Below are 134,638 nucleotides of genomic sequence, written 5' to 3' on the forward strand. Positions count from 1 at the left end.
AGTTCCTACCAACCGGAGCCTGTGCTATAGGTTTCGCCTACTTTGTGCCAGTTACCTATTTCAATAAATATATTGAATTTGTGACATAATCACAAATATATTTTTGTTTCTATCCCTTCGTTTTTGTTAGATCTTCTGTGAACAAGTCACGAAAAGTTCAAGAATCGGCAACAGGCCACATCAGGCCTACTCTTCTGCGCCAACATAGCTTCGTTATGTTATGTTATACCAGCATCGTTGGCCATTGTACAGGATATCGAACAACTTCATGTAGTATGTTTCTTGCTTAGTATTTTATTTGATGGAAATAAAACCCAACGTCGAGTTTCATCAAGAATTTTTATCAATTCAGTGATCTATAAAAATATACTGAACAGATAAGTACATGCCTACACCACAGACACAGAATTGAGATTTGTACAAAAATAACGAAATGTAGAAGAGAATTAGAAGAAACAACATGTAGATATTTCCCTTGGTTCCACGTAACATTTTTCAGCACCTTAGAAAACACGAATTCTAATTTAGAAAAGTTAAAACTAGGCAATAGACTTAGTCAAATTTAACTGTCTAATTTTAGAAATTTGTGACAGATAAATGCAAATTGAGAATTATTCTAAGAATCATTATAGTTGTAATTCGTTTTATAATCATTAGTCTGGTAGAACATAGCCCAGAAACGTATTGCACATTGTGATTGACTTACTTTTAAGGGTGCAGTATAAAAGGCTACCGCTTTAATTCGGAAGCGCCTTCACTCAGGTGAATAGCCTGCGGTGTTTCTCGCTCATAGCAAATTAAGAGATTCATGAGTAAAATTGATCACAAATAATTATTCACGGTATTGCTGTACGCGGCAGCTGCTTTCAGAACTTATATATATAATTCATCTCACGTTTAAGAACAGCCCGTAACCTAGGCGGTAAAGAGCTATTCGAATTTTCAATTCCATTAAACATTTAAACTTTTTCTGATCATCGCTGAGGCAGTTTCTCTATATACATTAACCCTAAGATAAATCTCCCCGTAGCCCATCAATGATTTGCAAATCTAAAATCATTCAAATAATGTCGACCGCCCAGATTCAAACATTCATTCCTGAAAACAAATATGTTTCCCTAATTCAACTGGTCCCAACTTAGTGTCCCATCAAAAGCATCTAATTCCAAGAATAACGAACCGTACCCCTCACAAATGGTCCCAAAAATACCCATAATACCTTCTGCACAGGTCTTTAATACTCCCACTTCAATGATCACGAAGCACAAATGGAGCACTAAAAATAAGGAATCGATAAGGCCACTGTAACTTAACAAAACAAATGTGAGGATCCAAAGGTAGCATGATCAGGTCAATAGTACCGTAATATATTCTGCACATGTCGGTAATTTTACCACTTCAATGAACAAACCCCAATTGCACTAAAAACAGGTCATCAATAAGGCCACTTCAACTTTACAAAACAAGTGTGAGGATCCAAAGGTAGCATGATCAGGTCAATAGTACCCTAAAACATTCTGCACATGTCGGCAATGTCCCCACTTCAATGATCAAACCCCAATTGCACTAAAAACCAGGCATCAATAACGCCACTGTAACATAACAAAACAAGTGAGAGGACCCAAAGGTAGAATGATCAGGTCAATAGTAGACCCCGTCAAGGGAGAGCTTCTGGCAGTTCTCGAGCATGACGAGGGCGTTGTCGAAGAGATCAGCTTCAGGGGCCCCGAAGCCCAGGACTCCGTAGGGCGCGAGCTTCACGAGGACGTCCTGGCAAGCGGGGTCTGATGTTTGGGGCTGCAGCATCTTCAGGGCCTTCAAGATTTGTGCTCGCGTGCCTTCTGTAATATTGCATCAAATGAGGCATCGATATTCTAGAATACTGAAGGTAGTTTGCAGCACGAAGACAAAAGAAGACGTCCTAGGCCTTGAGTAACATGCAGCACGAAGCTATTGGTGTTGATGCCGTAAAGTAAATAAAATACAAAGCTGTGCTTTGATGTACTACCATTCTACCAAACAATGTTCGATTTATGATGCCGGTAGTCTCACCCTGAAGCAGGAACCAGCCTGCTTCAAATAAATAACTCCAATGACTACACTTCTGTTGTGCTTCAATTTTGCACTCATTCATAATGTACAGGCGTATGCATGGAGCGCATACCACCACAAGAACAAACATTTAATTCAAGCAGGGGACCGTTTACGATCTCAAAACACAATTGCTCAAGTATTGCTGTGTATAGTACTGCCAGGAAGAAATATCAATAGGTGTCATAATCATAATCTCGATATTTTATAATAAAAACTTGGTGTTAAAAAAGCCTGTTTCGACAATCGATATTTCATGCAGTTATATGTGGGTGCGATATTGAAGTAAAAATAATCGGTACGAACTCTGACCATCAAGCCTCTTGTTGACCAAGACTGGAGGCGGGGGGTGTGGGCCCAACACGTGCAGGCGCTTAAGCTTCTCAGCAGCGCGCGGGTGGCGGATGAGGAAGTTGTGCAGAGCGAGGTTGTCCACAACAGCCACCTCCAGCGCGATTTCCATCAACGATTTAAGGCACGCCTCGTGGCTCCCGAGCTCTGACAGTCAAAATCAGATAACAATTATCCTGACTATTAAAAAATGTTAAGAGTGGTAAAGATCGCCTACATTGGAGCTGTGAGTTGAAGGTTCGAAATTGTGGAAATTCTCACAAATTGGGAAAATTCAGGTCTAAATCGTCAGGTGGTCTGGTGATAAAGATTGGCCGAAAAGCCAACATAACCTTTTCTGAGCTGACTCCTCTATTACTAAGTCAGAGGGTTATTAAACTCAATGGAGACAAATACGAACATGAACACATAAAATGTTTAAAAGTCTCTTCTGATAGAAAATTCAGCAAGCGTAAATATTTAATGCTAAGTATCGTTAGCCGTCATATATACGGCTACGTCAACAAATAACATCTTGTGTTACTGCTAAATATTGTAGTAGCGCAAGACGTAATTGGTTGACGCAGCATTGAGAGTGTGATGTTCATCAAGGGCCAAAGTCACCTCGAGGAGATGACGGGCAAGCCAGAGTAAGATCAGTGTACGTGTAACCCTACTTTTACTCGTGTGTTTTTATTTCCTAATATTTCTTATTCGTTTAATACTTTTTTATTCGTTTAATAAACTGTACATTGAATATCAACTACCGCTCTATTTAATTTGTTCATTTAATTATTTATATACATCTTGATCATCATTTGATCTTGGCATGCTACAACTTTTTGGACAGCTCCTTGTCAATGCTACAACATATTAAAAGTTCAGCTCTCTAGGTCTTTTTTTTTCAGTTTTACAGCCCTTCAAAAAATTAAGCCAAAGATAAATTGATATACTAATAGTTAGCGGTAAATTCAGTTAAATTTTTCGGCGATTTATTAGTTTAGCGTTATAAAAGTTAACTTTTCAGTTATAGGATTAACAGTTATCGAAGCTAACTTTTCGTTTAGCCGTGCCTACCACTGCGCATAGGCAACGCAAGTTCATGCTTTTAACTTTTCCGACGACTTCAAGGGGAAAATTCTCCACGAAAATGTCATGTGGCCGAATGCGGTTGCCATCTAGCAACACATGCACATTGCGCAGTCGCCATACATGCGCTTCGATCCTTGCGGTGACTTCAGAAAAGTAAAGCTCCCAAAGATGTTTGATAATTTACCGCCTTTACATGCATACATTTCGAAAACAAATTAGGCAACCCTGGTTGTATCCGAGCTAAATTGAAGATGATTATTATTGGCCACTCAATCATATTTGAATATTTTCTATTCGAGAAAATGATTACCTGTTAGTCTGTGATACGAAATTCCTTATGTTTCAACGAAATCGCTCGGCTCGGCATTCACGGGGTGAAACGTGTTAGGCAAGGCGAAATGGAGCAAAAATTGGAAGTTCGAAACCAATTCAAATACTGGCTTCCAGAGCCAGTAGTATAAAAATTGTCGAAATGTACTAAATCAATGAAATAAATATTTCAGTATTAAAATACTACTCTCTTTACAGCACAAACTGCATCATCTAAGTTGGATCTCCCATGGGGCAAAGCATTTCATGTACAAGCGTCGGATGCCATCGTGAAAAAATCTTTATAAACCTGTTGAATCAACCTCAACCCGCTCGAATCCCAAGGTATGATCATCGAACAGGACAGGTTGAGGGGCGATTAGTCCCCACACTATAGGGTTAAAGATGAATCAACAAATTTTCAATATACCCAAATGGTTTTGAATACAAGTTTTCAAAAATTTAGTAATTGGAAGCTGCGATGAAAATTAACAATTTTCTACAGGACTCACTGTGCACGGTGTGGAAAAATGCGGCGTTCTCGCCCGACAGCTTCAGCTTGTTCAATAGCGCCGTGACTGAGCTGAAGGACTGAGCGTCGCTGATAGCCAGTTTGCTACCTCGCAGGTCCAGAAACTCTGTGGTGCTACCATAGCTGCGGGACAAAAAGGCGTTGTAGTCAACAAAGCTCTGTGGTGCTGTGCCATAGCTGCGGGACAAAAAGGCGTTGTAGTCAACAAAGCTCTGTGGTGCTGTGCCATAGCTGCGGGACAAAGAGGCGTTGTAGTTAACAAAGCTCTGTGGTGCTGTGCCATAGCTGCGGGACAAAGAGGCGTTGTAGTCAACAAAGCTCTGTGGTGCTGTGCCATAGCTGCGGGACAAAAAGGCGTTGTAGTTAACAAAGCTCTGTGGTGCTGTACCATAGCTGCGGGACAAAGAGGCGTTGTAGTCAACAAAGCTCTGTGGTCTGGGACTGCTCGACTGGCCTGGGACTGCTACGTTCAAAACTCGTACCAAAGATCACCGTTCGGCACATGAAAATCAATACCGAACGAGCATTACGCACCAAATTGAAACGTCGAGTGTACTCTTTTTTTACGAGGATTATATTTAAGCTTTTTAGCAGCTGGGAAATTTATCCAAGGAAGTTATTATTGTTATTACTATTACTACAGTTATATACAACGAAAGACGTAATTATTTATAGGTCGTGGACATATGAAAATTAAAAGTATAGCAACTATTTTCAGCAGATAGTAATGAAATTTCTTCCCACAACTCGTTGTTTGACCACCTAAGTTCATGTGATCTATTTCTCAATTCTTTATTAAGACAGAGAATAGAGTTTACCAGAGGAATCTGTATGAGTATAGCGAGATTAGGAGCTGATGCGAAAATTACATGCAGAGAGAACAAAGAGATTATGCATGTAATGCCGATTATGCGATTATGCCGAGTGAGAACAAAGAGATTATGAGCCTATAGCTATTGAGAAATTATGATAAACCAGATGAGTTAACTAGAATCACTAGATACAGACTGCCCACCAGCCCCAGGGCATCGCGAGCGAGCGCACGTACGTCTGGTCGGCACGGGCGACTACGACTGAGTAGTAGCCGACGTCGCGGACGGTCGGGTCGTCGGGGTGCGCCGTGACGGGCCCCACGGGCAGCACGACGTACGCGGCCTCGCCACCCTTCTGTTGCACGTCCAGCCCGTACCGCGTTGACGTGAAGGCTATAGCGAGAACATTCGACTAGTTTAGTAGAATGTTCACTACTAGTTTACTACTTAGGATTGATGAAAATACAAATCATAATTTTTTTACGAAAATCAACGATTCACATCATAACCTTGTTACAGAAATCCACGATTTACAGTACGAACGTAAAATGAAGGTCAACACCTTCCAAAAAACAAGAGTTATACACACCGACATCCACGTAGCAATTGCTACACCCATTAACATCTAGGAAGCAACGCTAACACTCACCGACGTCGACGTGCTGATGATCCCCCCTCTCCACCGACGGCCCCAGACGGTCCGTGTCGTAGAGCAGGTCGACGACGAGGCCCGTTTGGGCCTCGATGTGCTGCTTCAGGGCCTCGTAGTAGCGAACGCTGATGCTGGGGCCACCGTACGTGGCCATCGTGATGCGCTGCGGTGGCATGGCGGGTGGGGCCGCGGTGGTACGAGAAGCTTGGTGGTGACGTGTAATGTGAACAGACGGTGAAACCCGGTAGAACAATTTATACTATATTTTGAGTGAATACAGGGAATAAATGAGGTTGGCCTCGGCTTTTTATGGATTACACAGAATCTTCAGTGTTCGACCTATGGCAAGTTTAATTATTTAGAAGATGGAACTAGAGGTTTGTTCGTATCCTATTTAAAACACTTATAAAAACGTGTAGAACAGGAGTCAGATTTCGCAGAAGATTTTTTTCAATGCAGTGATGACGGACTATAATTATCCTAAATTACCACCCGACTCTAAATTTTTAGCACAATAAAAGGATCGATAAGACCTCCATCAACGAAGACTTCTCATAGATATCGAGGAACAAAATAATCAACGACAAATATTTCGAAAAATATAGGTATGTGCGTAGATAGATATGGAAGCCAACTAATTCAAGTTAGTAAGAATCGAACACGGGAAGTAAGGATTCAAAATTTGAGTGCATATGTACTTCTTTCTTGCATTTCTCTGTTTTGTTAGACGTCCACTTCGCAGGTTCGCATGAACCGCTTATGGGTATGTCAGCCTTCTACGGTCAAAACACAATTTACATGTGAGTGCAATACGATTCACAAGCCAGGGTTGCCAAACGGCCTAAAAAGGCCTATAATTCAATATTTACGATTAAATTTGTTGGTTCTCATGCAAAAATTCTATTTTCCTTCTTTTCGTACTTTTTAAAGTTTAATAAGTAAGTACCGCCGTCATAAAATTTTGCCGGAATTTGTCCGAAAAAAAGATCCGGCAACCTACCGGCGGTTCGTAATGCACTCAACGTGTTAATAGTCAACGCCACGAAAAACCGATGAACATGAGTTGCCAACTTGCCAGTCAATGTATATTGAGAACGCAAAACTTAATCTTGGGTCAACAAGCATCAAAATAGTTCAGCGTGCCACTCGTAGGTTCTGTCTTCTCTCCTATCCAATACCAGAATGATCTCCGGTCTGCACGTACCGGTATGTTCCTAACGAGGTTCAAATTCTTACCTAAAACTATTTTATAATATGTACCCTATTTGAAACGCGTCGGCTATATCCGAATCTTTTAAATAAATGCTCAACCCGACCCCTACGACGTGATTAAAACGATACGCTTATCGAGGATAAATGGTAAACACTGGAGAGCACGAACGCAGCTAGTGGCCCTTAGCCCGCAATGAATTATCACAGTATCGTAATCGAGTAAAATTCGCAACACGAAACTATTTAATTTTCAACAACTCCTTAGCACCATTTACACAGCACTTGCATTTTTTCATGGACTAGCAGTGCAAGTATAGGCATACAGGTCATCTGCTATAGTTTAGAGACAATTTTTGAAAGGCAATTTTACTGGACCGGGATATTTTAAGCTGCCGCAGCGCATCGCTCCAGCTGGACATGGCACCAACTGTACACACGACGCATCATCCCAGCTTGACATGGCACCAACTGTATACAAGACACATCGCCTCAGTTTGACATGGCACCAACTGTACATACGACGCATCGCCCCAGCTTGACATGGCACCAACTGTACATACGACGCATCGCCCCAGCTTGACATGGCACCAACTGTACATACGACGCATCGCGCCAGCTTGACATGGCACTAACTGTTCACACGACGCATCACCCCAGCTCGACATGGCGTCAACTGTACACACGACGCATCACCTCAGCTCGACATGGCGTAAACTGTACACACGACGCATCGCGCCAGCTTGACATGGCACCAACTGTTCACACGACGCATCGCCCCTGCTTGACATGGCACTAACTGTACACACGACGCATCGCCCCAGCTTGACATGGCATTAACTGTATACACGACGACGCATCGCCCCTGCTTGACATGGCACCAACTGTACACTACTGCACACTACAGCGTACAGTACACACGACTGCCCTGGCCGCCCCAACCTTTAGGCGACAACTGGCTGGCCTCGATAACCGGCTAGTAACTACTAAAAATAGTCTCTACGATCACGGCAGTTGACAAGTTGATCAAACTTAAAAGGACTTGAGAAAACCGTATATATACAATAAGCATTCCGGACCAACAACCATATTCTTCACCTGCATTTTAATTACTGCACACATTATTTTAAATGTCATTGAAAACAATCACATAATATGCGCAATTTTTTATGAAGAACATTTTTTTTACGCAGAATACGCAAACGATCCCTTGAATGGGAGTGAGGAACCTGCATGAAACGCTCCTATGCTAATTACCGACATAGCGACAAGCAGCACTGAGGTTAGAAGCAGGCGGAGTATCTTGAACTACAACCAGAAGTGAATATCTTTTCTAAAAATTAAATTATAAGCAAATTTTTAGGTAATAGCTTTTAAAAAATATAAACATTATGTAGTGATTTTTTAGACACTCAATAAACGAGAATAGATCATTTTTGTACAGGTTCCAGGGTTAAATTACAGGTTGAAGCAAATTTTACCACAGAACGAACTTTGTATGCATAGAATTTCAGGAAATCTCGGGAAAGGCGTGGATTGAATTTCTAATTTCCGAAGCTAGTTTGGAAACATTCTCATGAGCAGAATGTAGGCTCACCTTGCATACGATAGTTACGTCATGAACTAATTACATATTTGCCTTGGCCCTTGGGCATCAAATGAAAAAAGTGCTGAGAACTGAATTTACAGATCTGTCAGCATAATGGACCAATTTTAACATTCATTTGTAGTTTAGAATATCCAAACAAAACTAGCCGTAAAATTCAATTTCTTGTTGAATAAAGATAACGATTATACACAACAGGAAATCACACAACCCACTCCTACGACAGCCTACACGTGACTGGAACATGACAGCTTACCGGCACACAGTGTGTCGGCTGCGGTGATGTGTCAACTCTGTACGAGCGCCAGGTAAGCAACACGGCATTTTGTGTAATCTTCAAATATACATAGTATTTCTCACATCAAGCTCGAAATTATAATTAAATTCAGAGCAATTTTTAACAAATTATAATTTCCGATTTGTTTATTATCATTGAATTCAACCATTCGGTAGATATTTCATCTTATGGTCACTAGATAGCGTGAATGTAGGTGTTCGGGAGCATTACGTAAGCAGCAATCTCTATCTATTCACTATCGAATCACATGCCTTGTAATACGAGTTGAACAAAATATCAGCTTCAAAATCTCTTCATTATTCTTCTTGTGTGCTTCTCAAGGATTTGGTATAAATAAACAGAATAGTCTTTTGTATGCCATTTTCAAATTACGCAAACATAGCAACGATAGCGAAAATTTGTGCGAAAAATATGAACTATTACTATTAAATTCTCATTACTAGGCGTTTCATTAGTACATTCTCCTAAAAGATGAAATTTACGCCAATACTCAGTGTACGTGTCTTCTCTACTCGCGTTTATTTACACATTAGACCGTATAGAGACCTCCTTACCGTTAGATTCAGCGGTTCTCAACCCGTGGTACGTATACCACAAGTAGTACAGGAATGGCTCCAGAGTCATGAACGATTTTCAGTTTTGTATTTTTCACCTTAATAAAAGGAGTACTTCCAAGTTGTATATATAGGGCCAAAATTTTCAACTAATACACCACGCCATCCACCTGCTCTTAGCGTCTCGCCGTTAAATTAAAACATGCGCTTACCAGGTGCGGAAATGATTAGCACGATAGGTTATATTTACTAAAATTAATGCCAGGTATTTGTGACTGCATAGGAGTATAATTTGTTCGTGGTAGAACCTGCTAAAAGGCACCAATTTTACAAGCCCTCCAACACAAAAAACACAAATATGTTTTTCGTTTACAGGCAAAGACCTACGATTATGCTGATGCACTACCCTCGACAGCACCAAGAACCGACCAGCTATGACAACGTGAAATGAGCCGATATGTTCAAGACTAGAACCTATGGCTAGTGCCTCTCATCTTGACGTCAATACCACTGCACTACAGCCGATGGTTCCATCACAGCAAATTAGAGTACCAGTATTTTAATTTAATGATTCGTCCTGTAATATGCCTTACAATTTTGTTGATAAGTGATTGCAGGCTAGATTAGATTTCGGATTCATTGTCATAGAAAATAGGCAATGCATGTATGTGCCTCTGTTGCAGGGTCGGCCCGGACCAAATCGGCGCGCAGGCGCAGAAATGTCGCTTCGGTATCGCATTCGGACACGACAGTTGGCAGTGACACGAGGCCGGAGAAGATATAGTAAATCCTACAGGTTATATGTCTGGTAATAATCGCTGCTGCAATGCTTAAATTGTTTTTATTATTCTGTTATCGCTCAATTACTGTTCTTTGTGCAGAGAGTTTCACTTTTTTATTTTTGATGTGCTGCGCACATCGAGACACAGCCAATCGTCTTAAGGATTATGCGGGACATGGTTGAACTAATAAAAGGTTGACCAACGACGATAAAGATTTTTCGCAGTTCTGCGCATCTTTAGAACGACGGGCACACAGTGGGCACAAAAGGAAAACAGTGTGGATCAACACATTGTTTTATGTCATTTTTGAAAGCATTAAAAAAATTTACCTCATCAAAATGCCCCAAAAAAATTTAATTACTGCATGCAACTATCCTTTAGAAGCTGTATTTTTTTGATCGTGGAAGCCATCCTACCTAGCTTTAGCCATCGACGTGCTTTGAATTTAACAAACATTAACCGAAAATGTTCTTCAATACATGTTCGAATAATTGTACTTGGAAAAGAATTAAGTGCATTAATCCTTCAACCAAGGTCGTCGGGAAGCAATGTAATTTATGAATGAAATAGTTTTGTACATGTATAAATTTCACGGTACATTGATTCTTCCAAGCTTCCTTATTTCACTAGCTCATTTGATGACTTACTACACAAAATATAAATATCCTTAGCCCAGCAATGTCATGATATTGAAAATACAAACCTTTATAGATATATTTTTTAATCACATCAGTATAGTACAATGGTAACTATAATACATTAACAATGCCTAATGTTGAGCAAAAAAAAATCCGTTTCTGAACCTCAATTCTTAAAAATGAACTTCCAATCAAATAACTTGAAAGCCATTTGAATTAATTTTTATGATATTAATCATACTGGTGAATTTTATATTCGAATATATTCGAATTTTTTCAAAAACCTTAGGAAAATGATTACGAAATGAATTTTTGAATAATTTTCATACATTTGGACATATCTCTGGTTACATACATGAGACGAACTTGACCAAAATACAATGAACATTCTTTTGTAAGAGAGTAAGCAACAGCCCACTGAAACTGAAACTATCTTTAAAATTCAAAACAGCGGGAGAAGTATGATATTGATTAAATAATAGCCAAGTATATATGCATTGCGCCAATTTCCCATCAATTATCAGCATGTGTGATAGAAAAAAACTGTTGGAAATGAAACAAATGAACTCTTACGAGTGACAGAAAATATTCCAAAATGATGGTTTGGATGTGAATGCCAGCCTCAGAGGTCTATTAAATCAGTCTTTTCGCCCGGAACTTCTCATATTTAGTTAGACTCAATGAATATCTTTTGAGTTTTCTCATCTCTCATGAAGAGGCCCTGTATACGTAAAATGTAATTGTGCAGCGATTTGAGAATTGGCCATGGCTATAATTTTCCAGATTGTAGTTTTTTGGTTCGTCAACTCACTTCCAGGAAATGAAATAGAAACAATGGCTTTTAGCTCATAACTAAGGGCTACCAATACAATGGACAGGAATGTGGAAGTAATCGTAAATTCTGACGGTGCTGACATCAAACTGGCATCCTGGACTGTGGCTTCCGGTGCAATCTATCATCACCTGGTGTGTCTGGCCAAAAGATTGGGCACTCTGTACCATTTGTAACGAATACTAAAAGAATCCAGTAGGCTATCCATTGTCAGACGCAAGATACGAGAAAATTCATTCACATCGTAAGGCAAACACCGCACCTGAGTCATCACGTAAAGCCTGATGATGGACAGGGCCTCTTCTTCAGTTGGATTGTTGACGGCGGCAATGAGACCTGCATGCTGAAAGGCGTGCCGCAAAGTTCGACCAGATAATAGGTCAAATTCCGTAACGAAAGAGCCTANCATAAAGAAGAAAGTTTATTATCCTAGAGGTTAGCATAACATACCATTTAGAATACCGTACTTATGTTTTGAAAACAATACCTGTCTCTTATACACATCTAGATGTGTATAAGAGACAGGTCTACAGGTGTGATAGAAGCATAAATATCTTCAGAAAATTCTTACCTGCGACACCGGCGGAATAGGCTTCGCAGATTTCGTAGCCCCCATCTCGTGTTCCTTCACCGGAAAGCTCTGTAAAATTGCTTGATATTTTGTCGCATTTCAATAATAATGGGAAACATAGAAGAATAAAAAAAACTATGATGGAAATTGAAAACGACACACGACAAAGAACAAAAAATGACCGGTTCTGTAATTCAAGCAATGATTTTAATGAAAAAAAAGGTATTCCAACATTATAACAACCCAGAGAATATAACAGAATATGAACCCTAAGCAGCTACAATCCAGACGTTAATGGAGGATCATAGTGACGCCAAGTAGCTTGACGTTACGAAATGTTACATTCGGAATTAAAAAAACTGAAAAGCAGTATTTAAACTCCAGCCTTGATGACCTAACGATGGACTGTAAGTATTCATCATTCTTGTTGCATAGGTTCTCAGAATTCCAAATTAAATGAAGGCATTCTTTTCAACGTGACGCTTGGTGAAGGCTTGTGATCAGCCAGTAGGAAAGAAGACATCAATCGTATGGAACAAAATTATTCTACCTTTAAGTTGAGTTCTACTACCTCACAATACAGAACGGGATTTCTAGAATTTATTAATTGCTGGATCTTCATGTATATCATGCCAAATATATGGCCAAGTTCGTTTATTCAGATATATAATTGACTTTGTTGAGCAGCAAGAAATTGAAATACTGAAAATGACAACTGAATACTGTTGTCATGGCGATGGCGAGATGGACATGGAGAGTGTTGCACTAAAACAATTAAATTATGGAAATATTTTTTTGCACGGTAATGAAGCGTAAAATTAAGCTATGTAGGAAAAATTACTATGATAAGTGGATAATGAAACAACGGATTTTGCCTAAATCTCCTGTCATTAATATAAAATAAAATATTAATTTAACCACTGTTTGGGAATCAGGTTCTGTTCATTGATAGAAACAACGAATCTATGATTATTGTTGAAAGAAATACAATTTATAAAATACCTATGTTGAATACATTAAAATATTCAATGTATCCGAAGACAGTTTAGTATATAAATTTTCAATTCAATCCAAGATCAATTAGTAGAGATATTACGCAAGCCTGTAAACAAATTTATTAAAAAATAAGATACTAGACAATTTTTTCCAAAACAAATCCTTAGCAAAATGTTCGTTATGAATCAGGAAACATGTTTAAAATGGTTTGGGGAAAATTATAGGTTGTTCAGCAAAGACATGGACAAAAAAACTATTAACATTTTCAGATGAAGTTCCATTTTGAAAAATAAAATAATAACCAATTTTTTACGTGACATTTTATAACTAAATGTTTCTAGAGACTAAAAGAATATGGAAAACATAGTTTGAACCAAATCGTGAGGCTGAAACCTGCGATACAAGCGCAAAAAGGTGAAACTCTTACATATACAGATTATATTGGAAAATAAATTTATTGAAGCCAATAGAATCAAGACCAAANCTATACCCAGACTGTCTCTTATACACATCTAGATGTGTATAAGAGACAGATGCACTGCTGGAATAGGAAGTTGATGGTTCGGAATGAACAGTCGCTCCAATGCGTTCATTGTCAGTATCACTTGTATGCACATCTTCTTCTACCTGCAAATGATAAACAATTATCGTTCTCTGCAATTTTCATTTTCTTGGGGATTCTGGCTGTTGTAATTTGTTTATAATTTTTGCTTTGTAATTTATTACTTTTTTTCAGTTAAAAAAAAACTTAAGAGGAGCGACTGGAAGTTACAACTGTGATTGAAAGAATGTATACAGATCCCTCATTGTTTAAGGTCAATTGATGGAAAACATATAAGGATTGCGACCCATCATGGAAGGTGCTACTGTTCAATTAAAAACAGCTCAGAGTGCCATTTTGACGGCCGTAGCAAATCCTAATTGCTATCCTAAACTTTATATATATACTGATTATATTGGGAAAAAATTATTAAAACCAATAGAATCAAGACAAACATGCACCAATAAACACAAAAACGCCCAATGTTTTCATACTCCTTGGAGAATTAAAGTTGTACCGGAAAATGGTTACATGGTAGAGACAGCAATGGCTACTACAATGACGAATGGTATTGTCCAACTTATCATAAGTAAAATTAAGTTAAGTAGTTAATTATTAAGTCATGTTAGTTCATGTATGAAGTTAACCAGTACTATAGTACATATACCATATTTGGGGGCGGAGCTTTGGGCAAAACCAATCACAGCTGGAAAGCATGACATCACAATCCCATCAACCAATCACAGCTGCAGGGCATGACATCACAATCCCATCAACCAATCACAGCTGGAAAGCATGACATCACAATCCCATCAACCAATCACAGCTGCAAAGCATGACATCACAATCCCATCAACCAATCACAGCTGGAAAGCATGACATCAGTCTCTTATACACATCTAGATGTGTATAAGAGACAGATGTATATCATGCCAAATATATGGCCAAGTTCGTTTATTCAGATATATAATTGACTTTGTTGAGCAGCAAGAAATTGAAATACTGAAAATGACAACTGAATACTGTTGTCATGGCGATGGCGAGATGGACATGGAGAGTGTTGCACTAAAACAATTAAATTATGGAAATATTTTTTTGCACGGTAATGAAGCGTAAAATTAAGCTATGTAGGAAAAATTACTATGATAAGTGGATAATGAAACAACGGATTTTGCCTAAATCTCCTGTCATTAATATAAAATAAAATATTAATTTAACCACTGTTTGGGAATCAGGTTCTGTTCATTGATAGAAACAACGAATCTATGATTATTGTTGAAAGAAATACAATTTCTAAAATACCTATGTTGAATACATTAAAATATTCAATGTATCCGAAGACAGTTTAGTATAAATTTTCAATTCAATCCAAGATCAATTAGTAGAGATATTACGCAAGCCTGTAAACAAATTTATTAAAAAATAAGATACTAGACAATTTTNAGCTTGTAGCTCGCTAGTCATACCAGCTTGCAGCTCACTAGTCATACCAGCTTGCAGCTCGCTAGTCATACCAGCTTGCAGCTCACTAGTCATACCAGCTTGTAGCTCGCTAGTCACACCAGCTTGTAGCTCGCCAGTCATACCAGCTTGCAGCTCGCTAGTCATACCAGCTTGTAGCTCGTCTCTTATACACATCTAGATGTGTATAAGAGACAGGCTAGTCATACCAGCTTGCAGCTCGCTAGTCATACCATCTTGCAGCTCGCTAGTCATACCATCTTGCAGGTTGCTAGTTATACCAGCTTGCGGCTCGCTAGTCATACCAGCTTGTGACTCGCTAGTCATACCAGCTTGTAGCTCGCTAGTCATACCAGCTTGCAGCTCGCTAGACATACCAGCTTGCAGCTCGCTAGTCATGCCAGCTTGCAGCTCACTAGACATACCAGCTTGCAGCTCGCTAGTCATACCAGCTTGTGACTCGCTAGACATACCAGCTTGCAGCTCGCTAGTCATACCAGCTTGCAGCTCGCTAGTCATACCAGCTTGCGGCTCACTAGACATACCAGCTTGCAGCTTGCCAGTCATACCAGCTTGCACTTTGCTGGTCATACCAGCTTGAGGCTCGCTAGTCATACCACCTTGCGCTTTGCTAGTCATACCACCCAGCAGCTCGCTAATTACACCAGCTTGCAGCTCGCTAGTCATACCATTTCGCAGCTTGCTAGTCATACCATCTTGCAGGTTGCTAGTCATACCATCTTGCAGGTTGCTAGTCATACCATCTTGCATGTTGCTAGTTATACCACCTTGCGCTTTGCTAGTCATACCACCCAGCAGCTCGCTAATTACACCAGCTTGCAGCTCGCTAGTCATACCATCTTGCAGCTTGCTAGTCATACCATCTTGCAGCTCGCTAGTCATACCATCTTGCAGCTTCAATGGCTTTTAGCTCATAACTAAGGGCTACCAATACAATGGACAGGAATGTGGAAGTAATCGTAAATTCTGACGGTGCTGACATCAAACTGGCATCCTGATCTGTGGCTTCCGGTGCAATCTATCATCACCTGGTGTGTCTGGCCAAAAGATTGGGCACTCTGTACCATTTGTAACGAATACTAAAAAAATCCAGCAGGCTATCCATTGTCAGACGCAAGATACGCGAAAATTCATTCACATCGTAAGGCAAACACCGCACCTGAGTCATCACGTAAAGCCTGATGATGGACAGGACCTCTTCTTCAGTTGGATTGTTGGCGGCGGCAATGAGACCTGCATGCTGAAAGGCGTGCCGCAAAGTTGGACCAGATAATAGGTCAAATTCCGTAACAAAAGAGCCTAATGTTATGACGAGGTGAAAGAGGAATTTGAAAGTGCATTTTGGCTCGATACAGTCATAAACAATGACCACATCCCTGTCAGCGGAAATATCGACGAAACGATGCACAAAGTCGGAGTTACTTCCTTGAAGAACTTCACGATCGAGGTTATCAAAAAGTAAAGACAGCTCCAGGGTCCCAGGACTAGGGCAAGCGCGGTTTGCGAGGCTCTCAAAGAAACGACGAACTTCGTTCACATATCTTTTCCTTACTCGTACTCTCCTGCTGCTCGCATCGATCCAAGGACACTCGCTCAAATCTTCAGCAACAGCGATAGTTGTCGCAGGAGTGAAACTGAACCACTTGAGATAATCAGTGAGTCTCATAACCTGTAGCAACTCAGGCGGACGAACGCTGAACAAGAACGTGTTATCAGCCAATTCCGGAGAATGGATCATCTTGCTCATTGACAATTCTTGACTGCGTGTGAAACGTCGCCAAAGAGGAAAGCGAGCTCTTCCGTACATTCTATTCAAATTGAAATATTTATACTTCTTTTCCTGGATGCAGTCGCCTCGTTTACGATACATCGCCAGTCGGCGTTCGGAGTTCTGAGTGGAACAATGCACAAAATCTGCAGAGCATCCAACGTAAGGAAGCAGGTTCGTAAACCAGACCATTTCTGCTGCGGTGATTGTCCGGCACAAAGTTTTTTCGGGCACATTATCTCGCATTTTCTCTTCATGAGCGATCTTCGACCCTGAGATCTTTGCGTCGTGGTCGAGATCATCGCGAGGCTCAACGATGACTGCAGTAGTATCCTTGCAAGAAGAGCAGGTCGTGATAACTTTACCCTTCTCGTAAGAGCGCGCTGCATATTGGGCAAGAGAACTTCTCGTAAACTCTGAGTTGCAAATTTTAACACTAACCATGGAACGCAGCATAGCGAAAATGCGGCCATTCGAGGATACTCGATACACACGTAACGCGCTGTCGTATGAGTAGCAGTTACCAACAAATGTTGTTTTCACGACCTTATCCTTGTGAAGCATGGACTCGAGTTCGGGTGGATACATTGTCGTTACAAACCCAAGTTGCGACAGCCGTTCCTGGGTCTCAATATTATATATTGGAACATAATACCTTTCGCTTCCACTGTTCTGCGCCTTTTTCAGGCAACTTAATTTGGAATTTGCACATTTACTTCGAGTTAGCCGGTCTGCGAGATTGTGGAGTTTAACGAATTCGGCTTGATCTTTCACGAGGCCATCCCTTATGAGGCTCGACATATCAGTCCTGACATTTTTATTGAACATTTCGTCGAGGCTGTTGTGAGTTCTCTTCATGCGTTCTGTAACACTACAGGAACGGTTTTTCAGTGTTAGCCCAGCGTGAACGCAAGGCTTGTTCCCGGGACTTCCCGAATTCTGAAACTCGAACCTATACCACACGTTTTTCAGCTCACCAAAGATCTTTTCTTTGCCGTGCATGAGAAATTCGAAGAGGTAATGCACGGTACGGGCCCAAGCGCGGCAGAGAAGGGGGCACGCATTCTGAAGTTTCTTGTCGAGTTCTTTACCGTGATATCTTTGCTCCAGTGCTCTCCTGATTGGTGCTACGCCCATGGTTTCTGAGTCATTGCAAGTCAAAGTGATGAAAAAGTCCCATGGATTTTCATTTATGACAGCGGACAAGCGTCTGACCTCTATACTACCGTCCGTTTCATCATACTTCGATGAACTTCCACTTGCTTCGATCATTATGTTGGAGCGGTTCACGTGCTCCAAACCATTGCGCAGAGCAAGCAGAACATCGTTGCTCCGGAGTAAACTGTTAAGGTAAACGTCGAAGCAGAAGGCCAAGTAATTTGGATCGTGAGCAGTGAGTAGTGACATGTCGAGTAACCTCACTCGAAGATGGTCAATGAGCGAAGCAAATCCGCCATAAGCAGATTTTTGACCTAAAGAAGAATAAAATACAAGAGGCAAAGCACCGATGACACTCCTACCTACAGCCGCCCAGAAGATTGTCGGAAAAAAGAGCCCTTCAGGATACAAAATCAGTCGCGACTCATTAGGCGATACACCATCAAGATGCATAAAGATGTTCTGACAGGAAGCAGATGAATGCTTATTTATGCCTTCTCTTGACAGATGCAAACCTGTATTGAGGAATAAATGGCCAGGAGTAGAGTTTGCGCCCTGCGAATAGGAAGGGTTAACTTCTTCGGTGGCAACAGGAAGTTGCCCAGAGAGAGAGTCTAGAGGCGCCGAGTGCATTTCCGCTACATCGTTTATTTCCCAAGGAAATAAAGGCGGGAGATCTTCTAAGATGGTCATTGCTACATCACTCTCCACATCCATATCGTCGTGAAAAGTCAGCGTAGACAAAGGAACGTTTGTGGGAGGATCGATGAAAGTTACCCTTTCACCGCCCGTCACACTGATCTTGGCATGCAACAAGCACACTCCTGATCTACATGGCATCCACCTCTGGCCGTAGCCTTTGGCACAACGATAACGAACTGATGATGAGCAACGGGGAATGCAGCATTTCAGAGACGAGCCAGGGCGTTCGCTGATCATGTAAAGCTCTCTGTGTTTAGAGCATTTTAACATGGTTTGCGCTTCATTAAAATTAAATAAATCGAACCTAGATATACACGGAAACGAACCTGTCTCGATGTACAGAAGGATGTTCCAATAAAAAGACCGTGGATTGTCGCCGACCTGCAAAGGAACAGTTGTATCTGAGGAACATTGGTGCCACTTCAACTCACTACTCCAACGGAAATCAAATTCAAATTTGTATTGATTTCTTCGGCTAAAACGGTGTCCAAGAGCCAGCATTAATTGCCAGCGCCCATTGCACAGAGTCTGAGGAGCTCCCGTTGAGTTTACTGCTGAACTATCCACCAAGAGAACTTTCTTCGAATCATTGGCAATACTTTCAAGAGCTTGAAAATTGCGATTAATGGAGACGGCTTTAAGGCCACAGAGATGAGCGAGAATGGCTTGAATTTTTATGTTAGTTTGACAGTTATCGCCACACAAAGCTTTATTAGTAGCCATCCGCAACAAATCAGCCGTCATACTTAAAAGCTTACTCAATTTCCTGCCACTTGCAATTTCAAAAACGGACAATTGAACACGATGATATACAGAACGCGGACGTTTAGTCTCCAATTCAGTTAAAAACATTTGATAAAGATGTTTACTATGAAGAAGAATTGTCACGATAGTATGAAGCACCATGTCATCATGGCACAGGCCATCTCGTTTACCTAAGTGTGGCAGCTTAAACGGCAAATGACCAACTTCATTACCAGGATGCACGAGCTGCAAAACGTCACTCCTCTCCGTGCACAAAATTTTGTCGCTTTCATCACGGGGACAGCTATTTGATCTTTTGCGGCAGTTCATCATCATTAGAGAGGCGTCGTGGAAGTCGACGTAGGTTCCTGTTGCTTTTGCTCCATCCACAACCTTGTCGTCCAATGGATGTCTTTCATAAGATTCTTTAAGGTCGCGGAAAAATTCGTTCGGCAGTGTTTTTGCTTTTATTAGGGTTTGTAAGATTTCCTCACGTTGATTGAGAGCTAAGCCCATACTTTCTACTTGTGGTACAGAACACGGTCCGTCAAGATACGGTCTTGGCGTTAGACCGAAGCAAGAAGCGCCGTTTGCATCGCCGTACTCGCGAAACACCGCATGGCTGCTGTTGGTCATGTTAGAACCACCAGGCCTAACTAGATGTGGATTTACAGAGACGGGAGCGATGAGGTCGGGGCAGAGCTCAGATGTACTACCAAGCACCGGATTGTGGGGTACGTGGATGTAAAGGCTACGGCCATCGGCGTGAATAGTTTGTGCGCATGTCACTACACATAGTCCTTTCTTTGCATCAACGATTAAGGTAGAGGCAAACTTGAAACCTTCATATTCGCCTCGAATAGGCCAGTCAGGACGGGCTCCTCTGAAAAAATTAGGGTCAGCTTGGAAAGAAGTAAATTCTGGACAAATGGAGGACAAATAATGTGAGAGGGGCAAATAATCCACATCTTTCCCAACCTCTCCATCAAGGTAAGTGTTGCAACCCATGGGACACTTGACTGAAGGGAAGCAAGTTGAATTCAATTTGGATGCCAATATACCCGCATGGTCGAATAAATGCGACTTGAAATTAATCAATTCATGCGTGCCATCAACGAATTTCGGAGCCGAATTCCAGACTGCTGAAATTTTTATACTCATTCTTGACACCAATTTCCGATAACTGTTCTTGATTGTTTGCGGTAACATTTCCACTAACTTCTTAGCATCAAAGGACAATCTGTCGCTTGTTAAAAATGTGCAGATGACAGCGGGCCATGCATGAGCCCATTGTGAATCTTTCAGAATCATGGTCGATTCTAAATATACGGTACATTCAGTACAGACAAATGGATTATGGGGCAAATGTTGATCACCGTAAGTTTGCGATGCTACTGGGATCCAATAAAATCTCCTCAGTTCCAGTGGATATTCAGCTGTGTGACATCGATGACAGCAAGCACACTCGTCGGCAGGATTAAGATGCGTCGTTCTTTCATCAAGAAACACTGCCGAAATTCCTTCATCGCTGTCTTCATTTGAGGATCCAGACGAGTCACTCGAAAGGTCTTGATCATGAGCCAAGATTTTGCATTGACCACAAGTGGAGGCGTGAGTGACACTCTGTATCAATAAAAATGCAATAAAATTCGTGAATAGAGTACATATCCTGACTAAAAATTCATATTTGTGATCACATTCATATCTGTGATAGGAATGTAAAAAATTGCCTATATTTGATGAACAATTACGCAATCCCTGCATTTATGTAAGCCATGAACACATTACTGGAGCTTAATTCAGAAAGGCACGAGATGAAATTTATACTTGAACTCCAATTGTTATAAGTTCGGTGCAGTTGTGTTGACTTGTAACGTTCTAGTGGCGTCCGCAATCTTTACAAATTTTGTTAGAAATGGGAAAATTAGATTTAATCAAACTATCGTGATACGTTACTTATAAAAAATAAATGTAACAAACGACTGCATTGTCTACAGGTGTGATAGAAGCATAAATATCTTCAGAAAATTCTTACCTGCGACACCGGCGGAATAGGCTTCGCAGATTTCGTAGCCCCCATCTCGTGTTCCTTCACCGGAAAGCTCTGTAAAATTGCTTGATATTTTGTCGCTTTTCAATACTAATAGAAAACATAGAAAAAAACTATGATAGAAATTGCGAACGACACACGACAACGATGAACAAAAATGACTAATTCTGTAATTCAATCAATAATTTAAATGAAAAAATAAGGTATTCCAACATTATAACAACCCAAAGAAAATAACAGAATATGAACCCTAAGCAGCTACAATCCAGACGGTAATAAAGGATCATAGTGACGTCAAGTAGCTAAAAAATTCGTTATTGACGTCACGAAAATGTTACATTCGAAATTAACACGAGGCCGAGCACCAAATTACAGAGGCGCAAGCGGTATCTGCCATTCGAGAGAATCCCAAATATTTCTATAAATATGCCCGGTCAAAGACCAAAATCAGAGCCTCAGTGGGGCCTCTTGAGAAATAACGATGTCCTTGTTAGAGACAAGGGCATGTGCGAACTTCTGGGAGCTCAATTTGAAAAAGTATTCAGCGAACCCCGATACTCAAGACAGGAGAATGAAATTGGAGTCATTCAAGAACTTCCAGGGGAGAGGGAGCTGATGAACATTGAGTTTGAAACACCGGATCTAGAGAGGAGTATCCAAGAATTATCTACGTGTTCGGCTCCCGGGCCAGATGGGGTCCCTGCAGTGTTACTGAAAAAATGTGTCGGTGCACTAAAGGTCCCTCTGACTTTGCTCTGGAAAACATCATTGAGAGAAGGAAATGTTCTAAGTGACCTAAAATTAGGGCTAATTACCCCTCTCTACAAAAGAGGCGCAAGAGACAAGCCCCAAAATTACAGGCCGGTTACATTAACATCACACGTAATCAAAGTATTTGAGAAGGTTGTTGCCAGAAGGTTGGTGCAGTACATAGGAGACGCAGACCTTTTCAACAGAAGGCAACACGGTTTTAGACGAAATCGTTCCTGTTTGTCTCAGTTACTGGAGCATCACCACCAAATCCTGGCCATGCTGGAGGAGGGGACCGGGGTGGACGTGGTGTTTTTGGACTTCGCGAAAGCGTTAGACAAAGTTGACCATGGAGTGCTCTTCAGAAAATTAAGACTGCTGGGAGTCGGAGGTGAATTGCTGGCATGGATCCACAGCTTCCTAACAGAAAGACTGCAAGCTGTAGTTGTTGGAGGCTCGAGATCGAGCGTGGATAGGGTGAAGAGTGGAGTACCACAGGGAACGGTACTCGGCCCAATCCTCTTCCTCATCCACATCGCCGACAGAGATGTGGCAGTGAACCACGCCACTGCATCGTCATTCGCGGACGACACCAGGATATTAATGACCATCACCGACAGGACGGACAGTGAGAGGTTGCAAGAAGACCTTTCTGCAATATATGACTGGGCCCTAGTGGACAACATGCAGTTCAACGGGACCAAGTTTGAGGTCCTGAGGTACAGAGGAACCGGAAGAGCTGGAATGGATCACCGCTACCTGGCACCTGACAACTCGGAAATCGAAGAGAAGCGACTCGTTCGCGATCTAGGAGTGTTGATGAACAATCAGGTCAATTTTGGTGATCACATACCGGCAATAACCGCAAAAGGTAGACGACAGATGGGGTGGATCTGACGGACGTTTAGAACGAGAGAAGCGGAACCGATGATCACACTCTTCAGAGCCCCTGTAATACCCATCCTTGAATACTGCTGCCAGCTCTGGACTCCGTTCACACTAGGCGCAATACGGCAACTGGAAGGAGTCCAACGAACCTTCACTTCCAGGATCAGAGGGATGGAGAAGTTTAACTACTGGGAGAGGTTACAGCGACTAGGTCTGTACTCACTGCAGAGGACACGGGAGTGGTATGTCATTCTGTACACATGGAAAATGATAACCGGAATGGTGCCAAACTTCGAGAGCGAGACTTTCAGGATTAAGACGTATCACAACGAGAGAAGGGGGAGACTATGCAAGATCCCCCCCCTACGTAACAGATCCGCAGTCAGATTTCAATCCCTGCGGGAAGGATCACTTTCCGTGGCAGGGCCAAGGCTGTTCAACGCCCTATCAAGGGATCTAAGAGAGGGGGAGTTCACCCTGGAGACCTTCAAGAGACAACTGGACGTGTTCCTGAGCACAATCCCAAATCGACCTCCCCTGCAACACTACCAGCGGCGAGAAGTAAGCAACAGCATCGTGCATCAGGTGGCCCAAATAAGGGCGGATGAACTACTACCTTACAATACTACCTTCTACCTCACAATAAGTTCTACTACCTCACAATACAGAACGGGATTTCTAGAATTTATCAATTGCTGGATCTTCATGTATATCATGCCAAATATATGACCAAGTTCGTTTATTCAGATATATAATTGACTTTGTTGAGCGGCAAGAAATTGAAATACTGTAAATGACAACTGAATACTGTTGTCATGGCGATGGCAAGATGGACATGGAGAGTGTTGCACTAAAACAATTAAATTATGGAAATATTTTTTTGCATGGTAATGAAGCGTAAAATTAAGCAATGTATATAAAAGGTGTGCAGCTGATCAGGAAAAATTACTATGATAAGTGGATAATGAAACAACGGATTTTGCCTCAATCTCCTGTCATTAATATAAAATAAAATATTAATTTAACCACTGTTTGGGAATCAGGTTCTGTTCATTGATAGAAACAACGAATCTATGATTATTGTTGAAAGAAATACAATTTCTAAAATACCTATGTTGAATACATTAAAATATTCAATGTATCCGAAGACAGTTTAGTATAAATTTTCAATTCAATCCAAGATCAATTAGTAGAGATATTACGCAAGCCTGTAAACAAATTTATTAAAAAATAAGATACTAGACAATTTTTTCCAAAACAAATCCTTAGCAAAATGTTCATTATGAATCAGGAAACATGTTTAAAATGGTTTGGGGAAAATTATAGGTTGTTCAGCAAAGACATGGATAAAAAAACTATTAACATTTTCAGATGAAGTTCCATTTTGAAAAATAAAATAATAACCAATTTTTTACGTGACATTTTATAACTAAATGTTTCTAGAGACTAAAAGAATATGGAAAACATAGTTTGAACCAAATCGTGAGGCTGAAACCTGCGATACAAGCGCAAAAAGGTGAAACTCTTACATATACAGATTATATTGGAAAATAAATTTATTGAAGCCAATAGAATCAAGACCAAAATACACTAATAAACAAACAAACGCCCAATGTATTCATACTTCTTTGAAAGTTAAAGTTTTACAAGAAAATGGTTACATGGTGGAGACAGCAACTACTGCAATGAAGAATGGTATGAAGAAGATATACCCAACTTATGAAGAAAGAGTACGCAACATACTCAATTGCTCAGCTGACTAGTCATACCAGCTTGCAGCTCACTAGTCATACCAGCTTGCGGCTAACTAGTCATGCAAGCTTGCGGCTCGCAATTCATACCAGCTTGCGCTCTGCTAGTCATACCACCTAGCAGCTCGCTAGTCAAACCAGATTGCAGCTCGCTAGTCATACCATCTTGCAGGTCGCTAGTCATACCAGCTTGCAGCTCGCTAGTCACACCATCTTGCAGCTCGCTAGACATACCAGCTTGCGGCTCGCTAGACATACCAGCTTGCAGCTCGCTCGTCATACCAGCTTGCAGCTCGCTAGACATACCAGCTTGCAGCTCGCTAGTCACACCATCTTGCAGCTTGCTAGACATACCAGCTTGCGGCTCGCTAGTCATACCAGCTTGCAGCTCGCTAGTCACACCATCTTGCAGCTTGCTAGACATACCAGCTTGCGGCTCGCTAGTCATACCAGCTTGCGGCTCGCTAGGCATACCAGCTTGCGCTCTGCTAGTCATACCACCTAGTAGCTCGCTAATAAAACCAGCTTGCAGCTTGCTAGTCATACCATCTTGCAGGTCGCTAGTCATACCATCTTGCAGGTCGCTAGTCATACCATCTTGCAGGTTGCTAGTCATACCATCTTGCAGGTTGCTAGTCATACCAGCTTGCAGGTTGCTAGTCATACCAGCTTGCAGTTTGCTAGTCATATGATTTCGCGACTTTCTCTTCATATCAACAACTCGAAAATTTTTGGTAAGCATTCCCATCTCTGCCTTGAATAATATATCAGAAATTAGTTTCTGAGCTATTGCGCATTTTGAGCTAGGAATGTCTCTGAGTTTATAAGCCACATATTTTCCAAAGACCTGACAAGCATCCTCAGCCTGTGGTGAGTCAAGTTTCTTATTTGTTAAGTTCATAGTGTCAGTTGTGCTATCATCATTTGCAACTTTCTTCCTCATACAAGTTGAAGAGTTTGATGTAACATGGGACAATGCATTGCTGGAATAGGGAGTTGATGGTTCGGAATGAACAGTCGCTCCAATGCGTTCATTGTCAGTATCACTTGTATGCACATCTTCTTCTACCTGCAAATGATAAACAATTATCGTTCTCTGCAATTTTTATTCTCTTGGGGATTCTGGCTGTTGTAATCGGTTTGAAATTTTTGCTTTGTAATTTATTAATTTATTTTTCAGTTTATATAAAGTGAAGAGGAGTGACTGGAAGTTACAGCTGGGATTGAAGGAATGTATACAGATCCCTCAATGTTTAACACGTTGACTCCGAAGTGGTACATATGCGTACCACGAAATGTATTTCTCCAGGACATAGTGGTACATAATTCAGGTTGCCTTAAATCGGCCAAATCTGAGAACAAAAAAGGCCAAAATCGGCCAATAACTCAATATATACTAATTTATTTGTAGGTTCTACTATTAAAATTCCTTTTATTTTCTTTTTGCAGTATTTAAAATTTAATTAGGAAGTACCCCTATAGCTGGCTAATGCAATTGAGAAAAACTAAATCACGGAATTTGTCCAGAAAAAAATGACCGTCTGGCAACCCTGTTTAAAAACAGTACAAAAAATGAAATAATAGTACAAGATGAAGCAATCATAGTCAACGTGTTAAGGTCAATTGATGGAAAACATATAAGAATTGCGATCCATCAAGGAAGGTGCTATTGTTCAATTAAAATGGCTCAGAGTGCTATTTTGATGGCCATAGCAAATCCTAATTGTGAATTTTCAGATTCTGTTGGATTCACAAGCAGTAGAATCTCTTGGAAGTCCTAAAAACTCAAAATTTTACATGAAGCTGCAAATGATTCAATAATTCCAAAACCCAGCTGAATTTGAAGTTTAAACTGAGTTTCAGTATATATGTTTTGTTTGAAAATCCTTCCTTTGTTTGTGAATATTTTGCTGTGCATAGAGAACTCTCTTAACTGTATTGACTAGAAATATTAACTAGAGAGCAAATGATTCAATTACTGCCAATCTAGGGAGAGATGACTTGTTGAGAACAGAACATGTGTGTAATTTTGGTTTCCTGATTTCATGTTTTCCACGCAAGTATTAATTTGAAGATGAACCACCTTGATACTGTAGTACTTGGATGTTGTGCTTTACACAATTTTTTGTGCAGCAGGTCTAAAAAATTACATCCCGCCATAAAACATCGTCTGGAAAATATTTCTGAACAAAATTAGATGAAAGATATGCCCCAGAATTATTACACAACCTACAGAGTGCAACAAGAGCCCAAATTTTGACTGATGCTATTGTAGTAGGAGAAAATTTCAAAGAGTACTTCAACAGTGAGGGGTTTGTTCATGGCAAGATTAACCTCTTTAAGCCATAGAAGTGGCATTCAAATAAAGTAATAAAGTTATTTTGAAAAATTTTTTCTGGTGTTATGCCAAGTGATTGGTCAATTGCACACTTTTCATTTTCATTCCTGGTATTCCTAGACTGCCTTGGTGTTTCCTGTTCATAGGGGAAAATTACCAATCGATACATCAGAGAAATGGCTGGTAGATTTCTCCCTTGATCAAAATGATTCAAGGGGAGTGCCTTGGTATGAACAAATTTTTTTATCTACCAACAATCATTTTGAAACTTGGTACACATAAATGTGCTACAACATCGAGATATATATCATTCGATTCATGAAAATCATACCTAGCGATTTACCAATTGAGTACATAATCCAAATTCATATTTGTTTGGGTGGGGGACATTCATACTACACTACTGGACATTCGGTGTTGTTCAATTTTTGCCTACCCCCTTTTTTGCAAAATATAATTCAAACTATAACAAAAGGAACAAATCAATTGATGAATTGATAAATCTTAATTTTGCAAATTGAATGGCATATTATCTCTGTAGCTTGAAAATTATAGGGAGAGATAGATTTTTAAGATGGCATATTTTGGAAATTTTGATTGTTCAGGGGAGCCGAATAAGTAAAATTTATTGCAAAAAGAAAAATATGCCCAAAAAATTGATTGATATTGTAGCCCAATATTCCAAATTGCCAATTAGTTGCATTTAGGGTACCAGCATACGTCTTTAGACTTATTCTTATTCTTTAGACTTATTCTCAAGTTTAACATGAATAATAAGCTATAAATATATATATATATATTATATATAAGTATGGTTATTGTGAGACACATTTGTTAAGAGTTCCCAAAAACCATGTTGCCGAGTTGTTTGATCAAAAAGTTACTCATACTTTTTTGGCATATTGTGCAACAAAATGTTACACAATTACTGTCTCGGAATGTACCAATGTTGCAGAATCTACCTATGATTAGTATTTGCTAATAGTGTGATACAAAAAAAGAGGAACGCTATTTTGCGACATGTTAATTAACAAAAATCTCATTAGGGTAGGGTTAGAATTAGGGTTAGATGTGTGAAAAATGTTTTTTTGGACACTTTTTTAAAATTTTACTAAGGTTAGGGCCAGTCAGGAAAGGTTCTTTTATGTTAAATAACTAATGGAAAAACGTCAACTAATAATTGTCGCAGTATTACCAATGTATATATATATAAGAATTTTGAACAACTACCGGACAAAATTGGTAACATTACCAGGCAGGGGTTAGAAAACCAGACAAAATCAAGTCCGGTTATTAACTCTGCAATTAGTTTGTACTTAAAAACCGGACACGAAAATAAATGAACTACACTACCGGACATTCTAAAAAATGCCAATCTCGTTAGGTTAGGTGAGTATAAAACCCTTATTTACATTGCTTGACACCTTTCTACTAAGGTTAGGTCCAGCCAGGTTAAGTTCTTTTTACTTTTTTTTAACAATTTTGCTCATGCCACTGGGCCAAAAATATGCATAGTCTGGTAAAGTGCAATTAATGTTACTATATATATATATATGTTTATTTATATTAGTTCCAAACAAACTAATGCAAAAAACATTGCATGTACATCCGTGGTAGTTGCTTTCTTGAATGCGCATCGTTTTTAGCTTTGAAACGAATGCAAAAACTTTGCAATTAATGCAAATAATGATTATATACATCATTTTTACTGAAAATTTGTAAATATTATTATTAAATGGTCATTTTATAAAACTTCAAACCAGCTTTACACAAAAATTATTGCATGTAGATCCATGGTGTTAGCTTGGTTGATTGCGTCTTGTTTGTAGCTTTCAAACGAGTGCAAACACTTTTCAATTAACTAGAATAATGATCTATAAATACAGGTTCAATGTAAAGAAATCTTTGTACATATTGTTGAAAAATGCTCATATCTCTATATTTCTGAAATTGCTTTATTCAAAAACTTGAGCACGCACAGACATGCAGTTTGCTGCATTAGCCGTGCCTTTTCAGCAGCTACAAAATGAGCCAAGAAAACTGAAAAGCCAAAATTTTTTTTTATTTATTGACAACACGCTCCCCTTAATTGAATTGCCAAATCTATATGAACTACATTTCTGAGAGAATAATTTTTAGACAATGGTCTCTGTGTATGATTCTATACAATGTACACTTTTGAATAATCTTTTTTACAACTCTTTTTTATGAGCCCTTCTGCCATCAATTCATTTAAATTATTGAAATCTAGAGTCTAGACTAGCCTTACTAGTCAGCCTCTTTCCAAAATATGGTTAACTTTTTCTAAACCTTCTCCACATACTTTTCTTTCCAATCTTACAAAATTCACTATTAGTAGCACAGGCCATAAAGAAATGCTGAAATAACTGGAAATTAAAGCTGTAACAGATTCTACAACAATGAAACTTGATCAGTACAATGAGAATGCTTGCCAGGGGAAGGTACTTTCTTACCTTACAATAGCACCAGTCCTGTCTTAACCATATTTAACTATATTTTGAAAAATTATTTGCTCGAGTTTCAACAATAAACATGAAAAATATCTAAATGGTTGAATTTCTCTATTTTAAACAAAAGAATGATACATAAGAACACCCTCATTTATCTATTATGAGCAGGATGCCCACTAGCGATTGTATGAAATTATCCCAATCCAAATACAAATTCAGGTCCAGGCAATATCCTGACATAAGTTGGTATCCTTCCTGGATATGCTCCTGAACAGCCTTAAGTGGTGCTTGCCAAGGCATGAATATGGACTAGATAGTTTTGAGCTAGATAAATTCTTTTTCAACATCTTTTTAACACGATAGCTCTAGAGATGTAATCATTTTTCAGAAATATATCATGTCTACTTTAATACATTGTGTATATAAACTACTCACCGGTGGCAGATCTCCACTGGTCGAGGATGGACTCCTAGTAGCATGGGATGATGGCCCATGAACTTCTCCATATGATGGACCGCTGGCATCAGGATCTACTGGAGTATGGGTTGTCATGCTCGACACAGTTGTGCGGTCGAGTTTGATGTAACATGGGACAATGCAGTGCTGGAATAGGGAGTTGATGGTTTGGTTCTTATGTATTATTCTTGAAGGTCTCTGTAATATCCATGGTTGTTAAATTTGCACAAGAAAACGATTAAGATAGAAAGGAGAGATGACAAAGTCAGATCAGAAATGAGAACCAAGGAGAAGAAAGCTGGATTCAAATTTCAAAAAGGTTTTACAATATAAAATAGCTTTTTGTCATTGGTACTCACTGATGCCAGCAGTGCACTGTCAAATGCAGAATCTGGAGGCCCTCCTTTAAACTTTTTTTGTGGGGGACCCTGTAAAGTGCAATGAGATTATTTAAACATGAAATAGCTTGCCTGAATATGCAAGTGAAGAACTGCCTGAACTAGAAGCAAATTCACAATGCTGATGCAATTAGAACATGTTGAAATTGGGGATATATACTGGCAGTGAATGGAGTGCCAGTATATGAATGGAGTGCCAGTATATGGCAGTGCCAGGAATGACTACAAAACGAATGGAGAAGACATAAAAAACATATAAGAAAGATGTGAATTGCAGGTTTTAAGTCCACATCAGTAATAAATTCCTCAAAAAAACTTCTAGTTTTTGGAAAAGGCTACAGAAAGAATAATTTGTTCTGTAGCCTTTCTCACTGAATTTTTTGTTAACTGAATAAATGTTCACATACTCTCACTATATATTTTTCCATGTAAAAAATGATTGGGATTCACTATATATTTTCTCCATTGTTTATGCCATGGAGCTATTGAAGAAATTCGAGATGAAGTATAAAACAGTTACATATAGTGACTTAGAAGTAGTTTATTATATAATAGAGCTGCTTAACAGTACTGTTTCATTTTCCATTTGATACTTACATGAAAAATAGTCCATGTTATCTAAAAACTTTTTTAGTCTCCCCCACTGAAATGCAGGAAATTATTCCTATTTATATTAACATTTGACTAAGCTTACATTTGACACTCACCGTATGTAAGCTTGCATTTGTTGGGGATGAAAGACCTGCCAGATCTGCCAGTAAAGCATCGGCTTCATCACAGGTTGGGCTGTCATCTGCATGATGTGTGGTGCTTGTTGAGTGATGGCCATTTGTTGATGGGTTCTGCAGATACAAGGATATCAAATATGTTCAAACAGAATATTTATGAATATTTTGCTTCCTTACCTTGTTTGTGAATATTTTGCTATGCATAGAGATCTCTCCCCAATCAAACGCCAAGGTGGGCAACAATGTCGATTAGTGTGGGTTACTGCAGAATGTGGAAGATCCAGCCACTCAAGGATTTGGAAGTCAAATTTCCCTAAACAATATATACAGATGCACGGCAAACTCTCGACTGTGGTTTAATCATTGCAGATAGAAGTAAATGAAAGTGGGCGATTTTTGAGAGCCAACTGAAAAAAATTCATGCGCAAATTTGTCAATTGTCTATTCAATATAATAGGATAATGAATCAGAAATTGATTTACATGTTAATTGATGATTGTCAATTATGATACATCAATCAGTTGTTATTGCTTATTGCTTATATTGCGCAGTTAACAAAAATTGATGGTCCTCTATTCATTCTCATAAACTTCACTTCTATAGTTTTATCAAGTTCCAAAATGCTATGCTGTAGTTTTCTATTGGCCGCTATCCCGTTTCTAAATCACGTTAAAATTTGGTTTTCATTAAATAATTCAGGATGATTTATTTATCAGATTAAAGGTCAGTTCTCTATTAACTCAAATGACTATGTAAACAAGAAATTCATAAACGCATATCGTTTTAGCTCAATCTTTAGAACGTAAATAACATTCTAGGTCGTCCGTGTGGCAGCATCTCAATGTTACTAATAACTTGAAATTCAAATAACTTAACTGAGCCCCTTGTCTGTCATTAGTTTTCACTGAATAATTCAGCCTGCTGTGAAAGAGTTTACTTCTAAAATAAATACAACATAAAATTTGATCACACAATTATTGAAAAAAAACTACCTTCATACTTTGGATAAACATTAGTGAAAAGTAACTTGGTCATCATCAGTTGGCAGCCATTGTCATTTTCAGTTGGCAGCCATCTGTCAGTCAGCTAGCTTCATAAAGTCATAAAGCTGGTAGTCATAGTCAGTTAGCAGTCATAAAAAATATCATTTCAAAAAAGACAAACAAGCTGAAAAAAAATAAAAAAAATCACTAATCCTGAACTAAATGATTACCAATCACTTTACTCACTCAAAAGTTTATCATAACTCCACTTCCGTGACCCTTGAATTGTAGTAGAGTTACGTTCATCTTATTTCACGCAACGTACAAAAAATTTTTTGGAGGTACCATCATTTGGAGTTGTGTGCATTTAGTGGACTTGCCTATGCTGCACTCTCAAAAATTAACTTGCACCATAAAATATTGATTGAAAAATATTTCAGAACAAAATTAGATGAAAGATTTGTCCCATAATTATTACAAAACCTAAACCTACACAACAAGAGCCCAAATTTTGACCGATGCTATTGTGATAGGAGAAAATTTCAAAGAGTACTTCAACAGTGAGGGGTTTGTTCCATGGCAAGATTAATATCTCTAAACCATAGAAGTGGCATTCAAATCTAGTAATAAAGTTATTGAAGAAAGTTTTTTTTGTGTTCTGGTGGTTGGTCAACTGCAAACTTTTCATTTTCATTCCTGGTATTCCTAGACTGCCTTGGTGTTTCCTGTTCATAGGGGAAAATTACAAATCGATACATCAGAGAAATGGCTCGTAGATGTCTTTGCCAGCCCCTGATGTAATTGATTTATTTGAAATTGAATCGCCAATTCTACATGAAGTACACTTCTGAAAGAATGATTTTTATACAACTGTCTCTGTATACAATTCTGCACAATGTACAATTTTGAAAAATCTTTTTTACAACTATTTTTCATGTGTGCTTCTGCCATCAATTCATTTAAATTATTGAAATGAATACTCATTAGCCATCCCCAATTTATTTTTCATTATATGTCTTTGATTTGACAGGTAAAATTCATGGAAAATTGTCATATACATAATGCCGTAAATTCTTGGAGAAACTGCCATAAACATTGCTGAAGATGAGCCATTGTCACCAGATGAATTAAAACTGGGAACAACTGATCAAAAAATTGGGACACTGTCCACACCGTCACCTTATAAAGGCAATTTGCGGACATATATGGTCTGTAGCTGAGTTACTGTGCAGTTTTCATGTTGTGTTTTGAACTGCCCAGTCAAAAGATTGTATAGAACGCGAGTCTAGACTAGCCTCACTAGTCAGCCTCTATGATTAACTTTTTCTGAACCTTATAAACATACTTTTCGTTCCAATTGTACAAAAATTCACTATTAGCAGCATATAGCATAAAGAAATGGTGAAATAACTGGAAATTAAAGCTATAACAGATTCTGAAACAATGAAATTTGATTGGTCCTATGAGAATGCTTGCCAGGGGCCAGTACTTTCCTACCTTACAATAGACATGGTCTTGTCATACCCGCATTTGACTATATTTGGAAAAATTATTTGCATAAGTTGCAACAATAAAAATAAAAATATCTAAATTGTTGAATTTCTCTATTTGAAACAAAAGAATGATATATAAGAACACCCTCATTTATCTCTTATGAGCAGGATGCCCACTAGCGATTGTATGAAATTATCCCAATGAGAATACAAATTCAGGTCCAGGCAATATCCTGACATAAGTTGGTCTCCTTCTTGGATATGCTCCTGAACAGCCCCGTGTGGTGCTTGCCAAGGCATGAATATTGACAGAAGCTTTGAGTTAGATGAAACGTTTTTTCTACATCTTCTTAACACGATAGCTCTAGAGATGTTTTCATTTTTTAGAAAAATATTACCTATGTCTACTTTGATACATTGTGTATATAAACAACTCACCGGTGGCAGATCTCCACTGGTCGTGGATGGACTCCTAGCAACATGGGATGATGGCCCATGAACATCTCCATATGATGGGCTGCTGGCATCAGGATCTACTGGAGTATGGGTTGTCATGCTCGACTCAGTTGTGCAGTCGTCCATTGAAGGTCTCTGTAATATCCATGGTTGTTAAATTTGCACAAGAAAACGATTAAGATAGAGAGGAGAGATGACAAAGTCAGATCAGAAATAAAATCCAAGGAGAAGAAAGGTGGATTAAAAACATTAAAGGTTTTACAACATAAAATAGCTTTTTCCCATTGGTACTCACTGACGCCAGCAGTGCACTGTCAAATGCAGAATCTGGAGGCTCTCCTCTAAGCTTTTTATGCAGGGGACCCTGTAAAGTGCAATGAGATTATTTAAACATGAAACAGCTTGCCTAAATAGGTAAGTGAAGATCTGCTCTGAACTGAAAGTGAATTACAAATGCTGATGCAATAAGAAACATGTTGAAATTGGGGATAAATAGTTAAATACTGACAGTGAATAGCTTTCTCAACAGGAATGACTACAAAACAAATTGAGAACACAACAAAAAACATAAGAAAGATGTAAATGGCAAGTTATAAGTACACATCAGTAATAAATTCACCAAAAAAACTTTTTGGAAAAGGCTACAGAATGAATAATTTGTTCAGTAGCCTTTCTCACTGAATAATTTGTCAACTGAATAAAATGTTCATAAATTTCCCACTTGGTGTAGTTCAGCAGAAGCTTTTCTTTTATGCAGGTTTGATTGAAGACCAGAAGATGCTTTTTATTAATAATCTTCTTATTTATTTTTTCATTGAGTCAAAAAAAAATTCATGCCGACAACCGGAAAAAAAAAAACAAGGTAACAAAAGACATTTCAATAGATTGCAATGTTTCAAAAATACAATTTTTGTTACCAAGCTGGTGAAGGCTTTACAACACTTGATATTGAACTTTGGAAATGACAGTAGTACATATCAATGTTATAGTGGAGACAATTTAAAATATTAGCTTAAAATTACTCTGAAATTAATTTCAATGTCAGAACAAATCCGGTAGTTTGGAGGTTGATAGCTGGAGACTGGCTCTTGATAATGAGGGCCTCAGCTATCGCCAGTCGCGATGGGTCAGTGCGTCGCACGCATAACTATGCTGGTGCATGCCTCCAATGCCACTCGGGTGATGGTCTCATTGAGGAGGCTCACAATGACACCATCACCCAAGCAACATTGGAGGCATGCACCAGTATAGTTATGTGGTGCCCTGACCCAACAAGACTGGCAATGGCTGAGGCCCTAATTATCAAGAGTCAGTCTCCAGCTATCAACAGGGTTTGTACCAGTATTTAGAAAAAAATTCCATGACTTTTCCATGACATTTCCATGACCATCAACATAATATTCCAAGACTCTTATACGACAGGTTGAGCATGACTGAAAGACTAACTGTGCATATTCTATCGTCAACCTACAGTTGATAAATAACAAACGTGTAAATGCATAGCTCTTCATGGCTCTTCAAAGCTGCTTCCCCCATATTTGACACATCTAAGTCTTTCGAGCACAATAGACATATTGCCATATTTCCAAAGTTAAATTTCAAGTGTTGTAAAACCTTAACTGGCTTGATAATGAAAATTGTATTTTCAAAATATCTCAATCCATTAAAATGTCATTTGGTAGCCTGCTTTTTGATCTCTCGGTGCCAGCAAGAAATTTTGTTTTCAAGACATTGAAAAAAAAAATAAGAAGATTATTAATAAGAAGCATGCTCTGGTATTCAATCAAACCTGCATATTTCTCACTGTATATGCTTTTACATGTAAAAAATTGTTGGGTTTCACTACATCCTTTCTCCATTGTTTATGTCATGGAGCTATTAACAAAATTCGGGATGAAGAATAAAGCAATTACATATAGTGACTTAAAAGTAGTTCATTATTAAATAGAGCTGCTTAACAGTACTGTTTCATTCCCCATCTCATACTTACATGAAAAATAGTCCACGTTTTCTAAAGACTTTTTTAGCCTCCCCACTGAAATGCAGGAAATTATTCCTATTTATATTAACATTTGACTAAGCTTACATTTGACACTCACCGTATGTAAGCTTGCATTTGTTGGGGATGAAAGACCTGCCAGATCTGCCAGTGAAGCATCGGCTTCATCACAGGTTAGGCTGTCATCTGCATGATGTGCGGTGCTTGTTGAGTGATGGCCATTTGTTGATGGGTTCTGCAGATACAAGGATATGACATTTGTTTAAATATGATATTAAGCCAAAATTGCTCATAATTATGAAGGAATTGTCAAATACAGCTTATTATCCTAATAAAAAAGTCTGCCCAAGGCATTTTATGGAATGAAAATACCTCAAAAACCTCAGTAGCTGTTGATCCAGAAGTTGCAGACTCAGGGTCTGCTACATCTTTAGCATAACTGCACTCTTCTGTGTTGTGCCCAAATTGGTTGCAATAGGTGCATCGCTTCCTCTTTGGTTTCTTCTTTGGTCCCATCTGATACACGGTGAAATTCAAAATCAGTAAATGACATGAATTGTGAAATACCTTAAAATATGGTGTAGCAATGAGCAGCAAAGGAGGAATTGTGCTATTTCTGACACATTCTAATCTGGAAAGTTTTATGCGTTAAGTGTTGATATAGCAGTCACCAATTTTTGACATTAAAAAATTTTACTTTTCTAAACCACTCGACCACTTCAATGATTTACAATAGAATTTTATTATCTAGCAGAGAGTACCAAACCCACAACTAACTGCTTCAATGTTGGTAGCTCTGAACTTAAACTACTTAGCCACCTAGCATATACAACTGTCCAATGTGGAACACAATTGAGTTTGTACATGAAGTGATGTAAATGAATGAAGCATAAGCAATTAAAATGACCAATGACTGCACCATCTTTTTAGTCTCCCATTTTGAAACATAGTAGTAGTAGTTGAACAGACAAGTGTTACCATAAAATAGGGTAACTTAGACCGGTGGGGTAACTTAGACCACTTTTCGTTTTTTTAACAAAAACCCCCACAACTCAAAAACTATTTGACATAGAAAAATTTTGTCAATGGGCATTAAAGGCCTAATACTGAGGCTACATAACACAATAGAAAGATTTAAAAAGTTTGCATAACTAATGGGTTGAAAAATTAAAAATGTGACCCATGAAAAAAAGCTATTATTTAAAGCCTGTCAGAGTACCCCTCCAATTTTTTCTATTTTTTGGTAAAATAACTCCAGGTTTTGGTGCATTGTAGTAGGACTCTTCTAGTTACATATGCAAATGACAAATTTTAGGAAAGTGTCATAGTTTGCAAATGGGGGGCGCCGCCCCCAAATGGGGTAACTTAGACCAGCTAATGTCAGCCCTGACGGGGTAACATAGACCGGCTTGGAAGTTAATATAAAATTACCATTTATAACATATTTTATGTTTGACAGCCTATCTATGTTTTTTCTTAATGTTTCAGACTCTACTGAGTCTTATATATGGTAATTTTAACTTAATTTCCAAGCCAGTCAATATTTACCCATCAGGGCTGCTATTAGGTAGTCACATTTCCCTCATTATGGGGCGGTGCCCCCCCATTTGCAAACTATGACACTTTCCTCAAGTTTGTCATTTGCATATGTAACTAGAAGAGTTCTACTACAATGCACCAAAACCTGGTGTTATTTGGAGTTATTTTACCAAAAAATATAATTGATTTTACCACCCAGTCTAAGTTACCCCAAGAGCTGGGGTAACAAAGACCATCACTTTTTTCAAAATTACATAAAGACTATGAGAGGCAGGAGCCAGCAATTTATGGTGAGTGGAGCTAGAGTATAGACCTGTATTTTGCAAGTTTCAATTCAAGTTTAATTTAGCTAGTAAAAAAATGGCATAATTTATAAAAAATAAAGTGGTCTAAGTTACCCCATTTTACAGTATCTTAGACTGGGTGGTAAAATAAATTATATTTTTTGGTAAAATAACTCCAAATAACTCCAGGCTTTGGTGCATTGTAGTAGAACTCTTCTAGTTACATATTCAAATGACAAATTTGAGGAAAGTGTCATAGTTTGCAAACGGGGGGCGCTGCCCTTGAATGAGGGAACTTAGACCACCTAATGTCAGCCTTGAAGGGGTAATATTGACCGGCTTGGAAATTAAGTTAAAATTACCATATGTTAGACTCTGTAGAGTCTGAAAAACATTAATAGGTGTATCAAACATGAAATATGTTATATATGGTAATTTTAAATTAATTTCCAAGCCGGTCTATATTACCCAGTCAGGGCTGACATTAGGTGGTCTAAGTTCCCCCATTTGGGGGTGGCGCCCCCCATTTGCAAACTATTACACTTTCCTCAAATTTGTCATTTGCATATGTAACTAGAAGAGTTCTACTATAATGCACCAAAACCTGGAGTTATTTTACCAAAAAATAAAAAAAATTGGAGGTGGTTCTATGACAGGCTTTAAATAATAGCTCTTTTTCGTGGGTCACATTTTTCATTTAACCTATTAGATATGCATACTTTTCTATCTTTCTATTGTTACGTAGCCTCAGTATTAGGCCTTTAATGCCCATTGACAACATTTTTCTATGTCAAATAGTTTTTGAGTTTTGGGGATTTTTGTTAAAAAAACTAAAAGTGGTCTAAGTTACTCCGAAAGTCTAAGTTACCCCATTTTACGGTATTGATTGTCAAAGTAGCAAGTTGAAGTAGTTGCCATTTTCTTGGAGTTGGTAAAGACATGATGCAATTCTATAATATAGTTGAAATAAAAAAATTGGCATTTTGAACCTATCATCAATGTTTATGGACTAGTCAACAGCACACTAGCACCACTTGCAATCAATGTCAATAAACTCTTATAAACCATCCATTTGAGTGGACTGATGGGTTCTAAAAGTGATATTGAGGGATGAATATAGCTAAATTATAATTTATATAACAGGTATATATAATAGCAGAGAAATTTAGAAGTTTTTCAATGGTAACAGCATTAAAATCCATGTGGTCATATAAATTTATTTATTTTTTAGGAATATAATGACTCAAAATCTGACTTCAATTTGTACTTTTATTTTTAAAAAATTAAAATTTGCTATGGCTGCTTTGCTGGTGCTGCCCTACAATGCTATTTCTTGTTCATTTAGTACACTGTTTGATGTTATAAGAGTTGGTGCAAGTGTGCTGTGGTTTGGTCTGTAAAAGAGCATTGACTGGTTCAAAATACAATGTTCTTTTATTTTGCATATAGAATTGCACTATGTTCTGAGTTCTGCCTGATATTCTAAATTGGCCATATGTTACACAGTTTACTTTGAAAGATGCAAATAGAGCCTTATTGCCATTTGTAGGTATGTGCACAAATCACGCACATATATAATAAATAGTAGTGTAATGGCGGACTGATTAGAATAGAGTTTCGTTAATTTCTACTTTTCTTTTAGTCTTGATGTAGTGATTGCAACCAAAACTATGCTTATATCGATATAGGGGGTTGCGACGATAAGTATTTATATTTATTTCAATACAACCGGTTATTTCGACACCTATATTAATCTCATCAATCGCATGAATGAACTTTTCTCTCAATAGAGTTTTTATGTAAGCTATTTACTGTCAGGTTTTAGCATGAGGGTCGGCACATTGAACAAGTTCTCACGCTGGCAGCTACGACTTGACAAGGAGAATGACACACACATTTATCTCCAACTTCATATACTAAAAGAGAAAACACCCTAGCCTAGTTACAGAGCTAGTAATGGTGAGAATGATGAGTGCACAGGCTTGCAGAAGAATCAATCCTATCCTATACCGATGTGGGCATGAGACAACAACCTCAAACCTAATTACTAACAGGCCGGGAATTATAAATTGAAACTAATACCACGAGAACTGAACAAAGGTGGCTACACGAGAATGCTATAGATTTTATCAATTTAACATGGGTACATCACCGGGGATTTGGAGATGAGCCCAAGGCAGATCTGACGGCGCTGACTAATAGTATGAGCACTATGAAGTGCTCCAGGCTCCAGCCGTGTCCCTTGATGATGACCGGCGAACTTCTGATTGCTGTAACGAGCTGCTGCCGACCCGACCCTGGTGGATCTCCACGCTGGGATTTGATGGAGACTATGCAGGCTACTCTGGTTAATCTCTCGCAGAAGCTCCCTTTGTTCGATGAGGACTCGTCGGGGAAATCTCCCGAGTCAGTTCCATAATTCCTTCATCGTGAGGTGTTTCTTCTCGGCGATATTTCGTATGCGGCTGGCTGGTCTTATTTGGAGAGACGTCATGACTGTGGGTTTGTGTTATCCCAAGATAACAAATACCACAATTCTTATTTCACTAACAACATTCACTGTCCCGTGAATCCTTGTACGATTGTACACCGGCACACTCAGTTTTCGGTCGCGCTACCAAACGACATGCGGATTCCACAAGCTCCCACACTCCACTGACTGCACATCAGCCGCGCTCGCCTTATATAGCCCCAATTACGCGTAGACCCGCACTCGGTTGCTGTCACTTGAATTTTCGTGACATGTGTTTTTCCCCTAAGTCCTAGTTTCCTATTCTTGTTTATAATTTTATTCCTATTCCTAATCATCCTTTTAATGAAACACTGATACATTTCATATTAAATTGAGAAATTCAAGTTCACATCCTACGTTAACAAAAAATCTCTAGTACATGAAAAATGTAATCCACACACAATCAAAAGTGCAAACCTATCAGTAACATCGTTAAAAATCTCTCTATTTACCAGAACGTTGATAAATTGCAGTTCCGTTGAGCTGTACGTCTGTTGTAAACGACCGTATAGTACACGCACACTTTGCGGCCGTAGGTTGAGTGGCCGTACCGTTGCTGTATTCTCGCGTCCGCTTTCACAGTTGCTCTTTCATCATAGCTGTCGTATCTCGTTGATATAGATGCCACACGGCCAGTCTGGCCGTAGGTTGTTTTACAATGACCGCACTTCAGAATAGTGGCGTAGTCTTCATCGTCGATGATGTTACTTCGGCTCAATGCGGTGCTTCGGCGGGTGAAGATGAATGCAATCATACCGCTTCTTCTTGATGGAAATCGTGACCGTATCATCCTAATGATTCTTGGTGTAGAGCTCGAAACTTAGATCTTCTGATGACATGCGTTATTATCGTTGTACAACTCGTGGCTTCTTGCGTTGTCTCACGACTGAGTCGCAGCCATAGTGATGATGTTGACCGTATATGTTAAAGTCGTAGCCGTCCATTGTATATGTTTGACGCGCTCACAGGAATCTTGGCTGCTTCAATAAGTCTGAGTTTCTCGCGACCGTCAACCGTCAATGTTCGAAAACGGTAACACCGCCGGCCTGATGGCCGCAGCCGTTACGCCTGCTAACTGCAGACCATACGTACGCGACGGTCAACTCCTTAGAACCAACAACCCTTGGCGCCAATTCTGAGGTCCTTATATACGCTAGAGTTGCCCACAGTTAAGCCTATTCCCTCGAACCGACGCCACATTCCTGGAACCTGTCCAAAAAGAGAACCGTATATCATCGTGCCAAATCAAGTGCCACTCGGCAACCACCTGACAAAACGATAAGTAACAAATACCGGTATCTTGAACCTGAACCTGATCGTAACGTAAAATTGGTGGAGTAATCACATTGAGTTCCAAACTTTAAGATATATGAGATGATAAGAAACGTCTTTTCTCTTATCTTTTTAAGACCAAATTTAATCAGGACAGCCATTTCCAGCTTCGGCATAAGAGAATCATTTAATTTTAAAACTCCCACCCAGTGGCGGCTTACTTTTATTAGCAGTGGTTTGCAAACAAATGAAAAAACTTGAATAATGATGACCCCATCTTGTTTTTTGAGAAATTTCAATCATTTATTTGCTTGGCTAAGATTCGCAAAGGGTAACACTAAGTGCAAAAAATAAACCTCAACATCGTACTTTGTAGTTAATGAAAGATAATATGATGTGAAACTTACAGTTCTTAGAGTGTGCTCTCCAAATTTCATAGCTTGGAATTATGTCAACAGTGATTTATAGGCATCACAAAAGTACTGTTGTTTATGTTCTGTCATTGTATTAGCTGGTAGCTTTTCACATAGTGCCTTCCCGCTTGGTTCACATTTCAAAGTTTTTGAATAAATTGCATATAATTGGTCCATTATATGCAGGACAATTTAACTGTTGCAAAGACATTGTTACATGAAATTTTTTACTTGCAGTTGAACCTACCTTCTGTCCTGGTTTACTTACTAGTGAAACTTGTTAAGTGCTTAGTCAGTTAGACTTAGTGCAAGGCAGCCTGGGGCCTAGGCTTCTACTAGAACTACCGTCAACCGGGGCTACTCGGGACAGGCGGGGCTACTTGGGACAGGCCTATGACATGGTGTAAAACTGTTGTAGTAGCGAAACTAATTGGAATATCGCAAAACTAAAAATAGTGGCGTAAACGTAACTATTTTTCCTATCTATCTAGTATAAAGGAAGTCGAAAAATACTACATTTACTTGCTTTGAAAAATTCCTGAAAAAAATGGTGAAAAATTATGTTTTGTAAAGTTACAACTGCTAAGGTATGTAGCAAAAAAAATACAGATACGAAAAAAATTTTATAAGGCTGCTGATATGAAGCTTGCAATGGACAAGGTTGTTGTAAATGCTCAATGGCATGTTCATGGATACGGTAATATCACATCAATAATACGATAATGTCACATCAATAATACGGTAATTAATGTATTTGGCAATATCATATCAATAAAGGAAAAACAAGTAAAAATCACAGAAAATGTCATTTATTCTACCTCTACATCATCTACAATGAAAGAGGAGGTCTTCAGAGTACTGTTAGTAATGGATGAGTACGCTCTGCATGCTTCAAATGCTTTGAAATGAAGTTTTATTCCCGTTGTCCCGAGTAGCCCCAACCGACGGGGCTACTCGGGACAATCTCTATTTTGCGTCTGGCACCTTACGAATAGCATATGGAATTTTTTTTACAACGCCATTCGATAGCCCTGCCAATCAGCTATAAAATGAGACTAAACTTGTTTATGAAATGTTTCATCGTAAGAAGTTATTAACTGTTATTTAAAACTAATCGTTCAAATCTGTCCCGAGTAGCCCCATTTGACGGTACTACTTCATTTCAGTACTTGGTAATACTTACCTACATATTTATGTATCATTTACCTTTAATTTACCTATCATTTTGGCATCATTTTCCTATCATTTACCTATCATACAATAAATGCATCAATGAACCCACCTGCATCATTCATTCATTCATTCATCCATCATTCATTCATTCATTACATTTTTTTATTTGTTCCTAATTTATCATTTATTAATTTATTTCTCAAACTGGAATTTATTGTTCAATTTTGCCTTTTGGTTAATTTATACCATCATATCTATCAGTCACACCCATTTGCCCTCTCCCACCTGTAGTCAAAGTCTCAACCAAAATGTTTTATTTTAATTAGAATAGATAGCCTACAAGAGCTTTCTAATGGTACTAAAATTATTGAAATTGGCTCATAAAAAAACTTAGAAATGGTAGTTTTTTTCCAAAAAAGTGGCATAATTTATTAAAGGAAAATATTCATATCTTTTTCACTTTTACTTGTATTCCACTCATATCTATATGGTAATTATCTAAAAAAATTATCTTTTCAGCAGTATAATTTTGTATAATAATTAATCAGAGGAAAAAAATTTTTTGTGCACATACCTACCATTTGTGGATCAGTGGATCTGCAAGATTTCCACTCAGATCCACTTATTGATTCATCTTCTATCTAATAGTTAACTAGCCTACATGATCAAGGCACAAAACTAAGTTCATTGAAGAGATGTCACTTAGTTTTGGAACTAAGAGATTTCAGATTATATAAGAATTTACCAAACCTGTTTACAGACAGTGTGGAATTCTAGAGGGATAATAAATTAATGGGACCGTCTATGTCCCAAAAAAACATTTTTATTTACAGACGGATCACTTTGAAACTTGGCACACATGTGCAAAACAGAAACCTTAGATTTTTTGTTTGTGTAAATTTCAAAAAAATTAAAGAAAAAGTTGAAAGTCTTAAAAAAATGGCCAAAAAGAGGGTACTGTATAAAACTATCACCTAGGATTTTCAAGCTAAAACATCGCCACGCATATAATTCGATGCGTAAAAACCATATCTATTGATTGCTTGTGGCTTTTTTCAAAATTATGATTTTCGTGGGTAGGGGGGCATTTTCTTGTAAATTTTTTAATTTTTCCCTTCCACTCCCTACTTTCTTCAAAATATTTTCAAAACTATAATGAAATTAAAAAAAGCTTCAACAATCCTCTAGATCTCTTCTTTACAAATCGAATGGTATATCTCTCAATTCTGTAGCTTCATAACTGTAGGAGGAGACAGTTTCCCAGTGACAATAAGTGAGATGTTCAGGACAGCCGACAAATGGCCGGCCGGTTGCACCGCACCAAATATAGGCATTTCCCGTAGCTATGATAGCAAAGTTATGTGTTCTTTCACTTAGAAATAAGGAAGCAATGCAGTGAACAACTGCATGAACACCTTCCCACATGACAGTTTGGGGTAACTTAGCTGAAGGCTGTCAGACCAGGCTTATATGTGTGCAGGCTCCGTTAATATTCCCAGTAGGGATTTGTGAAGGACTCAATGAAAGGTAACTCTTTCGGGATGTGTCAAGAATGCATAAATCAACATACAGAGATGATTTTGGTACTGTTGGATAGATCAGAATTTCAGCTTCAAGATCAGCATGATATCAGGAAAAGCTGAAAATTTTCAATTTTGGACCCAGATGCTCCCCTTAACTAGTACAGATAGCATATTGGAAAGCAGAACCTGAAAGCTTGGAAAGGCCAGGAACTTTTCACTTTCATTCCATCATATACATATCCTATCCCTTTCCAGCTGTGATTGGTTGATGGGATTGTAAAGAGCTGTGATTGGTTGTGCCCAAAAGCCATTCCCCAAAATATGGTATATGTACTCCAGTTCTGATTAACTTAATACTTGAACTAACTTGACTTGATACTTGACTTAAACTCAACCACTAGGTATTCATTACAAAGGGCCTGGAAAATTTCAAAAAATCCATTCAATCCTTTACCACCATATTGGACTTTCATGTTGCTTTTAAAAAATCCTGTTCTCTAAGAATTTTACATTTTCTTTTATTTTTACCAAAAAATTGACACGAACAAAAATGTCTTACAAATCGGTTTTACATATGTGTACGTACCAGGTTTCAAAGTGATCTGTCTGTAAAAAACTGAAATAAAAATTCCAATTTCCAATGGATATTTTCTTTTGGTTATTTACAGACGGAACACTTTGAAACTTGCTAACACATGTGTAAAACACAAATCTGATACTTTTTTGTTCGTGCAAATTTAAAAAAAATGAAAGAAAATGTTAAATTCTTAGAAAATGACCAAAAAGGGGTACTGTAGAAATCTATCTCCTCCTAGGACTTATAAGCTACAACATCAAGACTGTAAGACGCATATCATTCGATGTGAAAGGACCATATCTATCGATTGGTCATAGTTTTTTCTTCAAAATTCTAACTTTTGTGGGTGGGGGGGGGAAATTTTTTGTAAATTTTTTAAAATTTGTTAAATTTCCTCCTCTTTTACCTTACTTTTTTTCAAAATACTTTCAAAACTATAATGAAATTGAAAAAAGCTACAACCAATCGCCAGAGCTTTTATTTGTAAATCGAACGCCCGGAATGGTATATCTATAATTGCTGTAGCTCAAAGCTCTAGGAGGAGACAGGTTTGCAGTGACAAAAGTGTGAATGTTCAGTAGAGTGCAACAAAGTCCCAAGCTACTCAAAATAGGCATTCAAGGTGGCAAGGAAACAAGACTAGATATTACTGGAGCTGAAATTCAGTCTAGGATGGTGGGAACAATTGCACGAGCACCATCCCACACAACAGCAGCCAGGTAACTAAAGAGCAGAGGCTTCAGACAGTCTATTTATGTGCCCAGCCAGTAAATTTCACCTATCTTAAATGTGAAAAAATGAAAAAACTCCACCACCCCTCAACCCTTTTGCAATCTGTCATGAATGTATAAATCAACATAGAGATGATTTTGGTACCATTGGATAGATCAGAATCATCACAGAATGACAGCTATAAGATGAGCATAAAACAGGAAAATAAAAATTTGCAATTTTTGACCCAGAAAATCAGGTGGTAAAGGGTACATAGAAAATAAAATAAAAAATTTCAATCAAACAAGAGACAACTAAATAATTCTATAACAAATCTGAGGTACTATACAATTGAAACAGTTTGTCCACTATTCATTTTCCTTTTCCTTTATAGTCAAGTTACCAGGCAGATGCTGGCAGAGCACTGTATCTAAGGAAAGCTTTCCATCTTTGGTGGAAAGCTTTTTTATAAGTAAACTTCCTGTCTTAGAATTCTACCCTGTTTTAGGATGTTTACAGGTAGTCAGATACAGGCATTGAATATATCTACTTGGCAAGCTGCAACTGAATTTTTCAAGCTGTAGTTTTATGGATTTGCCAGCCATGATTCCATTTCTTTGAGCTGTGAATTCCATATTGCGACCATGAAGCCATGGCTGAAAATGTCCTACTTTTTTCTAAAATATCCTGGCTCTAATATCATAGAATTTTAGTAGGTATGAAATCTTGAGGCTCTAATGTCATGTATTTTTGTTAGATTGAAAAATTGTGGTTTGTAACTTTGCAAACATGTTGTTTCATAAAATTTTCCACTTCTGCAATAATGGTGCAATCTGCATTACTTCAATGTTCCTGCCAAATATCCTGCAAAATATAATAACAACAAGTCAACCCAAAATGCTTCCTTGAAGATCACATAGCTGCGGTCATGTCAGAGCAGTGAAGAGGGCCACAGAACATTAGCTATAATATCCAGTAGAATCATTCATTCACAATTGTACCTTAATGTATTTCATGTTTTATTTCATTACCTTTTGAGTGTCATGTGCATCTTATTAATCTTGTATCTTGTTCCCCTTGGTGTAATATTTAAGCAGAGTAAAAGTTAATGAGACAAAATTCTTGCAAGTCCATATGATATGCACTTTTGATTAATCTGCACCCCTGATTGCTGAATTGGAAATTCACTTGTTGCACCTGATTCTTTTCTGACCTTCAAAAGCCTGTTTAAGACACCTTAATGCACGAGTTGATCTACACCTCGGCTTGGTTAATCCCATCCTGATGCTCCATTTTGGTGAGTACAGTGCATTTCAGCTCATTAAAATGTCACCATGCTTATATTTGTCTTTTCTGAGCTCTTAACAAATGTTTTCCAGTCATTCATGCCTGTTTATAAAGAATGAAGGATGGCTTTCACTGGTTCTCATGTTAATCCTGTCCTTTTATTGCACAATTTTCATTTTGCTTACTTGAACCATGTTGTGTCCACCCTTGAATAACTTACTTTCTGTAACCCCTTCCATGCATCCATGAGTTAGTGTGTTTGACAAAACAGTTTTAAACATCCTCCTGATGTCAATATCTAGAAGGCTAGTTCTTATGAACGCATTTATTTGACTAGGAGCGGTTGGTGTGGAGCTACAGTCTTCTTGATGAGAACCTAAGATCGCTCGACCAACTCCTGGCCATCAAGAAAGAAGATAAGACATTCCACCTATGAACCAAAATTTGATTTAGATACCAACTTGAAGTTGATGAGCCTTGTGCTTTTCCTAGACACTATGAGTCCAGACATGTGACAATTTTCTAGTTGTTTCTAGGAGTATAATTACCGATTAGTATGCTAGTGTGACTAGGAGTATAAGAGTCTATTTAATGACTTCTGCGACTTAGTAGGACCAGTTGTCTTTCATAATCCACTCATGAATACCCCATACATTAGTGAGGGAATCACGTTGTGTCAAGAGAAGTTGAAACTTTAGTCTGACTAGCTAATCTACCAGAAGTGCGAAATTAGGATTTGCAGATTTAATTCGTGGACTGCATAACCGTTTGCTTTTTTCTTGCTGTACTTTCATTGATGTTCAACGTTTAGGTATTGTGTGACCTAGTCCGCTTATGCATTCCTGTGCTTGGCAACTATTTGTTTCTATTTTCTTGCCAAACACAATTGGTGTTCAAAGTGTGCTCTAGGCCCTAGATAATCATTAGCTCTCCCAACAGTCCAGGAAATGGTAAGATGGCTACAGCCCTTTGGGCATACTTCCTGCCATAAGGTAAGAGAGATGGTGCTGAGTGCAGTGTGGAGTGAGTTTGGTGTGCCTGGGTGTGGTATGTAAGTGTGTGTGACTTGGTCCACAAGCCACTCAGCATTGATCTCCATCCCTCCACCAGTGGTCAAGTTCTGCCTTGCCAACTATCACTCCTTGGCTTGTGCCTGAAGCCTGTGATGGTTACTACTTGATTTATGATTACTACTTGATTACTACTACTACTAGGAATGGTTAATACTTGATTTATGGTTGTAAAAACCATAGTTGGCCTTGGCTAATGTTTGAGTAAGACATTGTTATTATCTGGCAGCAGAAGCTGTTAATAACTATTTACATTTTGACTTTACTATTATTTTGTAGTTACTCGAAACTACAACGCTGAGAGGCCTCAGTGGTCCACTCATTAGAGTACTTTACCCAGACCACCAAGTGGGCTGAACTGACACCACCGCTAGTGTTTCAGTTAGACTAGGTACCATTCATTTATTGTTGTATCTGCCATTTTGTATTGTGTGTTTTGTTAGTAGTAAATTGTTCAGTGCTTTCCATGTTTCATGCCTTCCTGAATGTGACTCCTTCTGACCACATTCAGTATTTGTTCCATGACCAAGGTCTCAAGAGTTACAGTCTCGCATATTTGTGCGGGCTTACCGGGAACCGCTACAGCGGTCAGACTGCATTATCATGTGTTCAGTTGCCACTCAAGTGAAGCCAAATGTTAGTTTTGCTGCTCAACTGATTTAAAGTAAAATTAAAGATTTGGGGTAACACTTGCACAGACTTTGTAAATATGTTTGCAGCTTGTTCATGGCTTATAATGGTTGAGATATGGAATTCACAGCTCAAAGAAATGGAATCACGGCTGGCAAATCCCTAAAACCATGGTTCAAAAATTCAGTCGTGGCTTGCCAAGTAGATATATTTCATGCCTGCATGAAGCCATGTGTCCATGCATGTGTTACCCCAAATCTTCAATTTTACCCTAAAACAGTCAAAAACAAAACTAACATTTGGCTTCACTTAAGAGGCAACAGAACACATGATAGTGCAGTCTGACTGCTCTGATGTGACCACAGCTATGTGATCTTCAAGGAAATGTTTTGGGTTGACTTGTTATTACATTTTGCAGGATATTTTGGCAGGACTGTTGAAGTAATGCAGATTGCGCCATCATTGCGATTTGTGGAATTTGACAATTTCATGAATGGACATGTTTGCAAAGTTTCAAACCACAATTTTTTCAATCAAACAAAAACAGGGTGACAATCTAATTTTGGTACCGTAAAATGGGGTAACTTTGACCACTTTTTTTTTCAAAATGATGCCATTTTTTTACTAGATAAGTTAAACTTAAATTGAAACATGCAAAATACAGGTCTATACTTTAGCTTTACTCACCATAAATTGCTGGCTCCTGCCTCTCATAGTCCAGTGATTTTTTAGAATCAGTTCATTTTTAATTTTCTCATTTACCCAAGATTTAAGCCATTAAAGCCAATATCTTATGTATGATGATGCTGGTATCCATGATACTTTTTTGGTCTACTTATAGGACTTGAAATTGAACTTGAAGGAGAGTCTGAAAAACTCTCTGCTTTGCCACTATGGACTACTCCAACAGGCTTTAAATAATAGCTCTTTTTCGTGGGTCACATTATTAATTTTTTAACCTATTAGGCTATTAGATATGCAAACTTTTTAAATCTTTCTATAGTGTTACATAGCCTCAGTATTAGGCCTTTGATGGCCATTAACAAAATTTTTCCATGTCAATTCGTTTTTGAGTTTTGGGGATTTTTGTTAAAAAAACGAAAAGTGGTCAAAGTTACCCCGCCAGTCAAAGTAACCCCATTTTACGGTATTACTTTAGATTAAGTGCATCCAAAAAAAAGGGTGATTTTTTAATTATGTTTTTTGGGGTATAGACTATAGATAAAGAATCTGAAATCCGTTTTTGGCAGTCAGTATCAAAAAACCGATTTTTTTCCGATTTTTTATATATTAAGTTACAATTCAATTCTTTTGCGATTGTGATCAAATTTTTGGTCAAGCCAATTCAGAAGTGAATCGCATTTAACCAGCAGTTCCAACTCAATAGGTATATGTTTTAAAGAAAATAAAAAATAGTGATTTTATTATTAATCCAATCCAAAGCAACATGCTGAATAGGGTAAACGCGGTATATTCCGACATCGTAGGTAATTCCGTCACTTCTCTAGTTTTTCCTTTATATTAAGCTTTGTTTTAGTTCCATTTTTCTCGATGCGTCCTTAAAGTGTCGGAATATACCGCATTTACCCTAACCTTGATTATGAATTAAATGAATACATAACTAATCTTTAAAATGCATCATATTAATCAGTCAATTGTTTTGTATAAACATTTATATATAATTTTTATCCAATTTACAGTTTAATACTCACAATCCCGCTTATCCTGTCCTGACTCCTGTAGGCTGTACCGCTGTAACAGTTGACCTTTGTCAGAGTTGATAATAAAATTTCCTTTCTGGTTTTACTTTTAGTGATTAATTTGGGCTGTTGAAGAAACTCAAACTTCAAAGATCTAATTCCTGGCTTTTAAATATCTGGTAATGTTGTTTTGATTTTTAGTACATCAATGCAAAAGTTATGCAATTAACTTTTCTAAACTTTGACCGATGGCGATGAGCCGCGTATGTTGACGCCTTCGTGGATAAAATTTGAATGCAGGATCACAAAGATGCTCATGCGGCGAACAATTGATCCATGTAAGAAAGCGGCGCAAGCAATTCCGTAATTTTTAACTGCAACCATTTCCAAGAAATAAAAATAGCGCGCAATGAAGGGAAGGCTTAAAAAAATATTATCAACAAAAAGATTCACTCCGTGCTATATGACGATCCTCAGAACAGTTCTACACTTTTAAACATCCTGCCGCGTGCCATTTATAAATTACATTCACATTTCGCTTGTCTAGTCAGTTTGCTCTTAATATTCGGAATCCCAATGTTTTCCGCGGCAGTAAATGGATGTCTTGTTCGTCACTAGAGAAGTTTGGCGCCTCATTCTTTTGATGTTCTTGATGATGATGATGACAGGTTGTAGGTGACGAAGAAGTCCAGCGCAGACCACTTGTAACACCTGGACTCAGCAATGATTATTAAATTAAAGACTTTGTAGAGACCACATGAAGTAGATGTACCATCAACAAGTTTTGAGCCATCACAGTAAATTGCCGTGTAATTCCGATATTTCTCATCCAGATGAGCAGCAAAAAGACAAGGTGTGGCGACCTCAGTACTGGATTGGAAATCAAGACAAATGAGAGCAGACAGACTGCACCAAGGTGGAACTGGATCATGCACAGGAGTGGAATGACCTCGACAAGGAGGGAGACCAAAATCATGCAATATTTCTGGGCCATATTGAAGAGCTGAAGGTGTGGCACCAAACACAACTGCGGAAGTCTTATCCCCATTTGGACGATATTTAAGGCGAATGTACATACTGGCAGACAGATATCGGCGTCTCAAACTCAAAGAAGGAATATGAGCCTCCACTTGGAGAGACATTATGGGTGTGGTCCGTCGAGCTCCAAGTATAAGTCGTAGACAGGCATTCTGCAGGATTTCTAGCCGCTTTAATTGGGCAGAAGAAGCTGTTCCATAGAGTATACTACCATAATCTATCTTGGCCCTTATGAATGCACAGTAAAATAGACGCAAGAAACGGGAACTTGCACCCCAGTTTGGGGAAGTCATATGTTTGAGCAAATCCATACGTCGCATCACGTCAACACGCAGATAAGTGAGGTGGAGGACCCACTTGAGACGTGGGGCGTCGAGCATCATTCCCAGTATTTGATGTTCTTATCGCCACTGTGACTTGCTGACGCCTGGGCTGAAAGAGGAGAGGTCAGAGGTGTCTCTATTGTAGGCAAAGAAAAACGTAAAAATTCAAGATGGAGTCATAGTACACACTCAATCACATAGTCCTATGCATGGTAACTTTCACCCATGATCTTTTTCAAATTTTTATCGTAAGAGTTGAGACTTGAGGGAAAAGGGATATTGTTGGTATTGTAGTGGCCGCATCAATATGCTGCTCACCGTGCAGCGTTGCCAGATGGTATATTTCTATACCAGATTTCACAAATCTGGTATTTTCAGAAGGTGTCTGGTATGAACATTTTAGATCTGGTATATTTGCCTAAATCTGGTATTTTTCTGGTATTTTCTGACTTACCGCAAATTTACTGCATTAAGTTCCACCTCTGAAGTTTGAATTTCCTCCAACGTAGGCGTGGATTATAAAGATTACCATCAGAGTGGCGCGACTAGAGGTTTCCCGCCATTTTTGGAACCGCAAGTTTACCGCTTGATAAAATTACCCCAATTTAATTGCTATCATTTAACAAAAGTGCTTAGTGCAATACGAGCATGAGAGTGATGATCCTCGATAGATTACTGATCAGTGATGAACTGATGATATGGCCTTGGACGAGTGAGGCTGTCGAACCGATCTCTGCGACGCAAGCTCCACCGTTTTTGTTTGGTGGTTTTGAATTATAGAGTGCCACTTATTGGGGTGCCACTTGAATTCTGGGGTGCCATTCAATATATCACTGATCTTGACAATTATCATCCATTCAAGGAACTGGCTGCCTACTGCATCACTTGTCTACTTTCACCTGTCTCCAAAGCATTCGTGGTGCAAGTGTTTTCACAAGTCACATTTGAGAAAAACATGCAACGGAATAAAATTTCAACTACGGTACTGGAGTCCTTTATTCGGACCAAAAGCTATCTGCTCAACCGCAACAAGTGATCACACCCGAAATGTTAGATTAATGCAATATGCAAGCACGTACGAAAATAAGCAAAATGAAGATGACCTGTTTCCGTGGCTTGCTCATGTTGAGCGAAGAGGAAAAAGTGCCACAATGACACAGTTGACACTGATAAAAAAGGAAAAGGTGTCAATGTAATCAAACACAGGAAAAGAAAAGTGTCAAAATGTTCCAAACAGAGGGAAAAAATATAACGTGTTCAATTTGGCTAATTATCGTCAAGCCAGATAACTGCATAGTACATAAGATAATATTTTTTCTAACCAACGTTTCTGACGAATAGTTTTAATAAATTTGGAGGTATTACTCTGTTTTTGAACGATAGAATTTCTGGTATATTTCTGGTATTTTGAGCTAGGCAATCTGGCATTCTCGCCAAGAAAAAACCTGGCAACACTCATTGCTGCATGTGCAAAAAGGCCGCAGCAAGATGCTGCATGTGCAGAGTGGCCGCAGCAAGATGCTGCATGTGCAGAGTGGTCGCAGCAAGATGCTGCATGTGTAGCAAAAGCATCAATCCTTGCAATTGGCAGGGAATATATTAGTGGGAGAGGAAAGGAACGAACATTGAAGAATCTTCATTAGCAAAATTATTATTATTCGCGGGAGACAATTTTGCATTTCAGCGCAAGTCTCGCATTATTACCGTCCGACGTGCAAGTAAAATCATTGCATTGTTAAGCCACTCATTATTACACACATCATTGACAAAAGATTATAATTTCCTGCATATGGTGAAGTCAAGTTTGTGAATTTAGACAACATTATACGAAGTTCGACGTATAATTAAATTAATTGCATTGCAAAGCCTCACATTATTACAAACATTATTGAAGGAAGATTATAATTTTCTGCATCTGGTGGAGTCAAATCTTTTAATTTAAATAACATTAAACGAAGTAATAAAATATTCCTGTGATGCAAGAATTAATGCATGTAATGTACCGGAAAATACGAGGCAGCTTATTTTTTGACGCGGTACGCTCGGTAAAGTGGATACGACCTGCTATATCTGTCCGCGTCGGTAAAATTTTGACATCTTTTGAGACATAATTTGCTGCAGTGAGTCAGTGATTGCTTGATTCGCCGTCACTTGCTTCGCACGCTTGTATGCCGGGCCATGTTTCGCAAGATGAAGTTAGCCTCGTGGTCTTTTGAGGTGAGTCCAGAATACTACAATCTGTATTCTAATTCCGAACTAACTTTTGAAGACACCGTCGAGCTTTTGGGATCTAATGGAAAAGACGATCGCCCTGAATCAAACTAATTCAGGAAAACTTTATACTGGGAAAAGCGCTAGAACAAAAAATTTGATCGTAATTCAAATTGTGCAGGATTCAACTTTTAAAAAGAAACTCAGAAGAAGTCAAACCAAAATATATATATAACAAACATCGAAGATAATTTTACATAAGATATGATATTTAAATGAGGCAGGATTTCGAGTTCACAGGCAAGACTGAAGCACAGAAGTGCTGGAAGATCAAGATACAGTAGTTGCGGACCGATTTACGATGGCCACCGATGTGCTGCCCACTTTGAATAATCAACGATACTGAGGATGGACCAGCCTTGAAACATCAATACTTTGTTCCTTTAAGAAAGGGAACGGTGGCAGAGTAAATATTTTGAGTGTTACTGCACAGAAGACGGAACGTTGACCGCTGAAAGTTCAATGTTCAAGATGTCGGCGATATATGAAAAAAGTGGCTAGGTACCAAACGAGTAATGTTGAACCTTAAGCTCGGTGACGTCTTCTTACGAGTTTATTTTGCTCATACTAGCTAGTTATACTAATTATTCATTTGTGCGAAACTTTTAACCGAGCTGTCAGACAAGTTCAAAGTCAATTGATCTCAACTTGTTTTCAAGACGAAATTTCGTCACTTTTGTGATTTTTCTCAAGCATTATTAATTGAATTATGATATAATGTTGATATTTTTTAATTGAATGCGTCATGCTGTTTTTAATTCTTATTTGGTTGCTTGTATGAGACTTGTGTCTGGTTTATATCATATTTGTATATTTCTTTTATATGTAATTCTCCTGCACTTCAAGTGCATCAAATCAATAGTTAATTGTTCAATATTTCTATCTCGTAATTGTCCCAAGACATTCAATATGGCAAGTTTAAAATTGGGCTCTAAAGTCATTGATCACGGTACCTAGAGTGAGTGCATGGGGGTCAAAATGAAACGATTTTTTATTTTAAAATTCAACTGAGGAAAATCAAGACACATCCTAAAGCGATGAAAATAACTTTGCCGAAATGGGTCATGTATGCAACTTTACAACTACTCATTAATTTGTTTTGCCTTTTAGCATCTCAATCTTATCTCTTGACGAATTGAATCAAACGCTCCGAAATTAATTTTTTTAACTTATGTTCAGCTACCAACGTTGATCCATCGCGCGATCTCGCGCCGTCCAAAGCAAACAAACTCGCCCTCGTCGGTCTCAACTTTCCCGGCCTAAACACAAAACATTCGTTGATTCCGCATTAATAATCACGCCAAAACCTGCTCTCTAAATTTTAGTTAAAATTTTGATCTAAATAATTTAATAATGCTCCCTTATGATAAGCTATTTACAAGCCCCAGTGTTAGTTAGAGCCGAGGGACTTATTTCAACGCCATATTGACATCAGTTTTCCCGTATTGAACTTATACGATGCAATTGTTTAAAAAACTGCTGTTGTTTAGTAATTTGTGTTTGCTCATTGTGATGTTGCTACTTATTCGAATTATATATTGCCTACCGTTGCCTACGAAACTGATCAGCTTATACAGGGTGAACCAGAATTAACTGACCCTTTTAATTTGTTAATAAATAAATAACTAAGAACGTTATGAAGTTGAAACTTGTTTTATTTAAAAGAAAAACATTTTTATGGTAACATTGTATCCTAGTTAAAATATTGTATCCTATTACAATATTTTATTATTGTATTAGTTAAAATATTTATTATGTAGTAATAATATGTATTAGTTAAAATATTGTATGTAATATTGTATCCTAGTTAGTTATTGTATCCTAAAAACTAGGATACTATATTACCATAAAAATGTGTAGCGGATCTCGCTACATAGCACTAATATTATGCATAACATATCACTAATTCTTATATTTTTCATACTAACATAATATAACTAATTTTTATGTTTCTTATACTAACATTAATATTAACACTCACAATACACATTAAAGTCGTACATTTTAAATCATATTAATAATTATAACATCATCACGAGAGTAACTGTCTCGGCCATCACCTCTATCGGCGTCTCAAGCGCCTTTCCCGCCAACTCGCACGCCGCCATCTTGGATCTTGCCGACGCGCACGCCGCCATCTTGGATCTTGCCGCGCCCCAAGCCAACTCAATCACCGACGCTCAGCCGTGAATATTCAGTGAACAGAGCTGTGAAGTGTGATATACTCAGTTTAGTTCTGGTGCTTCCGATCTGCGTATTTTGGAATCATTGTATATTTTTAAAGAGAAGCCTAGTTTAAATGCTGCCTATAGTTCTTATCCATTACAAATTGTGAATAGATAGGTACTTGCTTTATTATTCTGCACTTTGTCTGTAAATTTAGGTTTTCGACTTCTGTGTTTTTTTATTAACTCCAAACTAATTTTCTGCCTTTATCTGTGTTCTAGATTTATCGAACTGACGATGGAGCTGGTCTCCGAAACGTTTTCAATAGAGATATGCTAAATTTTTGTGGTGTTTTCTTCGCTTTTAAATTGCTTATAATTCCTATATATATAGTATTTATTTACCCGGCTGAAGAATGCTAAAATATTCGGATGATATTCATGGTTACCGAATCATCTTTATTAAAACAATTATTAAGATTTATGAAAAAAAGTAAGTAATATGAGCTGTCTCAAACAACTCAACTCACTTAACATAATAATCTCGTTTAAATAAAGAAGATCTTGAGAAGTTTCTGCAACCCTTTCACTTGATTCCAGTGTCTTTTCTTAGGCGTCTAAGGACAGCAATGAACGGGATTTGCAACTCAACTAAGTATTTTCGTAAAACAACAAACTGGCCTTTTAGCCGAGAAATACAATATCTGACACTTAATCAAATTCGAAGTGAAGTTATTCCTTGAACTATATCGCATTTTACAATTATTGCGGCAGATTTAAGACTTCTGTACAGCTGGCGAATAGTACCGATTAAAAGCAATAATCCTGTTTTTCATATAAGAATCAATTGCTACTCGGTTAAAGATTTCCGGACTAAGAGTCATGAACATTTCAAGCTTCAGGCATTCATCTCTTAGACACAGGCTGATGAAGACATACGACACTGCACAACACAACTCAATATGCCCGAGTGACGAAACATGTGTGAAAACTTTGTGAAAACTTTTATTACACTGAAGCTCCATTAATGGCGCGCGTGAAATGAGAATGAATTCGTGAATGACGTGAATTCTATGTCACGTGCGTGAATTGAGTTTAGGTGCGCGTGTCACAGATTTACGAAGCCTCTCAGCAGCACTAAACGTCACAGTATCGCTTCGTACGTAGCAGCATTACATTAGTCATTAATGCTATGACAAAAATATGATTACATTTTCACTAGTATGAAATGAAGATCGCAGTCTCCTTAACTTGAATAAAAATTGCCAGCTTCATCGCGTGAAATCTCACTTTAGTCAAATTCGCTTATTTTGAGTGGAATTTAGGGAAAGATTTTTCGTATTCGGGTGAAGACTACGATTTTTCAGTCAGTTATAACAGACGTATTCCGAAAAATAGAAAATTCCCCGAATAATTTTGCTTAATTAAGACTAACAAATTAATAAAATGTGAACAACGAACATAAGTTTCAGTTTTCATGCAAAGACAAAAAGCTTCGTTAGCGATCAAAAAGTAAAGAAGATACCATAGTAGTTAATTTATTTTCTAAGTTTATTTATGTCAATTTAGGTTTCATATCGCTTTTCCACTTTCCAAATTTATTCCGTTATTATTATCGCGCTACCAATATGTGTTCTTCGCGTTTTCGATTTTTAAGACCGAAAGAAGGATCAATAACACTATCTAAAAACTGTTGGCGTAACATTAAATTTATTTTCTCTTGGAATTAACAAGTCTTTCCATAAATATTGAGTTTCTAGGAGGCTCCACTACATCAGCAGGATCCATCACCTGGGGAGAGTGGATGACTGAAGGGAACATAGGCACTCGGAAGATGGAATTACTCGCGCCGAGTCTGCCACGAGTTAGTCTTTGGAAGCCAATTCCCCCATTGAGTGCGCCTATCGTGAGCATATCGAGGGGGAAGGCATCGCTACGCGGTAGCACCAGGAGAGCCAGCATCAGAGCCACCATCACGAATCGTACCTGCAACACACAGAACAGCTGATCAGAATACTGAGGGTAGCTTCAGTCATAGTCAATTAGTCATCATTCAACGTATTTTAAAAAATTTGGTCGTTTAGAAAATTCATCGCTGGAAAATGTTTCAGACATTCACATTAAGCAATGTTCAAATTAAGTGTATCATTGTATAATTTACATCTCAAACAAGCAACATAATGCGGAATTAGTGCGTCTGTTCAGGCAGCGTAATTGGAAATCGAAGACAAGTCATTTGACGAGGTTGGTAGAAGATAATCCTGCCGCTGGTTTGCAGCTACCAGGAAACAAATTTCATGCTGTGTAGAAAACAATAATTAAAAATTTATTTCTTGTTTATTCGTTAAAAATCATGTCTTTTATTATATAGAGTAGCTTAGGCGCAAGATATCAGCATTAAACGTGATCAGTGGGATTCGGTAGGATGTATATATTTTGGATTATATGTCTGTTTTGCATATATTTTTGACATTATCTATTGTTAATCGCATTCTATATCGCTGGTAAAATAATCAATCTTTAAAAAATGGTATTGATATTTTCAGTTTATATTATTATATATAATTTATAAGTGGCATAAACTTTTATGTCGATTATACCTCCATCCTCATTCAAGTTTGCTTCTTTTCAACCATAACACAAGCCCCCAAATAAGCGTAATGCACGAACGCGATGTTATTGATGAATATAAATGCGTGACAAATACAATGCAGGGAATTAATTCAATATGACCACTTCTTGCGTTATTTTCTGACCAGCACTTTAGTTCTGCCGTCACTTGAGTCTTATTCCATGAACATTATTGGAATTGTTCAATTTCAGTAATAGAAAGAAGCGCATAGTTCAATTGTATCCCATATGAATTATTGCCTTTCATTAGCAGAACGGAACATTTCAGCCTAATAAAATTCTCCTATTGCAAGATTGTCCAAAATATTATACATTTATCCCCAATTTTTAAAGGTAGATAGCATGAAACAATTACTCACCTTCACCATTTTTATTTTTGAACGTCTGCTTGATCTTCACTCAACACTGACGACTGAATGTGTGTATGCTGTAGTAGATTGATGTGGCTTATATACGTGTAGGTAGGCCTACGATGCAGCCTCTTTTTCAGTATCTCCGCCCACCAGGAATCTTTCACACGCACGTTCTTTGTTTAGGAATCTCAGCCAAGTTCAAAGGCATCTTCCGCTTTGACCTGCCCGGAGTTCTTTGTTTCCTGTAATTTCTGGAAAATTGTAGCCTGCATGGGCGCTATCTCGTCGGTCACGGTAATTGCCACCAGCACAAAGACGTGACGGCAATGCGACTCTTTTCTTACTCATGTAGCAAATATTCATTATAAAAAATATCATAAAATTAAAAAAGACCTGGTAAATAACAAGGCCATGGTTAGGGTGACCTTCCCATTCAGTATATTTTGTGTAAATATTTGTGAGTAAATTTCTTATGGGGCTTAATAATTCAGCTGAATACTACTATAATAATTACAAGTTTATAAAAGTCAGATAAATATTGCTATAATTACATGTCAACTCAAGCTCTGGATATCTGTGAACTCATAGTCAAATCATCGGACTGAATATGGTATCAATTACAATATTCACGTTAATATAAAATAAATTTTGGTTTGTTTTCAGACGATGAGGTCCTCCACGAATTTTGATAACAAAATTATAGGCTGAACTTATGTCAGATGAATTTGAGTTGAGCTCGAGTGCCGATAAGTTCCCTCTTTTTCTTATACGCTGAGCCAGTATTTTTATCGGATTCTAGGTACACCGGGATCAAATTTTATTATCGGCAATCAAATGTAACCGAATTCGCGATATTAAATATAAAAATTGGTGCGCACAAGCGTTAGTTCAACTTAAAGTAATGTAATCGATAATGTTATTAACATTTTATTTGTTTGATTTATTTTTAATGGTCACGTTCAAGATTATTTGTTCAATGAACTAAATACCGTTCTGAAAAAGTTCTTTAATGTTGTCACTAAAATTAATTAATAAAATTGAGGAATGGAGCTAATGAATAAATTATTGTTATAATAATTTACTGAGCGGCTCCAATGACAAGCTTTAAGCAGAGTCTGAAATAAAATATTCAGTAGGGGTCGATAAATATTATCGTTCTCGTAGTCTCGAATAAATATTATCACTCTCGTAGTCTCGGATAAGTGTTATCGTTCTCGTAGTCTCGAATAAATGTTATCGTTTTCGTAGTTCCGGATAAAAGTTATCGTTCTCGTAGTCTCGGATAAATGTTATCGTTCGTGTAGTCTCGAAGAAATATTATCGTTCTCATAGTCTCGAATAAATTTTATCGTTCTCGTAGTCTCGGATAAATGTTATCATTCTCGTAGTCTCATATAAATCTCATCGTTTTCGTAGTCTCGAATAAATGTTATCGTTCTCGTAGTTTCGGATAAATGTTATCGTTCTCGTAGTCTGATGTGGCCAGGATGACGTCACTGTCAATGTGACTGCGGTCAAGTCAGACTGTCAGCAATTAAAATACGACGAACCTTAATCCTGAACAAAGAGTTATATATAAGTAAAGGATGCACATATAGCATTTGGAAAAAAAATTCTCCTAAATAATGCCATTTACACTTTCCTTTAAATAGAAATTTTGAAGTGCTAAAAATCGCGAGAAAAAACAAAGATATCGAAAAACCGCTCTTAAAATTGATCAACTCGCAGTTCCAAAATCTAGTCACAAATTGGACACGTGGTCGCCACGGTACCGCGTGGCTACCCTTCAATTTTATTTAATGTTAACATTCTTAAATGAGGAATTTTCCATCTTTATTTGGATCGCCCGCCGCATATTTTCTGTGTGTCTCAGACACAATAAAAAATTCTTAACCATTATTAAACTATTTTTTTGAGAGAGGCGGGAAAAATGAACTGGTGTACTCAATTCGACCATGGATATAATTATCAAGAAATTATATGTAAAATTGGGTTTTAAATTTGTTTTTCGATGAAATATGTAGACCTAATTTAATCCCTTGTACATAACAAGAACCAATTATAAGTCTATCGAGGTTGAAAGCATATATACGTCATTAATTATATCAAAACCTTTGCTCATAATTTGAATAAATATACCAAAGCATATGAAAGAGGACCATAAAAGTCCAAATTCGCATATTATTACATGCGCTAGACCATAACCAGAAAAATAAAGGCAAGCCAAAGTCCCAAACAGGGAAAAAGCAATGCCTTTATCGTTTTTCTTTGTATTCCTTCATTTATTACAGTCTAAATTACAACTGCCCATTTAATTTGCCTTAATAATAAAGCAGCTAGAAGCAATAAAACGATGGGCTACAAAGCCCATCGTATGGGCTACAAAACCATCGATCGGTAACAATGCTTTAAAAGAATCTTAATTCGTCATTCGTACGAAATATTGCTACTCTATATCACTATAATAGATAGTGATATTATGTTATATTATACTTATATTATACATATTATATTTACATATTCTAATTATATTATATTATACAATATTGCCTACGACCGATCTGGGGTCATCTTTATGTTCATTGCGTGCATCAAATTTTTGGCGCTGAAATGCCTAATACTTTCAATATAATACAACCTTTTCAAAATATTATAAAAATTTGAAAGTAATTAATTGCATATAATTTCTCATCTATTTATAAAATTGATTTAAAGCTAATCCTTTTTATGTTAAAATTTTCTGTAAATGCACAAATTAAATTATTTTACTCTAAATTATAAATAAAGCTTTCGTTTGTTTCTAGCCAATGAATTAGAAATAGAAGCGCAATCTATTTCATTAGTTGTTCATTTTGATGCACATTAATTATAAAAATTGTCAACTCACTGATTGTTCGTTGACACAAAATTTTGAACAATCCTGAGCGAAATTTGTTGACCAAACTTAGTTATCTAGAAATTAATCCGAAAGAATTCACCCTATAACAGCATATTCAAATTAGGTAAATTTTCAATAATGATAATTAGTTTGCATTTAGTCACGCATGCAATTTAATATGCCTGTGTAGTACGTAGCCTAAGCAGTAAAGCAGACCATCATTGTAGATTTATAAACAGTCATAAAAAAGTTTCGGAGTCCAGCTCCATCATCAGTTCGACAATCTAAAAAATGAATACATTATACGATATATGATTGTAGATTGTCGAACTGATGATGGAGCTGGACTCCAAAACTTTTTCAATATCGATATGGTGAATTTGCTTGCCGTTTTTTTGCTTTTAAATTCCTTGTGAACTTGGCGATTTAAGCAGATTGATAACATGAGTACCTATGAACAGACTGAGTAGTAACCGAATATTGAACTGGTCTGACTTCAATACGGTCATGGAATTTGGTTCCATGCATCCTCACTATGAAAACATTTATTCTTCGCCTAAATAATTTCAATGCTGCATTACCTAAATGCGACCTTACGGATTATGTTCATTGAAGTTATTCGTGATTGTGTCCGGCTGTTTGGCAGCTCCTCCAGAGAGCCTGACGGGAGTCCGGGAAGGAAAAGGCAGAGCTGTTGTCCTATGAAAGTATTTGCATTCGGGCAAAATTTCTATGAACTTTGCCTTGGGAATGCGTTTTATTAGCCGAAACATGTCTAACGTGAAGCTCGATGAACGTGGATGTGAATGGGCCAAATCGTTAATGAATCAAATAGTTTACATTGAAGTCTCAGTGTGTCTGAAGCTATACCATCGAAATGAATAAAAAAAATGCATGATATGCTAGCCGAAAAGATTCATCGGTCGGCACAATTTCAAATGCAGCAATGCAGTCTATAAACCGCCATCGTGTCACAACCTAGAACAAGTTTTATTCCCACTTCTTAGTGAACGTAAAATTATTAAGGTTTTGTCACAATTTTACAAGTGTAAAAGTTCAATTTAATATAATGATTTTTCAATGTGAAACTTACGGCACTTCTGATTTAATGTTAAGTATTATTAAATGGCATTAACACAGCACAAATTTATGAAAAAATATCAATAACACCATGTTTCTAGCTCCCTGTTCAATTTCATACTAAAATTTCTGTATACGAAAATATTTTCAAAAAAAATGAATTGAACTGCTTTGTCCTCACATTTTTGTGCTGGTGGCAATTACCGGGACCAACGAGATAAACATCTAAACTTAAATTTTCAGATATATATAGGAAACAAAGAACTCCGGGCAGGTCAAAGAGGAAGATGCCTTATGAACTCGACTGGAATTTCTAAACAAAGAACGTGCGCGTGAAATATTTCAAGTGGGAGGAGATACCAAAAAAAGAGGCTGCGTCGTAGGCCTACCTACACATATATAAGCCGCTGCAACATAACACAACATACACATAACACAGACGAGAGCATTGTGTTAAGAAGTGCTGAGAAGATCAAGGAATATTCGAAATGGTGAAGGTGAGTCATTGTTATAGACTTGCCAAATTTTAAAATTAGGACAATTTTTCGATTTGTTAAATGGTATTACAATTGGAGAAATGTATGAATCTATAAATCTTATTAGGCGTAGAATAATTATCAACTGAAATGACAAACTATTGAATTATGCGCTTTTTCTATAACTAAAAATTTGCAGTTAACAAAAAATTTTGAGGAATATGACTGAAGTGAAGGAAGCACTCATATTCTTGTCAGAATATGACTCAAGAATATAACTCAGGTTCATGCAGGTCACAATGAACACAATGAAAAAGTGATATTTATTATCACTCGTGTTATTGATATTTCTCTGCATAATATTTGCCACGTATTTATTGTCATCAATAATACCGTGTTGCTGCATTGCGCACATTTTGGTACGTGTTATGGTTGAAAACAGGTGACCTAAATCAAGGATGGAAGTGGAAAAGCATGTAAATTTTCATCTATTACATATTAAAGAGGATATGTTAAAAATTTCAATGCTATATTTGAACAAGTTTATTTATTTTACTAACGACAAATAAGAGCAATAAGATGTAGAAATGAAATAATTTATATTGTGCGATCAACTATTTTTGCTCAAAACCAGCAACTATCTTGTTTTACAAAGCTTAAAATTCCATTTTCATCGTTGAACAATGCTTACAGGAATACGATTAATATTCTGACCTTGTCAGTTGAACTCGTCTTCGATTTCTGAACATTACTATATTAATGTTTAATTTATTAATTTCGCATTTCTACGCCAGAATTATGCACTCACTCGTTTGAAAGAAATGTATGATATTTTTTCCTCAATTTTACTGTTAACTTGATCTTCGGAAAATTTTTCCATTGCTAAATTTCTCAATACGCTTAGAATTTTTCATAAACGTAGAATAATGAAGTACAGCTGAAGCTACCCTCAGTATTGTGATCAGCTGTTCCGTGTGTTGCAGGTACGATTCGTGATGGTGGCTCTGATGCTGGCTCTCCTGGTGCTACCGCGTAGCGATGCCTTCCCCCTCGATATGCTCACGATAGGCGCACTCAATGGGGGCATTGGCTTCCAAAGACTAACTCGTGGCAGACTCGGCGCGAGTAATTCCATCTTCCGAGTGCCTATGTTCCCTTCAGTCATCCACTCTCCCCAGGTGATGGATCCTGCTGATGTAGTGGAGCCTCCCAGAAACTCAATATTTATGGAAAGACTTGTTAATTCCAAGAAAAAATAAATTTAATTTTATGCAAATGGTTTTTGGCATCGTGTTATTGGTCCTTCTTTCGGTCTTAAAAATTGAAAATGCTAGGAACACTTCTTGGTCGAGCGATAATAACAACAAAAGAAATTTGGAAAGTGGAAAAGGGATTTGAAAATCTAAATCGATATCAATAAACATAGAAAATAGATTAGCTAAAATGGTATCTTCTTTACTTTTTGATCGCTAACGAAGTTTTTTGTCATTGCATGAAAACTGAAACTTATGTTCGTTATTCACATTTTATTAATTTGTCAATCTTAATTAAAGAAATTTATTCGCCGAATTTTCTATTTTTTTGGAATACGTCTGTTAGAATGTTAGATGACTGTAAATCGCAGACTTTACCCGAATCCGAGAAATCTTTCCCAAAATTCCGTTCAAATAAGCGAATTTGACTAAAATGAGATTTCACGCGATGAAACTGGCAATTTTTTATTCAAGATAAGGAGACTGCGAGCTTCGATCATTTCGTACTAGTGAAAATTTTGTAATGTTTTTGTCATAACATTAATGTAATGCTGCTACGTACGAAACAATACTGCGACGTTTAGTGCTGTTGAGAGGCTTCGTAAATCTGTGACACGCGCACCTAAACTCAATTGCCGCACGTGACACGGAATTCACGTCATTCACGAATTCATTCTCATTTCACGCGCGTCATTAATGGAGCTTCTGTGTACGTAATAAAATTTTTCACCGAGTTTTCACACATGTTTCGTCACTCGGGCATATTGAGTTGTGTTGTGCAGTGTCGTATGTCCTCATCAGCCCGTGTCTAAAAGATGAATGCCTGAAGCTTGAAATGTTCATGACTCATTGTCCGAAACTCAATAACCGAATTGGAATTAAATCCTATCTCAAAAACAGGATTATTGATTTTAATCGGTACTATTATCCAGCAGCACAGAAGTTTTGAATCTTCCGCAATAATTGTAAAATGCGACATAGTTCAAGCTGTCGACACCTGGTCTGGGAGCGACGCTTGGCCGCCCAATTTCGCGGATTTTTCACCGATGCGACGCCCAATTTAAGAGCTGCTTGTCTCCGTCTTTGAAATGGCAAGAAAATACGCTCTGAGGATCGCTCAATTGGGCTTTCGAAATTCTCTTCCCTTTTAAATTAATCTCGAAAATTTTGCGTAGAGCGAAGGATGTACCGTTCAGACCCATGATAAGTTATTTTATAGATGATTTTTATTTCGCCAGTTTGGGCGTCGTTTTCTTTATCATCCTCTTGATCAGAAGCTTGTACTGGGCATAGATAATTAACGTTTAATTACCGTATGTTTCGTCAGCGTAGGAAAATACACAACCGTACTTCTTAGGTGTACATGATTCAGATAAACACAAGAAGCTCCTTAGCAATCTAAGCAATTATTAATGACATTAAGTTTTCTTTGTGTCTATGGTAATCACAGCTAGTCGAGTAGGTTGACAATAAAAATGTTAATAAAATGTTGCTACTATTCTGATCTGTTGTAGTGAGAAACTTCTATGACATCAAGTTCAAAAAATGTTCATGAGATAATGTACTCCTGACTAAAAATGAGTTCAATCTAACTCATTCATTGTTAATAGTTCGTGCCGCATCAAAGGGTTTATCTTAGTGATGTAGTCGAAGTTAATTTTGCTTCAATCGGGGATAATAAAATTATATTCTCGGTTTGGGAAAAAATTTTTACATGCACAAAATTCATATTAATTTTTGAATGGGAGAATACTGTGCAATGACCGTTCTTCATCTATTTATTGATGGGTCGCAGTGATTTTATTTACCACGGAAATAAGGTCAGTGCGAATTCATGTCTTAATTAAATGTTATTTTTGAATTATCCTTAGTCCAATTTCTAGTTCTAGCATCTGTAGATATTGAACTATAGTGTGTGAACTTTGCGCTGCTCGCGATAAATAGTAATTGAAATTGAATTATCCTTTCAATACATACAAGCTTATTATCGTCACCGAACAAAGAAAATTCAACATTCATTTTTGAAACTTGAGCGATCTTTCATAAAAAATGTTTTAGTCCAAGAAGCTCGGTCTACAGAGAACCTCATCTGATTGTTCAGATTTAAAAAGGATACAAACATGGAAACAGCACTAATTTTATTACGTGAAAACTTTAATAACTTTGTGAACCCTTTTGGCTGATCCTTACAATATCTGTATTAGGGTTCAACATTCAGATCATGCATGATGATATCCCGATTATCTTGAGTATCCTGATACGATGTGCATTGTGAACGAACAACATGGCTAACACGGCAGGACTAGTTTTACACGGCAGAACTAGCAACAAATTTTGTCTACAGAGATGAATTTCACCAACTATATATCTACTTCAGTTCTCAAGTTTGCGCCAATACTTTATGAACAGGAAAAGGTGATCACATGCGTATATTTGACTCCAACAGCCTTGGCTGAGGCTTCTGTCAACTGAGAGATAGAATGAGAATATATCTGCAAAAATTTAGCAGTTTTGTGTTAAATTTAATGAAATAATTTGCAGTTTTGGCTTGAAGGTCAACAAGTTCAATCATTGTTGTTGAAATAATTTAATTATTTAATTTTTACCGGCAATAAACTACCGAGTGGCATGGCAGCACGATTTGCTCCGCTGCCGAGAGCAAAACATCAGGAGCTTCCCAACCTCCGAGAACTGCAATACGTGTTGTATCAATTATGTTCTTTATTTACTTAAAAGCCTTGGCAATGGCCTTGGAAATTGAAGTCAATTTAACAGAATTGTTTTTCTCCAGCGACCGTACACACTTGAAGCCTCGAGTCCTCATTCGCTTCATCAAAATATATTCCTGTCTTTGACGTTGACATTTGTTTCCAGACTCGAAATTTGAACATCATTCTATTTGAGAAACTCTATCATTTAAATCTCATTTGCAGGGTCTTAGTGATACAAAACATCAAGTAAGATCACATGTGCATGCAATAATTCAGATGATTTCGAGGTAACTTTCATTTTTCTTACATGCAATTTAGTATTATTCAATTTAGCGATGAGCTCTTACTTGGCTTTGATTGCGTCCCAATTGGTAGCTTGGGAAGCTCTGACTCCGGTTGTTTTTTTTCGAGAGCCTAGGAGTGCTGAATAAAAGTTAACTTTTTGAAGTGCCAAGAGGTTATGAAGTAATATGTATTTTTAATTGATAATTTTCAATATTGTTAGAACTTCTAGTACTCTAGTTACTCCTTCTCGTCAGAAAATCTTGAAGCAAACCGATGTGTCTGACGCCCAAAATTATTGCCAGTGAGTGACGGCGAGCAGGCTGAGCAGCATCAGAAAACACACGCCCAACGAGGCAGTCAAAAGATACCTTTGATGCCTTGACGCGCATTATCATTCACTTTTACATAAGTAAATTTAAGCTTAAAGTCTCCGTTATTCAAATCACAATTCTTCCGTTTTCTCGAGTTAAGTCCCGTGAAAGCGGAATTATGCATTAAGTGTAAAAAATTTAATGTAATCTCTAGTTCTAGTTTTCACATGATTTTCAAAACGTTGCAATGAACCAGTTTATAGTAAGTGTAAAATTTATCAATCATTTATTTTTCCAATTCAAAACATTTTACCAACTAATCTTCTAAAATAAAGACAAGTTCAAGTTTCCGAGAAATGGAACGAATATGGTAAACGTTCAAGAAGTTAAGGAGATAACAATAATTCAATTATATCAATATTATTGTATTGATTTTCTATGTTCATTGGTGTTGTCATAGATTTCGAGGCGCTATTATTTTCACTCGAGCAATAAGTGCTCCATTCGTTTTATATTTCCACAGTTGAGGATAGGATCAATAACACGATGCTACAAACCGTTTGCATAAAATTAAATTTATTTTCTCTTGGAATTCACAAGTCTTTCCACAAATATTGAGTTTCTAGGAGGCTCCACTACATCAGCAGGATCCATCACCTGGGGAGAGTGGATGACTGAAGGGAACATAGGCACTCGGAAGATGGAATTACTCGCGCCGAGTCTGCCACGAGTTAGTCTTTGGAGGCCAATTCCCCCATTGAGTGCGCCTATCGTGAGCATATCGAGGGGGAAGGCATCGCTACGCGGTAGCACCAGGAGAGCCAGCATCAGAGCCACCATCACGAATCGTACCTGCAACACACGGAACAGCTGATCACGATACTGAGGGTAGCTTCAGCTGTCCTTCGTTATTCAACGTTTATGAAAAATTCTAAGCGTGTTGAGAAATTAAGCACTGGAAAAATTTTCCGAATATCAAGTTAAAAGTGGAATTGAGGAAAAAAATATCCAAAATTTCTTTCAAACGAGTGAGTGCATAATTCTGGCGTAGAAATGAGAAAAAAAATAAATTAAATATTAGTATAGTAATGTTCAGAAATCGAAGACGAGTTCTTCTGACAAGGTCAGAATATTAACCGCATTCCTGTAAGCAGTGTTCAACGATAAAGAGAAGAATTTTAGGCTGTGAACAAGGTATTGTCTGTAATTTTGTATTGTTTATTTTATTTGAGAACAATCCGTATCAGGTGTTATATGGCGTATTATAAGCGCAACATATCAGCATTGAACGTAATATGTTTAATTGTGCTATAGGGATTCTGTATTTACGTTCAAAGTATTGGTTTGAGCAAAAATAGTTCATCGTTCAACATAAATTTATTTCATTTCTACATCTCATTGCTCTCTTCTGTCGTTAGTATAATATTTACATTTGTCCAAGTTTTGCATTGAAATTTTTTAACATATACTATTTGATATATAATTGTTGAAAATTTACTTGCTTTTCTACCTCCAACCTTGATTTAGGTCACATGTTTTCAACCACAACACGTACCAAAATTTGCTCAATGCAGCAACACGGTATTATTGATGACAATAAATAAATACGTGATGACAATAAATATTATGCAGAGAATGAGTTCATTGTGACCTGCATGAACCTGAGTTATATTCTTGAGTCATATTCTGACCAGAATATGAGTACTTCTTTCACTTCAGTCATATTCCTTAAACATTTTTTGCTAATTGCAAATTTTTAGTAACAGGAAAAGCACATATAATTCAGTGGTGTGTGATTTCAGTTGATAATTGTTCTACACCTAATAAGATTTATAAATTCACACATTTCTCCAATTGTAATACAATTTAACAAATGGAAAAATTTTCCCAATTCTAAAATTTGAAAAGTCTCTGAAAATGACTCACCTTCACCATTTTTGAATATTCCTTGATCTTCTCAGCACTTCTTAACTCAATGCTCACGTCTGTGTTATGTGTATGCCGTAGCCAGGTTGCAGTGGTTTATATATGTGTAGGTAGACCTACGATGCAGCCTCTTTTTTTCGGTATCTCCGCCCACCAGGAATCTTTCACGCGCACGTTCTTTGTTCAGGAATCTCAGCCAAGTTCAAAGGACATCTTCCTCTTTGACCTGCCCGGAATTCTTTGTTTCCGGCACATTTCTGGAAAATTGAAGTTTAGGCGCCTATCTCATCGGTCACGGTAATTGCCACCAACACAAAGATGTGAGGACAATTAATGAGGTTCAATTCATTTTTTATTGAACATATTTTCGTATGCAGAAATTTTAGGATGAACATTGACCAGGAAGCTAGAAACCTAGTGTTATTGATATTTTTGTATAAGTTTGTGCTGCATTAATGCCATTTAATAATACTAATAATATTAGCTCAGAACTGCCGTAAGTTAAATTAAATTGCACTTTTACACTTGTAAAATTGTGACAAAACCCTAATAAATTTACGTTCACTGAGAAGTGAGAGTAAACTTGTTCTAGGTTGTGACACGATGGCGGTTTATAGACTTAATTGCTTCATTTGCAACTTTAGACCGATGCAACTTTTCAGTTAGCATAACATGCGTTACTTGTGATTCATTTCGATGGTATAGCCTCAAACACACTGAGACTTCAATTTAAACAATTTGATTCATTAACGATTTGGCCCATTCACATCCACGTTCATCGAGCTTCATGTTAGGCATGTTTCGGCTAATCAAAAGCGCATTCCCAATGCGAAGTTCATAGCAAGTTCGCTCGAATGCAAATACTTTCATAGGACAACAGCTCTGCATTTTCCTTCCCGGACTCCCGTCAGGCTCTCATGCAGGAGTCACGGACACAACAGCCGGACACAATCACGAATAACTTCAATGAACATAATCCGTAAGGTCGCATTTAGGTAATGCATCATTGAAATTATTTAGGTGAAGAATAAATGTTTTCATGGTGAGGATGCAGGGAACCAATTTCTATGACCATACTGAAGTAAAACCAGTTCAATATTCGGTTACTGTCTCAGACTGTTTATAAATACTTATATTATCGGTCTGCTTAAATCGCCAAGTTCACAAGGAATTAAAAGCAAAGATAACGCCAAGCAAATTCACCATATAGATATTGAAAAAGTTTTGGAGTCCAGTTCCATCATCAGTTCGACAATCTACAATCATATATCGTATCATGTATTCATTTTTTAGATTGTCGAACTGATGATGGAGCTGGACTCCGAAACTTTTTCCAAGACTGTTAATAAATCTACAATGATGGTCTGCTACACTGCTTAGGGTACGTACTACACAGGCATATTGAATTGCATATATACGTGACTAAATGCAAACTAATTATCATTTTTGAAAATTTAGCTAGGTTGAATATGCTGGTATAGGGTGAATTCTTTCGGATTAATTTCGAGATAACTAAGTTAGGTCAACGAATTTCGCTCGGGATTGTTCAAATTTTGTGTCAACGAACAATCAGTGAGTTGACAATTTTATGATTAATGTCCATCAAAATAAACAACTAATGAAATAGATTGAGCTTCTAATCCTAATTCATTGGCTAGAAACAAATGAAAACTCTTAATATAATTTCGAGTAAAGTAATTTAATTTGCGCACAGACAGAAAATTTTAACATAAAAATAATTAGCCTTAAATTGATTTTATCAATGGATGAGATATGATATGCAAATAATTACTTTTACATTTTAATAATATTTTGAATAGGTTGTTTCACTGTATATTGAAAGTATCAGGCATTACAGCGTCAAAAAGTTGATGCACGCAATCAACATAAAGATGACCCCAGATCGGACGTAGCGTTAGGCTCTAACAACGTCTAATTCAAGAATTTAACAGTATTAAACATAGTTATAATAGTAATACAAGTACTATTATTACGTATGACTGACGAAATAAGATTATTTTAAAGCTTTGACATCGAATTTCGGGCCCATCGATTTATTGCTTCCTGCTTTATTACTTAAACCAAAATTTAAATGGGTATTGGAATTTAGACTGTAATAAATGAAGGAATACAAAGAAAAGCGATAAAGGCATTGATTTTTCTCTGGCTATGACTTTGCCTTGCCTTTATTTTTCTGTTTATGGTCTGGCGCATGTAATAATATGCGAATTTGGACTTTTATGGTCCTTTTCCGTATACTTTGGTATTTATTCAAATTATGAGCAAAAGTTTTGATATAATTAAAGAAGTATTTCTGATATCAACCTCGCTAGACATATAATTAGTTCTTGTCCCGTACAAGGGATTGAATAAGGTCGACATATTTTCATCGAAAAACATATTTAACACACAATTGTACATATCATATCTTGGTAATTATAACCATGGTCGAATGGAGTATACCAGTTCATTTTTCCCGCCTCTCTAAAAAAATTTGTTTAATAAGGGTTAAAAATTTTTATTGTGTCTGAGACATACAGAAAATATGCGCCGGGCGATTCAAATAAAGATGGAAAGTTCCTCATTTAAGAATGTTAACATTAAATATAAATGGAAGGGCAGCCACGCGGTACCGTGGCGACCACGTGTCCAATTTGTGACTAGATTTTGGAACTGCGAGTTGATCGATTTTAGGAGCGTTTTTTCGAGATCGTTGTTTTTTTCTCGCGGTTTTTAGCATTTTGCAATTTCTATTCAAGAGAAAATGTAAATGTCAATATTTAGGAGAATTTTGTTCCAAATGCTATATTTGCATCCTTTACTCATATATTACTTAATGTTCGTCGTATTTTAATTGCTGGCATGCAGTCTGACTTGACCGCAGTCACATTGACGGTGACGTCATCATGGCCACATCAGACTACGAGAACAATAACATTTATCCGAGACTACGAGAACGATAACATTTTTCCGAGACTACGAGAACGATAACATTTATCCGAGACTATGAGAACGATAACATTTATCCGAGACTACGAGAACGATAACATTTATCCGAGACTAAGCAACATTTCCAAGTTAAGTGATTACTTTATAGAAACTTTTTATTCTTTTACCTATACGTGTTTAAGCCTATAAGAAGTTTATTTTTTTGCCTCAAATAATGTTGTATGTAAAAACTGGTCTAGGTGTAGCGAAAATAATATATGAACTGTAAATTTTAGAATTCCATCCTGCCCTCAAGTTCATTTTTGAGTCCTATAAGTAGACCAGGAAAGTATCATGGATACCAGCATTATCATATTTAATAAATTGATTAAAATCTTGAGTAAATTAGGAAATTAAAAATGAACTGATTCTAAAAATCTCTGGTTTGTCACTATGGTTGAAATGGTGACGTCATACATTTGCGCGTCAAAATACTGCAAAATCACTAGGTCTTGGCCATCTAGTGGGAAAATATTGAGATCCAAAGAGAGACAATGCATGCCACCTGCCACACTCAGGATGATGTACGTTTTTGGTGAATTTTCCCGCGCATTTTCACTTTTTTTAAGCTATTGCTGTGCACAGTTGGTGCAATGTAATGAAAATTGATTATCTTCACGCACGTGTTTGCGCAATCCCGGCCATCTTTATTTTAGAAGAAATTTTCTCCAAAGTCATATGGCAACACTGAACCACTGTGCAGAGAGTGGATGAATATTGCAAGATCTTTAATGACGCTTCAGTAGCAAAATTTTCGCCTTCAGAAGATCTTGCCGACACATTTAGATTGAATGTCTTGCATTTAATACATTTCTCAGTCTTTGGCCAACTATTTTGAAAAAAAGTAAGGTTTCCGATATGTTGGACGGATCAGGATGCAGTGAAGCTTGTCCGGTTGCAGTTGCGATGAGTTCCCGCCAAAAAAATGTAAACATCAAGTTTATGATTACATAGTTGCGGTCACATTAGAGCGGTCAGACTGCATTATTACATGTTCAGTTGACACTTGCTGTACAATTGGACTGTTTTCAGGGTAAAACTAGTTATTTGGGGTAACACATGCATGCAACCTTGTAAATAAGTTCGTGGCTTGTGAATAGTTTTTCATTACTCAGTGTAAATGGCTTTTCATTAAAAATTACCCGGCGACGCATCTTTAAAATAGCTAGCGGCGATTTGGGCTTAAAAATCCATATATTGGCGACGCTGCATCCACCCTCTGCATAGTGGACACTGAACACCATCTGTTTACATTTCGTATGTATATCAGCCGCAGTTTACGATTACCGTACGTTCCGTATCCGACAAGGCGGACAACCGGAAGAGTCAGAAGTAACCCGGACATGTCTTACATTTTATTATTGTCAGTTCGACTCGCGTAGTCAATATACTCGCGACTCGGCGCGAGTAATTCCATCTTCCGAGTGCCTATGTTCCCTTCAGTCATCCACTCTCCCCAGGTGATGGATCCTGCTGATGTAGTGGAGCCTCCCAGAAACTCAATATTTATGGAAAGACTTGTTGGTTCGAAGAGAAAATAAATTTAATGATAAGAAACCGGAAATGTAGTCGTGTAAGTGATCCTTCTCTCAAATTTGAACATCGAAGACACGAGAAACACTCATTTATGATAAATGATAATAGGTGAAAATTTTGAATGTGCAAAGGCGACTCGATATCGATAAAATAAAAATTTTTGAACGTTTACGAAGCTCTTTATTATCGCAATAAAGCGTAAACTTCTTTTATCTTCTTTATTCCTAATTCCTAAACTGAGTCCCTTTAATTAACATAATATTTTGTTCGTCATAAATTTTTCCGGAATACGTCTGTTGTAACTGGCTAGAAAATCGTTAACTTTACCGAAATATCATGAATATTCTTTAAAGTCTCACTCGTATGATGCGAATTCGGCTAACATGAAATTTTAGGCGATGAAACTGGAGTGCAATTTATATTTAAGGTAAGGAGGCAGTGAGCTGTATTTCATATCAGAGAAAATTTATTTTAGTCATCGTCATGAGATCAATGTTATGCAGATACGCATGAAATGATGCACTGAGGCTTAGTACAGCTGAGGGCTCTGTACATCTGCCACTGGCACACGTGAAGTCAATTCACGCACGCGACATGCGTACGGTCATTAATGGAGCTCCTGTCGAATAATGGAAAATATCAAGTTTTCGCACATGTTTTTGACTCGCGTATATTGAGATTCGCAGTGTTGTAAATAAACGCAGTCATTACCCACACAGTAAGCAGGATTGGAAATGAAAAGAGATTGGAAATGGGAATTTATTGCAGTGACTACTTATAGTATTGGGAGCAGTTAAATGGGCGAGTGAGAAGTCTCGTGAGAAGCTGCAGCCACAACGACGCAGTACTGTTGTTAATTGGACGGAGAAGCAACTGTTGTATTATTTGAGAGGCTGCCAGATTGTCCGATTATCTAGGCTCTAGGGCGAAGACTACAAAAGCATGGTCATAATATTTGCTCGTCTAAGGACGTGCTCCAACATAACGAATAATGGTCTGTGAATCGATTACATAAACTTTTAATAAATAATTGGAACGGAATGAAGTTGCCATTTTAATTGAGAAAACTGAAAAAACCTGCAATTGGCAGAAATATTCTCTCGCCAAGTTCAATGACTTGATTACCAATATTCGTTTCCATGATAAACATTTGTATTGTCCGCTGCTAAGACCGATAAAGGATGCGACTACAAGAAGAACTCTAATTATTTATTGCACCGACCCAAACTCGAATATTAGCGACTCGAGTACATGAAGAACAGCGACCTCCATTATACTGAGGCCAGGCAACAAAAGGGCTTCATAAATTTATATTACGGATAAATAAACCACTAAGTTCCGAGTTCTGATATTCTAACGAAAAAGAGAATTTTTTCACGGGTTTAGATTAGGGAGGAATAGACGGACCACATATATTAGCGTACAGAAACGAACAGAAACCAACGTCACTTGGACTCAACTACCAAGAAAGAAAGAAGTTAGCAAGAAAGGAGGAGTTGACCAAGATTACTGGTTGTTAATTTTCGTGTCAAATCAAAAGATTAAAACAAACGTGCATTATAACATCGGATGCAGCGTCAGATGATGAACTCGAGAATGGACCTGACGTACATTCGTGACGAGACAAGCAAGCGCCCTAAATGCCGTCCTATTTATGTGACGTCCATTTTATGCGCTCGCGTATAGATTAATAGCCAATTGAGTAATACGGAGAGCACTTTTGGGGCCGCCGAATTCATAGCGAGTACGACGCCGGACAGCATGAAAAGCTCTTGAAATGTATCCTCGCCACATATGCAGGACCTCATGCGGATGGGGCAGTTGCAATCCCTCAGCGCGCGTTGAAAGCCGATGTCGCGGTGACTAAATTTGAAGTTTTTTATGCAAAACACAACGAAGAAAATTTGTGTTTAGCTGAGATGCATGCAAATGCTTACAACGCAATAGACAGCATGTGTTTTTCATCAACGATTTACGAGAAATGCCATCAATGGGCTTTAAGAAGTCAGCTTCTGACTATATTTCTGAACGTGACTAAGATCGGTTTCAAGATTAACGCAGCCCAGTCTGAAGATTGATTGAACCGTGAACGACGTCTTCCCAGATGTGAGAATATGACTTTATGTGTGTTTGGTGGGCATGCATTCTATTCTCAGACGAAGAAAATAAAGCAGGAAATATTAAAAGATGTTTGATTTCTCCATCCTTAGACAAAGTTTCATTTCTTTCCAATAATGTTATTTCGACATACGATCGGAATGTGATTTATTTAGGACATTACAGAATATACAAGCAACCCAGAAGTTAAAAGTTACATTGGTAGCTGAAACGTCTGCTGTTAAACAACAGTCGAAATATGGCCAACCATTTAGCTTTTTACGGAACCTCACTAAAATTTAATCACTTACTAGGATAAATGATAATTTATTCCAAGGTATAACTACACAAAATAAGCTGCAGTTATTCGTCATGACATCCTTCAATAGCTCTGAAGTTCATTGAATTTTTGACGCACATATTCCACGCAGAGAAGTTAAGACGTCAAAATCGCTTACGTAACGATAAGGAATTTAGAAATGCTTCTCAGAACTGGCACAAATCGAAAAATGTTACCTTACTAATGCGTGTTCAATGAATATTTGACGTGGACCATAGAATATCATAAGCATTTTTCCTTTACACAATTGCAAACGATAACTAAAACAAATTTTCAACACCTAAGAAATTTTCGGTTTCAAATTCGAGGTCTGGTATAGTTCGATGGATCATTGTTCGAGGGATCATTGTTTGCCCCTCTTTATTCCTCATCATATAAGATAATGGAATGAAGACTGCATTACTACCAGAACAACCTTCACTATACTTGGCTGCTGGAATAAGACGGTCAGCGCTCTACGAAGTTCCTCGAGAACCACTCGCAATACAGCGGTTTGTGTAAAGATTCGTTCTGAAAACTAGCATGAAATTTTAACATATATAGAGCGGTTTATTGCCGTCAGGATAACCTTAAGATCAGTCGACATGAGTGGGTTCAGTTGCTGGTTGGGAGTACCACGAGGTCAGGCAGCCATGGTTGAACTAGTATAACGTTGACCACCCGTGTGTCGAACCAGCCTACGGTCGAACGGCCACGCGTCGTACGACGATAAATTTTGGAGCAGAACTATGCTATCTGAAACCTGACCCCAGATGCTGTGAGCTAAAAGTTACGTAATTTAGCGAAGCTGTGGAAGTCGTTCGTTAAAGGACGATAAATTTTGGAACAGAACCATGCTTTCTGAAACCTAATCCAAAATGCTATGAGCTAAAAGTTATGTAATTTTAGGAAGTTGAGGAAGTCACTCGTCGTAGGACGATAAATTTTGTAGCGGAACTATGCTATCTGAAACCTAATCCCAGATGCTGTGAGCTAAACGTTATGTAATTTAAGGAAGTTGAGGAAGTCACTCATCGTAGGACGATACATTTTGGAACAGAACTTTGCTGTCTGAAACCTAACCCCACATGCTGTAAGCTAAAAGTTACGTAATCTAGCGAAGATGCGGAAGTCACTCGTCGGCAGACGATAGATTTTGGAACAGAACTATGCTTTCTGAAACCTAACCCCGGATGTTGTGAGCTAAAAGTGACCGTCTAATGGTGCACGGCATGATACATGCAGTTCCACTGGTACGCAGGGCTGATTGGTCGCAGTCCGTTGTCCGATAGTTACAGTTCGAGCTAAAGTCAGGGTTTGAAGTGATGATTCGATTCAACGTTCAGTGGTGGACAACCATTAATCTCTGGGCTATTCGCTTCAGAATATGGTGGATTAAAGCTCCTAATTAAAGCAAGATGATGCCATGGGCTGGTTACTGACGGATGGCTTGATCCGCGGCTGATTGATGGTCATCTGGAAATATGCTAGGCGTTTTTCAAAGTTGATTGCCGCACAAATTTGGTGGTGCACTGCTGCGTACCCATAAAAACAACGTGTTCTATCTATACTATTTACATTTTGGGACCACAGTAAAGTCACTCTAGAGATGCGCAGAACGGCGAAAAATCGCCGTGGGTCAACCTTATGTAGTCCATGCCGGGTAGACAGCCCGCTGGATCAGTCGAACAGACTGATCCACCCCCTCGCGGGCTGTCTACCCGACATTGTCGAATCATAAATATGTCTTGCTTGATATTGCAAGACTTTTGACTTGAGCAAGCTGCGACCGCTTAAAGTCGTTATTTTCAAATTACATGTTGTAGCACTTACCTCTGCAGGCCATGACGAGAAAGGTGTAAACATTAGTAAAATTTCCGTCTATTTATCAATCCTTACTTGCTTTGTGAGTCCTGAGGCTGGATTATGATACCCACACCTATCAGGTGAAACGCACTTCATAGTAAGCACATAACTGCATTAGATTTACTAATATTTTTTCATGATTTTAACGCAAGCGTAACTGTTTTGATTATGGAACTTATTGAACTTTTACTGTGAAATCAAGTTGTTATTTGCGAATGAAAAATCGGTCAATGATTGTCGTAGTGATGGTTGATCATAAAGTTTAATGCTTCAGATTACAGATATTTATTTATCACTTGTCAATCTTTAACGTGTGAACTTGCACAACATAGTTGACTTACGGCGCGCTCCTCGGCTTGTCATCGCACTTCGAGATAAATGTTGTGGCAGTCAGCGTGTTGATGTTGGTTGTGAACTTTTGATTGAAATGCCATTAGTGCCAATTCAGTGGGACTGGGATTGTGGGATATTATGTGTGGGTGAAAGAAGTGAATGAACTTTTATTCTATTTGGTGTTTTGATTTAATGTTCATTCATCATTATGTGCGATCTATGATTATAAATGATGGCTCATATATTTTCTGCAGGTTTTATAGGTACTAGCTCAGTAGCTGTCTGCCTGTCTCTGTCTGCGCAGTGAGTCTGAATCACTAGGAATCAGTTCATTTTTAATTTCCTCAAAAACTCAAGATTTAAACCAATTTCTTAAGTATGATAATGCTGGTATCCATGATACTTTACTGGTCTAGCCTACTTATAGGACTCAAAAATAAACTTGAGGGAGATTCTAAAAAACTCGCTGCTTTGCCACTATGCAGGCTACAAGCTACAACTAGCTACAACCTACAAGCTTAGTCTTGTAAAGTTGTAAGTTGTAACCCTATTAGTACTGTACCGTAAAATACCTATGATAACTTAGACCACTTTTTTCTTTATAAATGATGCTATTTTTTTACTAGCTAAATTAAACTTGAATTGAAACCTGCAAAATACAGTTCGGGTAAACGCGGTATATTCCGACACATTAAGGACGCATCGAGAAATGAGAAACTATAAAAAAATAACCGTATGTGTTACTCGAGTTCGGTTTGTTTTACGTGACTCTCAGTCTCAAAACACCTTACTACGTGCCAGCCACACTCAGGATGATGCATAGTGGCAAACCAGAGCTTTTTTGGAATCAGTTCATTTTTAATTTCCTCAAAAACTCATGATTTAAACCAATTTCTTAAGTATGATAATGCTAGTATCCATGATACTTTACTGGTCTACTTATAGGACTCAAGAATGAACTTGAGGGAGAGTCTAAAAAATTCTCTGCTTTGTCACTGTGGGATGATGTATGTTTTTGGTGAATTTTCCCGCGCATTTTCACCTTTTTTAAGCTATTGCTGTGCACAGTTGGCGCAATGTAATGAAAATTGATTATCAAATTTATTTACCACTTGAAATCAGCAAATACAAGTATACACAAAGGATTCCTAATATATTCACAGACGTATTTAAAAGTCTCAAACCATAATATTCCTTCTACACAAACAGTTTATTACTATTTGGTAGAGCAAGGTCAACTGTCAACTTTGACACATTTTTTGATGATCTCATTGGGTGGCATGCACCATCTCTCTTTGGATCTCAACATTTTCCCGCTAGATGGCCCAGACCTAGTGTTTTGGCAGTAGTTTCATGCGCAAATGTATGACGTCACTATTTCAACCATCAACAAACGCATGGAACTAAAACAAAGCGTAATATAAAGGAAAAACTAGAGGTGTCGGAATTACCCACGATGTCAGAATATACCGCATTTACCCTCTATACTCTAGCTTCACTCACCATAAATTGCTGGCTCCTGCCTCTCATAGTCTTTATGTAGTTTCAAAAAAAGTGACGGTTTTTGTTTCCCCAGTTCTTGAGATATCTTAGACCGGGTGATAAAATCAATTATATTTTTTGATAAAATAACTCCGAATAACTCCAGATTTTGGTGCATTGTAGTAGAACTCTTCTAGTTACATATGCAAATGACAAACTTGAGGAAAGTGTCATAGTTTGCAAATGGGGGGTGCTGCCCCATAATGGGGGAAATGTGACTACCTAATGGCAGCCCTGACGGGGTAAATATTGACATGCTTGGAAATTAAGTTAAAATTACCATATATAAGACTCTGTAGAGTCTGAAACATAAAGAAAAATCATGAATAGGCTGTCAAACATAAAATATGTTATATATGGTAATTTTATATTAACTTCCAAGCCGGTCTATGTTACCCCGTCAGGGCTGACATTAGGTGGGCCAAGTTCCCCCATTTGGGGGCGGCACCCACCATTTGCAAACTATGACACTTTCCTGAAATTTGTCATTTGCATATGTAACTAGAAGAGTTCTACTATAATGCATCAAAACCTGGAGTTATTTAACCAAAAAATAAAAAAAAATTGGAGGGGGTACTCTGACAGGCTTTAAATAATAGCTTTTTTTTTGTGGGTCACATTTTTAATTTTTTAACCTATTAGATTTGCAAACTTTTTAAATCTTTCTATTGTGTTATGTAGCCTCAGTATTAGGCTTTTAATGCCCAATGACAAAATTTTTCTGTGTCAAATAGTTTTTGAGTTTTGGAGGTTTTTGTTAAAAAAACGAAAAGTTGTCCAAGTTACCCCGCCGGTCTAAGTTACCCCATTTTACGGTATTAGCTTATGGAAGAAATGCTATATGCTGCTGCCTTGCTGATATGCCACTCAGCCACTGTGCAGAAAGTGGGTGAATATTGAAAGTTTGAAAGATATTTGGCTTTGGCTATGCCTCATTACCTCTCATGGTGCAATTAGATATTGATTTTGAATTATGTTGGTAATTTGGGTTTTAGGAACATCAAACTTAAATTAGAGGAGCAGATCATGCCTTGCAGAGGGAGAGGACTCAGAGGAGCAGATAACCAGACGGGAGTGACAGGACCGCAGACAAACTCCCAGCAACGCAGGGCTGGAAAAGTCCTATTTTTGTCTAAAATATTGTGGCTCTAATATCATATAATTTCAGTAGGTATGAAATCTTGTGGCTCAAATGTCATAAATTTTTGTTTGATTGAAAAATCGCGGTTTGCACTTCGCAAACATTGTCACTTCATAAAATTTTCAACTTCCACAATCCGCATTGCTTTACCGTTCCCTTCCCGCTAAAATATCCTGCAGAAAAAACATAAACATTGTAAATTCGTAATGTAAACAAATCAACTAAATGTTTTGTTGAAGATCGCGCATAGTTGCGGTCATGTCAAAGCAGTCAGACTGCATTAATACGTGCTCAACTTACAGTAAAGACAGAATTTTATCAGTGCCATTTGACTGTTTTAGGATAAAATTAGAGATTTGGGGTAACACATGCATGGACTTTGTAACTGAATTCGCGCCTTGTAAATGGCTTTTCATGGCCGCCTTGGCCGAGATATGGAATTCACGGCTCGGTGAAATGGAATCACGGCCCGAAGAAATGGAATGACAGCTGGCAAATCCATAAAACCACAGCTCGAAAAATTCAGTCGCGGCTCGCCAAGTAGATATATTCCATGCCTGCAGCAACGCTGACAGTTGAGATCACACTGCGGCAGTGCGGCTGCAAGATGACAGCTGCGCAATAAAAATTTCAAAACTAATGCTCACCGCAGTCGTGTCTGCGGTATAGCAATGCAAAATAGTCTTGAAGCATTAACAAAGTCATCACTTACTGTTGTAACGCAAAATGACTCTAATCGTCATGATCATTTATAAATTAATATAAGCAACATTCTTCCTTATTCAGACACAGACAATGGTATCATTGGTATGCAAAGCAAAACTTTCGCTAATAATAATTTTGACCTTAGTTACACATATTTCTTTGTAAATTTAATGCTCTTTGCTTTTAATTTGTTGATGTTATGTTGTCAGGTACAATGGCAAGCTGTATTCAATTACATACCTAGTCGAGAATGCATGCATTAGCATGATGTCAATAAATAGCTTTGTTTCTGATTGGCTTCTCATCTGTTTTGATTGACCTACTTACGCGTGTGAAGCAGGCTAAAAATTAACTTTCAAAAAAATTATGACAATGTGTGAAAAATTATAAGGTCAATACATAATTTAGTTGTTAATTGTCTCCCAGGGTGCAGAAGGTGGAAGCAGCATCACCAATATATGGGTTTTTAAGCCCAAAGCGTCCCCAACCATTTTCAAGATGCGTCGCTGGGTAAAAGCTATTTATACTGAGTAATGAAAAACTATTTACAAGCCACAAACTTATTTACAAGGATGCATGCACATGTTACCTCAAATAACTAATTTTACCCTAAAAACAGTCTGATTGTACAGCAAGTGTCAACTGAACATGTGATAATGCAGTCTGACTGCTCTATGACCACAACTACGGAATCATAAACTTGTTGTTTGCATTTTTTGGTGGTAACTCATTGCAACTGATTTCCGGACAAGCTTCACTGCATCCTTATCCATCCAACGTACCCGAAACCTTATGGTACTTTTTTCTAAATAGTTGGCCAAAGACTGACAAATATATGAAATGCAAAAATTTCATTCTAAATGTGTCGGCAAGATCTTCTGAAGGCGTAAATTTTGCTACTGAAGTGTCGCCAAAAATCTTGCAATATTCATCCACTATCTGCACAGTGGATTGTCTCCTGGTTGGTTTTAATTTGCCAAACTCATGGGTGTACAAGTGGTAAAAGTAACATTTAATATGCTAGGTAAATAACATCAAAGAGGAAAAAAAACATCCTAGATTTGATTAGGTCAAGATCAGTTTTAATTCAACAAATGTATGTGTGGAAAATTTGCAATGGAAATTTGTTTCAAAAGTGTTGATTTGGGCTATTAAAATTTACCAGAATTTTCACTAGCTCAGTTTTTGAAGTTCTTCAAACAAACCCCTAAATCACTGACTCACTGCTGTAATTGTGCTGATAAAATTTTTAAACAAGAAAATTAAAAAAGAATAAAAATTTGGAAGGAAAAAATCAGTTGAATTGCTTTATGAGTTTTTATTTTAACTAACAATGAGTTGTTAAGGTTATGTCATAAAATGAGTATCTATGTTTACATATAATAGTTTACTGTTTCCGTATGTGTCTGTTTCTGGACCCGGAGACGGAGCATGACTTACAGTGGTAGAGGGTTAAAGTGCTAATCTTTCTTGACTCTCCAGTTTCTTGAGTGGATTAATGAGTACCGACTAAACTAGTCTTCATTTGCAGAGCATAGTAAGTAATACTTATTCATAATTATTCCTGATTCATCTTATAAGTTATTGTGTTAATATCTGATTGGTCTGCTGGGGTCGCCAAGTGGTTGTGACTTGTGACATCACACTTGTTCAGTCGGAAGATGGCTTTGTGCTGTGCGCTGAATGATTTATGCTTGCAGTGCACCATTCTTAAAAAAACGTAGATTTAGCTCAGTTTGTTAATGGAAAACCTAGAAACATAGCTGAAGCAAAAAACCTCAATCTAGGGCTATAAACCTAGTAGTGCTGGCAACACTGCTACCACCATCCCTCTAGTACCCTCAAATTGGTGAAGCCAGGAGCAGTCTGGTCTGCATGCCAGAGTGCTGGGGCTAAATGCCCAAGTACTTCCTGCTTAATGTACACCAGAAGGATCAGGATGCAGTGAAGCTTGCCGGAAATCAGTTGCGATGTGTGCAAGTATTGCAGTGCGTGGATAGGAAGGGATATACCTACTATCAGAATTGCTTTGGGCTATAAAATCATATCTTGGCGATGCTGCTTGCACCCTCTGCACCCTGGCTGATATGAAGCTTGTAGTGGACAACCAGGACAAGGTGATTGTCAATGCCATAGAAGTTTTTTTGGGGAGGGTATTAAAAGTGTTAGGTATAGAATGGATAAATATAGTTTTTGTTAATGAAAAATGTATATATATAGTAATATTGTTGACAAAGGAGAAACAAGTACAAATCATGGAAAATGTTTTTTTATTTACATCTACATCATCTATAAATACTGACTAAACTGTAAATAAAACTAAACTAAATACTGACTAAACTAAAACTAAACTAAAACTAAATACTGACCAAATTACTGTTAGTAATGGATAAGTACACTCTGACTCTGCATCAGACTGCAGGCTTCAAGCGTTTTAAAATTGAGTTTTATTTCAAGTGTCCTGGTTTACCTGTTCCTCCCTTACCAGGGGTAATTTATGATGCTTTTTTTTTTTGCTTCCAGCCCTTACCATTAGCACATGGAATTTTTTCAGAGATATGAGGACAATAGTCCTAACAAAGACCTTTAAAATGAGCCCAAATTTGTTTATGAAATGTTTCATTTTTTCATGGTCAGAAAGTTATCAAAGAAAAATGAAAAAAAATGTCCCGTATTATCCCATTTGACAGTATATTTTAAAATTGGGTACGGTATACTTTAATATCTTCAAAATGTTTATATGTAGTACCTTCTTGCTCCCAAATTTATATTTTTTGCAGATTTTTATGTCTGCTTGTGCCAGGGTGCAGAGGGTGCAAGCAGTGTTGGCAAAATATAAATTTTTAGCCCAAAGAATCCATATTGTAGGACTGTAAAAGCTTCTTGAGATTGAACTGAGGTTATTTATTAATTTTAATATTTATTTCAAAGTTTGATAATCTTTATTCAAACTTGGGTAACCATTTAAAAAAATTCATCAGACTGACATCTGTTCTATTGACTGCAATTAGACTGCCTAGATGCTGAGAGATAAAAATGCTCCATGTATCAGTCTTTGCCACAAAAATGTACTACTTGTATAGAGTATGTTGATTAATTCCTCTATAGTAAAAAGATACCCAGACTAGGTCCCCTATGAGGCTATGAAACAGTCCACATTATTTCATCCTTACTCTCTGAAACTGAATCCTTGAAAGGTACTGCTTATGTATAATTTATGCTAAGTTGTATATATAAATGTCTAGTTGCATTTTATTTCTTATATCTATTATCTAATGCATTAATTACTCAAATAATATACCTATGCCCAGATTATTTTTTAATTGAACATGATATTTTCAGGCGCTGGAGTACCTCAATTCACTTCACTCACAACCAGACTCATGGCAGCCTTGTGCTGCTACTCTTTGCTCTGGAGGGGCTCAGCTTGATGACAAAATCAAATTTTTGTGCCTTCAGGTTAGTGATAATGAACATTGTGCTTCTGCTTCAGCCTGATGCATCTTCTCAGATTTAGTTTTAACAACTGGGAAATTACTGTCAGAGTATTGTGCTGAAGCAGGTCTCACTCAAACCAGCCTTGGTTTAGGTTCAGTATCAACATCTGATTTGCAGTCTGATTTTATCATTGAGAATGCACCTGACACTGTAATGGGTCGTCTTTATTGGTTAAGTGAGGGAAGGTATTCAAGGTTCTTTAAAAATCTAAAGGGTTAAATAAAAGATGGCCTCCCAACTCCCCTTATAGCCATCCCTGTCCACCAGGTGTTTTTTCTCTTTTTGTTCAACTTTATTTAATTCTAATACAAGATTTAATTATTAAGGAACTTGAAATTTAAACAAGATAGGGAACCCTAAATCAAAAACCTAGCCAAATAACCGGGTAACTGGAAAACTGTTAACTGAATACTCAAATAACCATTTAACTCCAAAACCAGACAACCAGCAACCGTACAACTAGGCAACCAGGCAAACGGACAGACATGGCATGGGTCGCTTATGAAGTACTTGAAGATGCTTCTGTAAAATATTTACATTATCAATACCTAACACAACTATTATTTAACACAACATCAATACAAACTTCAAAACACATATACACAATAAACTATCAAGCAGGAAAACATAAATATATTTCTCATCTATAACGATATTCTCAAAAACACGACATTAAAATCTTTACCACTGAATATATGAGCAGTGAGTTAAGAAAGGTACCTATATCTTGGCAACTACTACTCACCAACCACAGGCAGTAGTGTGAGTACAATATGATGGTGGATAGGAGATTTGGAACTTTAATCAATTACCACTGACACATAAAATAATGGTCTGCAAAAAGGGCAAAGAGAATTAGATGGAGAGCACTGATAACATAAATAGTATAGATAATGTTCACCATGAATTTCAGGATTTTAAATAATTTCATATTAACTCGGAACTGGGGGAGCGTTACTTCCCCAAGTGGGATAAAGGTAACCACCACTCTCCAGCAGTAAGAGTGACAGCCCATAACAACACAATAGTCACTGCATTCATAACCTATAACACTTGGGTACCAATTTGTCTGGATGTCTTTTCAGTGACACAAGAGACAAGTTTTAGTTAAAGAAAATTTAAAAGCTAATTACAGTTTAATTAAAGGTCCAAATTGGTTTAAAAGGGTAAGAAAAGAGTGGCGACTCTAAATTAGTAATTATTAAAATAAGGTACAGCAAGGTATTAATGCAGGAGTATATAGGGTGGCTAGAGTAACACATTTGCAACTGAACAAGTGAGAGGTGGAGCCGTCTTTAACCTAAGTGGATGCCTATGGCATGGTTAATATAAGATTGGACTCAAGGATGCTTGAGTCAATTATGGTATATCAACTCACTACTATGACATGACAGAAGATGGTCTGGGTGATGCTGCTGAAGGAATGGATGGTGAAATAAAACTTAATGTTACTCTACCACCCAACACTAGAATATGGTTGTCTTGTGAGCATTCATGACATCCACTATTATCATTTATATGACATGATAGAGGCTGGTCCTTTGTCACTCTTCTCACTGATATATTATTTCGGATAAATTTCTCCTGCTGATTGTCTAAAATTTCTGGCAGAAATTGAATAAGTAACTTGTAAAGCATCTAAATTTGTTGACATAAAACTTTTATACTTAATATTCTCAAATGCCTGAAATTTTTGTGTCCTGATTTGGCTACTTTAGTTTGGAGGCTGGAAAATCCACCAGTCAAATGATGTGTACATTTTTCTCAGGTATTAGAAAATTATATAAAGAAATTTTACAAGAATGCCGACACTGAAGCCCAATCTCTCCTGCGCCAGCATCTCTCTCAATGGATGTCCACAATCTGCTCACAGTCTCCTGAACAACAAGAAAAAGCATGTATTCTATTTATACCTACTCATCACCTTGCTGTCCTATATTCTTAACAATCTTTTACTTCAAAAGATACTTCATAAGTTAATCTTTATTTAGTCTTGCTGATGTAACTAAAAATTTGTAACAATTAAACATGAGTAATTTACAAAGTTACTACTCAATACATACTTACCCATACTTAAATACATTACTTATTGCTCAGGTATTTATCCGCAACAAGACTGCTCAAGTTCTAGCTCTTGTTTTTGTTGTGGACTACGATGTGCGGTGGCCAACATACATCAATGATCTACTTGCCTTACTGCAGCTTGGCCCCCAAGCTGCTGACTTATATTTGAAAATACTTCAAGCCATAGACTCAGAGGTGAGACTCTTAATGCAGCCTGCAGCTGGTGATAACTACATTAGTTTCTGTGCTATGTCTGCTTCTTATATTCTAGCTACTATATGCCTCTAGATTATTATCCTCATCCTTATACATATTACAGATGCTAATGTCAGTAATGTGCAAACCTTTTCTGAAAGTTATTTTCAAATTTTCAACTTGATGTAGCATTTGTAGTTTGAACAATAAGGGCACTACCTGTATTTCTGTTTTTCCCTAAATCTTGAAACAAGCAAACCTTTTCTGTGATAATCCTGATGTTTGTTGTTGCAACTTGGTGTGTTGAGGTGGTGGACAGAGACACTCTGCTGAGCCAGGATGTTATGGAGCACGGCAACTTGCTCAAGGATCGCATGAGAGAACGAGTTGTGGCTGACATGGCCAACTCTTGGTATGATATTCTGGTGAGTTCACTTCAAGTAGAATGCAGGGACAACATCTCAAAGCGTCATTGATAAAGATCTAGGAAATAGATTGCCAATACTAATTATTGATGCGACAAATTCTTTTTAATTGTACAATTGAGTATTTGATATTCTCATCATTTTAAAGTGACTGGAATTTTACCTATAAGTTGTATAAAAATGATTTATGAAATACTTTGGCTAGCCGTCATTATTTTTAAATTTCATTTATGACTGACCAAAACAAACAGCTTAAATTTGATTGAAGAGCCTCGAACCATTTTTCATTTTACACTCAACAACAATTTGTTTGTACAGGTAAAATATGAGAGGAGCAATCCTGAAATTGTCTGCCAATGCCACGAGGTGATTGGCTCTTACATCTCCTGGATTGACATATCACTCATTGCCAACGAGAGGTTAGTCCATCATAGTATGCCTCATTGCACCTCTACTACACATTAAACACATCACAAGAATGATGAGGGCTTAATTGGATTAACTCTACTTTGAAAACAGCTCAGCTAATTTGACTCTATAAAACTAATTTCTAGTAGAGTGAAAAATATAAGTCACAATATCTTCGAGCTCGTAATTATCATGCTTTTTAATTGTGCTTCTGACTTGCTGCTATATGATGATGAATAAGAATATATTTATTATCTGTGCAGATTTGTAAGCGTGTTGGTGCGGCACATGCAGGACCCGCTGCTACGAGAGGCTGCCGCTGAGTGCCTGCTGGAGATCATCACGAAGGGCATGGATCCCATCACTAAAATGAACCTCATTGAGTCCCTGTGTGTCGTGTTGGACCAGGCTGGTCTTCTCAAACCTATTGATGTAAGCATGACTCCTCGTAGTTGCTTCATTACTTAGAGCTTCTCTGTGTTGTGTTATACACAAGCTAATGGTCTTGCCTCAGCTTATAAGGGATCTGCTCGATGCTTTTGTAAAAAATTGAGTTTGCCAACAACTTGATGAATCCCAGACAACTGGTAGGTATATTTGCAGTTGATGTGGTTTGTTTGCTATTTTTGCGTCAGTCACAAAGATTATTAAGTGTATTATTTACTCAAAAAAGTGGTTCCCTTTAGTGAGTGTTTACCTTATCACATATTTGACTCGTTACATCTGTTCTTCGTCTAGGACGATGAATCAGATTTTCTGGTAAAGCTGGCAAAGCTCGTGAACGGCATTGGCTGCCAACTCATCCTGGCCTGGCATAAGTAAGTATACAATTACGGTGATTGTAAATTAACATGGAACATCACTGCATTTTAACCAATGCTTTAATCTAATTGGATAATGTAGCTTAGAAGTTTTGTTCACACAAACATCGATACTCGAAATAAACATAATAGAATAATGATCGAATCATTGATTCCAATTTCAGTTGAACAACCCCCCCCAGGATATCAATCTGCTTTTCTCTAATTAATTTAATTTGATTCTGGCACCCCCGTGACTGGCAGTACCTGACGTTGCAGCGTGTCAATCCTCTGACACTTGCTTGGTTTAAGGCCATACTTGAGCTGCTGGTGTTCACCATCACTTCTGGTGTTCCCTATTAATGCAGTGTTACCTCGTCCTTCAACTTTTCACTGTTAGTGTTGAATAATTTCGAGACTCTTCAATAATTTTACGACACCGTGGCAGGCTTGACAAGAAGGACGCTGCTGGCCGTGACGCCGTGCGCACGGCGATCGAGAACAAGAGCGTCCTGCTGCTGCAGTTCTTCGCCAGCGAGTACGACGACGTCTCCGCCGCGGTCTTCGACTTCTCGCGAGCGTATATACAAGTATGTGCTGCAATGTCTATTCCTTGACGTATTTTGTTGTTGTAACATTGCTTTAGATATATATGCATTTTGTTACTAGAGACAACCGCGTAAAATGAACATGGCCAGTCATGAATTGGATGTCTGACATGACGCGCCGAATAGCATCGGGTGAGAAAAGCGTACCGTAGGTAATCAATCATCGTAGATAGCACATAATGTAGGTATATTTTCTCTGAAGTATATCAAGTATTTAACATTTCTGTAAATTTTGCTGTTCTCTAGTTTTTCATCTATTATTTTTGAAAGCCACTGAAGTGCAAAATTTTATCTCGGAAAAAACAAAGTAATGTAACCTGTCCCAAAATTCTTTATTCAAATTTGACTTCCAATATTAGTGCTAGTGCGATAGATTCATGAATATGTTTCTGCTTGGTTTTCTTTCAAGGTTTTATTTTTAATCTTGATGGTAGATATATGTTAACCAGACCTAACCCAGTCTTATATTCATTAATGAATTAATTGTGAATAAATAATTTGTTGAAGGAGCGTCTCTATTATTTTAAGCCCAGTGCATCCATCTTTAGGAATATTATCAAACGTATCACTACGATCAAAGTGATGCTTGCAGGCCACCACATATCATGGTAGGCATGCGTCTTTGTTGCCTACATTGATGATCTTGGAGAAAATTGACTCGCACTTACAAAGTTTGTAAAACATTTTTTTTAACTACAGTTTTGAAGAAATTGAAGAAGAACAAATCTACATGCCTTTTTTTTTTTTGTAGCACACGTCTGATCGACAGTAAGCATGCTGAACCCCTTGCGAAATTTCTCTCTAGCGATGAAAATAGCTGATATGTCTACATTAGAAGTATGGAAAATAATCCTCTTCAACCCCTACACCATTAAACACTACCTACCAGTTCTGGCACTGCTCAACAGATGGTGAAGCAAATCGGTCATGTGAGCGAAGTTGACAAAGGGCGCTTGGAGAATCTCCTCTTCATTATCATCAACAAGACCAAGTATGACGATGGCTACAACTTCGACCAGGAGGGAGAGGACGAGGCGATGTTTGACGAGTACAGGAAGAGTCTTAAAGTTGTCTTCGACAACCTAGCTGTGCTCGTGCCTGACTTGGTCCTGAAGGTAAATTTGCTCACGCAAGTAAGAATTTAAAAGCAAAGAATATTCCACAAAAATTCATATCTTTATAGAAAATGTTGCTCACGCAAGGTTGTGGTCAACCTTCAGACTGCACTAGTTGTGCTTGATTGATTGTTGCAGGCAAATTTTATTCACTCTGATTCAATAATAACCTACAAAAAAATTGTTCCATAGTTAGAGCATGGCTGAGGATGTCACCTAATATTAAATTAGTTACATCTACCTTATGAACTTGTTATTTTCGAGAATGTAATGATCAAGAGAATGTAAAAGCTGGCGCCAAGTTTGATGAAAGCACCCAAATTCTACTTCTTAATGGTAGCTTAGGGTTCTAGAGCAAACAAGAAGTTACAGTAGTGGACGTCAATAAATTTTCATACAATTAATTGTATTAGAATTCTCATAGATTCCATCATAGAATTCTCTTACTTCCAAGAGAACTGAGAATAATCATATGCAACATCGTGTTGCACTTGCACATGATTAGCTAAGATGGCAAACTATATATTTCATTATCGTGTGCGGTATTTGCTGGAACGGAAAGAATCCAATGAGTTTGTTTTGCAATTTACGAGTCACGTTCATCTGTCAAGTTACAAATAACGGATAATGTGCAGGTGTGCCGTGACTACGTGATGACGACGCTGGGACGGTGGCAGGCCACGTCGTGGCAGGAGAGCGAGGCGTGCGTGGCGCTGCTGTACAGCTGTCTCTTATACACATCTAGATGTGTATAAGAGACAGCCTCTGAACCTAGCGCCTCGCTCACAGCCGAGGACAGAAGCGCCCTCATGAGCCAGCTCCTAACCCCCCTCCTAGAGGTGGTCCAGCAGCTGGCTCGTGTCATGGCCCAGAACACTAATCCCATTCAAAAGGTGACTCACGTGCACGCAATTGAGCTCCGTCTATTGTTAAAAGTGGCAAATTTATCTTCGTATTTGCTGTGTTATTAGCCCGTTAGTTTCCAATCATCTACCTATTCGGATAAACTAGTTTTCTTTTGTTATTTGGTTCTTTGATTATTTGAACTGCATTCCATCTCCCACCACTCGGACCACCACTGGGCAGGGTGGCCCAGTGTTGGGCAGGGTGGCCCAGTGTTGGGCAGGGTGGCCCAGTGGTTAAAGTTCAGAGTACCAAGATTGGCGCAGATAGGCGCGGGTTCGCTCCCAGCTCTGTGCGCCAGTTTCTGGTCAGAATCGGCAAGGAGGTCGGGCGGTTAAGCATAGCAGAATTATAGCAGTGAGTTGCGAGTTCGAGACCGCAAAATGATGTGAATGTTCTGCGATGTTAAGAATCGGCGACAGGCCTACGGCCTAATAACGCTGAAACCACTATTACTATTATCTAATCTCATGACAACGGTTGTTTATTATCGTTTGTGGATATTAGTTGATAGATTCTATTTAATCATTACGATAGTAGTATTTGATGTTCGTCTAATAATTTCTTCCCTTCTTTTGTTCATATTATTTTGAATTAGTAACTGATGTACTTGCATTTTCGATTTACTTTTCTGCTTGGGGCTTGAATAGCAAGCCATTTATATAACTATACATAATTTAAATCACTTTTCCTGTTAAGTTTGTGTACTTACATTAAAATACGATTTTTCAAGTGTACGAATATTTATTTCCCCCACTGTAGTAATATCATTGACAAAGGAGAAACAAGTACAAATCACAGAAAATGTTTTTTATTTACATCTACATCATCTATAAATACTGACTAAACTAAACTAAAACTAAATACTGACTAAATTACTGTTAGTAATGGATAAGTACACTCTGACTCTGCATCAGACTGCATGCTTCAAGCATTTTAAAATTGAGTTTTATTTCAAGTGTCCTGAATTACCTGTTCCTTCCTTACCAGGGGTAATTCATGATGCTTTTTTTTCTTCCAGCTCTTTGCCATTAGCACATGGAATTTTTTCAGAGATATGAGGACAATAGTCCTCACAAAGACCTTTAAAATGAGCCCAAATTTGTTTATGAAATGTTTCATTTTTTCATGGTCAGAAAGTTATCAAAGAAAAATTAAAAAAATTGTCCCGTATTATCCCATTTGACAGTATATTTTAAAATTGGGTACGGTATACTTTAATATCTTCAAAATGTTTATATGTAGTACCTTCTTGCTCCCAAATTTATATTTTTTGCAGATTTTTATGTCTGCTTGTGCCAGGGTGCAGAGGGTGCAAGCAGTGTTGGCAAAATATAAATTTTTAGCCCAAAAACGTTGCCAGCCATTTTCAAGATCTGTTGCTGGGTAATTTTAATAAGAAAATGCTGCTAACAACTTTGATAGTATATCCCTTACTCTCCGCACACTGCAACACATATAACTTGGCAGCTATCTGGCAGCCAGATGCGTGGCGCTATCGAGTCTTGAGAGAGTGGCTAAGTAGAGTGAGGCTCGACATGATTCTGCTGCCCACTCCGCCAAGAGATGGCGCTGTGCTCATATCAACAAAGCTATTGTGAACCCTATGTCCTAGCAACCATTGCTTAGTTCTAGAATTATTATTTTTCTTGTTATTCACTGCATGCGCCACTTGCGGTTTCAGATTTTCAACTATTTTGTAAATAGTTGGCCAAAGACTTGCAAATATCTAGAATGCAATAATTTCCATCCAAATGTGTCGGCAAGATCTTCTGAAGGTGTAAATTTTGCTGCTGATGCATTGCCAAAGATCTTGCGATATTCACCCACTATCTGCACAGTGGTGCTTGTGTCAAGTGTCAAGGTTAGCCAACTTATAGTGAGAAAATTACTTGAATTGATAATCAACTGGCATCTCTTTCACAGCTTCATGACANATAAATAATATAAATTCTATAATATTATTGCGCATCTTTGAAGTTGGTGTACAGGATTGTTGTTTCAATTAAGAACAAGACTATGCTTTTGCCCTGCTGTGGTAGGGAAGATAATGCACAAAGCTCTCAAGTTCGTCTTTTAGGATTGAATTATTTTGTATACGTAGTTATCTGGAAGGAATTAAATTATTTGTTAATGCAAGTGCATCTACAGAACTGTAGTAGCCGTTATTGCTTAAGATGACATTGATAATTTTGTTGCGATGCCAACATGGCTTGGCTATTGGCTGAGGCTTGGCACCTGGCACCATAACAGGTCTGTGTGGACACCTCGCATCATAACAGGTCTGTGTGGGCACCTCTCATCATAACAGGTCTGTGTGGGCACCTCGCATCATAACAGGTCTGTGTGGGCACCTGGCATCATAACAGGTCTGTGTGGGCACCTCGCATCATAACAGGTCTGTGTGGGCACCTCGTATCATAACAGGTCTGTGTGGGCACCTCGTATCATAAAGATTGTGTTTAACCTTCAGACTACACTAGTTGTGCTTCATTGGATCACTCTTTTATTCAATAATAACCTACACAAAATGATATTGGATCACTACACTAGTTGTGCTTCATTGGATCACACTTTATTCAATAATAACCCACACAAAATTGTTCCATAGTTGGAGCACGGGTGAGGATGCCACCTAATATTAAAGTAGTAACTTCTACCTTGTAAACTTGTTATTTTCGAGAGCGTAATGATCAAGAGAATGTAAAAGCTGGCGTTAAGTTTGATGAAAACCCACAAATTCTACTTCTATGTGGTACTTCAGGGTTCTAGAGCAAACAAGAGGTTACAGTAGTGGACTTCAATAAATTTTCATACAATTGTATTAGAATCCTCTTAGTTCCAAGAGAATTGAATCATTTGCAACATTGTGTTGCATATGATTAGCTAAAATAGCAAACTATATATTTCATTATCGTGTGCTGCGTTTGCTGGAACGGAAAGAATCCAACGAGTTTGTTTTGCAAATTACGAGTCACGTTCATCTGTCAGGTTACTAGTACGGATAATGTGCAGGTGTGCCGCGACTACGTGATGACGACGCTGGGACGGTGGCAGGCCACGTCGTGGCAGGAGAGCGAGGCGTGCGTGGCGCTGCTGTACAGTTTGGGCGAGGCGGTGCCGGCGCATCACGGCAACCACTTCACGGGGCCCTTCCAGGTCTTCTGGCTTCACTCACCTTATCATAATATTCTCTTGATTTTATTTGTTTTCGAAAATACGGTCATGAATAAGCTATGCTGGGTGACTCTTGTGCTTTTTTCTATTCTCCGTTACTAAAGTAGATGTTTTTAACATATATTCAACTGATATGATGTGGAAACCAACATAACCGAAAAATTTTTGGTTCCCTTTTTGTCTGTGATCAACAATAATTAGAGAGCAAACTTTTTCATAAATGCTCCTATGTACTTCCAATTTACTAATATTTGAATTTTGATTCCATTTTTATTTGCAAAAGACACTGTCAATTGTTGAATTTTTTTATATAAACGGATCATCTACATCTGATCTTGCATTCAATGCTTTGCAGTAAAGTGATGGAGAATAGAAGTTGTGTGTAGGTTAATGACCTATGTGCGGAGTGTATGAATTTTATAAGAAGAGAAGTTGTGTATAGCTTAGTGAATTTAGTGTCGTGTGTTTGCATTTTCTGCTTGAGGGAAGTTATAAATGAGTTACTGTAAAATAGTTCATGCCAATAAGTTACTGGCGCGTGTTTCAGATGAAGAGCGCAGCAATGTGCGACATGGTGCGGCTGCTTGTGTTGTGCGGCATCAGCAGCCACTCGCACCCCGCCGTGGCCATCCAGTTCTTTGAGTGCATCGCGCGCTACGAGAAGTTCTTTGTTGTTGAGCCCCAGCACATCTCCCCCGTGCTGGAGGCTTTCCTCGACCACAGGGGCATGAGGAACCCTTCCCCTAAGGTAACTTCTTCTTCAAGCAAACATTAAAATATAGAAGTGTTTAATGGCTGAAGATTCAGAGCATAAAACGCATACAAAGTTCCATTTCAGCTGGCATATAATGAAATCTTATTGTGATATATTCTCAAAAATAGTATTTCCAGGAAGTAAATTATCTTTATTGGTGACTTATTCTGCGCCACAAAATATATATTTCTATTGGTTGTAGTGCTCCTGCATTTATGAATTAATTTTTATGTTTATCTGTGTCCACTGAAGAATGCTTAACTGTTTAGCAACCAAAGAAACCTACGATGACGATATTGAACATTTTTATTCAAAACATTGCCTTCATCATCTGATTCCTCATCCATTATCTCTTGTACCTTCATTCTAAATGACTATATCCACGGTTCTCTGGTGTTGAAAAACTCAGGTTCGGAGTCGCTGCAGTTACTTGTTCCTTCGCTTCGTGCGCTGCCTCAAATACCAGCTCGTGCCGTACGCCAGCAAGATCCTCACACAACTGCAGCCCATGCTCACCATCTCTGACGTCCCTTATTCCATCAGTCAGTCCAGATGCATGGATATGTGCTTGCATTCCATCTAATCTTATCCAGTACATCTGAACATTCTTTGAATTACAGTTCAATATAATTTAAAGTTTGTTTACCGAGTCATTTTCCTTTATTGATGATTGGATACCATTACCATTTATAACTGTTTCTTATGGTTTTGATAGTGTTGTTGTGCGTTTACCTATTTAAGTGTACTTGTTCATTCAGGAAGCTTCTTGAATATGTATAAAAAATTTGAAAAAAGTATGAATTAGTCTAATAATTCTACTTCATTGCAGACTCATCGGTGCTGCTGAGCCCGGACGACCAAGTCTATGTATATGAGGCCTCCGCCCTGCTGGTGGTTGGGTGTGGTGGGGGCGGCTCCTCTGAACCCAGCGCCTCGCTAACAGCCGAGGACAGAAGCGCCCTCATGAGCCAGCTCCTCACCCCCCTCCTGGAGGTGGTCCAGCAGCTGGCTCGTGTCATGGCCCAGAACACTAATCCCATTCAAAAGGTGACTCGCGTGCACGCACTTGAGCTCCGTCTGTCGTCAACAATAGCAAATATTTCCTCGTATTTGCTGTGCTGTTAGCCCGTTAGTTTCCAATTATCTAACTATACGGATAAATTGTTTTTTTTTTTTTTTTGTTCTATGACTATTTGAACTGCAGATTCGGTCATGAAAACGGTCGTTTATTATTGTTTGTGAATATTAGTTGATAGATTCGATTTAATTATAACGGTAGTAGTACTTATTCGTTCGTCTAATAGTTGCTTCCATTCTTTTGTTCATATTATTTTGAATTAGTAACTGATGTACTTGCATTTTCGATTTACTATTCTGCTTGGAGCTTGAATAGCAATCCATTTATATATTCCTATGATATTCTTTAACCGGAAATAAGTTGAAGTCTGAATATTGCTGTGGTTGTACGTTTGTCATAAATCTTGTTCAAGATCACTACTAGAATGTTCTCATTGTTCAAGTCTTCAATCTTCTCTGAGAATATTAAATTATCATCCAAGAGTTTGTCAGTGTGTGCGTGTCCTTCTTATGTGTAAGTCTTTTAATTTTGTAACTTTCCCTAGATAGCTTTAATGTATGAGAACAATTTTTGTCGAAGTGGGCGACGCGGTTGAACTAGTATCCTACTTATCATTATTCAAAATATCAATTGTATTACATATACTGCTATATGTTTTCTTCTCAACTTCGACATTAAGTCCTCATTTCATGTTGGTGCAGAGCGCCACGGCGACGATCATCTGCCACTGCATGGCACTCACAGCGCGCACGTCGAAGGCGTTCAGCCAGCAGAGCACCATGAGCTCGTGCCAGTGCGTGCATCTCTACGTCCATGCTGCAAAGCTCTTCATTGAGTGCGTCAACGTGAGTATTTACTTCTCCAAGTATACGAGGCTTGTTTTTATATTGAATTCTTGCAGGACTGAAGTGAGCTAACGCTGCGCATTGAGGTCCAAGAATGGCCACCACTCACCACAGTGGTTGGTCGGAGACTCGGAGGTACTAATGCTGTCTGCTGACAAATTCCCGACTCTCCCATAGAAGATGCCTTATTCTGTAGGAATTGGCTTGGTAACGTATGCAGTGGTAATGTGTGTCATAAACAATACTTTTTACTCGTATTGCGAGCGATGCCTGCTACTGCGACGGCGGGTTTTGCATAAATTTTCGATCTGGGTAAGCAATATTACGGTTTTTCTCCTCAGTTCAATTCGTTGTATAGGTTTTTAAGGACATCTTAGGCTAGTTGATTGTGTTATGCGCTTGTTTGAGTATATTGTATTTTGCTGGTCTGGGCTGGAGAAGAGTACCTCATTATTGTGGAGGAGCATCTTGAGTACCGGTTTGTTCGCAAGTGTCGCTGCCTGCAATGAACAACCAAAAATTATTGCCAATAAATTGCTCCTAGTGAATTGCTTCAACTCTATACAGGCAATTTAGAGCATATTCAAGTGGACATAACATGTTGAAGCTATCGTTTGCCCCAGCTTGACGTGGAGCGGGAAACAATAAGCCTGGGGTTACGGCAGCTTCTGCATCGCCTCGTCGTGTGTCTCGACAGCGCCGACCTGCTGCCCCTCATGCCCGCCGCTGCCCAGGCGCTGCTGCACACCTCCTCAGTGCACTCACTCACCGAGTTCCTGCCTCTCATCAACCAACTCATGACCAAGTTCAAGGTACCATAACTCCTCCTGTTTTGCTCCAATAAAACGCCGATAAAAATATTATTTATCGGGCATATTAATCATTGTTCCGTATTATGTCATTGATAGTCGCTCCAGTTTCCTCTATCAAGATGAAATTACCCAAATTATATATACTTACTGGTGAATTTCTATGTGAAGCTTCAAGCTCGATGAAATAAGATCAGATCCGACGATAAGTTCTGCTCGCCATTTCTGGCATTTAATTATCAATATTTATTGCGCGTGCAGAAGGAGTGCAGCTCGTTCGTAGAGAACGTGCTGACTCCGCTGATCTGCGCGATCATCGGCGCCGTGGACGTGACGGACGCGAGCGACGAGGAGGAGGCACGCCAGAAACGCACGCTACTGCGCGGCTACTACGTCTTCCTCAGCACCGTCGTCTCGTCAGGGCTCCTGCCCTTACTGGCGTCTCTTGCTGCCCGCCTGCTGGACCAGGTGCAGACGTGGTTCTTCTGGCTGGTGCACACCTTTTGTGGGGCTGGTGCATGCTTGGTTCTTTTGTGGGGCTGGTGCACACCTTTTGTGGGGCTGGTGCACAAGGCTGGTGCATACTTGGTTCTTTTGTGGGGCTGGTGCATGCTTGGTTCTTTTGTGGGGCTGGTGCATGCTTGGTTCTTTTGTGGGGCTGGTGCATGCTTGGTTTTTTTGTGAGGCTAGTGCTGCATTAAAACAGATACCTGGTTCTTCTGCTTCCCTTCACTGTAACGCTGCTGCACACATGCTTCACTGTCACGCTGGTTCACACATCTAATAACTTAAGTATACAGGGAAAATGTTTCTCGCGTTCTTAGACTATTGGTTGTCCTTTGTTCTATCCTAAAAAAAATCTTCATTCAAAATTAAGCCTTCCTGATGTCACGTTATCTTTTCGTACCTTCTAATACGTTTCTTAAGATTAGACGCACTTGGATATGGGGTCTGAAATTAATAATATGAAGCTCTGCTTATCTACAAAGAACATGAAAGGTAATATAAGTTAACTCAATCATATGCCCTCTGATGACTGATGTGGGTTTCAGGTGCTGCTGTCAGTGGTGCACGGAGCTGTGGAGTTCCCTGACCCTGCCGCCCAGAAGATCTGCTTTGCTCTGCTCAGGAAGATCATCGAGGAGTGGGGCGCCTCTGAAGAAGCTCCCAATAACTTCGTAGACTTCATGTATAATCAGGTAACTCCTCGCTCGCTGAGACTGTGTAAATTCCTTCCAGCTATATGCATATTATTGGTTCTTTTCAGGAATTTTTGTTATATTTAAAATTTCTCGGAAAAGTAATGTTTGATATTCATCTGTTTTCTTCTGATATTTTATGCATTATAACATTCCTCCGATATAAAATTCAAGGTGAACTTTCAAGCCCTCGGGTTAAATGTTATGCAGCTAATTTAATCTAACCACCCGTTTTGTTTATCGCTCTCTATCGTGAACAATACTTGACGTTGGCACCGTAATCCTGAAGTTTGCGTGTACGCTGCATGTCTTGACATGACACTCTGAGAGGAAGTATGGTCTGTGCAGGTGGTGCCTGCTTGCTTCAGCGCGCCCCTGAAGACCACCTTCAACCTGAACGACGCTCAGACGACGCTGGCGCTGCAGGAGAGCGCCTCGTGTCTCAGGGAAATCCACAACGCACGAGGGGACGACCTCATCAAGTACCTCCGCGATGTCTACTTTCCTAAGGTCCATATTTTATTGATACACTTAATATTTCGAGCTCAACGTGGGTTAATTTTCATTGATTTTTTGTGGTCATTCACATTCCGTTGTCCATTGTTTTATGCTTAATTGAAATTGAATTTTCTTTTTTACTGTTGCCTTGGAATTGTTTATAATGGATGCAATTGCCTGGGGCTAAATTGTCAACGCAATTGTCAAATGCTAAGCTTGTTTTCCCCCCTCACAGATGGAACTCGCTCCTCACCTCAGCAACGAGTATTGCCACGCTCTTTCATCTGATGCCAAGTTCTTCAAAAATTATGTTAAAGTTTTCTTCCAAAGCGTCAAGTGATCCAAAACACATCCTAGATAAGCAATTTCGTGTAGACGACAAATAGATGATTTACAACCAATTATTTCAACGTATAGTATTTTTTACAAAGTTTTGCCACATATATGATAGCGTTCATCGAAGGTCGATAGGGATCTAGCAAACCAATCTCGGTTACCTACTCTGTACTGGATCGGTTACCTACTCTGTAAAATGTATGCAAAACCTAAATCTATACCTTTCGTGTTCTAATGTTGCTTTAATGAAACTCCTGTTGTGACGTAGAGTCCCATGACCCAAAATTAGTCACAATTGTTCGTTCTTGGTTGAAAAAGTTCTTCTCCTTTTATTCCTGCCTCTCCTCATTATCGAACTATTAGCAAAATAGCTTCACTATCGCAAGGAGAGTCTTCAGCCAATAAGTTCTAATGATGAATGGTCAAACATTCCTATTAAAGGCCTACTTACGCTCGTCTGCCATAAACATTTGTTCTCTTATGTTAGTTATTCCCGTAATTGTTATGTTCAGTCGTCAATTGTTTAGGTTGCACGGCATCGCAGGTAAAATACTTCGGTACGAGATGGTTTAGTGTAGTTGCTAAGTATAAAAATATGATAATAATGAACGTGAGACTTTTTAAATGAGAGAATGTTATTCACATTTTACGAGTTATTTTACATTCAATGCTTGTCATAGTTGACGCTGTGCATGTTGACGGTTCACGTCATTGTTTTTGTTCAAAAATTCAATGAATCTCACATTGAAAAGTACGTTCCAGTGATAGCAGAGGCTGTCCTTATAATCATTGAGCATTGATTTCTTGTTGAAATTCATATATAGCTCACCCTCGAGTCTCATTCACGTCTTAGATATATTTTTTCTCGTATTCCCTTTCTATTCCTGGCAATGAGTAACAATGTCGTAAGTTGCGACTCTCAAGAGTTCTGATAGCAATGTTTGCTGATGGCTGCGTTGATTGCGCCTTAAATGATACCGCGAACGCCGTTTATTTCTACACGGATTCATTCGACAATTTCGGTGTCAGGCACTCGGGGCAGACATGTGTAGTTTGAACGGGGAAGACCTGCAGAGGTTGGTCCGCTGATGGAATGGGAAGAGTGCTGGCCTCAGTATCTTCCGCATGATGTGGCGAGTCCATCGTCCAATTCTGCACAGTTTCTTCCATTATTGCTCGTTTCTGTTATAGATTTTTACTAATTTATTTTTTAACGGTATATTTCAAGAGTGGCTCTCAATTCTAGGTGAATGATTGTGGATGCCTAAAATGACTGTTTATTGCCTCTGGTGCGTTTCATATGCACTTGTGTAATTTCCTTAGGATACGAGAAATGTGATCAACGTTACTGAAGTGATTGAGAACTAGATCCGCCTTATCTGTAAATATTTATAGCCTCTCCGTAAGGAATAAGTTACATGTGTTTTCCAGGCTTTGATTATTCAATGAATTTATTGCAAAGTACTTGATTTCTTTTGTTTTTGTTGGGCATGTATTGGAATGTCCACATTATTAATTTGTGCGCACCACTAAAATTCAGCTTTCGCAGCTAATCTTCTACCAAAATTGCACTGTACATGGAAACTCCTAAAAAATGTAACTACTAACACCAGCAAAGATATTTTGTCGCCATGATAATCGTTCTATTGAGTGTTCATCCCAAATGACTGATTTCTTTTCAGCGCAACGATGTTGTATATAAGGACTGGGGAGTCCGCGAATGAAACGTAGACCTTAAATGGTCGTATCTTTTTATGTATAAATTATAAATGACGCATTCCTCACGGTAGCTTCTGGTACGTCATTGTGGCAGCGTTCGAGGTTTTTAGATTTTGTATCATTGTTATTCGGAGAGACTCGCCTCCGTTAGCTTGTGCACGAATGGGTGACGTATTTATTCTCATGAAGTAGCTATGGAAATTGCTATCAGGCAGCAAATTAACTTCAATTACTGGATCTTCCTGACTAATATGGCTTATTTCAGGCCTATACTGACGTGTTTTATGTGTAAGGAGTTTATTGAAAATTGCCCAGTTAATAAATACGTGTAGATTTGTTTCATTGAAATCTATCGTATTTCGCTGGCTCTTGAAAACATTAAGATATTTGGTGGCTCTTGGTTGAAAATCTATTCTAATAAATGAAGAATTTATTATACAATATTACCCGCGGTCAACGTCGCCTTCATGTTGCAGAACGTATTGACTCGAAATTGTTCCTGTACAACTTTTAAGCATAAATAACTAAGTTAAATTTATACCGCTAACGTCATATCGTCATAAATTTGTACCCAATTGAATATTCTAATGATCATAGCGATCATTTTTTACTCATATTCCTGCCTTTCTATCAAGTATCGCTGACAGCTATCACATTATGCTTGTATTGCAACAAGTTGAAGGATCCGTTGAGCGTATCACTCCCGCTCCACTTGAGCGCTCTTTACAGTGCACGAATTTTGCTCTCGTGTATTGCGTATGATCTTTGCTGGAGTTACGTCAATTACCGGGTACGGATAACTACCATTGCATAATCGTCTGCTGCATTCTTTCCGAATTTATGCGATGGTATCATTAGAAAGCAAGTTATCATCTGCATGCATTTAGATTTTCTGAAGAGTTTGAATGTAATATCGGGCAGCCTTTTAGCGGGATTGAAAGTATCTTTGAAATTAAGTCTTATGATCACAAATCCAGCGCTGTCAGATCTATATTTGACTAAAGCCTACAGTTCACGATATCGATGTATAAATACAAGATAAATAATATAAATTCTATAATATTATTGCGCATCTTTGAAGTTGGTGTACAGGATTGTTGTTTTAATTAAGAACAAGACTATGCTTTTGCCCTAATGTGGTAGGGAAGAGAATGGCATCACAACAGGTCTGTGGGGGCACGTCGTATCATAACAGGTCTGTGTGGGGCACCTCGCATCATAACAGGTCTGTGTGGGGCACCGCGTATCATGTTGTCTATGGAACATGTCAGTGTAGTCAATATTTTACTTTAATAAAGAATATGCGAGTTATTTATTCGGATCATTTCCCTTGTGACCGCGCCAGAGATCAGATGCACGCCAGGGACAGCTTGTTCGGTTGCTTCTTTAGAATTTTTTCCCCCCAAATTTTAAAATCCTGGCTCCATCTGAACAACGTGTTCGTTGGCGGACTGATAACGATGTAGGCTTTAAGGCTTCTAATCAAATGCTGCAATTCTTTTTACTATTTAGCTCGGATAGTATGCAGCTCAAGCTCTGAAGTTGACCTAGTCTTGTTTTAACTTATGCTAGCGATTGGGAGCTCAACTTTTGTTCCATTTCGGAGTTTCCCACAGTGCGGTACGCCAACACTTTCAGGGTCATGGACGACATTTGTTTTGCTATATTTACTCCTTGGAAATTTTCACAACTTAACGAGATAATGCGGCAACGAGTTGTAAACGCCGTCAGCCTGGTCGCTGCGGCTCACTGTCGAATTTAAGCTTTATATTAAATTGCTTGGCTAAAACGAAAAGAAATGCTTATGTGATTGTGATGGACCAATTCGCGTTACGTGAAGAGTACCTGGAGTGCACGGTGACTACGAAAGTTCCAGCGGTATGAGGGCATTAACAGAGCTGGGCAGCGCTACGTTGAAATGTAGCGGCCGCTACCGCTACATGCTCTAAATGTAGCGGGCGCTACCGCTACAATTGCTTAAATGTAGCGCCGCTACCGCTACATGCTCTAAATGTAGCGGGCGCTACCGCTACAATTGCTTAAATGTAGCGCCGCCGCTTCCACTACCGCTACTGAAAATGTAGCGGCCGCTACATGTAGCGCGCTACTGCCCACCTCTGGGCATAAATAGCTTGGAGAACACTTCTCTTTAATATTATTTTTATAGCTGCTTAGATGGCTTAACTAAATTTTAATATAAGAGACATGGNGTCACGTATAATTGACTTCAGATTAAGAATTTTCTGGATGAAGATCTTGGTTACTTGTGCGTTACTGGCGCTCTCATGACGGTTTACACATTGAAATTTTTGTAAATTAATGTATCTTTTATGATGCTCGAATATTCAAACTTCAAACCTTGAGTGAGAAGCCTAAGTGATAGTAAAAACTTTTAACCGATACCAAGTCTTTTCTCTTACTGCTCGTCTTTGCTCATCGCTTGAGCTTCATTGAATTGGTTCTGTTTGAACGGCCGCATCGTGAGACGCGCCGTGCTGCAAGCTGCAGCAATGTACAGAGCGGCTGCCGTGCTGCTTGCTGCAACATTGTGCGCAGCAACTCGACTTGTAACGGCAACAATTGGGATGAATGGCAGGCAGCGTCTTGATGCTACTATCCGTCATGGATAAAAAATTTGTATTTTGGTCCCTGAAATCCGTATGACGGTCACACCTGTTCGTGTTATTGCTACGTTGTTCCGCCACGTGAGCGGTCAATGACTGGCGTTCTGTCTTTGCATTGCTGACCACAACGCAGCTCCCCAATTCTCCTTCAATTTGTTCTTGTCCTGCTTGGCCTGTCAATTCATCCTTCGATCCTGTCTCTGGAAAACTATTTGGCCGTTTTTCGAGCCCTGAGACTAATTCACTCTGGGCGGTATGTGCTCGTCGGCGGTCTTGCTGGCCATCAGACTCGTCGCTGTCGGCGTGGCGAATATCCCTGGCACTCCCTGCGAGCTGGTGCGGCCTCTTATCACTTGATGTCTTTCTGTAACGGAAAAATCGGTACGTTTTCCGAGTTATTTATTCAAGACTTTACAATTCATTCGGGCGATCAGCGAAATTTTTCATCATGAATGTGCGTCATCGACATTGAAAATCAAATAATTTTATTTCACACAACACAAAGAATGTTTAGCACAGAGAACCCCATTTTCACTCTATGAAACAGCGCGAAGTATCGAGTATTTTGTAACTCCTTTTGGCCGAGAATTAGTCTACAAGGAAGTTTTTAAATACGCGCATTGTCCCACCTGTAGTTTCCACCGGAGTTGTGTGCTGCATCAAGGTAAGTTCCTTCAGATCTGTTAACGCTGTTCGATAAGTAGGGGAACGCGAGGCACGAACAGTTCGGCAATTCTGAAGGATTTCCAGCAGTTGTATTGCTCTTCCAGCGCTCTTTCGGCGAGTATGAACACAGCACAGCGCTTGGCTGAGCTTCATCGGGACTTACGAGGAACTCGAAGTTGTTCAGCGGGACAAGGTTCTGGTAACAAGATGCTAATGCCGTCGATATGTCGGGAGCTCTGCACAGACTATCTTCCCAGTCTTCCTGTAATTAGTGTTCAATTAAACAAATGGATTCAGAAAAATTAACATTTTAGAAACGCCATAAATTGCTACATAAGAAATTAGTAAACAACTGGCTCAACCCGCCGAACTTTAATATACGGAATTTGCAAACATTCCTGTTAAACAACTACCTATCACTGCACTGTTATTCGTCTTTCATACTAATTTTTAGGAGGAGAGCAATATTTTTGTCAGAAATTTCAATGTTGGCAAGCTTAAATTAAAAGTAGATATAAAACTTAATCGCTTTTTGCTTATCCTTACTTTGTGCCAATAAATGAATAGCATGATCAACGAGAAACCCGCTAGTTCTGAAGAGGAGAAGGCAACGATCATGAAGATGAAGTTGCAGCCGTAGGAGTAGACGAAGGGCGCCGGGGTGTGGATGCTCCTGGGCCAGAGTTTGTGCCAAACTTCTCCTTTCAGGGTTGAGATGTACATCACGCATCCCATCATCATCAACAGGCCTGAGTTAAATAAATGCTGTGCATTATTAAGACGCATTTTTCTATAAAACAATGGAAATAACTGGGAAACACAATTTTTTAGCCTTTTTCAGACAAGGTTTAGCAGTAATTATTATGCCTGAGGTGATCTTACCGCTGAGATTCATTGGTAGAAGTTATATTGTGCGAAATTAGCTACGAAAAAATTGTTAACACATTCATGTACAGACAATAAAAAATTTACAAATTTTCATTACATATATCAAAACAACAAGCCTACATTATCTCTTGGAAAACGATTAAAGTTCACTAATAATATTCATTGCCGTAGGCTGAATCCATAATTTTGATTCATCTATGCTGTGAATGTGACATACTTCATATGTTCTAACGTGTTCCCGACATGATGCTACCACCAACACGGTTTGTACTGTCAACAAAGACAGTCCAAGGCCTGGCCAGCGCGCTGTTGGTCCTTTGTTTTTATCCTTTGTCTCGCATTGATTTTTACACAAGCTTTTGTAGTTATATTACAGTCCATTTGCCGTAAAGGTTGAACTCATTGTGGACAGAAAATTGCGACAGGACTGCAAAGTCTCAAAACACATAGAATAGAAGTGTCGGCGTTGAAGAAATAGGCCCATGGCCTGTTGCCGATTCTTGAACTTTTCGTGACTTGATTCACAAGGGATCCGGCCTTTGGAACCCGATCTTTCCATAACTGACGATTGATTGAGATAGCTGCTGGACTTATTGCCTGGTCCGTAATTTGCTAGGCATTTTAAGACTGAACATATGCTCCTGCATAGCTTCGTCTAGTCTGTTTTTGAAGATGTTCATACTCGGAGCTTCAACGATGCTATCAGGGAGGCTGTTCCACATGTCGGTGACTCGAAGCGAGAAGAAATGTTGTCACAAGGTGAAAGAACAAATAAAATTAATTGGTTGCCATTTTTTGATTATTGTATCTAATAGTTCTATATGTTTGCCTGTCCGAATTCTTATGTCAAGCAATAGATTCTTAATAACTTTCAAACTTGGTTTTGCTTAATCGATCAATTTGGATTTCAAGTTGGTTATGCTCAACTCAAATGTGCGTCTTACACATTTCATCTTACTCTATAGTGTACAACATTGATGTCATGAAAAATATCACTGTTATTTAACACTCTATACTACTTTTGAAGTAGCTTGAGGAATTTTGTCTATATTGTTTATTCATGATGATCAGCGTCTCCGCACACGAGGTTCGGGACATGACATTGTGATCCCTACAGCATCTAATCAGCCTTTCCTCTTGGCGTCATGAGGCCAGTCAGGATAACGGCCATGAACAAAAGCGACCTTGCACTCTAGCAACGAAAATGCAAACACCTGACCGTGGACTATGAAGAAGGCTTCGGCAACAAAGGTGCAGACTCCTGACCTTGGATTATGAAGGCGGCTCCGGCAACGAAGGTGCAGACGCCTGAACTTGGATTATGAAGGCAGCTCCGGCAACGAAGGTGCAGACTCCTGACCTTGGATTATGAAGGCAGCTCCGGCAACGAAGGTGCAGACTCCTGACCTTGGATTATGAAGGCGGCTCCGGCAACGAAGGTGCTGACGCCTGACCCTCGTCCTCTGACTTGCCCCCACAGCCACAGCACCTCAGCCACCACCAGCACCCCACTCCCCACAAGGAAGAAAGGACTTGACCGAACTGCAGTATCTGAACCAAAAAGTTATATCCTGATATGTAATATTCCCCCAAGATATATTCAAATATTGTACTAGTTTCAGAGTTGATTTCAAGAAACTTAAATGTAACTTAAACACCTTAAATAACTTATATATAACTTAACAACTCATAAGCCCAATAACCCGTAAAATATATTAATTTTTTAAAATTGAAATACACAAGCGCTAAAACTGCTTAGAGAATTCAATAGTAGATGGAAGACTGGTGGAGATATGGTTATGCCATTAATAATATGATGGTTACCTCATATAATTTATTATCAATTTTTACATAGTTTTATGACTGCTTCACAGCTTCACTTAATATTTAAGGATTAGGTTCTATTGAGTACTAAGTCCTGTTGAGTGCTATATAAAACTACTACTCAGTAGTTCTTTGAGGATTGTACCACAAGAGAATTATTCTACATAGCAGAACTGACAGGCGATGGAGAGCGTCGCGTCGTTAGGGTCGAGCCAAAGATTAGGTTCTATTGAGTACTAAGTCCTGTTGAGTGCTATATAAAACTACTACTCAGTAGTTCTTTGAGGATTGTTCCACAAGAGAATTATTCTACATAACAGAACTGACAGGCAATGGAGAGCGTCGCGTCGTTAGGGTCGAGCCTGTAGAGGCCGGGCCGTGAGTAGTCGATGCGATCGCAGCTGAAGACCTGGTCGCCTGCTGCAGACATGACACGCTATAGGCATAACTTGCTTAGGGTATTATAAGCTATAGGCATGCCAAGCTTAGGACATTATAAGCTATAGGCATAACTAGCTTAGGACATTATAAGCTTTAGGCATAACGAGCTATAAGCATGACAAACTTAGGACATTATAAGCTTTAGGCATAACGAGCTATAGGCATAATTAACAAGCTTACGGCATTATAAGCTTTAGGCATAACGAGCTATAGGCATGACAAGCTTAGGACATTATAAGCTTTAGCCATAATGAGCTATAGGCATAACAAGCTTACGGCATTATAAGCTTTAGGCATAACGAGCTATAGGCATAACAAGCTTACGACATTAAAAGCTTTACTGCTTTAGGCATAACGAGCTATAGGCATAACAAGCTTACGGCATTATAAGCTTTACTGCTTTAGGCATAACGAGCTATAGGCATAACAAGCTTACGACACTATAAGCTTTAGGCATAACAATCTATAAGCATAATAAATTAAGGCGCAGCAAGCTCCAGGCATAACCAGCTGTAGGCATAAAAAGTTTTAGGTAACAGCGAAAAATAAAATAAAGTTGAGAATCTTTGATCCTGACCTTCCTGTATTCACGCCTAACCAGTGCAAGATGATACATACATTTTTCAGTAGATTCAGATATTCAATCAGTTTCACAATGACATATTACAATTAAAATTTCCAATTAAATTATTATCACCAACTTGTTGTCAATAAATAAATATCCAACCCACAACCAATATTCCACTACAAAGATATTGCATTCTTGAGCTAAGCTGTAGAAATTTCTTCAAGATTTCAGATTCTACGTAGGTCTGTACTCTGATTCGGTGGCGTTAAGCAAGAAATTTGAAGTAAATATTTAGACTGCGAAGATACTTAATGAAACCTTCACTCACGCTGTGTATGGCAGAGTGTGAAGAGACCGGACTGCGTCTTCTTGACCACGTACTGAGGGGGGCCGGCACGGTCTCCGAGGGCTCTCATGTCCAGACGCTCCTCCGTCAGAAGCCAGGAGCCCCCGAGCAGCGCTACGCCCGTGAGCACTGCGCTCGTGAGCGTCAGCACCGGGCTCAGCACCATCAGCAGCTTCTTTGGGCGCTCGTAACGATGCATTTGGTCCTGCGTTTATTTATTTTTCGTGATAGGTTCTATAATCTATAATAATCCAGTTGAACTACTTAATTTCATCCTTATGCTCAAATGAACGGCATATCTTCACCCTCATTTCCTATTGTGTTCATTATAGCAAATTATATTTCTTGTAAAGACATAACTCTTAACAATTTCAACTGCTATCAACGCATAATAAAGCGCTGTGAATATATTTCAATTATCTGGTAATGAAAATGAGGTGCTTATGAATGATCTAAATTATTATAAGGAAGCCTTCGCTTTAATGGCCTGACACGCGTCGGTGCGTGGGCAGAGTGGGCGCTACGAACACCACGCCCAGCACTCCAGCCGATGAGTGGCGAGCAAGTCGCCACTCACCACGTCAACGAAGTCACCAACCGACGATATTGTGCCGGCGAATTAAGATGTATCAGTAGAAGCGCTCTGATGTGTTAGTAGAAGGCTCTGATGCATCCGTAGAAGGCCCTGATGTATCCGTAGAAGGCCGACGATATTGGGCCGACGAATTAAATTATTCAATTAGTTACCAATTTCTGGAAATAAATTGTTGTACATCGGTTTCTTGATACGTCACAGCAACTCCTAGTGCAATTTTTATAATCAAATTTCAGTCATGTATTCCCCTTGCTACCAAAGTTACCTTCTTTCATAATTCCACAACGAAATGCATTTCAAAATGGAAGAAGGTTTAATTAATAAGATTTTGACTAAAATTTTCGAGTACTGTGAAGCATAATTCGAGAATAAGTGACTCGTGACGAGACAGCGCTCGGTCACAGACACGAGCATCGGGGCAGCCGATCTTCAGGAATTTCACTGCGTTATTATAACTTGTCTAAGTAACTTTTTAAATTCACGTAAATATAAATTTCATGTAAAATTAGTGGGTATCGAAAACAATTGCACTCCTATAAATTTTAGCATTTTAGTCGTTGATGAATAGTCTCTTGTATATTATCTCAACATCGTCTATTTGCCTTATCGTTATCGTTCCGCGCAATTGTACGTTCTTAACATTAAATAAATAATTTAATGTATAAGGAAAGTATGAAAATGATCATGCACTCTGAAAAGATGCACACATTCTCTAGAGTCAATGCCTCAAAAATATCATAAATATGATTTCTTTCTTTAACTGACGAATAAACCCATGAATTCTTCTATAAGACAATAATTTGAAACGCAAGAGGAGAAATTATCAAGTATGTTGGCACGTATCAATAGCACATTAATAACAAAACGATTCGACCATCCACACAAAAAAATCACTAACACTGCATCAAGATAAAACAATATGTGACAACCTCCCACCACGGCGGCGTGAGGAAGACTGCTGGCTTTTGTGTCCTTAAGTGTAGCAAGCAGCAGCAACTCTTATTTTCAAATCCATCATTACAGAAAAGTATGTCAATTAAAGGAAATTTCCTCTTCTGCTCTAGGAAAAATTCATCGACAAGGGTTCCTTCAGAAAGACGCTCAAGAATCAGTCATAATCACTAAGCGGAACCGCAGCTCTCTGTCGACAGTTGGATATTGTTCTTTTCCCATGCAAGTTAAGTTCACTTTGCCTCGCCCCTTTACATTTCTACCCGTTTATTATGTGCATTTTTATGCGTCCATGATCTTTTGTGCTTATCAATCGTGAAGGAAATTTTAAGTTAGGACTGACTGCAAGAGTGGAGCACGTCTGCCTTCATTTGCCACTAAGTCCCTTCCTTGGCGTTAGGGACCTTGTGAATGTTTACTTTAAAGGGCTTTCTTATAATTAATTTCTTTGCCTGGGTGTTATAAAGCAACGTTAATTGACGGAACAAAGACGGAGTTTGAAAACGTTATTCTCTATATCCTGTCTAACGTTGATCTGTGTGCCATTTTGTCTAACTAATTCTTGCGGCTTTGAAATTGCCAGGTGCTATTTAAATGTTTTTGCGCGTCTGAAAGCACAAAATGTGCATTAATTCGCGGGTTATTCGCCTATGTTTTCGCTCATCTGAAATCACACAATTTACACTTATTTTGAAACAAATAATTTGAGTTTTGAAACATAAATTGTGAAACAGTGATATGCAGTGATATGAAACACCTGCTGAAATACCATATAATAGATTAACATTAACCATATAATAGATAACATTAGTTTGTTGATAGCTGAGAGCTCTGGTACTCTCAGGATACACTCGTAGGGACCCTACTCCGGCCCAAACCTGTAGTTATTGCCTTCACAAATGGGGAATTTTACGATCAGTTCTCAGCGAAATTTCTCTAAAGTAATTGCTTTTAATTCTCTTTAACTAATAATAACATCTATTATTCGGTTATCTTAGTGTAAAGAATGTATATGCCTCGATGAATTAGATTAAATCCTTTAAATACTTTCTGCCTTTTTAATATTATTCTAAAAGAGGCTTGCATGAAAAGATTCCAATACTGCGTAAGAAATGAATCTTATATTTTTAAAGTAACATGAATTTATTTCTATTATACTATGCGCAAAGTATACAAGGCATATAATATATGCACATTTCATACCGTATCTGAAAATTTAGAATTTGTAAAACTCGTCTAAATAATTGTGCAATTTGCTTATTCACGCATTATATATTGATGGGCTTTAGTTCGCATCCTTATTACACGTTCGTAAATGAGTTAACTGAAACCTCGGAAAAAGTTACATTTTATAAACGAAAATCGACTATTATTCCGTTTTAGTCAAAAAGTGCGCTCACTCGAGCTTGCAATATAAGATTAAGCCTGTGAATACGTCTAAATATGCCTTTTTCAACAAAGTCATACATTTTTAAACGCACGTAGAATCATACCATAAAAACGTTTCATGGATATATATTGGGTTTAAATGCAATGTAGCCAGCGTGCGTGCAGCGCGGCGATAAAGGCAGTTCGTGGGCAAGGCGAGGCAACCAATTGCCGCGACGCTCAAGAGACGCTCGGAGGTGCCACTCAGGTCGCGCTGTGGTCAGTTGCGCCTGGTGCGCCGTCGGCAGCAGAGGTGTGCGGCAGGGTGTCTCTGACAGAAAACAAAAAGAAGCATGTGTCTTTGTCATGTCAAGGATTCTGCATTTCATGCAAATTTTTGTGACTGTGTTATTTGTATTGATATATTTCTACGATTGCAATAAGCTCAATATTTGTCAATAATCTTCATTATCCCATACAATAGTAGAGCGACTCTAATTGGAACTTAAACGTGCGATTGACCGTCATTCAAGTGGCAGCTCCAGGATCGTTCATCAGCCTGACCAGATTGTTGCCTAAGCTGTACCTCGGATATGAGTTCAAAAGAAGCAAACGCTATATGCAACCCAGATATAAAGTAAGGCATCCATTGCAAACATAGACGACAGAAGTTAACGTTTCACTCATCGTAAATAATTACTCTGCCTAACTGTGCCTGCTTTGATTTTTATGACCAACAGCTGCATTTCTTTGTTAACGAAAATATTATTTAATTTGATTTATAATTAAACGTATCTTTCAAATTAATTGGTTTCACTTTCCATATTAATTTTCATCCACATGATCTTGTGTCTCGTCGATAAATATGTCACATCCGGGAATCCTTTAACTTCTGTTCGCTTATAAAATATTGAACAATGAGCGCATTTAAAATAATGGCTGTTGCAGAAATGCTAATGGTTTGAATGTAATTAATTATCATTACCAAATGATAATAATTGCGCCAGAAGATACTTAAATATTTGATGTGATCACCGTAGAGTTTGTGAACGGAAACCTGCGCGTTTTTTTTTATTTTTTTTATTACGATTTGGTTAAAAGAATCGAAACCTGTGCGCATAAAGATACACGAACGAGCCTCAAGTCTTAACTTGTAACCAATTTTGTTATTCTATATGCTACTGATTGGTCACTTAAGGCCTTTTGAATTATTTTCTTAAACTTCAGGTTTTTAGACATGCAAACCAACAAAATTTTAAAAATATTCACAACTATGCATTATTGTATTCATATCAATTGGTTGCAAGAATCTCGAGATTATTTTGTAGGCTTTAAAAGAGATAACTTCGTTGATTGGCTCTTATAAATATTTCCCCTGGTTTTTAAACCCATATAACCGTAGCGAACAATATAAGGATGTAACCACCCGTGACCATTTGTTTCTATTAATAATTTATTCTTTTTGGTGTGGATGTTAGTTTATTACATACAAGGACAGTACAGAGGTTAAGAGCTTGAATGTGAAGTGATAGTGATACTTCTGAGAGCCGTGCGCCGTTCACCGAGACACTATAGCCAAGACACTCCTCACACGGTGAGTACATTGTTCTCATCATTGTACAAGGCTTCATGATATAATAAATAGTACCGAGACATTGAATGTGAGCCCAATGTACAGTTCGATCCTTGCACTGGCCCGTTACGCTGCATGACTTTGTCAGGATCAAGTCAAATTATTTCTTTAATTAAGATTATTTAGTAAGCCATATTGCCTTTCACTTCAGCTTTCCATTTTATTAATTACTTTGTCAGAATTTGATGAAATCCCGTAATCGGCGATCACTGATTTATTTCGCTGCACGTTAACTGGCTGCTCAGCTCGTGCGTGTTGCTCGACTGCTGACGTTATTAGGCCTATTAGCTTGGCCTATTTTAGAGTTTACCCTTGAGTGACCTACATATTCCCTTACATTTAATTGGCCTGAAACGATCCCACTTGCATAATATAAGGGCAAGTGCTTGCGGTGACCTTATTATTTACATGGCAGGTTGGGGGGTTGGCTGGAGGGGGTGCGTCCCCCCATGTCCGGCCATGCAGGGACCCCCGTCACCGCCCCCCACTCAGGGTGAGAAGGAGTCATGCTATTTACATCGGTGATATAGTTTGGCGCTGAGCTGCAAGTTAAGACAAGGAATAGTGTTAACTTATTTTATATTAAAGTTCTTAATTTGATTGGGCGAGAGACAACGAATGCGGTACACGAAAAGTTTATTTCAATTATTAGGAAAGAAATATTATTTCAACAATATTATAATTGAACATTTGACAATTGCCACCAATATTAATTATGGAATGAGTTTATTGTGATCGATCAACCCGTAGCGTTCACTGAGCTTAGTTCGTATGAAAATGAAGGCGGAATGCCCCAGCAATCTTAGGTCCAGCAGCAATCTTAGCCAGCTGCCTGTAGTTTCTATTCCTTCGTGGCAAGCCAAGCAGTTATTGAACAATTAATGGTGACCTGTATGTGTTAAAAATCTACTCACGTAAATATATGTAAAAGAGTAAATAGAGACGTAAAAAGGAGCTCACTAGGGGTAAGTACAAAGATTTCAACATGTATCTTGATGCATTGACTGCGATTACTTAGATCGCACACTGCGATTGTTTGGAAAGGTCCACTAGAGACCGCGGCAGTGCGTCGGATCGAGCCCGCATATAATCTGGAAACCAGAGCATTAGATGTTCAATAATGCGTCGTGTACCGCAATATTCTCACTTCACTATATAATAATATAATAATAATAGCGGTTTCAGTGTTTAGTAGGCCGTAGGCCTGTCGCAGATTCTTAACATCGCAGAACATTCACAGCTTGTTGCGGTCTCGAACTCGCAACTCACTGCTTCCATTTTGCTTTGCTTAACCGCCCGGCCTCCTTGCCGATTCTGACCAGAAACTGGCGCACAGAGCTGGGATCGAACCCGCGCCTCTCTGCTCCAATCTTGGTACTCTGAACTGTAACCACTGGGCCACCCTGCCCCCATTGGGCCTCCCATTCGAACTTATCGCCAACAAACTTCAGTCTTGCGCTGTAATTGATTTTTTTAGCATTTGTTATAGATAGCAAAATTGAATGCTCATTCATTCTCTTCCTTACACAGCCCACATTCAGTTTCATTTAGTTTCTGTTTGCCTGCTTGCCGGTTCATCTGTACCATCTTTGTTCGATCTGTCTTGAAAATAAGGGAAGATTGTAATTTCTCATATCAACTAAACATTAACATAGTCATTTCTTCCTTTATTTTCAGTAATAATGAATTATCAAGTAACGCTGAACAGATATCCTGTGCGTAATATATGTTTCATTGTTTTAGAAAGAATCTTATGAACTTCGTATTCGAAAATGAGCGAAAAAGCGCACGGGTCGTCAATATGGTTTATTTTCTCAAATAAAATTGAAAATTACAATTTTTCTATCAGAGTATAGATTTAATTTTATTTTTCATTCATTATTGGCCATTGCTAGCTACGTAGCATAACCCCTTCCTAGTCCCCCTCCCCCAGTGGTGCCCCAGCAGTAACGAGAGCTCCACAGCAGTTAGTAGGTCAACGTGCAATCGAAGACACACATGCCGTGCAACAACACGCGAGTCTTTGTTCTGAATGAGTGAAGTTCAGTGGCGTGCCCTCAAATCTGGCCTGTCGTATTTAACCCTATTTTTGAACGTATTGACTGATTACTTTCACAGCTATAGGAAATAAAAATACATTTTTCTTTCACACCAAACGTATTTCAGAGTTGAGATGAGATGATGTCTGACTGTCGCTGCTTGCTAATAGGGCCGAGATAAAAGTAGTAGTATTTAAAGCAGAAAAACAAATTTGGGGAATAAAGTTTTTAGAATGATTTTACGATTCACATTCCGCACATTTTGTATCGCTTAAAGTATTCGGGAGAAATAATTCAGCTTAATATTTATTTATGATGGCTAGGTTTTCAAGGACATTTTATGTTATTGTGTAAGAATATTCTATAATTTAATAATTATGTGAGATGTTAAATGTTACATTATTTACCCTCGTTGTAATAGAGAGTTTCCACAAATTTCAGTGATCACGCCTCAGCCGCAAGGTCGCACACAATGCCGAAAGCAAACTCCAGTTCATCCAGTCCTGCGTTTAGCTCTCTACTCATGGGCTCCACCATGGCGAAAGCATCCAGCTCCTCTAAACCTAAAGTCAACACTCCTTCTATTGATGTGTCCATACCTCCCTTGAAACTCCCACCCAATGTACAGAAAACTACTGTCGATGCTGTTGAAATCCAAGACAAAGAATATTCTGTTCAGGATGAGCAAACAGAAAAAAGCGTACTGCAGTTACAAGAAAACGAGCTATCAAGTCCGCGCGCTTCGATGACAAAAACATCCGAACCTTCTTTGACTTCTGAAGACACCATCATAAAATGCGGCACCGTCAGTAATGCCAATAAAACCACCAAACAGTTCTCCGGCTACGAAAAAACCTCTGCATGTTCACTAGAGCCGCAAAATGACTCAAACGAACTTCAAGTTGAGGCAGCCGCAACATTCGACCACAATGCAAAGGCTCCACGACACATCAAAGAACCCCAAGAGAATGTTTCACTCTCTATTCTAGCCAAAACTGACGTAGGCAACATGTCGGATGAGGAACTGGAAAGAGCGCTGGCAGCATTTGAAGATGAAGCTAATGTATGTCATGATGACGATGACGCTGCAGTCTACCTGCAGGAATTGGGCATCAACTTCGGACTGTCGGGCAGGTCCAGCAGAAGCAGAATCAGCTCTCGCACCAAGCTGGGCCCTGGCATACAAAGAGGTACCACGCCAAGAATTTAGTCATAATTGATTTGGCTCATGATTTTTACATGCTAATTTTAAGGTGAAAAAATCACGCGTTAAATTTCACTCTATAATGTAATACTATAATGCAGACTGCTGAAAAGTTTTTCTTAAATGTACAGAATTTAATTACAATTCATAACCCTTCATAAAACTCTTTGCAAATGTTCGATGCAAGAACCGTAGACTCCGTATTTCCACAGACTCCGTCGACGCCGCTCGTGCATACAAAAACCCATCGTAGTTTTCAAATCAAAATGGCCCCATCATATAAAATTTTTAATGAGGCTCATAAATTTTGCGATCTCCCTCCTCAGGCGAGAATATTTAGAAAAAATATTTAAATAATTAAATTCTGATAGCCAACTACTATGTACACATGGATCATCGATTAATTAGATAAACATATAATTCAATCTCCGCTGAAAGTGATCTCGTCTATTATAAATATTTCGCAAGTCAAGGGTTTCATTTATCCGCACTCTACCCTCAGTGCTGAGGTCGCCGCGCTGCGGCTCGAGCAGCGGCTGGAGCGCGGCCAGTGCGTCGGCGCGGCGTAACTCGACCAAGACGCTGGTGGAGACGTCGCTCCATCTCAGCAAGAGGGACGACGGCGCCCACATGTACAGACTCTTGTCTGCCAAGCGCAACCACATTCAGGAGCTCAGCAACGACGCAGTCTGCCTCCAAAAAAAGATCAAGGTCAGTAACTGTGCAAATATGTACTAAAAATGCACGTATATATTTTGAAGAAGCTGATAAGTGGTTGCTGCCGTAGTTTCAGGTCGTAGATCAGGCCCTGGAAAATAAAACAAGTGAGTAAAATGAAAATACATTTATAAATAAATATTTCGAATGAAATTTATTGGTTTGTGTTTTTTGTCAGTTCGTAATTTCCAAAGAGTAGACGATGCTTCGATGTAGAAAAGCAAGTTGCTGCATCATAATCTATTTGTAACTAGTTTCTGACAGTAGTTCGAGTTCAAAGTTAATACAGTTATAATTTCGACTGAATTATTCAAATGCTGGTTTGATTTTGCTTTAATGAAGAGCTTTTTTGCTTTAATGAAGACATTTAATGAGAAAGGCCACAAATAGGGATATATTCAATATCGGTTCTAGAAACCGTTGCACCACAGAACGAATCCCGGTTCTTTTCATGTTGTTATATTCCTTAGGATAGCGAGCAATCTCATCGCAGACAAATAATTTGAGAATTGAGTAAATAAGTCAGTTTTTTATTGACAACGCTTTCAATGAAAATACAGTGAATTTTCTTGGCTTATTATTAAATTATTCTTAATTAAATTCATTATTATTTGTGATTTAAACAAACTTGGCAGTAGATACTTATCACAAACGTGTTTGAAGGATTATTTAATATAATTTAATCACAAACTTCTCTCGGAATTCAACAGCCCTTAATTATCATACCATTTAACGTATACATTTGTAAATTACGCCCCAGTCGATTTAATCAACAATGAAAATTTTCTATTATAAAAACTTTTGCTTTTTGCTTGCAAGAACTTGAGACAAAAGCGTACTGATAGTTAATAAAGTTGTCCAGAATGAAGTTTGCTAAGAAGTTGTACACTGTTGGTTCGATTAGTTCACAGTGGAGATTTGGTCCGCATTCAGATCACTGGCACACGCAGTGCGCACAAGTGCTCAGTGAGCTATCGACCAGAAGTAACCTACTTACGGGCGTTTGGCTCCACATTTCACTCGTTCATACATTGCATATACGCCAGACGAGATCCCTGTGTAGTTGTACACACATTCATATATTGTACACAAACCAAACGAGATCCTTGCGTAGATGTCTCATGGTCATCAATAAACACGACAGCATTAACCTGCAAAGATCGACAAGCTCCAATGCAGATTCAGCATTAAATGCATATTAACGCGCAACGAATATGCACATTGGTTGACTAATGTTAATTTCTTGGCGCTACTCTACTTCTTCTAGTGTGCGGTACCTGAGCAATCTACAAAAGTATATTATTGAATGCGCCTATACCGCGTCAATTAGCTACAAACATTGCGGAACTTGCTTGCGGGTTCTGTCGATCCGATGCAGTATAATAATTTTATATCTTATTATTTTGCGAAGAAATAGCATTCATTTACGATAAATTTTGTTTCGTACCAAGGGTACAGTTAGGAGGTTGTAGAGAATCATGCACCGTACAATAAAAAAAATGCACAGCAAATGATCGGAAAATATGACGTTCGCCGAACGCGTTAATAAAGTCTCGGCACGCTTGCGCATGCGCATCACATGCGCGGTCTGATGGAGCTCGACGAAGCTTCCGGCGCAGGCGCAGTGGATCTTTATTGGCAGAGGTGATGACAACGGCCCTTATGCTGCCCTTGATGGGAGCCATGCTACACTCGTTCTAGCTGTGCTTCCGCCATGGAAAATTTTTCGATTTTGGGTGACGAAAAACATTGTTGATGTCATCAACTAATTTTAACGGCTTTTGGACACGTAGGGCAAAATTGTTTCCATAATTAGAAAATTCATGCTTACGATAACTATATTCTGTTTGTTATATATTCATTGCATTATGCAAATTAATCTTCTCTGTGATTTTCAAATAATTACACGGAACAAGAATTAATCTAAACTGTATGTAAGCAAGACACATTTGCTTTATGCATTACTTTTTTATTGCATTTTTGAACAGAACTAAATACCATCAACCTATGCACCGAGCCAGAGTATTTACAGTCAACTTTATTATTTGAAGCCAAAGCAGGAAACTCTCCGTTGACTCTTAAATGACTTTACGATGTTTTTTGTATACAGGTTTAACCTTCCCAATTTTATTAAAATTATCCCTTGTTTAAATGATCAATCAATCATTCATTCGCCTGATGATTGATTATACCAGTCACTTCTTGCCTTAGTCTCTAGTGACCTCCTGCACATGAGTGGTATTCAGGTCAGGGTCTCGCTCCACTCGTTATTCCATAAACTTTTCAACTATCAAAGTCCGATGAATCAAACTCTGCGTCTGGAAGTTACTCAAGTATTTATGAACAGTAGTTCATAATCAATCATGTAATTCCAGTTCACTGAAAACTCATTGCTCGCGGGATAAGTTAAGTTCTTAAATTATGGGTGAAAAATAAGAAAATTTCAGTATTGTTCAAAATTTAACGGCAAATAGACCTGTACCTTCGAAATATATTCGCTCGAGTGCAGGTGCAAGATTTGTTACACGAACGAAATTTTAACTGAACTTTTCACGAGAGAGGGCCGCATTCCCCAAAAAAACTCACTCTGAAAACACTCGTGATGAGTATAACTTTATGCAATAGGCCGTAATTTTTAGGAAGTAAGTTCTAAGACCGCCGGCGAGGCTTATCGCGTCATCGGGCGTCTTATCTAAGTTATCTTGCGCTGAACATGTGTACAGGAAGGCAGGGCCGGCGCCCGCGCTCATAATCAGCACGCACTTCGCGTCGTTGCCGCTTACATTTATGTGGATGGAAAGCCAATATTTAGCATTTTTTAGATGACTCTTTTATTATACAGAGATGGAAATATGTGCGTGGGTTAAGAAATAATTCCTTACCTGCCAATAAGGAGTGTGATAATGTGACATCAATCCAATTGCATTGGATCAAAAAGTGAACGTGGATGGTGGGAGCTAAATTAGAAGGAAATGGCAAATGCTTACATGAGTCAGATAATTTTCTATCGTATATTATAAGTAGTTTGTGAATTTTGTTCAGGAATGAATAATTAAATAATGAGAATGTTGAATACAAATTTCTTTGGAAGCTTAAAGTAAATGAGTAGATTAAACACGTTTTTCTTACTCTTACTCGTGAAAGACATGCTAGCCCGTCAAGCGAGTGCAAGACTCTAAAAAACCATAGGCATGGCGAAAACATTAGCGACATCATTGAACCCTCTATAGCGTGCAGCTCTGCCATGGCGTTGCGGAGAACCATTACTCGAGTGCCGCATTTTTGCAGTCGCAGCGAATGCGTCGTCTTTTTTCGCCTGATCACATGAGCTTTTACGTGTCAAGCAAAACACACCAGTGACTCAGTCAGCATTTTTGTTTTGTATACTCAGTCATCAGACTAATGTAAACGGGCGTCCGTTATCAGAGTCGACATCTGCTATCAGCCCAAGTCCGTAGGGGTCATTGGTCGACGGGTCTTTCGGGAAAGCTGGGGCACTGACCTCTTGGTTTGTCTGTAACATAACCATTATTGGGGTAAGATCAACCGGCAACACGCCAATTATTATTAAAACTCGCAACAAGGAATAACATTTCTCCTTCGAAACTTCAGTACAGCGACTGTTTATCTTATAATCAGAAAAATTGTAAATGAATGGTTGGAGAAATATCACAGATATATGGCCGATATAGTTCACCATAAGTTAGACTTATCGTGCAATTTCATCAGAATAGTTCAAATGAATTTAGTTTAAAGAAGCTCATACTGATGAAATTTTTATGGTAATATTAAACCATTAATTTTTACATATTAAATAAAAAGCTGGAACTTTCTGTAGTAGAATAATATAGTGACCGACAGTTGAAGCGTTCACCTTTTACGGCTGAGTGAGAGTTATTTTATATAAATTGAACCTCTTGTTTCTCCCTAAAGTTGGACAATAACTGCAAATAGCGAGCAGCTCACATGCGTTCAACTGTAATGCTTTCTTTAAAATTCCGGTGGCCTGACAGATTAAATCAATTTAAGGTCCAGTGCATGCAATTTCAGTTCAAAATCGTTTGTTCTTTATTTAAAAACAGGTTTTATTAGTCGGCCTACAACGCAAGATCACAAAGAATTTTAAAACAAAGAAAACGCCAGGTAAAGTCACTATGTCTTTATTGAAAACGTTTCAGTGATAAGTCCCATCATTAGATCAAAAGCATTATAGAATACAAGTACGTACAATCTGATGAGAAATAAATCTCTTCTGATTGTACTTTCACTCCATAAATATTTTAAATTTATGTAGGAGCTGGTCTCTGAAAGGTTTTCAATAAAGATATGGTGACTTTATTTGGCAATTCGCTTTTAAATTCTTGGCCGCTTGTCAAATGGTATGTATGAATAAAATCTATCATTTTATAACAATTTTAGAATTTCCAAGCTCAATTTTTCTTAGAGGTCTTATGAAGCAAATGGTGTTGTGCCTTGTCTCATGCACTCATGCATTAATAGCGTTTTGCACTATGATAGTCATTTGTTGAGCGTGTCTCAGTAGTAAACAGGAGAATTTTTCGATGTAAGTTCATCACTTGCACACGGAAAGCAATCGATGCGCTCGGTTCTAGCTTACGCTCTGGTGAGAACGAACGCTATTATTGTTCCATCGACCGACGCCCTGCACTTGAACGATGTTTACTGTGCAGTAATTCATCGTTGTCTGCGTACGAACCTGGCCATGTCCATTTAACGTCATCCGTGTTCACGAATTAACAAAAAATGCTTCAATAAACGGTGAAAATGTAAGTAAAAATTAAATTATTTAACTGATACATGCTATTTTCAATTTATCAATTCATGTGATGCAATTTTTACAGTTCGTCCAACAGCTTCATTCTCATGCGTCTCAATACTGACTTTGAAGGGAACGATAACAAATCTTGTTAAGCAAGTATTAATAGCGCAGCTGTCATTCCGCTCAAAGCTTTGCGATGAGCACTCATGGTTCGATCTAAAAGGTAGAGCGCGTACGTAGGCTCCGCAGAACAACGTCTTCTGGCCTCGCTTTACGTGGTCTTGGAATCGATGCAGGCAGGTGTGTGATGGTTGAGCCCACGGTGCCATCCACTCAGGTCAATGACCCCAATACAAACCAACCTCTAAGAACACAAACGCTAATTGATGAACCTTTAGCACGAAGTTATTTCAAGAAGAATGTGAACGATCTCTTGGACTTTAACTCGGTCATACTTAGGCTTTCACGGATAGTTTTGCGAGAGTTCATATACCCTTTAATCAAGTCTTCACATGCCATGATGAAACAGTATTCGATTAGCCAATTATTTTATTCTGTAAGTGGGTCAAAGCAAAAAGAGGTCCTTACATTCTCAACAGTTATTGGCAGTAAATTGGTAATTGGTAACCAAGTATTCAATATTTTGTAATTTGTGTAAGCGGTCACCGTTATTACCGTTATAATGTTATAGGCTTGCAACTCTTCATCTCGATCCGTAAACACCAGCATAATTCTTCCAAATCCAATTGATCAATTGTCACTCCTTTTTATAATTTTAATAATTGTATAATGATAATTCTAATAAGTGGCTAATATCTGTTTGAATTTCAAGAGATCATACAAGCTGCCACATTGACGCGTCTAGTTACCTTAACAGACGTACTACATTTATATAGGCGTAGCTTGTGGTGTTGTTTGACTAGATGCCAATTCACCTTAGAAGTTTTTCTAGCTCCAAAACGCAGAGATTTTATTGTCGCAGCAAATTTTTTACTTGGAGATGGCATAATTGAAATTACCTGCTGATGGCTCAGGTGCTCAGGCACAGCAACCTGTATTTCACCTGTCAATCAACCTGGCTAGTCTGCCTCTGGTGCCGTGACACTTGCCTCATGTTCAATCTTCTCGCTTTGCTCTAGGCAGTGCACGCCGCACGGCACGAATGGTATTTTTAGTGCCACTTATCATATTGTTAGAACGATAAGTTATGAACGCTTTAAACTTTATTATTAGTCCGGATTTTTTAGAAGACAAGGAATTTAGTTGCAACCTGTGATGGAAAATTTGCAAGCCATAAATAAACATACAAAAATTTCATTTGGAGCGAGACCATACTATTACAGGTAAAATCTAGCAGTCATTTTGTTGAAATTTTTGTAGCTCAACTTATTTCGAGACTTCGCTCAATGTCTTCAAAAAAAATCTGCCATTTCCGGATACATTTTGCAAAACCGCAGCCGGTGAATTTCCCACGAGGCTCGTGGGTCACCTGAGGTGACATTCCCAAGGCCGTCAGGGCGGCGGCGCCCACGTCCAAGTGCAGTCGATGGACTTACTTCCCTTTTATTTCATATTTCCACGGTGAATTCTGGCGAGAATTATGAAGAATAATAGTACCTATATATTCTGTCAAGGAGAAGATATAGGTTCATTTATCTCCTAATTTTTTTTAACATATGCTGTCATATTAGACACAGAAGTGCGTTGATTAAGAATAAAACAACCTAGCCTGCTTTTCAGCAGGCTCCTTAATATTTTAATCTCTTCTATACTCTCATATAAAACCTATGACACTTTTTCTGGTGGGACATTAACGCGGACGTCTCACATAACATTCCAAAACTTGTCCCATCACACACGCCACAGACCGCTCCAGGGAATCAATGTCAATGTTTTCGCTCCCAGTCGCATGCCACAGCAAACAATTTGAGTAGTAGTATGATAATGTCAATTTTCTGTAATTGATTTGAAACAAAATTAACTGGTACTTGAAAAAGATGTAAGTGATGCAGGCGCTTTATATCAAACCTCATTTTTAAGTTTTGCCGTTTAATAATTTAAATAACCTTTACCGGTAATGCATTTGGGATTTGTTCTATATTCGATTGTCAGTACGATAAACGTTCATCAAACTTGGATGAACAAGCCGAGTGCTTAAGAATAGGTTCTACTCTGAAGGCTATTCCTGCTGGTGCCGTTTTGACGTTTTGCCTTGAGAACTGATACTGTGTGTGATGATACCGGTAATGGGAGGAGGCTTTCAGACGCTTTAAAAAAACGTGATCTATGTGCGACGGATCGAAGAAACGATCGTGTTGACTCGATTATCATCATGACTCATCGACATTGATCCATTTAAATGTCCAACGATACAGGTTCACATTTTTTGCTTCCTGATCGGGTATCCGTTTTGAGATATGTTACCTTGGTCAAGTGTTCCGATCGTGGTCGCGGTAGCAACGACTTACGTGCATCGTGAGTGTTGTTTAAAATTTGTCTAATACATGGTCAGATGGCGATGCCTTCAAGGTAACGTGCTAGATCTCCAGCAACAAGTTGCATTTGGTATTATTGTAAGGGCGACGCGTAAAATGTTAGTCTGAGGGGGGTGCGTATGGCTCTAGTCTGTCGGAGACAACACTGCCCAGCACCGCATGTAATGTCCCTTCGACCATAAGCGTTAGCTTCCAATAAATGGGAAGCTATGTTTATGGTCGAAGGGACACGTCTACGTCTATTACTTTATCAGCATGCAATCCAGTCAAGTCCATAACATTTTCTTTGAATTGCACCATCTAGCCTCCGGTAAAGAAGCCAAGAATAGTATAGCCCAGCATTATCCTCCATTTTTATGGATTATACGTGATTTTGTGCGTTCTTAGGCAATTTTATTACGAGGTGGACCAATTCTGAATATGATGCTCCCCTCAGAACGGATGAACTTAGACTTTTGAGGTTCCACTGAATTCGGTGCGTATTAAAGTATTGGTACAGGATTGTTACGGTAGATTAAAAAGACCGTCTCATCTATGTATTTCTTGCTTGTATATACTTCAAGTAAACGAACTGATTCATCTAATTTTTAACAAGAATACATTAATTTCATCAAAACAACTTAAATAATGCACTCGTGGTTAATTCCATGTAAAACAGGAAATTTGGCACCATGGTAATAGATAACATCAGTCGCGTGACGGCACTTCTCACCAATCGAATCAAATAAAGTCACGAAAATCTCTTGCTTGCCAGGAACTGGAGGACAAGAACAGGCTACTCGTGCGCCTGTGCAAGCGCCAGGAGGCCGAGCTACGCAAGTTCCACGAAGCAAGGTCCGAGCTGCCGCATCTGCTCGAAGCACACAAGATGGAGATCCTCGTGCTACAGGACAGACTTCGCAAGGTATGTAAATTTCTAATATACGTGGAGAACTACTGAAATTTTCTTAACCCTTTTCTCCCAGGAAATAACTCTAGTTACTGTAGTTACTGCGGATTAAGATGTAACGACGGGTAATGTTTCCGTTACAGAGGGTTAATTCATTCTACGAAATACAAAGCCTACTAAATAGTTACAATTAAAACGAAATGTAACTATGACTTGACGACCGTAATTTGATGTTGACGACCGTGTAACATGATTTTGACGACCGTAATTTGATGTTGACATGAATAATTCTTTATGACAACATACATAATCGGATCGCTTTCGCATTTCGCGTTTAAAATTATTGTGTACTCATTGGCTGTTACAGTTAACTGAGGCACATCGTCGCGATACATCAAAGCTTCGTCAGCAAGAAGAGCGGCTCTTCAAGACGAGTGAAGAGACAACGCGATTGAAGGAGCTGACGAAGAAACGCAACCTGCCTGAACGTGAGGAACTCAACCGGAAACTGTGCGCCACTCAGTGCTCTCTCGCAGAAAAACAACAAGAAGTTGATGTAAGTAATTGAGAATTTTAACTTTCATATTAACAAAAAACTAACCACAAGCGATGCTCCTGACTGCGCTCCATTAATCTCTACTCCGAAGACTGGATCTGCCCTATGTGCAGACGGTCTGACCCGATCCCAGTAGACCCCCCTCCCCCTCGCCCCCGGCCTCCCCCTTCGCCTCCACGGCCTCCCCAGATCTGCCCTACGTGCAGACGGCCTGACCCGAGTCCACCCAGACCCCGCCCCCTCTCACCCCCCCGGCCTCCCCCTTCGCCTCCACGGCCTCCCCCAATGCTGACCCCCGCCAAAAGTTAATAGTGTTTAAAGAGCATAGATGGCTCAAAATAGCTCTTTTTTTCGTCAATAAAATGTTCTTTCTCCAATACGTATTATTTCTTAATTTTGTTAACTGACCAACCAAGGTTCATGTCCCCATTTTGTTTCCATTTATGATACTTTGAGCCTTTCCGAGTAAAAAAAGTTCAATGACTTTATCGTCATCGTTGGATTAGCTTCTACTCATTTTCATATCGTCGGTTACAGAGCCTTCAAAAGCGACTAGCATTGGTCGAGAAGAGCAGTCGTCAACAGGTGTCGGCAGAAGAAGGTCGACACCGCGCCACGACCAGGCGGCTTCAGGCACTGCGGCGGGACCACAGAGCGCTGCAAAAAACTCTGCAGGTAAAAATGAAAAAAGGTCGATTTTTTTTATTTATCAGGGAAACTTTTCATACGCTCTAACTCGATACCATCCCTCTGCGTATTTACCATCCCGTGATATCATATACGTTTTCAGGAGCGCGACAAGGAGTTGGCGGCAGTTCAGCACTACCGCAGTCGTGCTATGTCAGCTCTGAACAGCAAAGGCGCTCGCGGTTCTACTTCAAACTTGTCTACGTCATCTACGACTGGATTCTCTTCCATGCACATGTCATCTGCTTCATCGCGATCTACTTCGCTCTCGGCGCATCCAGGAGGACGAGCAATGAACGCATCAACCAAAGATGGGTCATGCACGGACCAGGAGGCCGGCGGCTGTTCCGTGGTGCAGTCTGACGCAGAGGGTCGAGGAACAGTAACGAGGTAAGTGATTTCCTTGAAAATATGTTTTTTTTCCACAAGATATATTTTTTATTTTTCTTAAGGGATGAACGTCAGCGTAGCACATTAATATATGCAATAACGATCATAGAAATGTTTCAATACCAATTTATTTGCGATGGCGCGATTTCTCAGAACCAAATCGGGACGAATGTTGCCGCCAATTAGCGGCGAACAGCAGCGTGGAATGGCAATGTCCGAATCCTCCAAGGAGAAACGCTTTAATCACGATAAATACCACCAAGAAGGAGCGACAACACGTCAGGTAACGCATCTGGTTGTGCGTCATAATTATGAAAACAGTTCTGGAATTGAGAAGTGGATTTTAAAAATTAATTTCGTTCATTGTTAATAATGTTGCAAATCTGGCAACTTTCGTGATTCCCAGCAGATGTATTCATATAATCAACATTAGACAATTTTACTTTTTTCTCTAGGTGGGTCACAGCTGGCACAGTCAGTGGTGGAGCCGCAGTCAAGAGGAAGACAGTCAGACTTACATGATATTATCTTCACCAGAGCCTCTCTCCTCTACGTCTCCCATGTCTGGTAATGACCATCACTCACCGACTCGACTTTCTAAGTCAGCCGCAGCACCTGGAGTATTGCAGCTCTCCTTGGATCAGGCAGTTAACTCCATGCGTATAGACAACTCCCAAATACTGTACAATCGACTCAACAGAGCCAACATGCCATCCAATACATTGCACGGCGTTCAGTGCCCAGCGCACGGCCTGACGAGGAAAACAACCTACAATCTTGAATTGCATGAGGTTCGGTGTTCCTGTGATGAATATAATGATCATTATGGAGACGAAAGTCAGGACTGTGATCTAGAATGCCTCTGTCGAAAACATGAAAACACTTCTTCGTTCGCATCTCAGCCGAATAACAGCTTTTTCAGCAATCAACAAACACAAAATGCAGTGTGTCCGGTTGAATTTGCAGCACGTCAAGTAGAACAACTCAGTATTGATGATCATACTCCGAACGCTATTGGTATAGCGCAACGTTCTACATTGTCGTCAACACCAGAAGAATGTCATGAAGAAATGTCAACGGAAGTCCCAGTCGACCGTAAATGCTCGTGTGGAGCGAAGGCAGCATCACCACAATTGGTTGGCTCGATAGCTGTCGGATCCAGGGCAGAGTTTCAGAAGCAAGCTGAGGATAAGAACACTGATGCAGATAGAAAAGACAGTAATACGAGCAACATCACTGACGTGAGTTGCCTAACTACAACCAGTGATGCGAGCAAAATAAGCGACGTCACTGAGCATAGCGCTCCTACCACGAGTGGCACCTCAGCAGCTTATGTGCGAAGAAGATCAAGCGCTACTGATCAATTCTCACTAATTGAAAAATATCCCCCCAAAGAGAGGAGGAAGCTGCAGAAAGAGGTCGGCAATTTCAGTGCTGGCTCGGATACCTCGGGAAGTGGGCCATCGCCACCGCCAGTGAGGGGCGTACCTAACTCCGCAGCTCGCTACCGGCCTCCGCCGTCTGCTAAACTGTCTCGACAGAACTCGGTTGGTCTTGGTGACATCTTGCGTCACAAGCACACGGTTTCGCTCACGCATCTCGATACTAAGAATCAAGCTGCGAAAGTGGACGATCGGGCTGCTATTACTCCATAATCACAGAGTTCTTCATCGCCGTCTCTGAACATATCCAACAGCTGTAATTATTATGTAAATTAAAGAATTTTCAATTTCCAGGAAATTTGAGACGATTACTATAGATTAATAAGGAAGAGACAAGGAAAATTCAGAATTGAAATCCATTACTTCGTTATAAAAGCGACTGAAAAAATGCAGAATCGGGACCAAATCGCAAGCAAGTCTCCTGCGACTTTTCTAGAGTAAGTTACTCTTGTTCATTCCTTAGCGGAATGAAATTAGAGCTTAGTATTCAAGACATTAAAATTGATTCCTTCTCATTATTAACTTAATGAGCCAAGGAGTCAAATGAGAAGTTATGTACTTATTATTTCAATTCGGATGAGCAGTTGAAAAGTAGTAATTACAATTTGTCTTCAACTGAGAAACGGTAATGGCATGTGAATCAGAAACTAGCTTTCTCGCAGTCATAAGGGTCACAAATTCTTTCGCATGTTGTGGTTCAGAAACAAGCTCAACCAATAGTTATCTTTAAATATAGAAGGTAATTTTAAGCCTTCAACTGTCGAAAATTTCGCATAGTTTGGAGGTGAGAACAAATTGACGAAACAATTTCTACAAAAGAACTATCGACCGCGCTAGAATAACAGAACTTGCATCTGTAGGACAATAAAATGAGGAAGATATCCTGGAAAAATTGTTATAATTTTCCTTAGCACGGAAACTGTGCTTGGTCAATATTCGATAACGAATTCTCGTCACGATGATGCTGCCGGACAGCGTCTTCAATCTTAGCTAATTCCCTAACGGGAACGCCAGCCGGCAAGTAAAATCGATAATAACCTAAATAACCGTAGCCTCACACTTCAATCCAGTCCTAGGCCTCATGCTGCACCATTATGTTTTATCCCAACTATAGGACCGAGGAAGCCGGCTAATATTCACAGGAAACGTGACAATTTTTGGACAATTTACCAATAAATTACAAATAGAAAACTTCAAAGAAGTTCCAAAATTAACGTGGAAATCCCGCATACTGAATACCAAAAACAAGGAGAATAACTTCACGATTATACTTACTACATTGGAAAAAGTTGAAGGTTATTTGCGAATTAAACTTCCATGCAGCATCATTATTAAAAATCACTCTTATACCAAAGAAGGTTCAAATCTACTGGACTTTTCTTTTTGAACTTTTATTAGCAAGCTATCTTACACTTGCATTGGGTGATAAATTCTAGTTCGGCAGGCATTGAAAAATTTAAACAAGACATTTCTTCCTTCAAAGAAAAAAACAAACAGATAACTTAGTAGATCGGCTTCAGTTTCCAAGTCCCTGAATACGGTGACTCCGGCTGTCTTATTCATGATCACTGATTTATAACGAATGAAAATACTTACAACAATATCACAATCGACAAGTAACTTCAACCACTTTTTGGATAAATAAAAATGGTTTCAAATCCATGTCTGGCTGAGTTCGTGAAGTCTAGTTTATTTAGATATGTACACAAGTCCAGGAATATATAGTACACCTTGATGGTTAACGAAGACATTAGAAGGGGTGTGCGAGGAGAGTTGCACAGAGGATACAGTCGCAAGTGAACTGTTCTCTTTAGCAACTGAATTTGAGCTCGCAACCTGACCACTTGATAAAACGCAGTCAGCCGTCGAAGCGGCACCAATAGACCTGCCAATCGACGCACTAGTGGAGTGATTCTGCAAACTTGGCGAGCTGTGTGGATTGGTAGACAATTCCAAATCAATATTACATGAGGCATCCGTCGACACCGGACTTCCAGCTGTATCAGACTTGTTAATAGAAGCGAGTTCAACCTCCACGTGAGAGAATTTTACAGAGTTTGGTCCAAGTGAATCCGACAACGATTTTGAAGCAAGTGTTGAAATGTTAGCAGAGTTCATTGCGTCACTGGAACACGTTACTAACTTGCAAGAACTGGTGCGCATCATCGAATTGGAAGACAACACATTTGACACAAAATGAGACCCTACACCGATATCTGAAGAACAGGATGAAGACGAAAGACCGTCAACAAAAGTATTTGTAGAATTATATAAATAATTGCCTAGGGGTGCTAACTGCTACCGATGTCCTGAATTTTGAGCTTTGGTCTTCTTTTTCTTTGTTTCTTCAGGGTCAGCAAGATCTCTGAAACGTTTGGGTGTATTTATCGAACGACCGAAAGAAGTAACTCGTTCGGAAGGCCGGGACGAAGGACTGTTACGGTCGTTGGTAGTAGCACAATCGGCGGTCGAACTGTCAGTACTGGATAGTGAGTTTCTGCTCGTATGTGTCGAAGGAGGAACGGTCTGTTCCTCTGTGCCCACTGAAATCGTGCTATTGGAGTCCATTGAGCCTTCACTGCCTTTCAGCGGACGGCCGAACACACCCTCGTCCTCGTCAGAGAGTCGTTCAGCAGGTGCTAAATCCGCATCGCCATACATATCTGGAGAATCGTTGTCCTCTCGATCAGCTGGCGAGCACCCGCCTTCTTCAGGAGTCAGGTACATCAAAACTTCGGTACCGTCTTCTGAATACACTGCTTTTTTGCCAGATATTTCCCCAACAAGAATCTTATTCAAATGCCCATTATTCACAGCAATGGGTTCCTTAACAATACTAGACTTTTCACGCCTATCTTTCACATGTGTGGAGTTAGTAACAGCTTCCTTGGTTGAATCCGTAGAAGACACACCGTTTTCGTCCTTTGCAATGCTCACCAAGTTCTTTGTTTCGGATACTCGACGACCATTACCGAGGCTCGATGCAAGTATAGGATACTTGTTGAGGTGAGCAACGTCCTCCTGAGGCGGGGCAAGGATGGCACCCGATGATTGTTCGGATGAACTGTTGGCGTGATCAGTCATCAGGCCATTCATTGAGAGGTTTGCAGAGGCTACTCTGCTATTGAGGCGTGCAAGTGTAGCGGCTGTGCTTCTCTCCATGCTTGAGCTCATTTGCACAGTAGCTACCGTGCCTCCAGTAGTCAAAGCTGACGTGCGTGTAACAGCCACAACAGCACGTTCCTTCAAGAGATTAATGCTTTCATTATTATTGCTTTCTTCTTCGTCGTCCTTGGCATCGTCGAAAGTATATGTGTCTCGGATGGAGGCCAAGCTTGCCGGAAGAGGTTTATATGACACAATGGCTGGTCCTTTAGAACTAGTTGTTCCCGTAACACTTGATTTTTCTGCCTGCGGGCTGCCAAAAGGCGTCACTGAAGGGATGACGCCTAAAACCAATTTTTTGTTTTTTAGGATTGCTGTAGCTGACTTAACAGGGTCCTTGGATGGTAAAGCGGCAATTTTACCCTCAGAGCGAACTTTTGAGAGTGTAGACTGATTTTTCTTCGAGCCGCTTTCTCCATCGCAAGGATTTGGTACATCTTTTGGAGCCTCGGATGATTTATTTTCTGAATCTTTAGATTTATCTACATTAGAATTTTTTGCAGAAGCTTCGTTGGCTCTATTATTCTCCATAGCAGCACCAGTTTCTTCTGGTGGTTGTT

At 38.6% G+C, this 134,638-nt stretch overlaps 4 protein-coding genes across 5 annotated transcripts; 2 read left to right on the plus strand and 2 right to left on the minus strand.

Moving 5' to 3' along the window:
* Window positions 1-322: 322 nt before the first annotated feature.
* On the minus strand, window positions 323-7,182 carry LOC108668384. 2 transcript variants are annotated; one of them, XM_018155589.2, is made up of 6 exons: window positions 5,816-7,182; window positions 5,403-5,559; window positions 4,335-4,477; window positions 2,404-2,589; window positions 1,622-1,841; window positions 323-1,476 (listed from the first exon to the last, which is right to left on the minus strand). In XM_018155589.2, the coding sequence occupies exons 1-5, from the start codon at window positions 5,991-5,993 to the stop codon at window positions 1,642-1,644; spliced, it is 864 nt and encodes a 287-aa protein (XP_018011078.1). In that variant the 5' UTR covers window positions 5,994-7,182; the 3' UTR covers window positions 323-1,476; window positions 1,622-1,641. The 2 variants fall into 2 exon arrangements, with proteins under 2 accessions (XP_018011078.1, XP_018011077.1); XM_018155588.2 differs by having other exon boundaries at window positions 323-1,841; window positions 5,816-7,181.
* A 4,390-nt stretch (window positions 7,183-11,572) lies between these two features.
* LOC108668382 (mucin-12) lies at window positions 11,573-51,337 on the minus strand. Its single transcript, XM_018155584.2, has 15 exons — window positions 51,164-51,337; window positions 36,833-36,976; window positions 36,561-36,695; window positions 34,757-34,825; window positions 34,444-34,596; window positions 31,509-31,643; window positions 30,763-30,831; window positions 30,383-30,550; window positions 25,421-26,207; window positions 16,095-16,211; window positions 15,516-15,830; window positions 15,277-15,455; window positions 12,309-12,377; window positions 12,000-12,080; window positions 11,573-11,626 (listed from the first exon to the last, which is right to left on the minus strand). The coding sequence occupies exons 2-15, from the start codon at window positions 36,974-36,976 to the stop codon at window positions 11,573-11,575; spliced, it is 2,475 nt and encodes an 824-aa protein (XP_018011073.2). The 5' UTR covers window positions 51,164-51,337.
* Window positions 51,338-85,466: 34,129 nt separating this feature from the next.
* On the plus strand, window positions 85,467-105,121 carry LOC108668381 (exportin-T). Its single transcript, XM_047879753.1, has 20 exons — window positions 85,467-85,496; window positions 86,722-86,838; window positions 88,646-88,771; window positions 88,975-89,136; window positions 89,445-89,561; window positions 89,880-89,980; window positions 90,233-90,401; window positions 90,708-90,787; window positions 91,218-91,359; window positions 92,286-92,492; window positions 96,411-96,554; window positions 97,120-97,320; window positions 97,736-97,868; window positions 98,156-98,373; window positions 99,106-99,249; window positions 99,873-100,061; window positions 100,320-100,526; window positions 101,111-101,257; window positions 101,606-101,767; window positions 101,991-105,121. The coding sequence occupies exons 1-20, from the start codon at window positions 85,467-85,469 to the stop codon at window positions 102,093-102,095; spliced, it is 2,901 nt and encodes a 966-aa protein (XP_047735709.1). The 3' UTR covers window positions 102,096-105,121.
* A 10,443-nt stretch (window positions 105,122-115,564) lies between these two features.
* Window positions 115,565-131,799, plus strand: LOC108668383. Its single transcript, XM_018155586.2, has 10 exons — window positions 115,565-115,675; window positions 116,130-116,207; window positions 118,195-118,943; window positions 119,460-119,668; window positions 127,704-127,853; window positions 128,206-128,394; window positions 128,932-129,069; window positions 129,185-129,471; window positions 129,625-129,754; window positions 129,927-131,799. Exons 2-10 carry the CDS (start codon window positions 116,164-116,166, stop codon window positions 131,124-131,126), a joined length of 3,096 nt encoding a protein of 1,031 aa, XP_018011075.1. The 5' UTR covers window positions 115,565-115,675; window positions 116,130-116,163; the 3' UTR covers window positions 131,127-131,799.
* Window positions 131,800-134,638: the final 2,839 nt, after the last annotated feature.

This window comes from Hyalella azteca, unplaced genomic scaffold, assembly GCF_000764305.2.
Source record: "Hyalella azteca isolate HAZT.00-mixed unplaced genomic scaffold, Hazt_2.0.2 contig3748, whole genome shotgun sequence".
In the NCBI taxonomy this organism is placed as follows: Eukaryota; Metazoa; Arthropoda; class Malacostraca; order Amphipoda; family Hyalellidae; genus Hyalella; species Hyalella azteca.

Bases quoted from the DNA above. Each gene is read 5' to 3' on its own strand.
- LOC108668384 (XM_018155589.2), bottom strand. From the start codon at position 5,993: ATGCCACCGCAGCGCATCACGATGGCCACGTACGGTGGCCCCAGCATC. The intron at 2,590-4,334 runs GTGAGTCCTGTA...TTTGACTGTCAG, and splicing joins ATTTTTCCACACCGTGCACA to AGCTCGGGAGCCACGAGGCG. The intron at 1,842-2,403 runs GTCAGAGTTCGT...GCAATATTACAG, and splicing joins GGTCAACAAGAGGCTTGATG to AAGGCACGCGAGCACAAATC.
- LOC108668381 (XM_047879753.1), top strand. From the start codon at position 85,467: ATGAAGCTTGTAGTGGACAACCAGGACAAG. The intron at 97,869-98,155 runs GTCAGTCCAGAT...ACTTCATTGCAG, and splicing joins TGACGTCCCTTATTCCATCA to ACTCATCGGTGCTGCTGAGC. The intron at 101,768-101,990 runs GTCCATATTTTA...CCCCCCTCACAG, and splicing joins GCGATGTCTACTTTCCTAAG to ATGGAACTCGCTCCTCACCT.
- LOC108668383 (XM_018155586.2), top strand. From the start codon at position 116,164: ATGTCCGGCCATGCAGGGACCCCCGTCACCGCCCCCCACTCAGG. The intron at 127,854-128,205 runs GTATGTAAATTT...TGGCTGTTACAG, and splicing joins TACAGGACAGACTTCGCAAG to TTAACTGAGGCACATCGTCG. The intron at 129,755-129,926 runs GTAACGCATCTG...TTTTTTCTCTAG, and splicing joins AAGGAGCGACAACACGTCAG to GTGGGTCACAGCTGGCACAG.